Below are 144,179 nucleotides of genomic sequence, written 5' to 3' on the forward strand. Positions count from 1 at the left end.
AGAAAAAACAATTTAAAAACAGGAGTACAGCTTAAGGGAGCTGTGGGACAACTTGAAACATAACAATATTAGAATAGCAGGTGTGCCAGAAGAGGCAGAAAGGGGGAAAGAGATAGAGAACATGTTTGAAGAAATAATGGCAGAAAACTTCCCTAACTGGTAAAGGAAAAAGTCATACAAGTTCAGGAGGCACAGAGAATTCCAAGCAAGAAGAACCCAAACAGGACCACGGCCAGTCCCATCATAATTAAAATGCCAAAAAGTTAAAGACAAAGAGAGAATCTTAAAGGCAGTAAGAGAAGAAATGAAAGGTGGCTCCCTAAAATTATGTTCATGTCCTAATCCCCACAACCTGTGAATATGACATTTTTAAAAGCGTCTTTGCAGCTGTAATTAAATTAAGGAGATTGAGGTAAGGAAATCATCCTGGATTATCCAAGTGGGACCTAAATTCAATGAGAGGTGTTCTTATAAGAAACACACAGAAGACATAGGCGACGAGGAGGTAATGTGAAGGAAGAGGCAGAGATGTAGCCAAAAGTCATTTAATGCTGCAAGCCACCAGAAGCTGAAAGAGACAAGGAACAGAATCTCCTCTAGAGACTTTGGAGGGAACATGGCCCTGCCGACACCTTGATTTCAGACTTCTGGCCTCCAGAACTGTGAGATTATAAACTTCTGTTGTTTTAATAAACTGTTGTTTTAAGTCACCAAGTTTGTGATAATGTGTTTCATCAAACTAACAGAAACACACAATCTTATAGATCTCAATTAATCTGTGAAACCCAGGTTGAGAAACCCTGCATATATATATATGCACAGTTTGATTAGTCCAAATAGCCTCCCCCCTGAAAAGGTTCTTATTATTCTAGTGGGCATTCAAGTTCCTCAAATATCTGGTCCTACCATACTGTCATAAAAAGGATGCTGCCACCAATCCAATTTTTCAGAGAGGAAGGGAGAGGGAGAGATAGAAACATCAATGATGAGAGATAATCATTGATTGGTTTCCTCGTGCATGCCTTCTACTTGGGATCGAGCCCACAACTTGGGCATGTGCCCTTGACTGGAATTGAACCTGGGACCCTTCAGTCTGCAGGCTGATACTCTATCCACTGAGCCAAGCCATGTAGGGCGAGAAACCCTGTTCTTATCCTTTCTCATTTATGGATCAGGAACCATGAACTCAGGTAGGACCCAAAGCAAGGTATTGAACTAGGTCACAGTGATGGTGAATCTATGACACGCGTGTCAGAGGTGACATGTGAACTCATTTTTTTGGTTGATTTTTTCCTTGTTAAATGGCATTTAAATATATAAAATAAATATCAAAAATATAAATCTTTTTTTACTATGCAAATATCAAAAAATTTCTATATGTGACACGGCACCGGAGTTAAGTTAGGGTTTTTCAAAATGCTGACACGGCGAGCTCAAAAGGTTCGCCATCACTGATTACTAGCAGAAGGGAGGGCTGACTGTGGCAACTCAAAGTATCTGATGTGGGAAAGGATATGGAAGAATCTCAAGGAACAAGGCCATGATATCTGGGCTTAGCAAATCAAGGAGTAGGCCTGGAATTTTTTCTGTGTACTTCATCAACATCTCGGTTCTTCCTTCTTCTGAGAAGCTCTCCTTTCCCCACTCCCAATATTTGCAAGCTAGAGAAAATAAACATGTGGCCACATTGAAATAATTTGAACAAAGAACACTTAAAAAAAGAAAGTAAGCAAACCTAACACAATGTGGAAGGACATGCCATTTATCCAAGTAAATTAAGATATTAAAAACACAGCCATTCAAAAAAGGTTGTACATATATTTTCCCCTAAAAAAAGAACATTAGACAGAGAAAATGAAAACTTGGCCATGGTAGAGGTCAAGCCTGAAGCTAGGTTTAAAGAAAGATTATGTCCTCCAATCTTAATAATCAGGAAATGCTTTTAGGGACCTGGGCTCATTTGGACCCTGTTGTAGGTTGAATTGTGTCCCCAAAAAGATATGTTGAAGTCCTAACCCCCACTACTTGGAAATAAGACTTTGGAAATAGGGTCTTTGCAGGTGCAATGAAGTTAACATGAAGTCATTAGAGCCCTGGCCAGTTTGGCTCAGTGGATAGAGTGTCCGCAGGAGGATTGAAGGGTCCCGGGTTCAATTCCAGTCAAGGGCACATACCTTAGTTGCAGGCTCGATCCCCATCCCTGGTTAGGGTGCATGCAAGAGGCAACCAATTGATGTGGCTCTCTCAGATGGATGTTTCACTCTCTCTCTCTGTCTCTTCCTCTCCCTTCCATTCTCTCTCTTTTAAAAAAAAATCAATGGAAAAATATCTCCTGGTGAGGATTAACAACAACAAAAAAGAAAGGAGGTCATTAGAGTAAGCCCTAATCTAATATGATTGTCATTCTTATAAGTAGAGAAGAAAAGCAAGAGATACAAGATAAAAACACTATGTGGTGACACAGAAATGCACCGAAGAAAGATAGCTATGTGAAGATGAAGGCAGAGATTGGAGTTATACTGCCAGAAGTCAAAGAACACCCGTGGCTACCAGAAGCTGGTAATGGCAAAGAAAGGCTCTCCCCTAGAAGCTTCAGAGGCAGTGTGGTCCTGTCTGTTAGGTCGAAAGGAGGTCCAGGAGCTGATGCATGCCTCCGCCAGGCAGATGGTGACACAGATACTGGGCCCTTCCTTGAATCCGTAACAGGCCAGTGCACCAGGTAAATGGTGACGCAGATACCGGTCTTGCCCTAGAATTCCTAACATGTCAGCTACCTGGCAGATGACGACACCTGGAAACCGTGGTGACCCCCGCAGCGGGAACTCCCACAGCTCATGCTCCCCCGCCCTCACTGAACAGCTGTTTAAAAGAAAGCGCCCCCCTCCCTGTTGGTGCGGATCCACGTGCCCTGTCTTTGGGGTCCGTGGGTCGCCCACGGACACAGAATAAAGCCTTTCCTTTCTTTCTTTTCTGATTAACTGGACTCTCTTTATTTCCTACGCTGCCTCCTGAGCCACCTAGCCTAAGACACTGTCAATACCTTGATTTTGGACTTCTGGTCTTCAGAAATGTGAGAGAATACATTTCTGTTCTTTTAAGCCATCCAGTTTGTGGCACTTTGTTAAGGCAGATGCTTTCTTGTAACCAAAAGTCTGAAAGCCTTCCTTCTATAAACACTATTTCTCTCTGGGTACATAGTAGCCTCCTGTTAATCTCCAGTATCTTGCTAACTTCCTGCCTCCCAGGAGTCAGCTGACTCTCCTAAATAGGTTGCATTGTTTCCTCTGTTGAAACACAAATTCCTATATCATCAAGACTTGCTGTCTCCAAGGATGGGCAGTTTCTGTGGTCCCTTCAGTATAACTTTTTCTCTGCTCATAGTATCCCCTCATGCTCTACATACCAATATCCCCCCTGTCCCCATATTTTCAATCCTCTGTCGCCATCATGCTTTCCCTTATCTGTACCTAGAAAACCTGCTCTCCAGAAGGGATCAGGTCTCAACCTTTTACATATCATGTGAATATGTTCAAATTCGCCAAAGCCGGTTTGGCTCAGTGGATGGAGCATCAGCCTGCGGACTGAAGGGTCCCAGGTTCGATTCCGGTCAAGGGCATGTACCTGGGTTGCGGGCACATCCCCAGTAGGAGATGTGCAGGAGGCAGCTAATCGATGTTTCTCTCTCATCGATGTATCTAACTCTCTATCTCTCTCCCTTCCTCTCTGTAAAAAATCAATAAAATATATTTTAAAAAAATATGTTCAAATTCATTCATCATTCCAGTAACAAATACTCTGAATGATACTCTATGCAGACAAATAGAAAAAAATAAATAAACACTTTCCCTTAAAGAACTCATTTTCTAGTGGGAAAAATAGACAGATCAAGTCAATATAGTAGAATAACATTAGTTTTATATTCAAAGCATGACCACAGTACCATCTGAGACAGGGAAACATCTAACCCACACTAGGAGAATTGAAGAATAGTTTCTCAAGATGGTAATGACTAAGCTGAGTCTCCAAGAATAAAGTAGTAAATAATAAGCACACAGAAGGTAAGGATTTTCAGAGAGAGTGAGAGTGAGAATGAAAGAAATTTGTAGGTCTCCTGTGATTCTGGTTTGGGTAATTAGGCAATAAGGTAAATGGTGGTGTCATTCATGGAGATGGGTAATAGAAGTATGGGTAGGAGTGGAGGCAGATGATAGGTTTGATTTTGTATGTTAATTTAAAGATGTCTATGTAATATTCAGGAGATTTTAGCAGGCAGGTTGATACATGGATCTTATAAGGATTGTGGCAGGTGGTATTGATTTTGGAATCATCATGGAGTCAACATGTCCCCTTGGTTTTCTGTGAGATCATAAAAATGCCTTTGGCTTCTGAATCCTTAACAGCAGGTAGAAAAGATATTTTTATTGGGAAAAAACTTCCAGATATCATTGAAACACTTTTCTGGCTGTGGCCACTTGCTGGCCTTGCCCTTCTAGCTCAGTCTAGCTGCTCTGGACCCAGGATAGGTTTGTGGACTTTGGTTGTGAAATATGATGTATGCAATAATTTAGGTATTTTTCAGGGAGTGAAAGACACAATAAAGTCAAACTTGGCACCTGACAGTCATGTTCCCTCACAAAATAGCATTTATGCATCAAGGAGAACAGGATGGAATAAATAAGATATTGTATATTCCTGGCTTTAGTCTTCTTTGTTCTTAATGCTTTGTAATGTCTGTCTGACCTCTAGTTTATACACCCTCTAAACCATTCTGTACCACCACCCAGGTTACATTTCATAAAGCAACAATTTCATCAGTCTCCCAAGCCTCCCCCCTGAGAAGGTTCTGATTATTCTAGTTGGCATTCAAGTTCCTCAAATATCTGGTCCTACCATACTGTCATAAAAAGAATGCTGCCATCAATCCAATGTCAACAAGAGTTGCCAATTGGGGGTGCAGTAAAAGGAGAGACTTTATTCAGGAGAATAGCTTATAAACCAGGGAAACACAGCCTCCAGTGGAAACTGAAAGTGTGCTCCCAAAGACAAAGGGGAGGCCTACTTATATGTTTACTAGTGGCCTGGTGCATGAATTCATGCACATTGAAAAGAAATTAATTAGAAGATGGCTGGTGGGGCAGGACTGGGTCAGAGGGCCCAGACACACCCTGGAGCCACCCTCCCACAGTACCTCCCCAGGCAGCTGCACTTGGGGTGGTGTTGTGGCTTGAAAGGCCTCTGTGGAGTGAGTGGGGGTACCTCTGGCAGATGGGGTCCCTCTGCCTGGCCTGCAGGGATTGGCTGAAACTGGGTCTCCGACATCCCCTGAGGGGTTCCAGAGTGTGAGAGGGCACTCTGCAAATTTGCTGTTGTATAGGGTGTGGAACGCCCTATACATGCAAGTGTGCAGTGAATCAGAATCAGGGTGACAGTGCCCCAGCAACAACATAACCCACAGCCAAAGGTGGAATCGCACAGCCCCATGAGGAATCTGGTTCCCTCCTCTCTGGTTTTGGGGTGTGTCACCTGAGAACTGCTACTGCCAAGTCACTGCAGCTTGGCATCTCCTGCATTGAGCATCTGCCCCCTGGTGGTCAGTGCGCGTCATGGAGACCGGTCTGGCCCTAACCGGTTTGGCTCAGTGGATAGAGCATCAGCACGTGGACTCAAGGTTTCCGGGTTCGATTCTGGTCAAGGACATGTACCTTGGTTGCAGGCACATCCCCAGTAGGGAGTGTGCAGGAGGCAGCTGATCAATGTTTCTCTCTCATTGATGTTTCTAACTCTCTATCCCTCTCCCTTCCTCTCTGTAAAAAATCAATAAAATATATTTTTTTTTAAAAAAAAAAAAAGAGAGACCGGTCGGACTGAGGAAGGGACACTTACCATATTAGCCTTTTATATATAGATATAGAAGAAGTGCCTGCCCTAATCCATGATTGGTCTATTTTTATGCAAATGAAGAATCCAAATTTGCACAGTTTGATTAGTCCAAATAGCATTGCTCTGATTGGTCCCTATGGAATTGCTCTGATTGGTTGGTAAAGATGCAAATGAGGATATAGCTGCACAGCTCCAATTGTATGGGGCAGTTCTCAGCCCTTTGGTAGAAATACAGTTCCATGAACTTCTTTATAAAGGTAGGCTCAGTCAGCAGGAACATTTTGTAGGAGGCTTGGCATCCCAGTCTGTGGCTTTTCCCTGAAATGCAATATGAATGAGAGGCCCCCTGAAAACATCCACTGCTATACTCCGATTATAAATTGGGATCCAGTTAACCACAGGAGTCCTTTTTGACAAGTATATTCCTTCCCCAGGTCAACATTAATTACATAGCTGGACTGAACTTTTCCTAGCCTCTACACAAACTGTCTACTCACTTGTACTGAAAATAAACCAGAGTTTTTCAGATTGTAAACCTTGATAATGCTATTATTCCTTGTGCTTGGAATGTCCTCTATACTTGTCTACCTACAGTCATTCAAGGAATCTTCATTGAACACATACTATATACCTTTTTTGCCAATCAAAGTTCACATAGCTCTCTTCCCAGTTACAGCAAGCGTGGTTACAACAAGCATATATTCAGAATAAAATGACAGTTTGACAAGTATATGTGTGCTGTGGGACAATCAGGAGAGACTGTTTAAAACTGAGGTTATTCCCTCATCTGAAATGTATTAGAGAACCTTTGGTATAGTTATTTTAGCATTTGCCTCTCCAGCTACACTGGAGATTTTGGAAGCCGAGTCCAAGTTTAGACTTCTTTGTATTCCAAATGGCACCAGTCACATGCTAGGTATCTAATAGTTGTTCAGTAAGTATTTGCGTTTGGACTAACTTGCTGAAGTTCTTTGCTTGAGTCAGACAATAGTCTTTAGGTGTGGCCCACCCTCAGTAACTATGAAGGAAGTGCACAAGGAAAACCAATGAGTAAGATTAAATTCCAGCAAAAAATACATTTTAACAGAGGAGATTAGCTCTTCTGCTGAGTAAGCTGAGCCCCAGTAAACTGATCCTGCCTTCTCCAAAGAGCTATGGAAATAAATCACCTGGTGGGTGAAACAGAGTTAGTCTCCATTTGCAGGGGTATTTTAAGTGTCTCCATGGTTTAGTCCTCCACAAAAATTTCTCCTTATTTAACATCTGCTCCGTCTTCAAATTACCTTGCGCATTTTTCTAAGACTAGGTCAAAATAAACAAGAATCTTTCACTTTCCAAGTGTCCACCAAAGCCAAAGGGATATTAATTAGAGACAGAAGGGAAGGGAACGGGAAGCTGGTCTCACCAAAGGAAGTGAGTTTATTCTCTGGGAAAGAAATGAAATGTGAGTTCATAAGGTACAACAGAAACCTTTTAAACTCTTCGGAGCTAGACTAGAAATTGGATGGAAGAGATAGATGAGATGGTAAAATGTAGCAATAAATAAGTCAGGAATTTCCTGTAGAGAGAAGGTGATAAGGTCAAAAGTGCTTCAAACTCTGTTTTGGAAAATTGTAAACAGTAAATATTTTAGGTTTTGCAGGCTACAAACCTAGTCTTAGATACACATTCTTCTTTGTTTCTTTGAACAACTCTTTAAAAATGCAAAAAAAAAGTTCTTCGTAGCAGTTTATCCACCCCTGCTCTAGAAGATGATGTGTGTGTAAATTTCAATTTGATCTCCATTTGAACAATACTTGTTGTGGTAAAATCAACTCTGCAAAGTCAGAGGGTGAAAACCCCCTAGGATAAATGTGAAGAGAACCAGGGATCCTCAGCCTGCAAATAGGGCAACTACTCTGAGCATGAACTAACTGGAGGAGGAGGCCTGGTTTGAGTGAATATAAAGGTCTGTGCAAAAGCTATTTAAAGTGAAAAAAAATAATTGGGGAGTGTGATTTGATCAGGACATTGAGCATCTGGCCAAATTGAAGCTGGGGGACTCCCCCAGGAGCTTTCAGAGCAGACCCAAATGCAATCTGGAAGCTAGGGTCAAGGAGAGGCAAACCCTCAGGGTGTTTTTTGACCACAGAGGCAGGGGGGAAGTCCTGGGCTTTGTACCAAGCAGCCAAGACTGCACTTTGGGAATAAGTGAAATCTCTGCAAAATGTAACTTACCTGCCTGAGATAAGTCTAAAACACCTTATGGGGTAGACCCTTAAGGATGTAAAGAAATTATGCCTGAAAAATTGGAGTCTGGGGACCCTGGCAGTTCTGATGCAAGAGAGGAAGAATTTAGAAATGTCCCCCTCTCCCTTCCCCCACAGGAACCACTTTTCCCTAGGGAGGGGAAGGCAGGCCTGAAGGTAGAAACTACAGAGTATCTAAAGAGCACCTGACAAATACATATGCTTTTGAGAAACCAAAGGAGGGGCTCCCCCTGATGCTGACTGAAAAGACCTAAGGGCCATAAGGCTTAAGCTTAGATCAACTTGTCAAAAAGCTAGGAAGAACAATGCTTTCCCTCACCCACTGTACCCCGGGGCTAGAGCCTTTAAGACTGAATAAGTGCTTGCTGCCTAATTGAGAGGAGAAAGGTTTAGTGTGGGTGGCAAGCACACTAACCACAGGTCTCCTAAAAATAACCATATATTTCAGTTTCCAAGGTGTTTTCACAAACATTGTTTCATCTGAAGCTCACAAAAGGCAGTGTGGTCTTAAAACAGGACAGATTATTCTCTCCATTTTTACAAAGAAATTGAGGGTCAAAAGGATTGAGAGACTTGTCCAAGTTCTCACAGCTTGCAAATAGCAGCATTACACTCAAATCTCTCAAGATTCCAAACCCAATGCCACTTTTACACTACTGCCAGTGAGAAACACCAAGGCGACAAATGGCTAGCAAAGGTGTACATCGCTGGGAGAGTTGACTCAGTTGGGAGCTAGAGCGGTGGAGCAGAAAGAAATTAGAAGGTAAGGATAGTGGAGTTGTGAAAAATTTAAGGCTTTCAGAAGGCTGGGAATGAAAAAGGCTTTTAAATTGAAACAGTTCTGAATCTGGAATCTGTGTCCCAAGGAAATGGTTTTTTTGTTGCTGTTGGTTTTGTTAATCCTCAACCAAGGATATTTTTTCCCATTGATTTTTAGAGAGAGAGTGGAAGAGAAGGAGGGAGGGGGCAGGGAGGGAGAGAGAGAGAGAGAGACATCCATGGGAGAGAGACACAGTGATTGGTTGCCTCCCTGATCACATCCCAACCGGGCGGGGATTGAACCTGAAACCCAGGTAGTGGCCTTGACTGGGAATCCAACCTAAGACCCCTTTGGTTTGCAGGCTAAGGCTCTAACCACTCAACAACACTGGCCAGGGCAGTGTGATGACTTCCTTAAATGTTCAGGGTAACCTGGGAAAGCAAGTAAGATGGGATTGGGATGGCTTCAAAGGATTTCCACCTGGGGTAGAAAGATACACCAGAGCAATGAATGTACCTGCCCAGTTCATCATGGATGCTGAGAAAAATAACTTTGATTTTGGATTTAAACAACAAGTAGGGTGGGGAATTGAAAAGGACTATACATGACTCATTTATACAAAAACCTATGTCATGAAGTACATGTTTCTTTCACCGAACAAATATTTCCCGAGCACCAAATTTGTGCCAGATATAGCATGTGCTAGGTGTTGGGACATGACAGCAAATAAGACACTGTCTGTGACTTCTGGGAAACCTAAAGTCTGGTTGGGAATCCAGAAAATAAATAATGACAAAAATAATGTGATAAGTAATTTGATAGAGAGAGGAAACAGGATGAGAACTAAGGAAAGGGGGAAGAAGAATTGAGGGTGCTGCTAGTCCACAGTGCAACACGTTTCCCTAACACCTGATCAATGCCTGCTGCACTCCGCTAGAAATTTAATAGTACATGAAACATGACACCTTGTGAAATGAACAACATACATTGTGAAACAAGGCATGGTTCTATTGTTCTGTAACAAGGTAAAAACTGAACTTTTTATCAAGCTAGAAACTATGAACCATGAAAAACTATGAGCACATTCCCTTTCTTGCTCTCTTCAGATACTATGCTTCTAGAAAGGGGACTATGGGACTAGAGGGGTGGGACATTGAACTTATGTTAAAAGTTGGTTAATGCCACCTGGGTAGGAGCATGACAGGATTGGTTGTAGAATAATGTCATGATCACAGATTTATGCTCTTTGAGCTCCTGGAGATAATGAAGGAGGAAAGTTTATCCAAATGGAGGTTAAACCTTCTGCTTAGGGCCACCCTGGGCTAAATTTTGTTTCAGATGGAACTTATACTGAGGAAATCATAGTAGAAAAATTTACTATGTAGGATGGAAACACTCATACAAGCCACTTGCTATCAGTGTTTTGCAAGAACTTTATTCAAGTCACCTATTGTCTCTTGTATGGAAATTACTTGACTTCACCTGAGTTTTCCTCTTTGTTTCTATTTAGCAATGCTTTGGATAGAAATTTGAGTTTGTATAGAAATTATCGGGCTTCACAAATAGTGATTGCTTTGTAAAAATATAGTACTACTACTACTACAGTAACAATAATAATTATTATACATAGATACTATTTATTGAGTATCTACCATGTCCGAGGACTATGTGGCCAGCATCACGAATCCTCAAAGATCCTATATAATAAAAGCTTAATATGCTAAGTGTCTGACCGTTCGTTCCACCATTCAACCAGTTGCTATGATGTGCACTGGCCACCAGGGGGCATGCACTCCAACCGGTAGGTTAACTTGCTGCTGGGGTCCAGCAGATTGGGACTGGGCAAGATGGGCTGGACATGCCCTAGGGCCGTCCTATGGTCCCTCCCTGGCCCTGATCGTGCATTGGTGGGGTCCCTTGGCCTGGCCTGCGCCCTCTCACAATCTGGGACCCCTCCAGGGATGTTGGAGAGCCAGTTTCAGCCCTATCCCCGCAGGCCAGGCCAAGGGACCCCACCGATGCATGAATCCATGCACTGGGCCTCTAGTCTTTAAATACTTACCCACCATTCCTACATCTCTCCAAAATGTAAGCTCCATAAGGCAGGGATTTTGCCTATTTTGTTCATTAGTGTATCCCAAGTGCTTAGAACAGTGTTGAACACACAGTGAATACTCAATACATATTTGTTCAACCAATAAATTATAAAATTGAGACTTCAGAGGTTAAGTGATTAAGGTCACATAACCAGTTGAATGCAGGGATCTTATCCCAGTTCTACCTAAATAAGAAATCTCTGTGTTTTTGCAACTATATGAGGCTGCCTTTTAATAAATTGATTCCTTTTTTACATTTTGGATTGGGGTACAGGAAACAACATCATCCATAAAGTTATCTGGAACCATCTTCTTGCCATCAAAGGCACGGAGCCAGCCAGTCACACTCTAATTAATCTACTCCCTACTGCTCATGCCTGCACTGTCTTTCTTCTGATCTCACTTATTTGCTAGGCACCAAATAAACATACCACCTTCTGCTTAAACAGTTCACACCCACATTTCCTCACCACACTTTAAAACTCCCTGTTATACACTAAGATCAAGAAACTGGGAGGCAGGAGGATGTGGCTGACACTTCTGATACAACTCCCCACTCCAGGATTTCATCAGCATTCTGAAAACTGTCAGCAGCCAAGAGCTACAAGGAACCCTAAAGATCATCTAGTTCAATATTCCCACCAAGGGCAGGAATAACTATAAAAATTACTAGCTCAGGCCATCCCATGGATATCCCTAAGGAAGTAGGCAAGAAGGTGCCATGGGCACATAATGCTACAGGGTAAGCCTGAAGCTTCTTCCTCGATCAATAATTTTCTATATTGGGAGATAGACTTAAATAACTTAAGGATTGAATAATTTAAATATCATTTATATATTAAAACTACTTCTGATATTATAAAGAATATGCAATTCATGTGAATGTTTAAAGATAAACATGAGACTGGGATAGAAGTTACTGCTCAGGGGATATCTGCCTGAAGAAGTGACATTTAAGTTAAGGCCTGAGAAATAAGATTAAGTTAGCAAGTGAAGAGTGGGAAAAGAGTGGAGTGCAGTGTGGGGGTGGGTGGGTATGTGCAATGTCACTGTCAGAAAAAATAATATACACAAGGTTTCTAAGGCAGGGGAAAATGTGGGATTCGAAGAGCTAGGGCCTGAGTATCCCAGGCCCACACTCCACAGTGAGATGGTCTATTACCCCCAAATCTCTTTAGCACCTCCAAAGGAGTCCCTCTTTTTGACCACATCCTGCCAAACACTGTGAAAATCTTCGCAGGGGGAAGTTCAACAAGCTGGGGCTGAGATGTCTACAGATGCTTCAGTACCACCCCAGATTCCTTAGCCAAGACCAGGAAACCAGGATCACATAGCTATCATTGCTTAAGGATTTTCAACACTCTTGCTAAAACCATTTACTAGTTTAGAAACTGCTTGGTATAAAAAAAGTAAACTCTAGTCAGCCCATTGCACAACACATCACAAATTACAATATCAGATAATATTTATATATGACTGTTGTTTTATCTTCACCACCACCCTCTAAAAATAAGTTATTTTACAAATGAGGAAACAGGCTCCAAATGTGCCCAAATTCACATAGCTAGTGAGCAACAGAACAAAGATTGTGACACTAGGTCCCTTTGGTACTAAAGCCCCATAAGCTTGTGTTAGGGTTGCCAAAGGAGGTACTCACAAGGCCAAAAGTGGTAAGGGATTATAAATTCACTAGAGGCCCGGGGTACGAAATTCATGGCAGGTACAGTCCCTAGGCCTGGCCTGCAATCAGGGCCGTCTTCCCTTGCTGCCTGCAACCGGCCCTGCCCCATCCCCTTACCACCACCCACCCCTGGTTCCCCATTCGCCATCAGGCGATCAGAGCCTGCCAGCCAGGGGAAGAGACTGAGAGGTAGTCAGTGCGCCTCATAGTGACTGGTCCAGCGGTCGTTCTGGAGGTTCCGCCGTTAGGGTCAATTTGCATATTACCCTTTTATTATATAGGAATTAGGTCATCTGTAGAACCAGATGGGCTGAGCCCCAAAATGGCATCAGCACCCAGGGATGGGGTGTCAGAGGTTTTAAAGGACGCTAGGCAGGCTTTTGGGGCAAGGATCTCTCTGGGCAGGTCTGGATCCTGGGAAAGTCCTAAGGAGAAATGGTCTTAGCAAGTGGAATGTGGTCTAAGCGAAAGGGAATGTCAGTTGTGAAGTGGTCTAAAAGCCAGTTCCCAGGGGAGGGAATATTCATTCAATTATTTGATCAGGCCTAACACTTAGTATCACATTGCACCACTGAGCAGGGTTAGTAGGGAAGAGTAATTATGTGGGCCTTGATCCTTGTAGGCCACTAAGCAAACCCATTGTCCTACACCCTGAAATTCACTAAAAGAAAACTGAATGGAGGGTCGTGACCGCTGTGGCTCAGGGATTAGAGTGTCCGCCCTGGCACCAAAAGGTCAAGGGTTCAATTCCCCATCAAGGGCAGGTTTGAACCCCAGTCCCAATCGAGGTTCATGTGGGAGTTAACCAACTGATGTGTCTTTCTCACATTGATACTTCTCTCTTTTCTCCCCTCCCCTTTCTTCCTTTCCACTCTCTCTAAAAATCAAGGAAAAAATATCCTTGGGTGAGGACTAATAAGAATAAAAAAGACTGAATGGAGGGGCACACAAAGGAATAAACTGTGTTAAGTGGCTACTAAATGCCAAGCACCAGGATAGGGTCTCTAAATGTTATTTCATTGAAACCTCACAGCAGTCCCTCATGGAGGAGAAATTATTATTCTAATTTTACAGATGAGGGAACTGTAGTCCAGGGTGGTTAAGTAATTTACCTCATTTGGTAAGTACTGGAGCTGCGACTGGAATCCAGGCTTTAGTGACTCCAAAAGTCTATACTCTTTCCATCAGAGCACACCAAAGATGGTTTAATATTTAACACTTCCCAAGTTACATATTTGCACTTTAACAAGGGTTTTTCCTGTGTGAATATCACAGAACCGTGGCAGACCTGAAGAGAAGGCTGATTGGGGTCTGCAAGGTGGGCTTTAAATCACACAGGAATGACATTGACCTACCTTCTGCCTGCAGTTCCTGAGGTTGGGCAGCATGCCAGAGGAGATAAATCTCTACTCCAGTAACAGCCTTCTTCTCCTCCAGTTGGGATAACAACCGTCAGACACTTTGGCAACTATAGAAACAGAGAGAGCACCAAATCAATCAAGAGTTTATTTGCAAAGGGTAATGTCAGAGTATGACCTTCCTTTCAATCCTGCAAACGTTGTACATTTACAGTTTCTGGCTCAGGAATTTGATTTCTCTTCGACTCACTTTCAGTAATTTCTTTTTTATCATTGACTAAATCACATTCTCCCTCTCATCCCACCACCTTTTAGAGTGCAGACTTTGATGTGTGTCCTCCGTCTCCCTACCTCCCTCTTGCTCCAGCTAACCTAGGACTTTGCAAACTGAGACGTATGGCCAGTCTGGCCCTTTACAGAAACTCAAGCTGCTGAAGGAGATATGGTATTTAGTTAAGCTGAAGTGGAGCCCTGCATAAATCATAAAGAGGTGAACCCAGGTTACTCAAACAGGACCCTAGGAGGTGCTTGGGGAATAGGCTTGCAGGCAGCTTTATTTTCCTACAGCCGATTTATTTCCAAAATGCTGGGGCCCACAAGTTCCCCAGGAGTAACTTGGCTCCCAAATGCTGCAGCAGGTCTTGGCCTTGGAGCACAGTTCTGGTGCTGTTTCCTGAATTCCAACATTGCTGTTTTCCTCACATGGATCAGGCTTCAAACTTCCTGTGTCTGGACTGTGTGTGTGTGTGTGTGTGTACGTGTGTGTGTTTATATATGCATGGAAAGGGTGGGGAGAGGACAGGGGATCCAAAAGGAAGAGCATTTACCTCAATGTTTGTATTGCATATGTATCCCTTTGTTCCTTTCGCATTCAGATAGAACTGCTACTTTCTGATCAACTGGCTTCCCTGTGAGCAGGGCTAGTATCCTCCTGAATAAATAGGAGACTGACTTTAGGAGGTGTCCTAGAGAAGGCTGCTTGTCAGCATTTGTCTGATATTTGTAGGGTATTTGTGTGGCGGGGGGAGGGGAGAGCTAGGTAGAGCCATAAATCCTTAGGATGTATTTTCTCTGGTATATGTGCTTGCCTCTGCTTTTGTTTCTAAATGCATTTAAATGATTTAGTTGTTCACCAGGCAATTAGAGGAAGATGTGCTCATTTCACACTCACAGTTGACTTGGTGGGTGGGTGAGAGTGTCATTCAATACAAAACACTATGATTTTGTGGTCTTTAGAAGAACTGAGCCAGGGACTGAGGAATAGACTGTGAGCTGTGTTCTTCTTCCTATTTTTCCTGTACATTGGGCAAAAATATTGAATTCACAGGGCAAACTTTTAAAATCAAAACATTTATTAGTTGCTAAACTTAAGAACCAGGAGATTTTACATTAAAACATTTGATTCCTGGTTTCTCATGAAAAATCAGAAGTCCTAACCACATTAGGCCTACATTTTCATGGTGTTGACTATGGGAAAGCTGCCCCTTTTACATGGGTCCTGCCTTCTTCGGCAGCCTTCATCATTGGCTTTGCCTCCTGACACTTTTGAACCATTTTAAGTGTACAGTTCAGTGGCATTAGGTACATTCAAAACGTTGTACAAGTATCACCACTATTTCCAGAGTTTTTCATCATCCCAAACAGAAACTGTGCTCATTAAATAAGTTCCCATTCCTCCCTCCCCTCAGGTCCTCAGAATCACTCTGCTACTAGTACTTTCTGTCTCTATGAATTTGCCTATTCTAGGTACCTCATACAAGTGGAATCATACAATAGTTGTCCTTTTGTTTCTGGCTTCTTTACTTAGCATAAAGTTTTTAAGGGAGACTGATTTTTTTAGCACATAGACATTGACTTGTATTGCATGTTAAAGGAGGAGTTGTGTTTTACTGAAATAAACAACAACACAAAAAAAGTAGAAGGCCAAATGACAGGTTACTGGAGATGGAGACTCTTGACTTTTAAGCTTAAAATGGTCATTATATATATTACCAATATATGGAGGTTCTTAAAATGTTCTTAGGCAAATCAGTGTCTTTACACAGGTTTTTTACAGTTATTGGCTAATTCTCCTGGTGTCCCCCAGAGGTTTCTCAATATTTTACAGTCACGATATGAAGACATAGGGATGCTCTGGGGATTAGTTAAATGTGTGTGGCATCCTTTGCTGTGTAAACTCACTCTCTGGAACTAGTTTTCACTCCCTGCTTTCAACTTCCACAGATTTTACTGTCAATCCCATTCATTTAGCACTTAGCATAGGATTGTTAGTTGTCTTTTTTTGTATATAACCTTGAAGGCAGGAGCCAAGTCTCATCCCTCTTTGTTTTTTCAGTCTTGTCCATAATAGCAACTCAATGTTTGTTGATGTTGGCCTCCCCTCCCCCTTCCTTTTAAGTAGAACTGGCAAAGCTAGCTTTGAATTCAAACTCAGTTAAAACAAACTAAAGGGTTTTCAGGGTAAAAACAAAAGGAAGTCTTGAGTAGCAGGAGACAAGGAACATCTTAGAGACCTGGATAAGGCTGAGGTGCCAAAAAACCTGTTGTAGGCCACAAGCTGAGAAGTGACTCTCACACAACCCGATCCACCATTAATTTTAGAGCTGTGCTCAGTCTGCTCTATCAAAATTTAAAATTGGAAAAGAAGAGTAATGCTCAAGGCAGGATTTGAGGAGGGAGTATTAAGGAATTAAGTGCTTTAGGAGTTTCCATTGTATTAAGGCCCCTTAGCTGAGGGGAAGGCAGATTGGAAAAAGTCTTTTGAGGTCAACTTCAAGGCTGGGGGCAGGCATCCTACCAGGCCTTTGCTACAAGTGTTTGTTTCCCAGCATTTTCTGTAATGGCAAAAGATGGGAAATTGCCGAAATCACCTCTCAATAGGGGGATGAGAAAAAGAATTTTGGCACATCTATGCAATGGAACACTGAGCTATCATGACAAAGAATGAGGTAAAGGAAGTTATCCTGAGGGAAGGTTATTTAAAAGACATAATATATTTTGAAGATTACACACAGGCATGGAGAGAAAGAAAGAAAAGGACTATGAGAATGGAGTGGTAGAAAGGAACTCTTTACTCCTTTTAGTACAATTTTAATTATACCATGTCCATATTTTTTACTTTTACCATTTTAACAGCATTGTTAATTTTAACAAGTATCCTGTTGTCATTGTGACTAGTAGTAGTCTGTAGCATATAACTACTCTGCCTAGCTCTGCTGCTGTCCATCTCCCCCTTCCCAAATAACCTGGCAGGAATAATAGGTGTTTATGGCCTAATTTTTTTATTATTGTTGACACTATTACATATGTCCCCATTTCCCCTTCCCCCCGACTTTGCCCGCCTCCACCCAACCCCAATCCCCCTTCCTCTGGCCATCACTATACTGTTGTCTGTGTCTATGGATTATGTCTATACTAGAGGCCTAGTGCATGAAATTCATGCATGGGTGCAGTCCCTAGGCCTGGCTGGCGATCGAAGCATGAGCATCTGGCATGGAAGGGCAGGTCCCAGCTGACCTCTGGGCCCTGGGCAACACCTGGGCCCTCGGGCCCCTGCGCACCCATCTGCCTGAGTCACAGCACCCGAGTCCTCATGCGGAGATGTGGTGAGTGTGGCTGGGCACCGTGGGCTGGGGTGCAGCGTGGGCCTCTGGGCCACCCAGTGGTACCACATGGAAGCTGGGTGGGCTGCGCGCTCTCTCCTGGCCTGCCTCACAGACTGGCTCCTGCGTGAACCCACAGGGAACCTGACCAGTGGCCCTGCTCACAGAAAAGAGGCTGCAAGGGTGCAGGGCAGGGCTCCTCACAGGCAGCTGGTACCTGAGGGTGGGGCTTCCCCAGCACATGAGCCCTGGCGTCCTGGGGGAGGGTAGATGGGGGAGTGAGAGTGAGCTTGGTGGACACCCCGCATTCTCACTGCACCTCCATCCCCATCACCACCACCCCCAGACAGCCAGCAAGAGGTCGCAGCCCCCTGCCTGGGCATCGCATTGCTGATGCCCACCATGTCCCACGACACCCCCTGGTGGTCAGTGCACATCATAGTGAATGATCAAACTCCTGGTCTCCCAGTGGAACTCCTGGACAAATGACCGCCCAAGGGGACAATTTGCATATTAGGCTTTTATTATATAGGATGTTCTTTGGTTAGTCCCCCCCCCTTCCAAATCCCCTTTGACAGCTGTCAGTCTGTTTCCTGTGTCCATGCCTCTGCTTCTATTTTGTTCGTCAGTTTGGTTTGTTCATTAGATTCTGTGTATAAGTGAGATCATATGGTATTTGTCTTTCTCTGACTAGTTTATTTCAATTAGCATAATACTCTCTAGGTCCATGCATGCTGTTGCAAAGGGTAAGAGTTCCTTCTTTTCATGGCTGTGTAGTATTCCCATTATGTAAATGTACCACAGCTATTTTTATCCACTCATCTACTGATGGGCACTTGGGCTGTTTCTAGATCTTAGCTACAGTAAATAACGCTGCTATGAACATAAGGGTGCATATATTATTTCTGATTGGTGTTTGGGAATTCTTAGTATATATTCCCAGAAGTGGGATTGCTGGATCAAAATGCAGTTCCATTTTTAAATTTGAGAAAACTCCAAACTGTTCTCCACAGTGGCTGCACCAGTCTGCATTCCCACCAGCAGTGCACAAGGGCTCCCTTTTCTCCACATCCTCACCAGAACTGTTTGTTGATTTATTGGTGGTAACTTTTCTGACAGGTGTGAGGTGATATCTCATTGTGGCTTTAATTTTCAACTCTCTGATTATTAGTGACTTTGAGCATTTTTGCATGTCTATTGGCCATCTGTATGTCCTCTTTGGAGAAGTGTCTATTTAGGTCCTTTGCCCATTTTTATTGGATTGTTTGTCTTCCTGGTGTTGAGCTGTATCAGTTCTTTATATATTTTGGATATTAACCCCTTATCAGATGTATCATTGGGGAACATGTTCTGCCATACAATGGGTTCCTTTTTATTTTGTTGATGTTTTCTTTTGCTGTGCAGAAGCTTTTTAGTTTGATATAGTTCCATTTGCTTATGTTTTCCTTTATTTCCCTTGCTCTGTACATATTGGCAAAAATAATGCTACAAGAGGTGTTTGAGATTTTACTGCCTATGTTTTCTTCTAGTATTTTTGTGGTTTTGAGACTTACATTTAAGTCTTCTAGTTTAATTTTTTTTTCATGTACCTGTCCAATTTTCCCAACACCATTTATTGAAGAGAGTTTCTTTTCCTCATTGTATGTTCTTGCCTCCTTTGTCAAATATTACTTGACCATATAGGGGTGGGTTGATTTCTTGGCTCTTCTGTTCCATTGATCTATATGCCAGCTTTTTTTTTAATTAAATCTTTATTGTTCAGATTATTACAGTTGTTCCTCTTTCCCCCCCCATAACTCCCCTCCACCCGGTTCCCACCCACCCTCCGCCCTCACCCCCCCCCACTGTCCTCATCCATAGGTGCATGATTTTTGTTCAGTCTCTTCCCGCATCCCCCACACCCCTCCTCCCCCCAAGAATAGTCAGTCCACTCCCTTTCAATGCCCCTGATTCTATTATAATCACCCGTTTATTCTGTTCATCAGATTATTTATTCACTTGATTTTTAGATTCACTTGTTGATAGATGTGTATTTGTTGTTCATAATTTGTATCTTTACCTTTTTCTTCTTCTTCCTCTTCTTAAAGGATACCTTTCAGCATTTCATATAATACTGGTTTGGTGGTGATGAACTCCTTTAGCTTTTCCTTATCTGTGAAGCTCTTTATCTGACCTTCAATTCTGAATGGTAGCTTTGCTGGATAAAGTAATCTTGGTTGTAGGTTCTTGGCATTCATCACTTTGAACATTTCTTGCCACTCCCTTCTGGCCTGCAAAGTTTCTCTGCACTTCCACACCTCCTCTGAGTCTCAGTGTGCTTTTCTCTTTCCTTCTAGTTGTAGAATTTCCACTCAGCCAGCCTTCCTGTGGTTCTGGATGATGTCTGTTTTGTCTTTTAGTTGTATTTTTGAATTTGTTGTGGGAGGCAGCAATTTCCTGTGTTTACCTATGTCGCCATCTTGGTTTTTCTATATGCCAGTTTTTATGCCAGTACCAGGCTGTTTTGATTACAATGGCTTTGTAGTACAGTTTGCTATCAGGTATTGTGATATTACCAACTTTGTTCTTCTTTCTCAAGATTGCTGAGGCAATTTGGGTCCTTTTTTGGTTTCACATACATTTTTGGAATATTCCAGATCTGTAGAATATGCAATTGGTATTTTATTTTATTTATTTTTTATTTTTTTAAAAAATATATTTTATTGATTTTTCACAGAGAGGAAGGGAGAGGGATAGAGAGTTAGAAACATCGATGAGAGAGAAACATTGACCAGCTGCCTCCTGCACACTTCCTACCAGGGATGTGCCCGCAACCAGGGTACATGCCCCTGGCCGGAATCAACCCTGGGACCTTTCAGTCCGCAGGCCGACACTCTATCCACTGAGCCAAACTGGTTAGGTGCAATTGGTATTTTAATAGGAATTGCATTGAATATATAGATTGTTTTGTGTAGTATGGGCATTTTCATGATATTAATTCTTTCAATCCATGAGCACAGTATATGTTTCCACTTATGTGTATCTTCCTCAATGAGGCAAGAATAATCTTCCCTTGATTTACAAACCAGGTATCTCCATGTCTTTAACACTCAAAAAAAAATTCACCTTGCTCATGAAAAATCATCCAAATAACTTCCCCTAACGCATAAACTGAATCATACCAAGAATACATTCTGCCCATACTTCTACTTCTGAATCTTTCAGCAGTCCTAGCGGAGTGTTTTGCATACTGAGGCTACCCCACAGCATGGCAGGGGCCCACTACTTTTCCTGAACTCAGTTATATTCTGTGACCCTGTTCACGGTGAGACTGTGTTTCCTAAGTGCACACTTTCTCTTGCATGCCTTGATCCATGGCCCTTCAGAAAGCTCCCAGTTAGACAGGCTTGATTTGGAGGTCAATTTTTCATTGGCATGAATTCATTATAATAGCTTGGTGCTGTCAAGGCCTTTCTTTACATTTAGACTTGCTTCCTCCTCCCAACATTTTCTAGGAAATATGGACCTGTAGAGAATGGTGGTTTCCATGGTAAATGTTCCCTCATATTTGTTTTCTCAAGTTCACTTCTGATATACACAGCATGATTTCCTTTTTCAGTACCAGCACCACAATAGATTTAGGTTGTGGCGCCACTGCAAAGCTGTTTAAAAAAGAAATCTCACCCACCCTGGTTAGAAAAGGGGTGATTTATTATTCTAACTGCAGGGAGCCAACTTCATATCCACCCTCAAAACTGTAGGAAAAAGGTTGACTTTAAAAAATATAGTCACAAGACCTACCCACCTTGGATGTAAATGCTTAAAACAGATGAGCAAAATATTTGATTCTCAGACACAGGTGAGACTCTCCACCATGTGACACATACAAGTTGAAACAGATACTAATGTGAGGTGCTTTGTGGTTTACAGGGTTTTCACACACAGTTCATTTTATTTTCATATACCAGTGCCACTAAAGTAATAGGGTATGTCTTATAGCCTTTATTTACATAGGCAAATTAAGGCTCAGAGATGTTAAGCGACTTAAGTCACACAACTGGCAGCTAAGTACTAGAGCCAGATGAGTTCTTCCTTTAGTTCCAAATTGCATGTTATTCTGCTACCCCCTACATTGTTTCTTTGTGTTTTCATTTCCCAGGTGTAAAGTGGCAGATTTTCAGTGCCCCAGGATGCTGTACTGAATCCAGTGTTCTTAGACAATATCAGTTTTTCGCTACTGTGAACACCACATTGACACTTCAGGTACCTTCCCTCCTCGTGGCCTAATGAATTAAAGGGAAAGAAAAGTTACCTATTCCCAGAGGGCCGGACAGCGCCATAAAGGTGTACTGGAGCCGGCCAACACACTCTCTTAGGAGACTGAGAAGCCAAGCGTCTCATCTTTCTCTTCTCAGCAGTAGCTGGGGGAGAACGGAGAGCTAGACAATAGCCTCTTGTTTAGTTTTATTAATTTTGAGGGCGGGTGGGACAAAAGAATCCGATCGACCGCGGAAGTCACCAATCGAAAGCGAGTCCTAGGCCAGGATTCACCAACCGGTAGCTGCAAGAGAATGGTGGGTGGGACTTGCACTTCTTCAGCCTCCAGCCGGGTCGGTCCTCCCAGCCCGCCCTAGAGGCGGAGTCTCCACGGAGCCCCGCCCCCGCCCCCGCCGCCCCCGCCGGTGGAACTGCCGGCCACAGGGAGGGGGACGGGGACGGGACGTGGGGTGGTGGGAGGTAGGGGGGTGGCTAGGGGGAGCGTAGGAAGAAAAGAGGGTGCCTCGCAGAGATGCGACCTGGGTGGGGGCCTGCTGATAATAGGAAACCAGAGGGGCAGGCAAACGAAGGAGCAGAGCGCTCTCCTTCCTGCATTTTTTTAAGTAGCCTTTGCGAGAAGCTGCTTTTCAGCATTTTTAGTTATTTTTCTTCCTTTTGCTGTGGGGCGGGGAGCTGTACTGGCTCTCCCACGCGACTCCGCTCCGCTGTTGCTGTAAATAATTATTGTACTCTTTGCAGAACCCTTTCCTTCCTCCCACTCAGTCCTTGCGTAGACGCTTAGGGACACTGTAACCAAGTTGTGCCACGTTAATGAGTGAAGGACAGCGACGGCCCAGAGCTCCGGCCTGAGGGGCTGGACACCCCAGTTCAATTGTTTGAAACTTCCCCGCCCTCTGGCCCCGCCTCCCTCCCCCCCTCCCCCGCTCCCGGACCTCCGCTCCAGGGTCCAGGCAAACGCCCTCCCTTTTTTCCCGCCCTCTACTCCACCCCCTCCGTAGTCCACTCCGCCCCCCGCCCCCTCCCGCTCCTGGGCGGTCCCAGCCGCTCACCACAAGAAGAAAAGCCACCCATTCGTCCCCCTCCCCTACCTCCCATCCTTTGCCCAGGAGCTGCCTTCATCGCAGTCACGCCCCTTCCTTCCGAGGAGATCTCTGACTGCCCAAGCTGGTAGACCCCAGATTTATTCCTCCATCTCCTCTCTCTTTCGCTTCATCTTCTTTTAGTTCTCACCGCTCCCTCCACCCCCACCTCCAATCTGTCTCGCCTCCGACCATCCGCTGCTCCACCCTCCGGCCCGGTATCCTGCCTGTCCACTGCCACCAAGGAAAACCCAGAGGGAGCAGCGAAGAGGGGAGCAGCCGGGAGTCCGGGCTTCTCCCCTGCCCATCCCTGGCTTTTGGCCCGGGACCGAAGCCACTTGAACGAGCAGAGAGTCGTCACCTTGTCTTCGTTGCATTCAGGGGTAGGAGACGCCTGGTTAATTTTCGCGGGGAACTGGGGCAGAATCCATGGTGGCATGAACTTGATCGTGCCCTCGCGTGAGTCGATCTACATGCGTGTGGGGATACCCGTGTGTTCTACTTTCTTTGCAGCTGGCCATGAGTTTTTCGACATGTGCAGCAAGTTAAATCGGTTAAAAAGTGTGTGCTCCTTTCCCGTCCTGTGGAGATGCTAGTGGGTACCACAAGTTGATGGTACTTTTACTTCATTGCCTCCTGGGGTCCTTGTAGGTAGGTCTCTAGGTAATTAAGCACAAAAGAAATTAAAGACCTGAGGGAACTTGAGGTCTACATTTAGCTCAGCAGGAAAGTACGTGCTTATCTCAGATTGCTAGATGCATTCCTTCTAAATGCTTACGGTTGGGGTGGGGGCTTACACTCCCATCCCCTGGGGGCCTTGAATTCTTGAAGTCTTAAAGTCACGTAGTAACCTACAATGATACACTCTCACGTGTGTGTGTGTGTGTGTGTGTGTGTGTATGTGTGTGTGTGTTGGTGAGGAGGAGTTGCCCCTTATCTGCATTATATATATCAGTGACTAGTTTTGCAGGATCAGGCAGGTGTCTTGAGGGTCCCAAGCCTGGGACACTATGTTGCTGCTTCAACAGCAAGATGGACTTACCTACTTATGAAACTGAAGAGAAAGAAAAGTGAGATGGAAAGTGACAGTCTTTGTAGGCTGTGAGCAATCCCTGAGAAATTCACACTAATAATAATGTAATAATAATTTGCAGCAAGGGACTAAATACAATCAAATGAAAGAGGCAAGGCAAAGTTTGTGAGAAACAGCATTTCTGATCTCTAGCATGTATTTTAGAAAGAATTTTCTGCCCCCTTGGAGTGTCTAATTTAGTTCTTCGTCCTCCTCTCCCCCTCCCCCTGAGGAAGAGTGGAAATTGGGAGACATTTTAAAACTTTTTTGTATATAATCCTCTTCTCCCACTCAGAGAGAAAGATAGTTACCATGATCTTCAATAATGGAGGGCTAAGGTTATTTAAGTCTCCTTGAACTAGGCTTGTGAATACTTCTTTCTCAGGCCAGCCTTTGTGAAGCCTTCTCAGTTAGACCTTTCAGCACCCTCATTTAGTAGCTAAGAATAGTTTGAGATACCATTTTGGATGCGGGATAAATCTTCACCCATCTCCTACCTATCTCCAGTTGGCCAAGCACAGCAAACTTACAAGAATGGTGGTGTTCAAAGACCTATTACCAAGATGTCCCAGACTCATTGCTTATTCGGGAACAAACTATTGACATATTTTAAAATAATTTTGTTGGTTGATTTTAATGGGGGAAAGGAAAGCAGGAAAGGAGAGAAGGAACGCTACAGGGTGACAATTTTAAAGGCTATCATGTTTCAGATCAGCTGGGAGGGAAAAGTTGGCCTGACCAAACCACATTTTATAACTAGCCTGGGATATTTTAATAGCCAGGTGGTTCAGAGTAGTTGCATCTATTTACAGATGATAACTCAGGTCCCAGCTATTCTGTATGGGTTTATCCAGTGTCATTTACAGACACTTTATGGCACTACATCATACTTAATTTTAAGATACTTCTTTCTTTGGAAAAGTCTGGTTCTGTAAGTTGAAAGTGCTTATCCTAATTTCGTAGTCTAGATATGAAGCAAACCTCTGACCATACTTGTATGGAGAGTAACTTTTATGTAGAAGTTGTAGATCTGTTTACCTATTTAAAAGGTTTTAGATGAGAGTTAAAAAATCATATTCAATACTCTTTTGGATTTGGAAGTTGAAATGTCATTTCTGGTTTATGAAGTATGATTTATTAGACTAATGCACAGCCAAAGCTTTTTATGGAGTTGCGTTATCTGAGGTTTTGTAAAGAACGAATCAGACTTTCTAGAATGCCTTAAGAACAGTCAATTCAGAAAGCAGAGAGATGGATGCTATGACCTTGAGGTCCCATTGAGTGCCAGAATTCTAAGTGGGTACATCTGCTTCTGCGCCTCTCCTAAGAGCTCTCCCAGGGCCTGCGCCTTCTTTAAAAGGGTGTCTTTGTAATTAAGCAGCACTTCTCCCCCATCCCCCTTTCTTCCTTTGATCCAGCTCTTTAAGGCTTTTTTTTTCCCATTTGGAGACAAGAGGAATTTCCCACACTCGTCTACTCCCCTCTTAAGGTTCCTTTTCCTTTTCCCCCTAAAAAGTCCCCCCGAATTCTCAGGATGGTTAGAAGTTGTTTTGTTGGTGGTGGGGGTTACCAATGAGGATGAGTAGAGGATATATTCCCTCTTTGGAAATGCTTGTGACCAGGTAGCCTCCTCCATGGAGACTGAGCATTTGGAATGCATGAGAACAGTGTATTAGGTACTGTCTGGAAGAAATTGTCCTTTGCACCCATTAAGCCCAGCTTAAAACCACTGAAAGGAGTGGAGGAGGTGTGTGTAGTTGTGGCCAAGCCTTTTAGGATGGTAAATGGGTAGGTAAATGTTCTCAAATCTATTATATCACCTCTTACCCCCATTGGATTCATTGGGTTTGGAGATCTGCTTGACAAGTTAATTAGGTTGGGACTAAACCAATTTGTTTAGAATTGTGCTCCATTGATTTCCTGTCCCCAAGAATTTTTGTTGGTGGGTTACTATGACACATTGGCTTTAGTCTTGCTTACTTCTTCATTCCTTGCTGCCTTATGTAGACTTTGGTTCAAAATTTAGGGTCCCATCCCAAGTCAAAGGTTAGAATTTGGTCCCAGGAATGAAGACAACATTAAACAGGCAGTCCGTACTGCATTACTGTGTGCTCTGTGGTGGGTGTTGGACACCTTTTAACCCAGAGAAAGGAGGGATGTCGCCCCTTCCACTCACAACATACAAAATTTTAAAAACAAGAAAAAAGGTCATTTGCTTTATAAAATAATCTACTACAGTTTTTTGGGGGTTTTTTTGGAAAGAACTAGCTTTCCTAGTTAGTGCCTATGAACAATTACTTAATATATAAAAATTCACTATAGCTGAGCCTTCTCTAAAATATACTTATTGCAGAAAGGAAGACATTAGGCTTCTGTTGTAATAATTATTGTTTGACTTAAGTGAGAACATTAGTTGGCCTTTGAAATCTTTTTGTTGTATAGGATGGAGTTAATTGTCTAAATCATTTTGGCTTGTAATAATGCTGGCCACCTTTAGCCGTAGCCTACAACCACTTGTAGAAGGGAGCCAGTATGACTTGATGGAAATAAATCAGACTTTACAGATTTTGATAATTGTAAGGATGGACTCTCTACACCATATAGCTGAAATATTTTAATTCCAGTTACTGTATTGAAATACCTCAAAGGCACAGAAAATTACTTCAGGTAAATATCAGTGACTTTAAGAAGCTATGCATGATAAGCTTTCCTAGCAAGCTTATTGGTGAGAAGGACCTGGGCTCTTGACCCACCGCTAACTCAGTTTATCACCCTTGGCAAGTTTTCTCCTCTGTAAATTGTAAGGGTCAGACAGGGTGATTTTGAGAACCAGTCCTCAAAAGTTGATGGTTCTCAGCCCTAGCCAGTTTTGCTCAGTGGACAGAGCGTCAGCCTGAAGACTGAGGAACCCCAGGTTTGATTCCAGTCAAGGTTGCAGGTTCCATCCCTGGCCCTGGTTGGGCGCATGTAGGAGACAACCAATTGATGTCTTGCTCACATCAATTTTTCTCTCCCTCTCCTTCTCCCTTCCACTCTCCCTAAAAATCAATGGAAAAAAAATATCCCTGGGTGAGGATTTAAAAAATAAATAAAAATAAAAAGTTTATGGTTCTTTTCCTAGGCTTCAGTTTCTGGTGTGAATATGAATGAGTCCTATTAGAATGGGGTGCAACAGTTGTTAGAAATACAATCATGTAGTCATCTGGATAATTTTTAAAAGTCTGTAAGGATATATTAATATAAATGCATTCTGTTTTGTATTTAAATAACATATCTAATTTAAAAACTAAGACTCTGCCCAAAACTTGTTCGAGAATCCCATCATCCTGACAGTTCACCTGCATTCATTTTTTCTAGTTCCTTTCAGTCCTTATTTCTCAATTTACATGGATTTTACATAGAGTCATAGAAATATCCCCTGTTGCTTTTAAATAAATGACCCACCTAAGACTTATCTTTGTAAACCTGTGTGGAGGAATGAAGTCAGAACCTGACTGAATTTACATGAAGAATCCCAAATTCATTGTTTGAGAGATGAGGTGTGATTTAGGGGTGCTCATGTATCGAGCAAAACTGTTAATTCTACTCCCTTGACCTTCTGTTACTCCTCCATCATTCATTTAAAGCAAAAATAAAATGAGGGTTTACTGTTTTGTCTAAATCACTAATGATCCTCAAATCACTGTATCATGATATCCCACCAAGAGGGTACAAATTTGAGTAGACTATGAAATTTCCTGAGTGAGAAAGGGAAGTAAAAAAAAGCACAAACATTTTGTTTTATAGCTTTGAAAATAATACATTTAAATTAGACTAAAAATAGTAAGGAAACTAAGGACTTTAGACAATTAAATATAAGGTATGTAGGTGCAGCGAGGTAACCCACACATTATGGATTCTTCATCTGAGACCTTCACCATATAGTGAAAGTTCAGTTACAGGGTCCTTTAATTTTCCTTTGATAGCAAAGTTATAATATATGCATGATCTCCAGTTTTGGATAGACTCATTCCTGAAAACCAGTGGCTCATCATAGATTAGATTTCTTTAACCACAACAGGAAGGTAAAGTATGAGTTTTTAGTACTTAGTACTAAGTTCAGTGCAGGGACATTTTAAAATGATTCGTGTTCATGGGAAAATGCAGATGGATATATTTGCTAAATCTCCTAAGGTAATTTTTAAAAACATTTTTTAACTCTATTGACTGTCCTTCACATTTGTAAAGTCACTTTTACTATTGTCCCCACTCCATGAAATATCATTAGACTGTGTGACTTGAAGCTAGGCTCTGGGTTTCTCTGCCCAACCCTCTCTGACTTGCCATGTGGCCAAGGGTAAATGAATTAGCTGCTCTGAGCTCCAGTTTCCCTTCTGGGAAGCAAGGATAATAATACTTCACAAAGGTGTTTAGGCATGCTTCATATTGGGCACAAGCTTTGAGGTCATTAGAGGAAAGGTGTTTGCATGATGGCAGAGCAGGCTTATTGTAGGGTCCTGAGCAGGTGTTGACTTTTAATGAGCTTTGCTCTCTTACAGTGTCCTTTACTTCATTACCTTATTGACTACTAGAGGCCTGGTGCACAAAATTCATGCGTGGGTAGGGTCCCTAGGCCTGGCCAGGGATCAGGGCGGATCGGGGCCTTCTAGCTGCTGGCCAGCGCCTTCCTTTGTTCTGCACTGCCCCCTGGTGGTCAGCACACATCATAGTGAGCCATTGAACTCCTGAGGGGACACTTTGCCTATTAGCCTTTTATATATATATATAGATAATTGATTGTACCATCATTTGTATTATTGACCCTCTTGGCTCTTAAAATAATGAATTAAACATTTTCATTCTATGTGGTAAGTTGAAGCTCTAGTACGAGGACTGTAGCATCTCACAGGATGATGAAAATAGCTTCAAAAACACACATTAGTTGGAATGTGCCATACAGTTTAGTGAGTTCTTCAAAGCTCTTCCAGAAGATTAAAAAGAGTGAAGCAAATTTCTGTGTGTGTGTGTGTATGCGTGTGTGTGAGTGTGTGTGTGTGTTTTAAAGGAGAAAGTTTTGAGTAATATTTGCTTGTGACACATACTGATGATAGCCAGTAACTGAAACCCAGCCATTGTAGTGTTTTATACACAGCTGGTTTTTATTAATGATGGAATATTTATGCTTGCTGTACACTTCATGGCTCATTTCCATGTGTATGTCAGGACTTAAATACCCCCAAAAGCAACATTAAGATAACATTAAATATAAATGTGGCCAAGCTGGAAAGGGTGTGTTTTGGGGGGGCCTCTCTTATTCTTATTGGTGTTGCTTCAGATAACAATAACTGCCCCCCAACTTTAGGCACTGATGCCAATCTTTTTTTTCCCCCTTTACATAACCCATAGAAAACTTTATATTTTTTATCCTTTTGATATGGACAAATGATCTCCCCTCCCTTCATAATGCAGATGAAACTGATGTATGTGTTTTTTAAGAGCATATTTTCCTTGCACATGCTTCTCATTATCCGAGAGGCCTGGACTCAATCAGTAAAGGAGCAGAGAAACCACATAATTGAAAGGAGAATGACGGTGGTGCATACTTGGAATATTTGTGGGAAGGGGATTGCTGACATCAGAAAATTTAGTGGCCTGAGTGTTAACAGCATTGAAGAGAAATAAGCTTTCTGTGTTTCTGTGCATTGAGAATTATTTTTGAGGGGATAAAAATATGGGCCAGGTTTGCCATCCTTTTATGAAGTTGCCCTGGAAACTTTGATGAAGATTATAGAATAGTTCAATTAAAACCTTCCCCATTAGGAAGCTAATTAGTATATTACTTAATCATTTGGGTTGTTTTCAAGGGGCATAGATTTGCATTGAATTAATGACATTTTTTTTATGTGATAGGAAACTAAGATAAAAATCACAGATGGGGAAAATTATTTAGATTGCCTATATTGAAGAAATCTAATTTTCTCCTCATTACATTTAGGTTTTCAGTTCAGATTCTTGTTTCACTCTGTTTATATACAGTGATCACATTTTAGTTTAGTAGCCAGTTTTACTTTCTGGATCATGGGCTGTAAACCACCGCCTATTAATTTGAGTTTCCCGTATGAATTGGAAAAATATGACAAATGATAAAAAAACACTTTATTAAGGTAACATTTGTTTTTTTCTTCTATAATTAGTTTCTCTTCTCTCTCTCTCTCTGTCTCTCTGTGTGTGTGTGTGTGTGTGTGTGTGTGTGTGTGTTTGGGAGAGGCAAATTGTTTTTTTAAAAGAAAACAATTTTTGGTGCTAAGAAAATTTTGATGACCCCCTCTACCTCCAAGAACATTCTGTCTGCCTCAGGATCTCAGTTAGGCTTCCATTAGGGCAATGTGGTGATTTTTCTGACCTGGTACTTTTTGTGACTAGGCTAGCAGTTCTCCCTTGGCAGCCTGAAGGAGAGTGTTTATGATGGGAACTGGAGTGCTGGATTCCTAGCACGTTCTTTCTTCTGTACTCCACCTTTTTTAAGAGAATGAATACTTGCTCCTGAGGTTTCAGGGCCATTTGAAATAGAATAAGTGCTCAGTAGCTAAATATGTAATGTGTGTCTGTGTGGCACTCCTTTTCCCCCTAACTAGCAGGGGAAAGTCATTACAATGTTGGGCAAAAGTAGGTTTACAGTTCGTATGGAAAATAATACAATCAACTATATATATATATGGCTAATATGCAAAGTGTCCCCTCTGGAGTTTGACTGGGAGACCGGGAGTTCGATCGCTCGCTATGATGTGCGCTGACCACCAGGGGGTGGTGTGGAACAAAGGAAGGCCCTGGCCAGCAGCCAGCAGCCAGCAGCCAGGTAAGGGAGGCCCTGGCCAGCAGCTGGAAGACCTCTATGGGCCCTGATTGCTGGCCAGGCCTAGGGACCCTATCTGTGCACGAATTTGCACCGGGCCTCTAGTTACTAAATAATAATACAAGAATAAACTGATTCACATGCTCACAGCCTACTTTTTTTTACCACTCTGTATTCCCTGATGCTATACCTGCAGCATATGCCTGCCCTAGAGTTTTGGAGGGTGGACAAGTTGGTTGCATTATATGATTTGTAGTTGAACTGATTTCACCGGACTTCTTCCTGGGAAGGCAGGGACGAGATTTAGTTTCGCAATGGCAACTCAGTCAGGACAGGTTCTTGGGACTTGCAAGTCAGCATGAGGAGGAGGGGCTGACTGTGGGGAGTGACTCAGGCCCTTTGGTATGAAGATATCAAACGCTGGCTCCTGTTCATGCACCTGCTGGATGCCACACCTGTAGTCAGCACCTGAGCCCCACTCAGACACAAGGCAGATGGGGCTCCCTTCCAAAGGGGTACAGCAAAACAGGGAGTTCCTAATTATGTTAGTGGAGCACCACTGCACATTATATTTAGCCGTTCCAGCATTGGTAAGGGGAAACATCTTAGATATTTTCTTGTAGGTGCAGTTCACTAGCTTGCTCAAGATACTGTTGGAGCCCTGAGGGAATCTGCTTTCCTAATGAATTTCTCTTGTGAACTGTCCTCTTAAAAACTGAAGAGTCAGTTCTGTAGAGGTTTGTGTGTAGTAACTCAACACAGGGCAGGAAGTCATAATACCTGGATTCTTATCCTGGTCCCACCAGTGGGCCACAGTGAAACCTTGGTCAAATTAGTTGTCATTAGCTATCTGTCCTGGACCTAAGCTTCTGCAGTTGTAAAATAGAATTAATCACATCTGCCTTTATTTCCTCACAGAGCTGCTGAGAAGGACAAATAAGATAACAGAAGTGAAAGAGCTTTTGTCTCCTTAGAAGAAAGACTGAGAAACTAAAGGTAATAGTATTATTGTTATTGCTAGTATATCTTTCATCCCTTTTCTTTTTTTTGTTGTCTCTAGCAAAGTCTTTGGGAAGTTATTTACTCACTATGCAATTATTAAGCATAATTTATGTACCAATTAAAGGTTTAGGTGTTAAGAATGACACAGAAGAAAAGCTTGCACTCAGCCCGTGCCCTCTAAGATCTTGCAGTCTAACAACTTCCATTTCTGGCTCAACATATTAAGTGATTTCTGTGTCGGTACTTAGAAACTTAAAGGACATGAATGAACTTCTTTTTTCTTTGCATTGCAAATGGGGACTTCCATTCCTGGAGCAGTGTATTCCAAGGTTTAGAGTGAAGGTGTAAGGGGAAGGAGGGGGAGCCATAGGTAAATAAAGGAATTTCTTTCGCATGCGCACAATTGCCAAGTACCTGACCCTTGCTCACTTTTTTCAGGAGCCCAACTTAGTTTCATCTTTGATTCTAGTCTGCTCCTACTCTATGTGATCCAGCCCACTCTTTGACCTTAGCTGTTATCCATATGCTAATGACTCCCAAAGATATATCTCAACTTATCTTTGACTCCTCCCTTTCCAACTTCTCTATAAGCAAGTCGGTTATCAGATTACATGTCTCCTACTCAGCTCATAGGTCTGTTCCTCTGTGAAGCTTTGCTCAGGTGGCTCAGAGGTTTTTGCAGGGTTCTCTGTGTTACCAGAGTTACCTGCTTATACCTCTGGTTTCCTGTTGGATTGTGCCCCAATGCTTGAGTGGGAGCTCCTTGAGGACTGGACTATTTTATTTCTCTCTCTCTCTCTCTCTCTCTCTCTCTCTCTCTCTCTCTCTCTCTTCTCTCTCTCTCTTCACCCTAGGACTTTTGCAGTTTCTGGCTATAGTTAAGTGCTTAATAAATGTTTGTGGAAAATATGCTTTGATAAGTGTTCTAATAGAGATATATACGAAGTACAGTAGAAACTGTGAGGAGAGAGAATTAATTTTCCATATTGAGCAGAGTTGGGGGCAAGGGGAAAATGGACAAAGATTAGGGGAAAACCTTCAAGGAGGTGGAAAGCACTGTTCTCTTTTGAGAATTTTCACTAAGCAGCCCAGGAAAGATGCCTGTTGTGTCTGCTCTTGCTAAGGCATCTCTGGCCTGTTTCCTCCCCTGCCTTAGGACTGGATGACTTTTATGGTCGAGTCTGCAAATAAACCTCTGACTACATAACACCTTGGCCATTTAAGACAGATGCCACTTAGCCATATAATATTAAACAGGGCTGACCCTAAATGTGCCACCTTAACTGTGGCTGAAAATTAGGGGTACACAGTCACATTGGTTATCTATGCTTAGTTCTATATAGCACAATACCCTGTCAAATATATTGAATATTGATATTGGAAAACTAACCAATTTAATTCTGAGAATTTAGCACATGGGGTCACTAGAACTGAATGTCTTCAAGCTGACTGTCAGATCTTTCCAAGGGCAAAAAATGAAACATGATATAAGCCATTACAGGCCATGAACCTATTCTCATCCACCTGATACTTTTACTAATGAGCTTCTTGACTGGGTGGCAATTTGGGACAAGTGCATGCAAGCTGGATTCACAAGGGAGTCCACATTCCACTCTGCCATTTTGAAAGTCACTGGGATACTACACTGCTTCTCTTGGCTTCTTTCCCTCCCAGGAGTCCTGCTCTGCCCTGGTGGAGAAGTGGGAGCAGGATAACTTTTCATTAAATGAAGGAGAGATTTCATGGGACTTTGATGTTTTGCTAGTTTTATTTTTGTTTAGTGGGTTGTCTAAAAACATTCATGCTCCTTGACCATTAATTTTACTTTTGGGATTCTATCATTAGGAAACAATCCAAAATATTGAAAAAGGCCAAATCAAAAGATGTTTTTATAACATTATTTAGACTAGAACAAAATTGAAAGCAGTTTAAATGTCTGAATAATTGGAAAATGGGTAAGTGAATTTTGATACACTCATTTAATGGACTATTACACAGTCATTGCAGTGTTTGTTATGAAGTCTATGCTTCAACATGGAGAAAGTGTTTATGATAAAGTGAAATGTAGCATCCAAAATTACATGTACATTCATATTTCATTGCTTTGCAAAAACACAAGTATACAAAGAAAAGAACGAAAGGAAATATTCTATAATATTAACAATGTGTGGGTTGAGTTGCTAGGATTATGAGTGATTTTTTTTCTGTTATAAATATTTGTGTGTTGTGCTTATATTACTTGTAAAATAAGTAAAAATAAAAGTGAGTAGTATGCCATTGAAAATAGGATATTGGTAAAGTAGATAGCTTCTGGGTATATTTTTAAACTTTTCTCAGTTTATACTCAATATGATTTTATGGATTGCTTATATTCTTTCTGAGGCAAGAAGAAATGGGATGTGATGGTGTGATATATTTATTCCTCCCTTGAAATGGCTATGTGTGGAGCAAGGTGGAGGGGTGGTGGCAACAGTATTTTTCTTGTTACCCAGTATTTCACTGCTCATGTACATTTTAGGGTTAATCGCTTTTGTTGGCTGTTCACATGTTCAACTTAATTGATCTATAGTACAGAAACATAAAACTGGGACCAAATTGACCACACCTTTGAGTTGCCGTCTCAGAAACAGATAACTGATACTGATCCTCAGTAAGATTTGGAAATGCCAAGGTCTTACTGTGGTTCTTAAAATAAATTTCTAACCTAATCTAGATTGAGGAAGAGCTAGGAGCAAAGAAGTGGGGCTGACTCAAAGCCTTTTCTTAAGCTAGTACTAGACTTAAGTAACAGTAAGTACCAAGTCATTATGATGTTGACAAGACCTACAACAGGGGCCTGGAAATATTGATCAGTGGAGGTTCCTGCTACTCCCCGACCTATCTGCATATCTTGGCCTACAGAGGAGCTATTGTGTAAGGTCCTTCCACCATACTTCTAACTAAACACAACCCTCTCACCTGTTTGGATCGCCCCATTATCATTTTACTTGTAATGGAGTTGAAAAATTGGTGGTAGCATTAAGCCCCATTCATAGTCTTTTAAAACTAGAGTCAATTCAATTTCATAAATATTTATTAAGCATCTTCTATGTATAAACTAATATGCTAGATAATATATTTTAGTGGAAGGACTGTTCCCTTTGGAGTAATAAAACCTGTATTCTGGCCCTGGCTCTGACCCCTTTTAAGCTCTGGCATCTTCATCTATAAAAAGGGAGGGTTGGACCACTGGATGGTCTCCCAGGAGTCTTTCTTCCAACATTCACTGATTTAAGGACCTCTGCACACAAACTGAGTTGCAAATAAAGATTTTACAAAACCAACCTTACTTTATAAAATTGCAGAGCCTTCTAGAAAAAAAAGCCAGTTTGAAATAATAATATTAATAGCTAACTTTTACTGAGTCTTTACTGTGTACCAGGCTCTGTGTTTATACTTTACATGGATTATCTCCCTTCAGCTTTATAAAACTCTATGAGGCATGAGCACTGTTATTCCTATTTTGCAAATGATGAAATTTGAAACTTGGGGATGTCAAGAGACATGTATCAGGTAAGTTAGTAAACCATAGATCCAGAATTTGAACTTGGATAGAGTAACTCTAGGCCCTGGTTCTTAACCATGGTGTTTATACTGCTTGCCCATTATCCATCGAAAGTTTAGGGCTAACCTGCAAAGGGACCATTGTTTCTTACCTCCCAGAGGAAGTGAATTAGTATCCTGAGTTGCAAGATTATTGGGAAAGGTGTTCCCTAGGACACCTCAGGCCACAATATGGACCAACCAGAGAGGACATGAGAGAATTCAGTGGGCCATTTTTCCTTTCTTTGTGTGGGAGGGTGTGTGCATGTGTGCGTGTGCATGTGTGTTTTATGCACAAATATGTGCATGCAGGTACACGGAAAACTTTGAACTGGCTTATTTCCAGAGAACTGGAAGTAAAATTGTATGAACAAGTTGACCAAGATTTAGCAGAGAAACAGGTTTCCTAGACTTGATTCTTCATTGTGGTTGGTGGAGTGAGGGGTGGGGGCAGAATAGGAGGAGTTAGAAGGGACAAAGAGAAGATCTTACAGGCATATTTTAAAATTTATTTGAAGGGTGGGAATTTGGCCACCTTGTCATGTTGATTTTCTGGGACTTGGGTTGGGAAACATCTGGGCTCTCACTAATGTATTTTGGCTCAATCTCTCAGGTATACTGGGAGAGGCCAATGACTGCAAATGGAGTAAGAATTTAGCTTGGCCTTGCTGACCTGTTGTTATTACAGAAGAGTTGAATATATAGATTCAAATTGCATTTTTTAAAGAGAGAACCATGGATATCCTTTCTTCCCCTATCAAATATCCTCAGGGACAGTCTGCTTGTCCAGGAGAAACAAGGTTATTTTATTGATTGAGGATGATGTCAGACCCCTGACAGTTGGGGTGATTAAATCTGTGGGCAGATTAAAGATTTAAGAGTTCATACTATTTTAGTTCTTGCACATGAGACAATAATATTTTCCTTTCCTTTCTCTAATAAATAAATGGAGTAGTGTTTTCCTTTTTATGTGACTCTTAATATGTAGATGAACATAAGTTCTTTAAGAAGCAATCAGCAAACTGGAGAGAAATCAGCAAAGCTTTTTTTCTTAGGCTGAGTTCTTTTCCTCTTTTAAACAGAAACAAAAAAGTCCAGGGGGCGGGGTTATGGGGAGGGACAGTCTGTGTCCAGTTGACTTAAAATGATTTGAGTTTTGAAAAGGATATGTAAGAGAGAGGACAAAATTAAGGAACAAGAGTAAGACTTTGGACAAGTAAAGTTTTTGTGGTGAGGAGCTGGGCATTAGAAGCAAGCCAGTCAAGACTGGCATGAAGAATCTAAATAGTACTGGCAAAGAATTGTATGGTGGTTTCTCTCCAGGGGTCCAAGTTTAGAAGCCTTGGGCTGTTTTCTGTGTGTTTCAGTTAAAAAAAAAAAAAAAGACAACTTTTTTGTTCAGAATTGGACAACAGAAGCACAGGGGTTATTTACCATAGCTCTGTTAATAGTCCAGCTTTGATTCCAATTAGAAGTTGTTCCTCTCTTTGAAATTAGGGGAGACACCCCAAAATAATTACCTTGCAGATGGGAGATGCTTTTGCTTTCGATTGTGATTACACGTTGGGCCAAAACAAGATGGAAAGGCAAATTTCCATGTTTTCTCACTCTATATCTGTTCATTTTATTTTTGGCAACATGGCAAGGAAATAATGTTAAATTAATCACTGCGCGGTTTTGTGGATTTTTAAAAAACTCAGATGTTTTGGACATGCTCCCGAAATACAGAGATGCTTGTGTGCTTCTTTTGCATTGCCCTGCTCCACGAACAGGTGTCTCTGGCGCAGATGAAAGCCTTTCCTTTAAGTGATATGAGTGAGTCGTGCCGAAGACAGGACAGAAAATAAAAATGTGGATCATCTGCATGCCACCTAAACACAAACTCTTCAGTTTGATAACCATTTTGGTTGGACCTGAAGGGCCTTTTCTGAGGGTCAAAGCAGTAATTAGAAATGGGGACTATCTCAAACCCTTACCTGGTGGGTGTTTGCAGTTAGTCTTGCCTTTCCTTTTCGGAGACACCGGGGCTGTGGAAGTGCTGAAAAAGCAAGTGGAGGCATCTTCTTGAGGGAGAGGGGTTGCTGCTATGCATTGAGAAGGGCAGTTGCCTTTACTGCTCCAGGAAGCATGGATGGGCCATCGATCAGATTGTAAGCTCTGTGAGGGCAGGAACAATATGTTGTGTGTCTGTTGTATTCCTCTAGCAGGAGGCTGGAGAGTATCTGGAATAGCGAGTATGCAATAAATACTTAATGACTTGGGTAAAAAGGAGTTTGGGATTGCTTCTGCCCAGCTGAGTCTGTAGCAGTTGAATTGGGAGTTCCACTGCACATTTATATTTGACCAAAAACCTGCCCTCTGATGACCGCCTTTTTTCTGGGATGCGGGGCCTCATTCACCTGTCCTGCTACTGATAGCAATCGAAAGGAAACACCCTAAAGGTGACTGTGGTTATGGCTTCTGTCATCACCCATCATTTCAACTCAGAATTGAAGCAGTGGCTTTTGGGGCTGTGAGGCTAGAGCAGCCATGGGCAAACTACGGCCCGTTTGAAATGAATAAAACTAAAAAAAAAAAAAAAAAAAGACCGTACCCTTTTATGTAATGATGTTTACTTTGAATTTATATTAGTTCACACAAACTCTCCATCCATGCTTTTGTTCCGGCCCTCCAGTCCAGTTTAAGAACCCATTGTGGCCCTCGAGTCAAAAAGTTTGCCCACCCCTGGGCTAGAGCAGAGCAATCTCCCAGTCTCAGACCTGGACATTTCCATCTCCTGGAGACTGGCCGATCTCCTGAACATATTGCTGGATGGTGACATTTCTTTCTGTCTTGGTGGAAATGGATCCTGCCACTCATATAAAAGGCAAGCACATGGGAGGACAAGTCATTCCCTTGGAAGGACTGGTTTGGTTAACAGTTGGCCATTGGTGGCAAAATAGAAACGACGTTTTTATTTCTCCTCCCTCCCCCTCCTGAACATTTCAGAGTGACCACTGGTTGGACTCTTGGCGGCGCTTAACCTGAACCTGAGTGTTAGGGGAGAGGGAATCTGCCGTTGCGGTTTCTGGAGCTGCTCATAAGCAAGAATTCCCTATCCTGATCAAGGCTTTAAGCCTAAAAGAAAGCAGAAATAGGTATGGATCACCAATGTGTATGTGTGCCTGTGTGTGTGCAAGCCTGTGTGTGTGCAGGGTGGGGTGGGTGTGGAATGGGAGGGGGTGGTGTACTTACTCTTCAGGATCTGGGGTAGCTCAATGTCTGGATTTCATTGCCTTGCAAGAGGGGTTTATAAGTGATTTTTCTGTGATCATACATACTCCTGTTTCCATTTTTTGAGAAAGGAAAAGTGGTTTGGCAGTCATTTTTCCAGTTTCAGGCACTAACAGAGATTTATATGTTATATTTCTCAGCCTATCAGAAAATCCCAATCTGACAGTTTAAAGACAAGAGTCCCAGTGGGTCACTGGGAGGGAGGGAGGGAAAGGGAACTTGAGGGCAGTTTGCTCAGCCCCTTGGTGTGCTCTTCCCCCAAAATATGATTAATGAGATTTAATAAGGGCCTTTGGAAGGTTAGCTACTCTATACAATAATTAGAAACCAGGTAGCATAATGATGCAAGAAGTGCGAGAGGAGAGAAGATGACTGTTCTCTATCTATCATACACGTCTTTGGGTCACTCCCTGTAAGACTAAGGGAAAGGGGGTCATGTTTTCAGAGGCTATTTAATATAGAAATCAGGGCCTTTTAACCAGGATTTCAGAGTTCTCATCTAGGAACCCAAGGGTGGATTAGGTTGACCTTTATTGTAATTTTTTGTGTGACGTCATGTCCATTATCCAACACTACTTAAGATCCTTAGAGTGAAAGTTTCATTATTGAGCATTAGTATTAAATTATAGTATATAACATGAGAGACAGATTCTGTCCAAAGATTTTTTGAGCCTGTAATGAGTTTATATGCATTACTTACTATACTGTGCAGAGAGAGAGACAATGTAAGAGGTCACCTATATTAGTTTTGAGGTTGGGGACTAGAAGATAAGAAAAGAGGAGTCAGTTGTTTAGATTACCCTGTAAAACCATGGCATGCTTAGAATTTGAATCTTGAGTTGTCTTACTACTGATGTTTCACTCAATCCATATTACTTCCTTAAGACGAATTAGTTGGGGGGGGGGGGAGTATTATAATTATACCATTTCCAGAAGGATAACCTTTAAAATTTTCAATTTCTAAATGCTGTCAGAGGCCCTCTTAAATGAAAGAGGGTTTTCCCTTAAGCACCCAACAACAACAACAACAAAATCTCAAAGACAATTCCTGGATGGCTGAAAGAAAAACTTATCAATAACAATGATTCCAAGCCCTTCTCTTACTAAGCCAGGGAGCATCCAAAATGGACAATACAGAAAGGATTCCTTTTAAAAAAATATGTTTCAGAGTTTTATGAGATCACAGAAAATGATATCCATCGAGCAGGGATCATTTCTATCTGGTGCAAGCCAAGCTCTCATCACCCTTTATGTATTTACTTATTATTTGGCATTTTATAACTCCCTTCACATGCTGAACTGCTTTACAGATCCTGTCTACGGGACAACTTCTCTCCACTGTCTTGCCCCCACTGCCACATCTGTATTTTTCATTGAAATAGAAAACAGAGAGATGAACCTTGTAAGTAAGGTCCTAGGATAATTGCCCTCTCTGATCACCCTACTTGACTGCTCCAGATTTGTCCTGTCCTCTTCAGAGTTAAGTCAAGATTAAATATTTAACCCATGCTAAAAGTGAAAGAGGAAACAGAGAGCTCTTATGCCTCCAAGTTCCTCCTCATATCAATGCTAGAGTCAGGAGTCACCAACAATTAATCTATTAATTCTAGATTCAATTCTCTACTTTGTATCTGCAATGGAATCCTCACCCCCCCTCCCCCAATACTCATTTTTCCCCTTTAGAGGAATGATTTATCCATCAATTGGGTGTTAAGCTTCCTGTTTCCCCTTCCTAGGTCAAGGGCAGCCCAGGTGCCCAATTTCTCTCTCTCTTCACAAGGCACCACCAGCAATAGAGATGAGAAATTCTGAAGATCAGCCAAGTGGAGGAACCACGGTGTTGCAGCGTCTGCTACAAGAGCAGCTTCGCTATGGCAATCCTAATGAGAATCGCAACCTGCTTGCCATACACCAGCAAGCCACAGGGACTGTCCCTCCTTTCCCCAGTGGCAGTGGAAACCCAGGTCCTCAGAATGATATGTTGAGTCCCCAAGACCATCACCAACAGCTTGTGGCACATGCTGCTAGACAAGAACCCCAAGGGCAGGAAATTCAGTCAGAAAATATCATGATGGAGAAGCAACTTTCCCCTCGAATGCAGAATAATGAAGAACTCCCGACCTATGAAGAAGCTAAGGTCCAGTCCCAGTACTTTCGGGGCCAACAGCATGCCAGTGTTGGAGCTGCCTTCTATGTCACTGGAGTCACCAACCAGAAGATGAGGACGGAGGGACGCCCATCAGTTCAGCGTCTCAATCCTGGGAAGATGCACCAGGATGAAGGACTCAGAGACCTTAAGCAAGGACATGTCCGCTCTTTGAGTGAACGACTAATGCAGATGTCATTGGCCACCAGTGGAGTTAAGGCCCATCCACCTGTTACCAGCGCTCCACTCTCTCCACCACAACCCAATGACCTCTACAAGAATCCCACAAGTTCCAGTGAATTCTACAAGGCCCAAGGACCTCCCGGCCAGCATAGCCTGAAGGGCGTGGAACACCGAGGCCCCCCACCAGAGTATCCCTTCAAGGGCATGCCACCCCAGTCTGTAGTGTGCAAGCCCCAAGAGCCAGGGCACTTCTATAGTGAGCATCGTCTGAACCAGCCAGGGAGAACAGAGGGGCAACTGATGAGGTATCAGCATCCCCCTGAGTATGGAGCAGCCAGGTAAGAGAGCTCCCTTTCTATGATTTCTGACCTCCTCCCCCAGCCAGCTTCTGCTGTGTGTTAGAAATCTTAAGGGAAGGAGTGGGCCAGTGTTTGGTATAACAGACTCTGCAATGCATGGCTGGCCCCTGACTTAGTAAATTTCCTGTCAACCTGAATTTCTAGCCATAATTAGTACTGTATTAACATTCCCTGAACTTTATAGGTTGAATATGGCCTCAACTGCCTAGTGGATGAACAGGAGCACAAATCTTGATTTCAGCAGCTATTTGCTGTCCTGTCTTCTAGGATATTGAAAGAAGTGTCAGTGTTCATCTTGTGAGTTTTAAGCCCTTCCTTTAGGAGCAGAAGCAAGTTATCTTGGACTTAAAGTTAGTCTGGAATATCCTATCACTTCTACTTATCCTCCTCTGCAAAACTCTCATCACATATTTTTGTGAACACATCTTTCGGAGGAATTATTGTGATTCTTTTGGACACTAAACAAACACCAAAATGTTATTGTGGGGGAACATGCAGGTTCAAAATATAACTTGTCTTGTACTTCCTTTCAGTTTATGAAATCTGGATTGCTTCATCTTTCTTCTGTAGAGACTTTGTTAGTTACCTGTTGTGTTTTTAAGCATGTAATTTAAATTCACGTCATCCTAATATATAAAACCCTGGGTCCTAATGACTGGTAAGGATCAAGGCTAGACCAACTGGAAGTCAGTCCTGCAGTCAGCGATGGGTTGCACTGACTGCTGAGGGGACTGCGAATCAGGGCCAGAGAGAGGCCTGAAGAGAGAAGCAGGGACTGATCTGTTCCCTCTGTGGCAGCTTTTGATCAGCACTTGCCTCTCTCTTTCTCTCCCAGTCTGGCCAGCAGCCACGCTTCCATTTCTCTCCAGGCCTCCACCAGGGCTGTTGATTAGCCCCACCTTTCTGATCAGGCCACATTGATAGGTCCAGAGACACTGACTGGCATAGAAACCAACCAATCAGAACAAAATCTGGGTCAACTGTGAAGAGCCAATGGCTGCCTAGGAGGCGGAGCTTTTGACGTTGACTGGCATAGAAACCGACCAATCAGAACCAAATTGGCTGGCAGAGGAGGGCAGTTGGGGGTGACATCAGGCCTGCAGGGGAAGGCCGTTGTGGGGAGATCAGGCAGGCAGAAGCAGTTGGGGTCGAGATCAGGCCAGCAGGGGAGGGTAGTTACAGGTGATCAGGTAGGCAGGCAGAGACAGTTAGGGGCAATCAGGAAGGCAGGCAGAGGGATTAGGGGCAATCAGGCAGGCAGGCAGGTGAGCAGTTAGGAGCCAGCAGTCCCAGATTGTGAGAGGGATGCCCGACAGTCGGACATCCCTCAAGGGGTTCCCGATTGGAGAGGGTGCAAGCTGGGCTGAGGGAACCACCCCCTCCATGCACGAATTTTGTGCACTGGGCCACTAGTATTATATATAAGTTTTGGTCAGATGCTAAAATGTAGAAGACAAAATACACCCATGACTTCTCTACCATTTGACCTTAGTTCAGGAGTATTGTTTTATATATTCAGTTCTTCCTAAATACTCAGGTGGGCAAAGGTAGGTTTATAGTTGTGAGTACTTGAAACACATAATTTATTCTTTTATTATTATTTATTAATTATTGTATTATTTATTTGTATTATAACTATAAACCTACTTTTGCCCAATCATGTATAGTTTTGATTTATTCAAGGGCCCATTGTATCAACCATATATTATGATTTCATTATGCAATTCATTATTTCTGTTATTGCTATTGGAATAATGTCTCTGATTAGTAGTATTTCAGTATATGGGCAACAGTGATGGAAGTTACACGGTATTCCTGCCCTGTTACCATGGGTAATTATGGGTGGCCTTGTGGTTTGAAGTGCCTGGACCTAGGGTGGCCTTTTCCTTAGGGGGCCCCCACACTAGGCTTGTGAATCTCTTTGATGTCTAACTCTTTGCCTCCTGCCTCCTTCTTACTGCTTTGGGAAAAAGCCTCTTGGCTTAAAGTTCTTCATTGGATGACTGTGGAGACAAGGCAGTCAAGGTGTGGAGTTAGAGGTAAGGTGAGAGAATGCACCTGGCATTTCCTGGTATTTCATTATTTTCCCCTTCCAGGTTCATTTTTTAGCCAGAGACAATTCACTTTGGGCTCCACCCCTAACTTTGCCAGTTTAGGATTTTTTTCCCTTAACTCTTCCGTGCAGCTTTTAGAGGGCAGGAGCCTAAGTTCTGATAAGTGGCTTGGAACAGGAAATGGGGTAACGGACAGGGCCCTTCCGGTTTAAATGAGATCAAGAACCCAATTCCCATCTGTTCAATGAAGCGGAAGACCCAGGGAGGGGTTGGTCTGTTGGACTGCTTAGCTTAGTGGAAACCCGTCCAAGCCAGCAAAATGTCAATGAAGCCAGGGTTTTTGTTTTGTTCTTCCCATTAGTATGGAAAGAGTCTGTGGGACTCCCTACCGTATGTGGATGGGCTGACGTTGGTCGCCTTGTGGGAGGGTAGTGTGTTGGCTGGAGTGTGGAGCAGAATCCAAAGCCCCACTCAGCACATGGCCCGCCTCCCCAGGAAAGCTATTTTCAGAACTCATTCACCAGTATTGTTCGTGATCTGAAATGGCTCCCACAGTGTTTGAAGCTAGATGGAAAAGTCCTTTGATCTGCCTAAATAAATAATAAGGAACCCAAAGAGGGATTTTTGTTCTTCCCATACTGATTAAACCACCAGAAAAATGTAGCTGCATCTGTTTTACAGGAAGATACTTGTATTTTCTCCTCCCTCCTACATTATCTGTAGTTCTATCTTCCTGTCACCAAAAGCAATAGAGTTCATGCTACTTACCCTCTTTTGAGCAGTATTTTAAGAGACAGGTTTGTTCTAACATTTTTTTCTTTTTCTCTATGGGATAGGAACAGGGTGCTTGATATGCTCAATGAATAAATAACAAAACTTAAAAGATGCTCTGTGTGAAGTTTGGGTCTGCATCAGAAAAATTCAGGCAATAAAATGTTTGCAGGGCATGGGACTAAGGAGTGGCACCTATTGACAAATTGCTGGCAGGGGGGAGGTAGTTGAATTGCTTTCCTGAAGTGTACACTTTCAAGTGGTGACACATTTGTCCTCCTTATTTGCTTTAACAGTTTGTGAATACCTTTCCAAGTAACTGCTGTTAGCACCAAACAATTAGAAGACTAAATTCCTAGTTTTTAATCCACAAATTACAGATAGGGATGCAAAGCAAGCTCTTTGAACAAATTGCTGTTCAAAAAACCTTTGTTTCCCTTTCAAGGTGCAGTAAAATGCTAAAGATTTGCTGTTAAAATGAACAAAATATTATAAACAATCTTTTTATTACTTCATCTTCCCTATACCCTCCTCCCCACTTAAAAAATAAATATCCTGAATGCTCAGAACTCCAGATGGGAAACAAAGCCAGGGCATGTGAAGAATTAAAAATTCTCTGAATCTTTTGTCTTTGTAAGTGCTGAGCCTTTTCTGCATTTGGGGTTTTTACATTTATCAACTGCTTTTAAAAATTAAATCTTCTCTGTTTGTAAAGCAGCCACCTCCTTTTAATTGTTGAAATTGTGCCCAGATCTGAGGTTTCTTGAAATCCTTGTTTAGTGGAATCTAAGGGTGACCTAACTCTGTAGTTCAGAGCAGAGCTGGTTGTGCAAGAGAAACAATCAAGAATTTGCAGCCCAGTCCAGGATTCACAGCTTCACTACCACGGAGCCTGGGAAAGGCACCGTTTCTGTGGGGAGACTAAATTGGGTTCCAGGCTGTTGGTGGCACCTGCTCTGGTGAGAGTATAAGTGTGGGCTTGCACACGTGTGGGCCAGGAGTGTGCAGTATGTGTGTGTGTGTGTGTGTAGTATGTGGCAGGGGAGGGCAGGGGCTTCCAGTTAGTGAGGTATCAGGGTGGAAGGTGGTATGTCAACTCAACGGACCGGTTTTTGCTTTTCTTTTGTGTCTTTGCAAAGCTGTCTGTCTCTGGGAGGGAGTGCTGCCTGCTTGGGGGGATGCTGATTTTGGCCATTGGCCTCTGTCCTGCATATATACCCTTTCCCCTTTTCCACAGAACACTAGAACCAGGTTGTCTTAGGAAGGGGCAGAATGAAGGGAGGGAAGGGGCAGGGATGCAGGTCAGGGCTTCCATGAGATCATGTGATTCTATTGTCTGCTGGCAGCTTATTCCTGGTTAATATGTCAGTGGGGAGTGATTCATGCTGCGGTGCTGGGGTGAGTGCCGCTTACCCAACTAGCAGCTTTATTATTGCTATTACGCTTATTATTTAGTCTCAAGTGTGTTTTTGCTTCCTCTGACATCCTCCCAGCTCTCCCCTACCCCTGTCATTCCTCAGTCCCTTCCTCTCAATGGAAACTTCACAAGAGTGTTAATACTGCCCTGTTTTTTTTGTGGTGGGTGGATGCTGGAGCCCAGATGGAGTTCGTTGGCTGGAGGGCTTTCTCTCTCCTTGCAACTGCCCAAGCCTTGCTTCATGTTTGCAAACCTGCCAGGGATGGACTGCTTTGGTCTTCCCAACATCACAGTGCACTGAAATCTGCTTCTGTTTCCAGCCTGGGGAACCTGAGGGGCAACTGCCTTATCTCGTAGGCAGTGCCCAGAGTTATGGCCAGGGCCACTACAGTCCTGGGCTTATTTGACTCTGGTGACTGCTTTTCACAGATCTTGTGGTCTTCTCCTTTCTGAGGCCTCCAGAAGGCCATGAGCTGTTCAGGGCAAGGAGGGGCCTTTCAGCTTCCAGACAGGAGGGGGACCAGTGGACATTCTGTTTAAAGGAGAGGACTGGGTTGCTGATGGCACCCAGGGGAGCTGGGAGGAGGAAGCCCCGTTCAGAACTGGGCATTCAGTCTTTTATATTTTTTTAAAAAAATTTTTATTTTTAAAAATTTTTTTATTGTTTAAAGTATTACAAATAGTAGTACATATGTCTCCTTTTTTTCCAATTGACCTTCCCCCAGCCTTCCCTACCCTCCGGCACATGGGCATTCAGTCTTTAAAAGAGAACACATCCCAGGCCTTGGGTTTCCAAATCCTGACAATGAGGATGGAGGTTAATATGCTTGTTTTTCCCGTAAATTTTGAGAGTTGGATGGGAGAACATGAAATATAAGCCCCTCTTTTCTACCCAGGATATCCAATAGCCCCAACAAATTCCAGGACATTAAATTTATATATAAATTTAAGATTATCATCTTATCTAATAAAGAGGGTATATGTAATAATAAAGATGGCTGCGCCCACAGCGGAGGCAGGGATTCCATAACACAAGATGGCTGTGCCCACAGTAGAGGCTGAATTCCTGTAATGAGCCTTAACGAGCAATCAGCAGGGACCTGAGGCTGCGTGGTGCTGGGCCAGGGCAGGGGACCTGATGCCGCGCCCCCCACCTGGCGGGGCTTGACGGGGGACCTCAAGGCATGCCCCCACCCTGGTGCTGGGCCAGGGGACCTTAGGCTGCACCCCCCCACCAGGCGGGGCTTGACAGGTATGGATCTTGCCCAGTGGGGTTGGGGCCAGCCGGGTCTGGGTCTCGTGTGATTTTGAGGCACATGTGGTTGGGCAGGGATTTGACTCGGTCCCACAGCATGCCCCAGACTCTGACAGGAGGAAGATTTTCATATACATTTTACTAATTTTCTTTCATCTCTGACACTTCTATTATAGAGGGCAAATAGCAATATAAAATATTTCCTCTAATTAATTCCCTTTTAATGTGCACGAATTTTGTGCACCAGGCCACTATTCTATACTAATAAAAGGGTAATATGCTAATTAGACTGGACATCTTCTGAACAAAGCCACGGTGGCAGGGGCCAAGGCAGAGGCAGTTAGAGGGCGATCAGGCCGACAGCGGGGAGCAGTTAGGGGGCAATCAGGCTGGCAGGCAGAGGCAGTTAGGGGCAATCAGGTCAGCAGACAGAGGTGGTTAGGGGTGATCACGTGGGCAGGGGAGCAGTTAGGGGCATCAGGCCGGCAGCCAGAAGTGGTTAGTGGTAATCAGGCAGGCAGGCAGGTGAGCAGTTAGGAGCCAGCGGTCTCGGATTGTGAGAGGAATATCTGACTGCCAGTTTAGGCCTGATCCCTGCAGTCGGACATCCCCTGAGGGGTCCTGGATTGGAGAAGGTGCAGGCCAGCTGAGGGACACCCCCCCCCATCCCCATGCATGAATTTCATGCACCAGGCCTCTAGTATCTATCTATCTATCTATCTATCTATCTATCTATCTATCTATCTATCTATCATCTATCTATCTATTTATATGTATACTAGAGGCCTGGTGCACAAAAACTTGTGCACTTGGGCGGGAGGGGGGGTCCCTCAGCCCGGCCTGTGCCCTCTCGCAGTCTGGGACCCCTCGGGAGATAACGACCTGCTGTCTTAGGCCTGCTCCCGGGTGGCAGAGGGCAGGCCTAATCCCTAGGTGCAGCCCCTGGTCGGGCTCAGAGCAGGGCCGATTGGGGAGTTGGGGCACCGCCCCATCATGCACAGAACAGGGCAGATTGGGAGGTTGTGATGCCACCCTCAGTCACGCTCAGGGTAGGGCCATTGGGGGTTTGGGGCACCGTCTCCTGTCACACTCAAGGCAGGGTCGACGGGGAGGTTGCGGAGCCACCCCGTCACGCACAGAGCAGGGCCCATCAGGGGGTTGGGGCACCGCCCTCTATCACCCACAGAGCAGGGCCGATCAGGGGGTTGGGGTGCCGCGACTCTCACACTCAGGGCAGGGCCGATGGGGAGGTTATGGCTCTACCCCGTCACACACAGAGCAGAGCCCGTTGGGGGGGGGGTGTTGGGGAGCTCCCCCCTATCAGGCACAGAGCAGGGCTGCTCAGGGGGTTGGGGCCCCACCCCCTGTCACACACAGAGCTGCAGGGTGATCAGGGGGTTTGGGCACTGCCCCCTGTCACGCTGATCCCGGTGCCGGGAGGCATATTACCCTTTTACTATATAGGGTAGAGGCCTGGTGCATGGGTGGGGACAGCTGGTTTGCCCTGAAGGGTGTCCTGGATCAGGGTGGGGGTCCCCACTGGGGTGCCTGGCCAGTCTGGGTGAGGGGCTGAGGGCTGTTTTCAGGCTGGGAGTGACTGAAGTTCCCAACAGCTCCTTTTTTTCTTTCTTTTTTTTTTTTTTTTTATTCTGGGCCAGCTTTACCTTGAGGCTTGGCTCCAGCTCTTAGGCCTCCGTGGCTGAAAGTAGGTTTCTGGCCGTTGCTTACAATGTTGCGAATCTGCTGGCTGAAGCCCGGCGGTATTTGTTACAATGTTTCTTAAACTGCCTGCTCAGAGGCCTGCAGCCGCAGGCAGGGAACGTTGGTTTCCTCCAACAATCCTCTGTCACTGAGGCAAGCAAGCCTCATGTTAGTTTCAAGCTGCCTGGCTGCCGGCCGCCATCTTGGCTGACAGTTAATTTGCATATCTCGCTGATTAGCCAATGAAAAGGGTAGCGGTCGTACGCCAATTACCATGTTTCTCTTTTATTAGTGTAGATAGACATATATATATATACACACACACACACATATCTATATATATAAAACCCTAATATGCAAATAGACTAAATGGCAGAACAACCAAACAACTGAACAACCAGTCACTATGATGTGCGCTGACCACCAGGGGGCGCATGCAGAACATGGCGGGCGTCGGCTGTGGTGGGATGGTGGAGCAGGTGAGCACAGGCACCAGACCAAGGTGGGGCGCTGGTCGCTTTCATTGGAGAAAGCCTCTGGTGGTTACTGAAAATTCTTTGCTTCTGTGCACTGCAGTCCTGCCTGGTGCTTGCACCTGCTGCTGGCGCTGGCCCTGATCACTCTGCGCCATCAGCAGGTGCGAGCAGCAGCTGCCGGCCCCAATCGCCCCTCAGGGCCTCTCCACCTCCACCTGCTCCTGAAGGGCGATTGTGGCCGACAGCCACCTCTCGCACCTGCTGTTGGTGACGGCCCCACTTGCACCCGCTGCCGGTGCTGGAGCTGCTGCTCATACCCGCTGCTGGCGCCAGCTCCACTCGCTCCCACAGCTGGCAACAGAGCTGCCACTTGCACCCGCTGCTGGCGGCTGGCACCCGTCCCGATTGCTTGGCGTCGTCAGCGGGTGTGCATGATGACTGCTAGCCCTGTTCGCCCCTGAGGGCTTCTCCACCTCCCCCTGTTCCTGAGGGGCGATCGGGGCAGCAGCCACCGCTCGCACCCATTGATGGCTCCAGCCCCACTCACACCCACTGTTGGAGCTGGCCCCAATCGTTCTGTGCTGTCAGCAGGTGTGAGTGGGGCCAGTGCTATCAGTGTGGGAGGGGCAGTGGGGGGAGTGGGGCTGCTGGAAGACAGGGGACTGGGGGCTGTGGTGGGAGGGGCCAGGCAGGGGTGCAGAGGATGGGCCAGCACCCGCCCTTGGGCCAACCACAGCCTTGCGGCCCACAGTTCCTTTCAAGGTGCACGAATTTGTGCACTGGGCCCCTAGTATATTATATCATCTTATACATATGCATATACACATATACACATATGCACATATATACTTGTAAACAGCTCCCAGGCCTTTGATTGGAGGAGTGCTTTGAGCTCTTGGAAAGAAAGGTCATGTGAAGGTAGTAACTTTCTAGTTGTAATCAGGAGAACCATGTAAATTCTTCTATCCACAAATAGTTCTCATGCCCTCTTCAATATTTAGTAATTGTTTATAGTGACATATGTATGAAGTTGGAAGAATATGGGTACACCAGAGGCTTAGATGGGGCTGAGAGACAGAAACTAGGGAGCAGGTTTGAGGGCTCTGGCAAACATCCAGGTAATTGGGTGTCCATGAGCAAGTGGTAGGAATGATTTTGTAGCAGTAAAAATCCCTAATAGTGAGGATCTCTTGTCGAGTTATATAAATGAACAATAATGATAACTGGAGTGTGTGTGGGAGAGATGTGCTTTAGCATTTGGAATACCAGTTAAAAGTTAATTGCTCCTGGTGATTTGTCCCAGTTCCACCATGAATTGCATGCAATTCAGTGCAAAGATTAAATGAATATCCAATAAGTAAAATCACTAACAGGGTCAACCTATCTCTCTGGGAGGTAGATAAGAGACTCTTGTAATTCCCATTGAGCTCCAAAATGAGAAGAGTCCAGTATTTTTGTAATTAAATTGCAACCTCAGGAAGGAAACAGGCTCTTGTAGATAAAGTAACTTGAGCGATGTTATACAGCTAGTAAGCAGTAGAAAAGGTCTCTAAATTCTGTTGGGATCCAAATCCCATGCTCTTAGCCATCTGTTTTCCCTGGATTGAGAAATATCAATTGTAAGGCAAGCATCCACAGAATGTGGGAGCATATGAGATGCATTGGGCATGGGCTTGGGGTGGGGTGTATAAGCTTTTGTGTGTATATTGATAGATGTTCTTCCTTGTGGTGATGATGATGGAAATGATCCATTCACATATTCTGATTGTTTCTCTTAATGGCCAGTAGTCCAGTTTTAGATATAAAAATGAGAGAACCACATTGAACAATGTACCAAAGTTCTCTTCCTGGAACTTTCTGTAAGCAATAGACTACGAATCTGAACATCAGCATGAGGAAATCAATATATTATGGTATTGGATAGAGCCTGGAAATGGGAATTGGGAAACAAGGGTACTACCCTGATACCACCATAACTCACTCTGTAATATTTGGCATTTTGCTTCCTCTTTCTGGACCTCATTTTCCCCCTCTGTCCATTGACAGAGTTGGACTAAATTATTTCATTGAGGCCTTTCCAGTCCTTACATTTTGTGATTCAGTACATCAAAAATCAGTACAATAGTGTTGCCTATAATCCCCTTGAGGCCATAGTATTATTACTATCTACAAATAGAGTTAGATCCTACTAACTATAGGAACTAACTCTAAATGCTAACTAATAAGTATCAGTTCGTTTTTTTAATAAATCTTTATTCAGATTATTACAGTTGTTCTTCTTCCCCCCCCCATAGCTCCCCTTCACCCGGTTCCCACCCCACCCCATGCCCTTACACCCCCCTCATTGTCCTCGTCCATAGGTGTAAGATTTTTGTCCAACCTCTTCCTGTACAGCCCCTTTCCCCCCGAGAATTGTCAGTCCACTCACTTTCTGTGCCCCTGATTCTATTATATTCACCAGTTTATTCTGTTCTTTAGATTTTTTATTCACTTGATTTTTAGATTCACTTGTTGATAGATATGTATTTGTTGTCACTTTGTTGTTTATAATTTTTATCTTTTATCTTTTTCTTCCTCTTCTTAGAGAATACCCTTCAGCATGTCATATAATACTGGTTTGGTGTTGATGAACTCCTTTAGCCTTTTCTTGTCTGTGAAGCTCTCTATCTGACCTTCAATTCTGAATGATAGCTTTGTTGGGTAGAGTAATCATGGTGGTAGGTTCTTGCTATTCATCACTTTGTATATTTCTTGCCACTCCCTTCTGGCCTGCAAAGTTTCTGTTGAGAAATCAGCTGACAGTTGTATGGGTACTCCCTTGTAGGTAACTAACTGTTTTTCTCTTGCTGTTTTTAAGATTCTCTCTTTGTCTTTTGCTCTTGGCATTTTAATTATGATGTGTCTTGGTGTGGTCCTCTTTGGATTCCTTTTGTTTGGGGTTCTCTGCACTTCCTGGACTTGTAAGTCTATTTCTTTCACCAGGTGGGGGAAGTTTTCTGTCATTATTTCTTCAAATAGGTTTTCAGTATCTTGCTCTCTCTCTTCTTCCGGCACCCCCATAATTCGGATGTTGGTATGCTTGAAGTTGTCCCAGAGACTCCTTACACTATCTTCATATTTTTGGATTCTTTTTTCTTTTTGCTTTTCCTGTTGGGTGTTTTTTGCTTCTTCATATTTCAAATCTTTGACTTGATTCTTGGGATCCTCTCATCTGCTGTTAGATCTCTGTATATATATTTTTTATATATTTTTATTGATTTTTTTACAGAGAGGAAGGGAGAGGTATAGAGAGTTAGAAACATCAATGAGAGAGAAACATCGATCAGTTGCCTCTGCACACCCCCTACTGGGGATGTGCCCACAACCAAGGTACATGCCCTTGACTGAAATCAAACCTGGGACCCTTCAGTCTACAGACCCACGCTCTATCCACTGAGCCAAACCAGTTAGGGCTGGATCTCTGTATATTATTCTTTATTTCAGTCAGTGTATGCTTAATTTCTGATTGCTCCTTTTTCATATCCTTGAGGGTCTCACTAAATTTCTCAGAGGTTTCTAGAAGATTCTTGAGTAACCTTACAACCGTGATTTTGAACTCTATATCCAGTAGTTTGCTATCATCCATTTCTTTCATTTGTGACTTATTTCTTTGTCTCCGCATTTTGGCTACTTCCCTATGTTTTTTTCTATGTACTGGGTAGTTGCTAAGTCTCCTTGAGTTGATAGAGTGGCCTTGTGTGGTTGGTGTCCTATAGGGCCCATGGTTCAGTCTCTCCAGTCACCAGAGGTGGATGCTCTTGGTGCACTCCTTTGTGGGATGTTTGTACAGTCTTGTTGTAGTTAACCCTTAATTGCTGTTGGTATCACTGGGAGGAATTGACCTCCAGGCCAAATGGCTGTGGTGACCAGCTATGTCTACACTGGAAGATCTGTTGTGCGGGCGACACCCTTATGGGCAGGACTTGCTTCAGTAGGGCTTTGGTGCTCACTGAGTCTGCCCCTTGAGTGTGTCTCTTATGGATGTGAAGAGTTGTAATTCATTATCATCTCCAAGGAGGTGCAAGGTCAGCCACTGTCTGGGGCTGCTCAGCAGGAGCTACAGAGACACCTGCAGATTCCTCCTCTTTGTATGGGGTTTGGAAGTGCCCAGAGGAGGCCCAGCTGTGAAGCAAGGTCACTGCTGCCAGGTAGTGGGCCTTCTTTTGGAATCTCTGGGGCTTTCTGACCCAGCTGCAGTTTGTTTTAGGTGAAAGGACAGGCCATTCATATGCAAAAGCCCATAAGCACAGCATGGGTGGGGTTGTAAATTGGGTGGGGCGGGGTCCCTTGGAATCACCAGGGCAGAGCAGACAGCAATGGCTTCCCTGAACCGGAGAAGTCCCTGGTTCTCTGCATCCAGTGCACCCGTGCAGGAACAATGAATGCAGGAACAATGAATGCAGGCTGCGAACACCTCTAAGAGTAAGCCGCCCTCAGTTCCTGTCCCAATGCCAGACTGTCCAGTTTCTCCCCGTATATGTCTGGGTCCCCCAGAGTCTCGCCTGTAACTGGAATTCAGAGCAAGCGGGAGCTTGTATCTCCCTCCCAGTTTAAAAAACAGCACATCTAGGTGCCAGCACTTTCCGAGTCTCTGCACCTCTTACCAGTCTCAATGCACTTTCTTCACCTCTCTAGTTGTAGAATTTCCACTCAGCCAGCTTTCCTGTGGTTCTGGGTGGTAGTTGTTCTGCTGTTTAGTTGTAATTTTGATGTGGTTGTGAGAGGCCGCAAATATAGGTGATTACCTATGCCACCATCTTGGTTTCTCCCTCAGTCAGTTATTAATAACTGTAATCAATAACAATTATTTGGTATCTCTAAAAAGTATCTACTTATCCTCATTTTTGTGAATATATGTATTAGTATCAAGAGAGTTGCAGATAGCAAGATGAGGGATGTTTTTGACTGCTGTTCACTATTTCCTTTTGGGCAAGTGGAACATATTTTCTAAATTTGACTCTTTACGTGTGCTGGACCACATATAGAATGTCAGAAAAGGTTTAGTTTAAAATGAGGCGAAAAATTAACTTGAAGAAGACTCATTTAAAATGCTCCTACTTTGGCTAAGTGTATAGGCATACATCCCTTTAATTTTTCACAAAGCGACCTTTGAGATCATCTGGTTCAATCCTCAATCTATGGGATGCCGTCTCTGTCTGTCAGGCAGTCATAGAAGGTCAGACTAGAAAGGACTGTGGAGGTCTTTGCAGAGACTCCATAGTCTAATACTGCCTGCTTCTCAGGTTGCAGCTGTCCTGGGGGGGACTGAAAGCCTCCTCATGTCACTTTCTTGTGCCCTTCTCCCCCAGTGCCTTCAGAAAGAGCTTAACCTTAATATACCCTCCATGTTTTACAGGCCAACACAGGACATCTCATTGCCGTTGTCGACCAGGAACTCTCAACTTCACAGCCCTACTTCTTCCCTCACATCTGGGGGTTCCTTGTCCTTGCTGCAGTCTCCACCATCCACTAGATTATCTCCTGCTCAACATCCATTGGTCCCAAACCAAGGAGACCACTCGGCTCACCTACCTAGGCAGCAGCAACATTTCCTTCCTAATCAGTCTCACCAGAGTGATCTTTACCGTCTCACCCAGCCTGGCCTGAGTCAGCAGCAGCAGCAACACCACCACCACCATCACCAGCAGCAGCAGCCACAGCCAGGAGAAGCCTATTCAGCTATGCCTAGGGCTCAGCAGTCTTCTGCTTCTTATCATCCAATGCCGGCAGACCCTTTTGCCATTGTTTCCAGAGCCCAGCAGATGGTTGAGATCCTCTCAGATGAGAACCGGAACTTGCGGCAGGAGTTGGAAGGATGCTACGAGAAGGTGGCAAGACTGCAGAAGGTGAGGCCCCAGTATTGGGATATTAGAGTCTCCTTTAGATCTTATATGTTTAATATCGATGTAAAAGTCTCCATTTGTGGTAGCCTGCATCACTTATGTGCAGGTCTTAAGGATTCTTATATCTTTATTTTTGGTAATCCTCACCTGAGAATATTTTTCCATTGATCTTTTAGAGAGAGTGGAAGAGAGAGGGAAAGACAGAGAGAAACATCGGTGTGAGAGAAACACATTGATTGGTTGCCTCCTGCAGGAGCCCTGTTCAAGGCCTGGGCCGGGAGGAGCCTGCAACCAAAGTACGTGCCCTTGACTGAAATCGAACCTGGGACCCTTTGGTCCACAAACTGACTAGGGTAAGGATTCTTATATCTGAAGGTTAGATATAGATGAAACTTTGGGAAAAGCCTCTACCTTTCTTTCTAGGAGAAGTAACATTTTATATTTATGCGAGGAGGAAGTTTTCCTAGACACCATAGCCTTAAGAAAACTTGATTGATTGTTTTAGAATCCCAATAGGCAGAGAAACTTCTTCATAAAGTCAAGAACACTGGTGATGTCTGCGTATGAAGAACCTACCAGCATAAAGACTTTTTGTCTTGATTATAGTTAATACTGAAGTTGAATCCTAAGTATAAAATCATAGTTTCTAGAAAAATCTCACCACTGAAGTTAGATCCTGCCCTGCCTTGTTCTGGAAAGGGCTTAGAGCACTTTTCCAAGTGGAAGTTCCCATGGTAACTCTTTTTCAACACCCGCTTCCTTATCCTCTTTTTTCCTTTGGTCCTTCCCTGCAGCTCACATTCAACATCTGCTCTTTCTCTCTCTGGTGTGTGTGGAAGAGTGCTGGAGGGGCTTAGCACCACAGCTGGGTGACAGGTGACAGCCCTAGGCTGAAGAAGTAGAAAAAGGAATGTATGTCCCCAGTTCACATTCTTTCCTGGGCCCCTCCTGTCTCCTGCAGCTGGGACTTGAGCTCTTGAGTGCTCTAAGCTAGGAACATTAGCTCTTGGCTTCCAGTGGCTGTTGGTGAATAGGGTTATGCCTTTGGCAGCCGCTTTGCAGCTTTTGTCATTGTAGAGCTCCTGTGGTTTGATCTCCCGACAATGCAAACTGTTTAGGGAGGTGAGGGTGAAGGTGGGGGAGGGAAGGGACGTTGCCTGGTATTGTTCAACTCTGTCCTTAGGAGACACCCGCAAGTGGAAATTTCAGGGGCCTGAATCAAGCTGAGAATTTTTAAACACCAAATCTGGGTCTTAAAGGAGAGAGGAAGACTTACTGTCAGCTAAGTATTTTTATGTAGTAAAAACATTTCCCCCCAATGTTCCCAAATCAGGATGGGTGTTGTTGGGGTCAAGTGAGAACTTTTTCTCCCTGACTTTGCCCCCAATTTTAAAATTTCCCCGTTCATTCATTGAACAATACCCCCACTCCCACCCCATCACATTGGTTCACTAAATGGATCATATTCACACCCTAGAGGCAGACTGGCACAGTTTGGCTGATTAGGTTTAACAGTTGATGCCCTTCCCCAAACTCTCTATTCAGGGTGGCCCCAGCCACATCTTTGATGTAGTAACTGAAGGGTAGACCCAGATCTTCTGTAGTCCCTCTTCACCTATGGATTCATGTTGATTTTTTTTGAGGGGGAGGTGGGTGGAAGGAAGAGGGGCAGAATAGGATTTGTGGTGTTTGTTCCCAAGTAGGGTAAGGTTGCCTCAACTGAGTGTACTTGACACACCTTGAGTGTTGGGGGAAGCGAAGCCAACCCAGTGCTGCAGTGGATGAGAAGCACAGGTGAGGTAGAAGAGGAAAAGGAAAGTGAGGAGAAGGAGGTGTAGATACCAGCTGGTCTAGAACGAATAAGGAGGCCCAAGGTTTCTGAGGGGTATAAGTAGATAGAATAAGTCTGGAAACTCACCACCACCCGCCCTCTCCCCAGCCGCCACCGTTGCGTAGATCAGACTAGTGGATATGCCCTCCTGTGACTTCTTTTCCTGGAAGGTTCTGTTTACAGACGTACAACTTGCCCTTTTGGAGGGTACAGTATCTATACAGGGGGGCAGGGAAAGGATTGGTGCAAGATCTTGAAATAGTACTCTGAACAACTTGAGTAGAGGGACTGCCTTCCAGGTGTGGCATTCTGTGGAGAACTGGAAAGCTTTGTTAAGGCTGCCCAGAGCAGACCAACACCAAGCTGCTCTTTCAAATGGAAATGTTTATTTTCTCTACTCAGCACTTGAATTTCACGCAGAAGCTTTATCAGGCCCAAGCCTTGCAGATCATGTCTCTAAATGCCATTCACCAGTTTTTCCCTTCTGTGCTGTTATCTTGGTGCCATCTGCAAGGAGAAAAACATTCTCAAGTCTGCTCTTTTCTGTGGTGTAAGCCTCATTTGTTTGCAGGAAGTCCTGCATCAGGCATAATTTTGGAGCTGGGGCAGGTGGAATCCGATTTGTTTGGTAACCACACCTTTCCCCCAGGCTTTCAGCCTGAGATTTCTCCCCATAAAGCACCCTGAGCTTTGTTAAGGAGGATAGTGGAAAACTGAGAGGGAATGTAGAACGGTTGCAAGAATCACATTTATTTTGAAAATTGCTTAATACACCATGGGGCTTATTTGTCTTATTCAAATTATATGCAAATAGTCCTGTGGTTATTATATGTGCAATGAAGCTATACTGGTTACAGAAAGACTTTGGAGTCTAATTTCTTATTTTCTTGCTGTTCAGGCTGATTCAGGGCAAAACTCTTTCTCTTTGATGTTTTGTGTTGTTGTTTTTTCCATTTTACAAGATTTGCCAGAGTGTCATAAAACACAACTCTGATTATGAATTTCTGTTAAAAAATCTGTACTGGTTTCCCACTGACTATGGGATAAAGTCCAAATGCCTGACATTAAAGCCCTTTTATGATCTGACTCCAGTCTATCTTTGCAGCCAGATCTCATCAGCTTCCCTCTGTGTACCCCACAGTGTCCAGCCAAATAGAACTACTGGTCACTCTGGGAATGCATTCACAAACTCAGAATAGAATACCCTTCCACTCACCTATGCTCATTGAAATCTGATCCAGCTTTTAGGATCTAACTCTAAATGCCACCTCCTCCCTGAAATTGTCCTCCTCTCCCCTCATCCCCAACCAGGAATAACCTCTTCCTTCCTTACACTTAATAGGACTACTCTTACTGTCTCTTTTTTTCTCTATATTCTTTTACTTGGTTAGCTAAAAAGCTTCTTGAGGCCAATGATAATATCCTCACTCATTTTTAGATACCCCATAGTCCCTTATTTGGCCGTTGGTAAGTATTTGCTAAATTGAACGGAACTACTGCATGAGTCTGAGGCTTAGAGTTTTTACAGTTTGCTTCTGCCACTACTGTCACGTTCGGAAAGGCAATTTCGCTCTTCTCTCTGCTAAAATGGGCACAGGTGTCCTTGTGAAGGCAGATATCAAGCCGAATCGAAATACTAGTAAACACGTGAAAGCCCTTTGAGCACCCTCGAGCAGTGGTTCTCAACCTTGGCTGCACATTAGAATCACCTGGGAATCTTTTTAAAATTCTGATTTCTGGGCCTCATCCTCTGGAAATTCTGTTTCTTTGTTACTAATGTTGTGGCCCCACCCCATAACAAAGAAACAGAATTTCCGGAGGATGAGGCCCAGAAATCAGGATTTTAAAAAGATTCCCAGGTGATTCTAATGTGCAGCCAAGGTTGAGAACCACTGCTCTATAGTAACATTACCTACATACTATATACATTATTATTTTCAGATTTAAAAAATTCTTAATTAAGATATGGTAATCATTTTATATTGTTAAATTTATTCTCTCCTACTACCTTCTCTGAAGACAGACACTGTATTTTTTTTTTTTTAACCTGTGGAATTGTCCTGAGCCAGTGAGATAATTGTCCTTCTGGGAAACTTTCCTAATCTGTGTTATGCCTCCTGGACATCAATAAAGCTCTGGGGGAAGCTGTCATTAAGGATTTGCATGTATGTTTTCAGACCATCTTTCCATTGAGCTCCAATCTTCCCCACTATCTTTTCTTTGGTTTTGTTTTCAGGTGGAGACAGAAATCCAGCGTGTCTCAGAGGCATATGAGAACCTTGTGAAGTCATCCTCCAAAAGAGAAGCCTTGGAGAAAGCCATGAGAAACAAGCTTGAGGGGGAGATTCGAAGGATGCATGACTTTAACAGGGATCTGAGAGGTGAGGGAATCACTTCTGAAGCATCAGAGGAGATGTAGAAGGGAAGGGCTATGGAGCACATGTTGAGGCTCTTAGGTTAGTTCAGTCCACTGATAGGATTAATAAATTGCAGGGCATATTTTTTGTGACTACAATAGTACTTGGTCCCAAGATTGCATAATCAAAGTGGGATGAGCTGATATATTAATCAGTTGGTACCTATCCTGGGAGTCCTGGACTCACCCAGCTCGCCCCCACAATTGGTGCTGTTTCTCTTCCTTTATAGGTTTTGCAGAGGCCAAGTCTTTTGGCAGAGCAAGCTTGAAATAGTGATATCCTCCATTGTTTCTAGGACTGACTCCTTATATTTTTACCTTAACATGATAATATTAAAGATGGTGAGAAATAACCATCAACACTTTCAACACTTTCGCAATTGATGACCTTGGCGATGTTGTTTTCTGTCTTTGGATTTAGGTTATCTTATCAGTAAAATGAGGGACCTGAACTAGATGCTGCTTATGGTCCCTTCCAGTTTTGACAGGACAGGGTTTTAAAGACTTTATAATAACTCTGATGCTTTTTCTTTAGGTGAATGAAAGATATATATTCAGGGATAGATTCCTTTGTTGAAATGTAGAATTCTGCACTTAGGTTTTGTCAGCGTGGACCAAAAGTGTTAAGTACTCAACTCCTCTTTCCCTGCGATGTTCTAGTTTTGTTTGGGGATCTACACTTACAAACGTATGTCTGTGTCACCCATTTTTGTGTAACAAGAAGAAGCCGGCTTGTTTGCTCAAGTTCAGTATTGAGAGAGCCAACAGCATGTGCATGGAAGTTTGTGTATGGGGCTCTGTTGATTGTGTCCGAATTCCACAGAGCGTCTGGAGACTGCCAACAAACAGCTTGCGGAGAAAGAATACGAGGGGACAGAGGATACCAGAAAAACCATCTCTCAGCTCTTTGCAAAAAGTAAGTCTGAAAGCTTTAGCAGCAGATAATAATGTGCGGATGGGAATGAGGTGTGGGAAAGGGCACACAGTTCTATTTAGCCTTGAAAAGTCAGGGCAGAGTGGATGTCATCTAGGAAGTATTTTTTCCTGTTCAAGCATGAAGTTAGGAGAATTTGTGTGTGTGTGTGTGTGTGTGTGTGTGTGTGTGTGTGTGTGTGTTTTTCCTAGGCCAAGAAGGCTGCTTGCCATAACATTTAGTGATATGCACATGGCTCCTTCTGTATAAAACCAGAAAAGTCCCTTGAAGTCCCTGCATTTGTCGTGGCTATCTGAAAAGAACCTTAGTGACCATAGGGTCTTTTAATATTGATGGGATTTGTTGTTGAAGGCTCCATGTGCTGGTGGAGATGGGATTAGCTTGCAGGATTGATGATTAGTGTTTGCAAAACCACCTGCTCCTGGGGGTCCCTTAGTTAAAACACCTTATATTGTCACATCATCATCATACCTTGGTGGATTACAAGGGTAGCTAGAGGGGGACCATTGCTATGGCCTGAACTAGTGACTCTGACTACAGAGATGGAGGGTATGGGGGAGGGCAGAGCTATGTCTTCCTTAAAATAGTGTTTCCTTTGTCTGGAAATACTCCCAAGACCAGGACAATGAATTAATCCTCTTCTTTATCGGTCCCCAATGGACTCCACCCAGCAAGACAATGCCTTATTCTTTCCAATTGCCACAATAAAACCAGCAACAAAAACTACACAGTGGATTGAGTCCATAGGGAGAATGAGTTCGGGGGAAACATGAACTACCCCCACTTCTGCAGATGTCCTTAGTGGGTGTCCCTACCCCCAGCCTCCCTCAGTATGGCTCCCAGCTGGAGTAGTGCTTGGTGGGACTTGTCAGGCCTCATCTTTGCTGGGCCTGCACATGACCCTTTCAAGTCATTCCATGCAGCTTCCAGTCAGCTTTTACAAGTGTGTTTGATCTCCTCTTGCAATACCCCCCTCCCTTAATGGTTGCTCCATTGTGCTCTGGCTTCAGAACTGGGAATTTTTCTTCATCATTTCCCTGAATCTGCTGTTCCTTTGTCAGTATGTCTTGAAGTAAGGAATGTGGTTTTTCTGGTGTCATCAGTGCCTACTGTAAATCATTTTGAGGTTGCTTTCCCAGTGTCACGTTTACTCTAGAAGCTAGTTCACTGGTGGACAGGGTGGCAGCCTCCCAGGAAAAAACAAAACAGAAAAATGTATGGTTTCTTGCCCTGGTTCTGCTAGTTGGCACTCCTCTCTATGTGGAGTTGGTATTTCAGGTGTCCTAGTAGTTCCGTTACTGATTTAGAATATGTGATGATTTAGCAGATTAAACTGTACTAACAGCAGAGTGAAAGACTGTTAAATGGTTCTAGAAGGGAAAAGTGGACTCCATGTTATAGGCAGGGAAGAGGGCATGACTTGTGGCCCTTTAATTTCTTTTGCCTTTGGACTTTGCTTTTGGTTGGAACTGTGGCAGGAGCCAAGAAAGCCCTCTTGAAAAGCCTCCCTGGAGAATGTGCTCAAACTACTGTAGGGGCCAAACCAACTGGACCCTGGGCTAAGGCAGCCTGTTTCGCTAGAAAGAGTTTAGAACAACTTGACCTTAATTATGATCTCCATTACTTATGTTACCAATTGTGGGACTTTGTGCAAGTTACTAACTCCTCTGAGTCTCATATGCAAAATGGAGAAGAGGAGAATAATGCCTGCCTAATATGGTTGTTCTGAGGATAAAGTTTGTGTAATATAGGTATACAATAAGTACTCAACAAATATTCATTTCTTTTCAAGGTGCACATGAATAGATATGTAAAGTCAGAATAGGAAGGAAGGTGAGGCTGCCCTATTAAAGTTTCTCCTACCAACTTAAGTATTAAGGTCTCGAGAGGAAGAGTACTCTACCTCCAAATGAGAATCAGAACTGCTCATTTGAGCTGGTACGAAGTCTGTCCTAGTTAGAAGGGGAAAGACCTAGAAAGGCATGGAGAATAACCAGATGTGTCACTGTCATCTGTAGATACAATGCAATTATAGATTGATCTCAGTTAAAAAATAATGTTAATACAGGGTGGGATTTGAGTTTTTTGTGCATTTTGTGAAATATAATTTTTAGATTGATTAAATATACTTTCATGAGGCAACAATGGGGAAAATGAGGGGGGGAGCTGCTTCTTTTTTTTAACCAATGCAAGACCATTTGAAAATATAAAATTGAGGAGACAAGCCTACTTATTCTTCTGATGTGTGTGTGTGTGTGTGTTCTTCTTTGTGTAATACTTTTCATAACAACTTTTGTTTCTACTTTCTCATTGCTTCTGCTCAACAGCCACTGTTAAGTGACTGTTCTTTTTTTTCCCCATTTTCTTTTTTTTTTATTATTAGTTAAGGTATTACAAATGTGTCCACTTCCCCCCCCATTAACCCCCAACTTCCCCCCCACACACAAATGACTGTTCTTAATTTACACTGCAAGTTAGTGGTAGAGCCAGTGATAGAGTCTGGATCTATCTGGTTCATTTATCTGTGTGCTAGAACACTGCAATGTTTAGTAATGGGTATGATTGACAGTTATTCTCAGGTAAGGTTTTGAGCCAGCTTCAGAATGGTAGTGTTGACATTTCATGTACTTATAGATAAGGAGAGCATGCGGGAGAAGGAGAAGCTGGAAACCGAGCTGGCCACTGCCCGTTCTACCAACGAGGACCAAAGAAGACACATTGAAATCCGAGACCAGGCCCTGAGCAATGCCCAGGCCAAGGTGGTAAAGCTGGAGGAAGAGGTATGTGTAGTTTCCTCAGATAGCCAAGGTGGAGGAACTGGAAGATCAAGGGCACTGGGGGTCCCCATTTTGGTGAACTGGCAGTTGTACAGTCCTCCAACAGAAAGGTCCCACCTGCTACTTCTAGTTATAGCTGTGCTGATTTGTGTGGCTTTTGATTTCTCTTCTCTGCAAGTTCTTTCCTTTTGCTCCAGAATGGAAAACCACCAAAGTCAAGGAGCAGTTTCCATTTGCTCATTCATATAGTAAGCTAACACCTTCCAACCAAGTTCTTACTATGCACCTAGCCCTGCCTTAGGCTTGTGACTTGTAACAATAATTTTATTTTATTACTAGGGGCCCGGTGCACGAAATTCGTGCACTGGGTGTGTGTGTGTGGGGGTGTCCCTCAGCCCAGCCTGCCCCCTCTCACATACTGGGAGCCCTCAGGCGTTGACCCCCATCACCCTCCAATCGCAGGATCGGCCCCTTGCCCAGGCCTGACGCCTCTGCCAGAGGTGTCAGGCCTGGGCAGGGGACCCTCATTTCCCCCCATCACTAGTTCTGCCCCCAGCCCAGGCCTGATGCCTCTGGCCCAGGCGTCAGGCCTGGGCAGGGGACCCCCAGACCCCTCCGATTGCTGGCTCTGCCCCTGGCCCAGGCCTGATGCCTCTGGCCCAGGATTCAGGCCTGGGCAGGGGGCCCCCCTCTCCCCCCCATCACCGGCTCCACCCTTGCCCAGGCCTGATGCCTCGGCCAGAGGGGTCGACCCCCATCACCCTCCGATCGCCTGATCGGCCCCTTGCCCAGGCCTGACGCCTCCACCAGAGGTGTCAGGCTTGGACAGGGGACCCCCATCTCCCCCCATCACTGGCTCTGACCCCCGCCCAGGCCTGATGCCTCTGGCCCAGGAATCATGCCTGGGCAGGGGACCCCCATCTCCCTCTGATCGCTTGCTCCACCCCCCCACCCAAGCCTGATGCCTCTGACCCATGCTTCAGGCCTGGTCAAGGGGACCATCATATTCCCCCAGTCCCCGCCTCCGCCCCCCACCCAGGCCTGATGCCTCTGGCCCAGGCATGAGGCCTGGGCAGGGGACCCCCAGCCCCCTCCGATTGCTGGCTCCGCCCCCTGCCCAGGCCTGATGCCTCGGCCAGAGGAGTTGAACCTCGCCGGTTGAGGGCTTGAGTGTGGTCTGACACCGCAGCTGCCCCGCCGGCCCATGTCCGGGTCTGCCAGCGGGATCGGGTCCGGGCGACCGCTGGCACTCACGCCCCCAATTAGGGGCATGACTGCGGGCAGACGCTGCAGCCGCCCTGCCTGCCCGCTTCTGGGTCTGCCAGCGGGATCGGGTCCGGGCTACCGCCGGCACTCATGCCCCCAACCGGCTCTCGTGGGTTGGCGGCATGAGTGCGGGCGGACACCACAGCTGCCCCACTGGCCCGCGTCCGGGTCTGCCGGCGGGATCGGATCCGGGTTGGGGGCGTGAGTGCAGGCGGATGCCACAGCCGCCCCGCCGGCCCACGTCTGGGTCTGCTGGCGGGATCGGGTCTAGGGCGACTGCTGGCACTCACACCCCCAACCCGCTCTCGGATGGCGCTGTACCATCCTGCCTGCAATATGCAAATTAGCTGCCATCTTTGTTGGCGGTTAACTGCCATCTTAGTTGGCAGTTAATTTGCATATCTCGCTGATTAGCCAATGAAAAGGGTATCGGTCGTACACCAATTACCATTTTTCTCTTTTATTAGTGTAGATTATTTTACTACTGACCTGGTGCATGAAATTTGTGCACATTAAAAGGGAATTAATTAGAGGAAATTTTTTTTTTTAAATATATTTTATTGATTTTTTACAGAGAGGAAGGGAGAGAGATAGAGAGTTAGAAACATCGATGAGAGAGAAACATCGATCAGCTGCCTCTGCACATCTCCTACTGGGGATATGCCCGCAACCCAGGTACATGCCCTTAACCGAAATCGAACCTGGGACCTTTCAGTCCGCAGGCCGACGCTCTATCCACTGAGCCAAACCGGTTTCGGCGAGGAAATATTTTTAATATTGCTATTTGCCCTTTCTCTATAATAGAAGTGTCAGAGATGAAAGAAAATTAGTAAAATGTATATGAAAATCTTCCTCTTGTCAAAGTCTGGGGCATGCCCAGGAACCAGAATCAAGTCTTTGCCCACCCACGTGTGCCTCAAAATTGTGCGAGACCCAGACCCAGCCGGCCCCACCCCCGTCAAGCCTTGCCGGGTGGGGGGCGCTGCCTGAGGTCTCCTGGTCCGGGGCAGGGGGCGTGGCCTGAGCTCCCCTGTCAAGCCCCACCAGGCGGGGGGTGCAGCCTCAGGTCCCCTGCCCCTGCCCAGTGCCATGCAGCCTCAGGTCCCTGCTGATTGCTCATTAAGGCTCATTTCGGGAACTCAGCCTCTGCTGTGGGCGCAGCCATCTTGTGTTATGGAATTCCTGCCTCCACTGTGGGCACAGCCAGTTTTGTTATGGTATGACAGTCAATTTGCATATTCCCTCTTTACTAGATAGGATAATTTATATATCTATAAATCATATATATAAGTAATATATATGTATATATATATATATATATCATATATAATCTATAATAATAAAGGCATAATATGCTAATTAGTCCAGATGTCCTTCCGGATGTCCTTCCAGATGAAGCTGGGGCTGTGAGGGAAGCCTGGGTCCCGGGTGCTGGAGGGAAGCTGGTGCTGGCAGCTGGGGGAAGGAAGGCCTACTCTTGCACAAATTTCGTGCATTGGGCCTCTAGGAGATATATATGAATTCCTGCCCTTACAGTGCTTTATTTTGGAAGAGTTAGAAAACGATTTCAAATAATTTAAAGTACTCCTAGAATCTTGAAATCAGAATGGTTCTTGTCTCCCCAAGCTTAGTGGGATGTTTGTCCCCTCAGGTAAAAAATGAATCTTAATGGATCTGCTGCTTGTAATTGGACTTATTATGCAGATTTATTTTAGGATGAAAACAATCTGGGGTGTTTCCAACAGGATAAGACCCAGGGACAGTTTACATTTTATGGCGGGCCAAAAGTTGTGTCCTTGCTCTTACTGGCCAGGTTCTGGAATGTAGGTATGTAGTGGGGTGAAGTTGTCAGTTATTTGTGTGCAAGGATGGAGCCTTCCATTGACAAATGCAAGGGCCCCCCCCAAACTACTAAGCATATGATTAATATGTATCTGATTAGTCTTCATCTAGATGTTACTAGATCTCCACACTAAGCTGTGTTTCTGTGAAATAGAGGGAACTTTGCTGCTGGTTTGTCGTTAATTATCTTGGATGTCAGTTGTCATTGTATTGGAGTACAGTGGGGCCTTGACTTACGAGTTTAATTCGTTCTGTGATGGAGCTCGTAACTCAAATTACTCGTATGTCAAATCAAAAAGTGAACGAGTGAGACACGTGATGCTGGGCTGATGTTGTGGCGTTCACTGTGACGTTCGCTGCGCCAACTAGTGGTGGGGTATCTGAAGCTGGCTTGTAACCTGAATTTTAGCTCGCAACTCAAAGCAAAAAATCGGCAGAGAGATGGCTCGTATCTCAAAAAACTCGTTAGTCAGGACACTCGTAAGTCAAGGCCCCACTGTACTACTAACTCTTAGATGTTTTGCACTTGTGGGAGTTGGTATGTTCCAGCAAAAATTGGTGCTAAAGTACAACTTTGTAAAGAAAATTTCACTTCTCACTGACTTATCTATTCTAAAATTAAATTGTTTTTTAAAAATATATTTTTATTGATTTCAGAGAGAGGGAGGGAGAGAGAAACTTCAATGATGAGAGAGAATCATTGATTGGCTGCCTTCTGCATGCCCCGCCCCCCCCCCCCCCCCCCCCCCGGGATCAAGCCCACAACCCCGGGCATATGCTCTGACTGGGAATTGAACCGTAAACCCCTGATTCATAAGTCGATGCCCAACCACTGAGCAACACTGATCAGGCTAAAATTAAATTGTTTTAAGAGAAAAAGTAGCCTCCATTAAAATTAGCTGAAAGCTTTATAAACTTGAAACCAAAGTATTTAGTGAAGAAGCCCTCAGACACTGCAAACACAGCTTTCTAACTATTATAAGTGAGATATCTTTCCTACCTTCATTCATTACCTGTTCTTCTCCCTCTCAGTAAGAATGGTTCTAGTTCCTAGAGATCTGATTTACAGGTATACTTTGCTTCCTTTCTTGGGTATTAAAATGCTTGTTGGAGCTGGATTGTGGGTTTATACTTTTTCAGTAGGTAATACCACCTAACCTATGATGTCCTTGAGCCTGAATTGATTAACTATTAAACTTCAGGTTGTATAAAATTAGGCTAATGTTCTACTTCATGAGTTGTCTACATCAGAAATACCACTAAGATGCTTTATTGTAAATGAGGAATACTTATATATTTCTGGTGTCCAAGTCTAAGGAGCTTAGCACAGCCTTTAGCCTTTTGCTATACTTCATATATACCCTTCCTCCCACTTCTTACAAGGAAATCACAGAGTAAATTACAGGATGAGGATAAGACTGTATCCTTTTAAAGAAGGGAAAACTGAGAGACCTGCTGAGAAGAAGTAGCTTGCTGGTGGTCACATGGCAAGTCTTGGTTAGAGCCAGGAATAAAACTGGAATCTCATGACTCTTCATTCCCTAGACCCTGCTGCCTTTCTCCCTGTCTGAATCATCCTTTGGTTCCACTCCCAAAAAGAAAATGTGGGCGCTTGTTCAGATTTAGTAACTTCTGCATCTTTTAATTTAAAATAATTGCTGTACCCATTGGGCCCCTCTTTTTCAGCAGACTATGAGAAGCTCATCCACACTGCTCTGAAGTTGGGGTGCACAAAAAAATCTTGCTCTGCCCCTCCAGGAAGGGTGTCCATCTAGCTGGAGATAGATGGGGACAAAGATTCTGCAAGCATCTTGGTTTGCAGTGTCTGAAGGCTCGGTGGTAACTGGTTATTAATTATGAAAGTAATATACATGTATGGGGAGCATGTTAATATGTAGTTCCCATTGGGCAGCCCTCACTGAAACAGTTGCCTGAAATATATTTCTGCTTTCAAACTTCTGAGGCTTTCCTGGTCATTTGTTCCAGAGGTTTTTAGTTGTTTTCCAGGGCCCTGCCCCCCAAATACATGGATTTACAGTTTATAATTTAAAGGAGAAGTCCTAAATATTGGACTAGGATTAAATGATGGCATCTAGTGGCCAGATATCTCAAATAAGCTAATCAATTATTGTTAATTTTTTAGTCCTAAGCTACTTATACTTTTTCATAGGGCCTAGATGTTGGGAAAATGTAAGTTGCTGTTGCTAAAGGGGGTGGAACATTTGATGGGGAGAGCAGGCTGGGAACCTTTTCCCTGACAGAATCCAGAGGTGGAGGCCATGTAATGTCTCTTAGACTCTCAAATGAGACCACCTCTAGCACACAGAGAGGCTTGAAATCACATCTCAGGGAAGATACAATGATTCTTATTTTCCTTTTTGTTTTAGCAGCCTATCTCTGATCAAACTATCAGAGCAAGATTTGCACATAGGTGGTGTTAGTCCTAGCTCCTCTATAATATGCAAAGGAAAACATCTCTTCCCTTATCCTCAAATACAGAAATTGATCATTGAAGTTTTGCTTTTCTGCTGTGACTCAACCCCCATTAGGCCTTGTTCTTCTTGGGGTAAAAGTTTTAAGTATGGAACATTAGGGAGCTATTTAAGGTGAATAGGTAGCTCTGGAACTAATCTAGTAAGGAATCCTTATTGTGATTCTTTAACAAAATTAGTAAACATATCAAAATCAAGAAGGGTATCATGAATAGAAAATGTATTCCTATCTCTGAGATGGCTCAAGTAAGGTCATGTTTGAAGACAGAGTGATATGTCAGATGCTTACCTATGTCTCATATAAACAAATAATTTGGATTTTCCTTAGAAGTTCTTCCAAAAAAAACTTAGTCTACTTAGTAAATGAGAAATAGGGAAATTTACCCAAATTAAGCCTTTTGTCTAAGAAATATTTTGTTAGACTACTAAGTACAAGGTCACTCAGGTAATAATTTTGCACTGCATCAAGATGGTCAGATCAATATATATGTTGAATCATTATATCATACACCTAAAACTAATATAATGTTACATGTCTATTATATCTCAACTAGAGGCCAGGTGCGCAAAATTTGTGCATGGGTGGGGGGGTCCCCTCAGCCCAGCTTGCACCCTCTCCAATCCGGGACCCCTTGGGGGATGTCCGATCCCCAGTATTGGGCCTAAACCAGCAGTCAGACATCCCTCTCACAATCCTGGACCGCTGGCTCTTAATCACTCACCTGCATGCCTGGTTGCCCCTAAATGCCCCCCCCACTACCCTAATTGCCCCTAACTGCCCCCCCCCCGCCAGCCTGGTCACCTCTTACTGCCCCCTATGCTGGCCTGGTTGCCCCCAACTATCCCCCTCTGCTGGCCTGGTCATCTCTAACTGTCCTCCCTGCCAGCCTGGTCATCCCCAACTGCCCCCCCCACTGGCCTAGTCATCCCTCACTGCCCCCTGCCAGCCTAATCAGCCCCAACTGCCCCCCTTTCTGGCCTGGTTGCCCCCAACTGCCCCCCTTGCTGGCTTGGTCATCCCTCATGCCCCCCTCCTCAGCTGGCCTGGTCACTCCACACAGCCTGCTGTTCAGTTGTGTGGTCGTCCCTAACTAACCCTTTGCCAGCCAGGCCACTCCACCCAGCCTGCTGTTCAGTCATTTGGTCATCCCTCACTAACCCCCCTGCTGGCCTGGTCATAAGCAGCCATCTTGTGAGGGCATGGGGGTCAATTTGCATATCACCTCTTTATTATATAGGATTTTAAAAAGATGATCAGGGGAATATCATGACTACTTTTATGTTCTGAGGACCCTTGCATGCATTTATGTCTCTCTACAAAGTCATCATTTAGATGCTTTTCCTGAAATCCATTCCACCTTTCTAATCCCATTAAGTCTCTTCCCCATGATACTCTATTCACTGTGTTCTAAGCTCTACACAGAAATGGTGCCTCGGGCTTACAGGAAACTTTCTCTCGCAATCACAGCTTCCCCTGTGCATTTCAGCACAGATTCTCTCATGGACCCTGCTCTGCTGGCATGGAAGGAGTATCTTGCCAGGAAGGGGTTAGCACTCTAGCTAAAGAGCTGATCTTTTCTTTTTGTGAGTCACTATTATCCAGGTCTTGCCACAATCTTCAGCCTTTGCAGCAGGCAGCCAGCCGAGGCAAAAGGTGCCTTTCCATCCTTGCCCTTATCTTTCAGGACACGTAGGTGCTATTAAAGTGGCAGCTCATTAAACTCTAAGTCAAAAGAACTTTGTGTTCTACAGCAACCATGGTATTCTCCCATTCATAGAGACCTTCCCCTGCCCCCACTAATTTGACCTCACTGGAGGGTTTCGACAGATGCCTGGCATATTCACTCAGAAGGCTCAAGACAGCTCAGGCTTCTGGCTGGTTGCTGTCTTATGATCCAGAGCTGAGCCACCACTTGGGTAATTGTTTTAGGGATGGTGGGAAAGAGGCACTGGCAAGATCAAAGAGGGAAGATGCTGCGGGTGGGCTGCTTACTGAGCAAAGTGCACAGGAAGAAACAGAGTGGAATATGGGAGGGCTGGCAGAAAGATCCAGTGAGTCTTGTTCTTTAACTTTAGGCGAGAATGACAGCCACAGAGATTCAGGAAAAAGGGGTCCAAATGTTAACCTTTACTGAACTGCAATGGCTGGTTATGATTCAGACATCACAGTGATAGCTCTTAGTAGCAGTGCATTTTCCAGAGCCCTTTTGACACCCCACTCAATTCACCAAACTAAATCCATATTGTTTCACTACATTTCCACCATTAACTATTTATGGCTAATATTTTCTATTATTTCCAGATCTCTTGCCACTTATTTGATTTATCTTTTTTGGTTTTAGCGATGCATAATTTCCTGCTATCATACCATTCCACACAGTACCATAACGAGTCTCCTCGTTTCTCCATATTAAAAGAGGATGTAATAGGCATAGACATTTATATGTCTAACCCAAAATACTTTTCAAACAATAAGATTTTATTGGTGTAGGTAAAACTCATACAATGATTATTATGGATTCTAAATGCAGGTGGAATATCCAAGGGTGTGGATTATGTATGCATTGAGGGTGTTGATAGGGATTCAGATAAAGTATATAACGTTCTGATGAATTTTTGAATTACATGAAGGACATTTCATCTAAGGATGAAATTTCCCATATTTATGGCAGCATATTTTCTTTGAAATAGGTCTTGCTTCACCCAATATGTTAAGAAATTATGTCCCCACCCCAAATAGAGGTGGATTGACTTCTCAGAGCTTGATTTTCTCAGTTTTTCCTGATGATTTTGGCTTTTGAAATTCCCAAATTTGAAGCCCTTTGTATCTTTCTTTTGCCTCTTTAACAGAATGAACTTCATTCCCTTGGTAGCAAGTTTCTAGAGATGGTTTCTACTCTTTAATTCTTTTAATATCCACCAGTGGACCACAGTCTTTTGGCAATGGACAGAGGCAGCTTGCTAATACCAGGGTAGTATTTCCAAATTGCTTCAGAGGGAACTCTTACTTGGAACCAGGGAATCCTGGGTAAGGCTAAATTAAATAAAATAGAAATCACTGAAAGTTCATGGAGTAGCATATAACTAGTTGTATAAAGTTCATGAAGTAGCATATGACTAGTTGTATAAATATCAGTTGTCATATTTGTGATACAATGAGTGTTTGGAGGTGTAGGCAATAGATGGGAAGATGAAAATCAGACATAATGAATGATGTTCTCTGTGCCACTGGACTTAGTTCTGTGTTATTAGTCTCAATGTCCTTTAGCCAATGGAATGTTTGTATATGTTGGTGTTCATCCAGCTAGTAATAATAGTCCACCCCCTCTACCTATCCATCTGTATATTTCTTCATGATTTATTAAGGCTTTTTTTTTTTAGAGCAGTTGTAGGTTCACAGCAAAATTAAGGGGAAAGTACAGAGATTTTCCATATTCCCACTGCTTCCCACACATGGATAGCCTCCACCATTGTCAACATTCCCCATCAGAGCAGTACATTTGTTACAATTGAATCTATTTGACACATCACAATCACCCAAAGTTCATAGTTTACATTATGGTTCATCTTGGAGTTGTACATTCTATGGGCTTGAATAAATTCAGGGGTGGGCAACAGTAGGTCTACAGTTGTTTGTATGGAAAATAACACAATATTTAACAAATAATAATACAAGAATAAACTGTTTTGCATACTCACAACTTCAAACCTACTTTTGCCCACCCCTGTTTATAATGACATATATCCATCAATATGGCATCATACATGCTATTTTCAATGCCCTAAAAATCCTCTGTGTTCTACCTGTTTATTTCTACTCCCAATACACTTTTTAATATTTTGAAAATATTTCCAAATATATTATTGTATCCCACTTTACAAATATTTCAAGTTTTATCTTCTTTAGACAAATTATGAAATTAAAGTGGACACAGATCAAACAGTTAGTGATAAATCTAGTAGAAAACCCAGATCTCTTAATTCCAAAATATCCCATCTTAACCTTTGTCCACTGATGAATAAATGGAGAAGGTTAATGATTAATCACTTCCTTGCAAATGGCTGAGGCAAATGGGTAGCTTTAGGGGACCTAGAAGTAATTTTGTACATAGCCATCCTTTAAAAATTAAATTTGAAAGACACCCATAGTTGTTGGAAGGAGGGAAAGATGCCATCACATGGTGCTCATTTGCAGGGATCATATTTTCCTGAGTCAGAAGGGGGTTAAGAGATTTGCTAAATGCTTGGGAATGGGTTCAAATTGTTTCAAAAGTGCAATGGAAAAGTATGATTGATTGAGCTCAAGAGTATTTGTTCTATTCTTCAATAGGTTGCTTTCCTGCTGTTCTTTCTCCCAGTTTTCCCCCTTTAAAAACTTATCTCATAACAAGAATTATTTGAAACTCTTATCTTGACTTGCCAAGCAAAGTAAATATATTTAACAATATGTGTTTATTGTTTGTATATTTGCAGTTAACCAAGCTATGCTATGATCATAATTGTTTTTGTACTTGATAGTTATTTAATATTAACTGGTCACCAAGAGTATAGTGAACAATGAATTAGAAATAGAAGGGCCCTACCCTTAAGTAGCTTATGGAATACTGCCCTCAAATGGGGCAGGGACTTCGTCTTGTTTCCCATTGGATCACTACTGCTCTCAGATGTAAAATAGGGCCTGGCATGTGATAAGCATTCAGTAAATATCTGTTGAATGAATGAATGAATGAATGAATGAATGAATATATACATGAATGAAATCTAATCAAATGATTGCTAATAGAGTACACATAATGGATGAGAGACTCTAGGGAAGAGTAACAGTCAGGGTCAGGTAGGATTATTCACGGAAGAACTGGAGAGTTTATTGATATGTTAAAGAAAGATGAAGAAGTGATCAGACTGAATAAAAGTTGATCACTTGCATTGTAAGCCTGGTTGAATTTTAAGGCAGTAGCAGCCTAGAATATTGATAAAGACATTTTTAAGAGCCATACTTAGACTGGACAGGAGATAATTTGACAGTAGACTGTGGGTGAATTGAAAAGCATTAAGTGGTTTGAGATATAGATGAGAGAGAAGAGCTCTTATCTAAAGAAATAAGAGAGGAGGTGTAAAAGTGCATTGGATATAGTAGGTACCTAATCAATACTGCTTGAATGGCTATGCTAGTAGTAGATTGCTTTTGTTTTTAAATAAAGCAGTTTTATAATGTACTACTTGGGGATGTCTGTTATAACAACTATATGTAGGATGGACTGATTGTGTGTGTGTGTTTGTGTGTGTGGACATGTGTGCTTGTGTGCAGATGGGAGAAGGTAACTGCAAATAAGGAGATATGTTAGGTTATTATAATTTAGCTGTGAAATAAGGACTTAAACTATATAAGCTATAAAAATATAAAGAAATAAAAAAATCTGAGAGATAATAGTTAGAATTAAGACATAGTGATAGGACATGGTAGACAAAGGAAATTGAGAGTAGCAATTCCAAAATTTTGAGACTGGAAAAATAGGATAAGTAATGATAATGACTGAACTATCCAAAGGAAAGCATTTTGGGTGAAGATGAAAGCAGTCTGGGGCTTATTAAGTGTCAGAGTGAGAAATCTTGCAGAGGTCTGTGATGAAAGAGAGCATGATAACCTTAAAAATAGGCATATAAGTAGCTGTTGAAAGTGCGGCATGAAGGAGATTTCCAGTAGTGCCGAGGTGTAGAGCAAAGTTTCGCAAGTTCAGTGTTGTTGACTTTTGGTGCCAGATAATTCTTTGGTGGTAGTGGTGGAGGAGCTGTCCTGTGCGCTGTGGGATATTTAGCAACATTACTGGCTTCTACTCATGAGGTGTCAGTAGCAACCTACCCCCAGCTGTAACTACCCAAAATGTCTCTACACATAGCTAAATGTTCCTGGGAGGGAAAATCATGCCCAGATAAGAAGCACTGGTATAGAGGCAAAAGAATAAACTACCATAGATTGGACCTTGGGGTATAGCAGAAGGTGGGGGTTGGGTTTAGAAGGGAAGGTGAGTCTAAATGATTAAGACAGAAAGCAAGAGTGATTTAAGGAATCATATTAGGAGAACATAGAATTAGGAAAAGCAAGGGAAAGGGGACTTTGACAGCTTTTTGAAAATTGGCATTTGGTAAGAAAACGTGAATGGATGGGATGATTTCCCCCATTTGCTGACTATCTGAAGGGAATTTGGTTTAAATGATGGGTTTAAATAATGGGCATCTAAGGACCCATGGGTACTCATCTCTAGACTGGAGTCCCTACCTTGGCTTTGGAAACCTTCCAAATGGACTTTTACTTCCTTGAACACTGAAAATATAGAAAAATAAATCATCTAAGATCCTATGGAGACTACACACATCTATATTCTGTTTCTGGCGTGCATGTACATGCACACAAACTAAAACAGGACTTTTGCTTTTATCTCCAAGAATGTTCCTGTAAGGAATTCTAGGATCTTATTTTGCCTAACCCTCTTACTTATTTGTCAGTGCTGAAGGTGAAAAGGGGAAGCTTAGATTCATAAAATATTTGTGAATTAAAAGATTATTAGAGAACATCTGAGAGCATCTGTCTAGCCCAGTATTGTTGTTTTAACCTCATAAGACCTAGTGCACAGGGTGTTCCTAAGAGATAAAATGATATATCCAATGGTACTGAGGGGTGAAATATCATGGGATCCTTAGGAATCTTTTTTTGTTTGTTAATCCTCACCTGGGGATTTTTTTTCTAATTGCTTTTTAGAGAGAGTGGAAGGAGAGAGGGAGGGAAGGAGGGAGGGAGGGAGGGAGGGAGAGAGAAAGAGAGAGAGAGAGAGAGAGAGAGAGAGAGAGAGAGAGAGAGAGAGAAACATCGATGTGAGAGAGAGACACATCAATCGGCTGCATCTTGCACATGCCCCAATCAGGGTGGCGATCAAACCTGCAACCCAGGTATGTGCCCTTGACTGGGAATTTAACCCGTGGAGACCCTTCGGTGCACAGGCCAACACACTAACCATGGAGAAACACCGGCCAGGGCAGCAATCTTTTTTTGAAATGAAGTTTTATGTAAAACGCTAATATATAAAAAACATATAAAAACCATATGATACAACTCACACACTAGTGGCCTCTGAAACACTCAACAATACACTAGGCCTCTGAAACACGGTTTGAAAATCACTCCAGGTGCTGGCACTTTATCTGCAAAGGACCAGAGAGTAAATATTTTCAGTTCTATGGACCATAGTTTCTTTTGCAACTACACCTGGTCAACTCTGCCATTATTGCACGAAGGTTGCTATAGCCAATGCATAAATAAGTGGGCATTTGGCTTGATTTGGCCCACTGCTGACCATTTCAGTTTGCTGACTTCTAAAAGCCCCATAATTTTTAAAAAATAAATAGGGACTCTGAGGCTGAAAACAGGTAAGCAAATTACCAATAAGAGCAGAGCCAGAACTAGTATACAAGTCTCCTGATTACCACCTTGTTCCTTTCATTTTGCTGTCAAATAGAAATTTCTGATATATATATATATATATATATATATATATATATATATCAGATTTCTGATATATATATATATATATATATACACACACATGTACACACACTATATCTGTGTGTGTGTGTGTGTGTGATGTGGTATGTGCTCTGCATAAGGGTCTTTAGTTAAACAATACCTTCAATCATAGGTAAAGTATTTATTTCTCATAAAGTGGAGGTGCTCCTAAATCATATCATTTTGAGAGAATATGGTATCCTGGCTGCTACTCATTGCTTGGTTTTAATTGTATCACCAATGAAGGGCCCTGCTCTGTAAGGATGTCTGAAGCTGTATTTCATGAAGTGTTTGAGGCCTAATTTTATATGTGCTTCTGGGCAAAATTGCCGTGTTTTAATGTATTAATTAGACATTGATGTGAAAATTAGAGCTACTGAGATGATGAGAACCATATCAAGGCTATCTGGAGTGAATGTTCAACGTTGAAAGGACTAGAGCAGTGATGGCGAACCTATGACACGTGTGTCAGAGGTGACACGCGAACTCATATTTTTGGTTGATTTTTCTTTGTTAAATGGCATTTAAATATATAAAATAAATATCAAAAATATACATCTTTGTTTTACTGTGGTTGCAAATATCAAAAAAATTCTATATGTGACACGGCACCAGAATTAGGTTAGGGTTTTTCAAAATGCTGACATGCCGAGCTCAAAAGGTTCGCCATCACTGGACTAGAGCATGCGTGACTTGGCAATAACTTTTCCTTAAAAAAAAGAAAAATAACTGAGTATTTTTTTTTGCCAAACACTCCACTAAACACTTCATATGTTATCTCCTTTGACCTTTATAAAGGTGTATGGTATTATCACCTCTATATTATTGATGAATGAGTAAAAAGGAAGCTTGGGGAGATAAAAGTAGCTTGCCTAAGGTTGCATGCCTAGTGAGTGGGAGAGCCAAGATTTGGACTTTAACAGTCTGAGGCCGGAGCTCATGACCTTTTACCATTTTACTATATGGCCTCTCTCTTTACCTAAGGAACCACGGACACTTCTGATGGCATTGGGAGGTGTAGTTGAGGGCCCAGGATGTCCTAGATACTGATATAACATTTCAGAAGCCTAGCAATGGAGATGAGTTTGTAGAAGAGAGGCAGAAGAGGGGGTTTATCATGATGAAGGTAAAAGTGAAGCATGTAACATGTGGGATAGTGGAGGGTTTAATAAACCACATAGGTCTTTGTTTCTACTTATTGAAGAGATCTAGAAAACAGAGTGTGTGACTTAGAAGATAGTTGACTTTGTTGTTTGCATTTATAGCATCCAAAAGCTGTCTTTTCCTATCCTTACTTATTTAGAGATTAAGTATTTACTACGTGCTCATATGCTTATGGGTGAACTGCACTCTTTCTTTTTAAAAAAGAGGTAGAATTATTCCAGCAACAGAGGTCCTTGTACCTTTTGGGAAATCATCCCAGTGGCAAAGAAAGCATAATGGGATTTTTCTTGGCCTGCTTTGTGGAAGTTGTCTGATCTGCATGTCTATCTTCAGCCAACTCAGAAAACTCTCTGCTTCTTTATTGTCTTTCCATTTCAGAAGGGTGGCTCAGCAATAGAAATTGCTGGGAATGCCTTTGGTAAAATATTGAGGTTTTCTTTCTCAAGAAAGACAGAGCATGGAGAAATTCACCTGTCCATGGACTGCTTATTTTTCAGTTCTCTGCATTTACATTGCTGTACTTTACCATTAATACAAGAACTGCATGCTATCTAACTTTAATTGCCTTTAAGTATAACTGCTGTAAGCCTCAGTAATTATAGTTAACATTCTCTGCATTAACATTGCATTGCTTCCCTAAGGTTTTCAGAGCAGTTCACAAATAAATGCATTCAACTTTAAGTAGCTCATGAGGATTATAGAACCCAAAAGGTGAAGTATAGAGGATATTTTCTGCTTCCCAATTATGCAAAGCTTAGCAAATAGGAAGGCAGGGCACCCATGGCTTAAAGGTCTTCATTGCCCTAGTCTACTCAGTGTTGTTATAAGTAAATAGTCATGTATCCAAGGAAAGAAAGGTTTAAGCTTATTGAGGCAAAGAGGATGATGATTTTTATTTGTTTCTTTTCTTTCTTAGGCAAAGGTCTAATGAATACACACATCTAGATTTATAGCTCACGTCATCTGGTTTATAAGGTTAGATTGAACCAGGCCTTGGAATAAAAGGAAATGTCAAGAACATATAGAAAAAAGTTTAGTCTTATTTACTGAGGCAAAACATACTACGTGTGTGGTAGGAAAATATAACATGTTTGTTTTTTTTCTACCTAGAGAAAGTTCAATTCCAATTTGTAGAAAAGGCTGTTATAAGACAGGAGAATTTCCCCACTAGCACAAGCCATTGGCATCTGACTGGAAATTTCAGATAGCAATGATTTGGACTCATTACCATTAAGGAATTACCTGGTTTCTACAATGGGATAGTCAGGTTATGCTCGCTTGGCCCCAGCTAAGTGGGTACGAGCAATGCTGGTAGAATGGGTAACTTCTTACATTGAAACTGTCTGCCTAGGTAGCTCAAGGGCTTGGGAATTTGTTGAGAAGTTAGTTTAGTTGAATTCTTGAATTTTCTTTTGACCAAGTTATTAATTTTTTCAGATTTAAATAATAATAATGAAAGTATCCCTAACCTCAGCCTCCATGAAAATGATGGACAATTTGGAAAAAATTTCTGCTTTATAGAGAGTCTATAGGTTGATTTTATTAGCAAGAAAGGCATTCTACAAGTAGTATGAAAAGCATTATCTGCTCATTTACTAACAAACTTGGAAGGATGTACTTTTCCTACTTTTTTTAGTTGTTGAGGGTATGTATACCTTCTTTAAAGAGAGTATTTCCTCATTCCTTCATTCCCATGGAGCCAGGACTTGACTTGTAAGTTGCAAGGGTACAAGAATTTAAATTTGTTAGTCCCAGCCTACTCCTACCTTTGCTTTGGGATATGGCTCATAGCCTTTCAGAGAGGAAGAGGCGTTTGACTTATTTAGTTTTATATTTGACTCATTAGTTTGAGTTTTTAGGGATCTTTAAAGGTCTCCCCTCCAAAAGTTGAGACATTACAGTCCAATATTATCAATTCAAACTCTTGAGTGATGCAGAAATTGCACGCACTCTCTGTTCCTTTAATAAAAGGTAATTTCCAGGACTGTGGGCTTCAAACAGACAATTATGAACTCCTTGTACCTTCAGCAATTGACCTGCATAAAGAGAGACAGCTTCCTTTCCATGCCAAATTAAGCTTTTTTTCCCCCTGGAGAGCCCCCGTATTTTTTTTAGCATTTCTCTATTGTAATTACCAAAGTGAGATATACCTTCCCCCAGTATTTTCCAGTTTAGAGTGAAGAAGAGCAGTGGTGAAGACATCCAAAAACAGGAATTTTAAGAGTTTGCCATCTACTATTACTTCCATCGTAGTCTGTCTGATTTTACTCATGGAAATAGATTTGGGGAAGACCTAGAGATAAGAAGGGGGGAAGGAGATTACAAAAGGGCTTCTCATTCCTGTCATTTATTGCATTCTCAGTATGATAAATGCCAGGCAGCCTGCTATTCATCATGAAGAACCTTCTCACAATGTACTCATTTTTAAAGTTGGAAGAGAGCTAAACAGGGCTGGGTTGTGGGGGAGTGCATAATTGATCTTGTTATCTTTCCTTCAACCTGTCTCAACCTGATTTTTCAGCTGAAAAAGAAGCAGGTGTATGTAGATAAGGTGGAGAAGATGCAGCAGGCCCTTGTACAGCTCCAGGCAGCATGTGAAAAGCGTGAGCAGCTGGAACACCGTCTCCGGACACGACTGGAGAGAGAACTGGAATCCCTCAGAATTCAACAGGTTGGTGAACTTAAAAGAAAAGAAGTATTCCTGACTGCTTATTTTTCCCTTGGTGTTTGACATGAAGACAAAAACAGACTCATGCTCATCTTTAGGATTTTTGCCTCACCCGATCTTACTCCAGAGTACCTCTTAATTGTAAAGGCAAAGCTTGCTTACTTAGCTTCCTATCACAGCAAAATCCTTAATGCCTATTATCTTGCACCTTTTATATTTCACATGAACCCCAGAAACAGTAGATCCAACAAGAAGTGAAGATGCTATAAAAGTAGATTTCTAATCATTTTCGAATTGGAAATGGTCTTTAGAATTATCAGACCATACCCCTCATTTTTACATGAAAGTAAATCAAGACCTAGAAAAAGTTGCATGACTTATTGAAAGCCAAACAACAAGTTAGGGGCAAGGTAAAAACCAAAGCCTAGATTTGTGATTCCAATTTTAATCATCTACCATGCAGGCAGGCAAGCATGGTGGTTTGTAAAACATTTATCCACTTTCTGAGCAGCATGACAATTGGATATGGCACGCTCCTTTCTTAATCAAGGGAGTCTCAGATTCAAGCCCAAAATAGACAATCCTGTGGCCGTAGGAGGAAATCTGAATTCCTTTTTGCTTCAGAATCAGAATCCAAACTGAAGTGGCTTGGGCAATAATTCTTTCCAAATATAGAGACTCTTCAAATGGGACTTGGCTACCACACTTCTTTTCCTACTAATCTGAGGGGTGTCGGCATCTCCCCCAACAGCGCCAGGGCAGCTCTCAGCCCACCAACGTTTCGGAATACAATGCTGCTGCACTGATGGAGCTCCTTCGTGAAAAGGAGGAAAGGATTCTGGCCCTGGAAGCTGATATGACTAAGTGGGAACAAAAGTACTTAGAGGAGAACGTGATGAGACATTTTGCTCTGGATGCTGCTGCAACTGTAGCTGCTCAGAGGTAACTCCTTGGCTGGTACAGTCACTCCTTGAAGGGCATGGGGCTGGGGGTAGGAGAACAAAAAGGTGACTAATTAATAGATTTTCCAGTGTGTTCTTTTTTCTTCTCTAATGTTCTCCACCCCTCCTACTTTCTACTTAAGTGTGTTTTCTTTCATCTGGTTATGCAGGGACTGAATGACTGTGGGGGCAGAGGATCAGGTATTTGAAAATGAAAGTTACTTATAAACTTATTGGAATCATAGTTCAGCTTTCCTCAGAAGCCAGAACAATCACAGATGGAATCAACTGAACCATTTGCACACCTACATCGCCAGAGCCACAGTGTCTTTCAGCCAGATGTGTAGGTTTCTTTGTTCAGCCCCCAAGCTGGAGTGAAAGACTCTCCAGCAAAATGCACTCCGAAACTAAATGTCACTCAGGAGTGGCTGCTGCCATTTGATACCTCTGGCTTGTCCAAGGTATGCCAAAGGCTATGCTTAACATGAATCCACCCTGCCCTTTGCGAAGGTCTATATTTGAAGGATACATTCTCTATGTCCATGAGTCTATCACATGTAAGCAGTCACGTTCTACTTGATAAAGGAACGTGGCTGGAGGATTTTAAAAATGTTTCAGCTTATTTGTTCCCCTTTTCACATTATAAACAGTAATTTTTTGATCTTTGGAGGAAACTGTTCTTATCCAGTTTGTTGGCTCTCTGCTAGTCATCCTCATCATTTGGGAAAGAACGTAACAATGACAAAACTAAATTCGTGCTCAGCTGGTGTGATTCAATGGTTGAGTATTGACCCATGAACCAAGAGGTCACTGGTTCTATTCCTTGTTGGGGCACATGCTCAGGTTTCGGGCTCAATCCCCAGTAGGGGGCAGGCAGAAAGCAGCTGATCAATGATGTTTCTCTCATCAATGTTTCTATCTCTCTATCCATCTCCCTTCCTATCTCTCTAAAAATCAATAAAAACGTATTTCAAAAACACTAAATTCAAATAATGAGATGACATGTGTTGTGGAGATACAGGCAGAGCCTTGATCTGGAGCTGGGTATTCAAGGTGGCCTATAGCATATTGCACCCAGCACAATCTCTATCCAGAAAGTCATTAAGAACCACAGTGTTGTTTTTAAGATTCTCCTAAACATGGTGAACTGGAAGAGTCTGGAAGCGCTTGCCACACTTTGAGCTGGAGTGTTTGTGTGGAGGGGCCAGTTGATACCTTTAGTTTTGAGTCTTTCTCCTGCTAAATCAGAGGGAGTTCAACGCTTAAGAGCTGGACTGGTGGTTTGTAAACCTATTTCCAATTCTCTAGGAAGACATCTTATGTTTCTCTGCCTGCCTCCTGGTGTCCTCTATAAACTTTAGCAGTGGTTCTCAACCTTCTGGCCCTTTAAATACAGTTTCTCATGTTGTGACCCAACCATAAAATTATTGTCGTTGCTACTTCATAACTGTAATGTTGCTACTGTTATGAATCATAATGTAAATATCTGATATGCAGAGTGGTCTTAGGCGACCCCTGTGAAAGGGTCGTTCAACCGCCAAAGGGGTCGCGACCCAAAGGTTGAGAACCACTGCCTTAAAGCGATTAGAATCGCCTGTGTTTGGACTTTGAATTCCTCATGGGCTTAAGCTTACTTGTTTTTGTTTTCTGAGAAGTGTGCTCAGTACATGCCAGTGTAGTGATAGAGTGCACAGACACTCCAGCTGTGCTACTCGGATGGCCGAGAACTTTGTAGATTAGAAGCAGAATTAATTCTAAGTTTAGCTACACGCTCCCAAGAAAACACCTGTGCCCAGCACTTGTTCAGAATTTATTCAGGAAACCCTAGCACTGTAAGGGAGATGCAAGGTAATTTTGTTGTCTTTGCGCATAAACTTAGAAAGATACAGCTCATGAAGGTATGCAGTGTGGGAAAATGTTAGAACGCCAGGGTTCTTGGTACTGGGAAGTTCATTGCTGAAACTGACTTCAGAATAAGACTCTAGATCAAGATGCAGGATAGTAAGGAAGTTGTCACTGAGTAGCGTTCCATGGTATGGATTTACCACAGTTGTTTATCCATTCACTTGATAATGGATATTTGGATTATTTCCAGTGTTTAGCCTTTGTGAAAAATAAAATACAGAATTTTAACATAAGACTAGACAACTATCTCTCCTCAAGTTAGAAGACATATTTAATAAGTAATAATACCTATTTCATCATCTTTGAAATCATGATATCTGGGAGGCAGCAGAGTACAGAGATTAAGGTGTCAAAAATGTAGATTAAATCCTGATTTCTTCTGCCTCTTAGTAGCTGTGTGTGATCTTGGGAAAACTATTTATACTGTGCCTCTATTTATATTCCTTCCAGCATTTTGATTCTATGAAACACCTCTTGTCGAAGTGAAAGATGTCAATGCAAGAAATCACACTGAGTATTTAATGTATAACATACTCTTCTAAGCACTTTAAAATTATTGATTATCCTCACAATAATTCTTTCAGATAAGTACTATTATCCATTATACAGATAAGGAAACTGAGGCACAGTGTAAATAGTTTGCCCAAGATCACACACAGCTTCTATGAGGCAGGAGAATCAGGATTTAAATCTACATTTTTGACACCTAGCCACTATACTCTGCTACCTCTCAGATATCATGATTTCAAAGATGATGAAATAGGGATTATTACCTGTTCAAGAGTTACTACCAGTATTTGAGGCTTATTATTTACTCACTTAGAAATATTATAAATAACCCTGGCCAGTGTGGCTCAGTTGGTTGAGCGTCATCCAGTGCCCTGAAGGGTCACTGGTACAGTTTCCGGTCAGGGCACACACCTGGGTTGTGGGTTTGATCCCCGGTTAGGGTGCATACAGGACAATTGATCAATGTTTCTCTCTTCCTCTCCCTTCCTCTTTCTCTAAAAATCAATAAAAACACATTATCAGTTGAGGACTAAAAAGTATTATAAATAATCACACTAATAGGGCCTATATTATAATTTCATACTTTTGTGTCCCTAGAGATTGATTCCTCTCTAGATGTTTAATATAGATGAGGAAAATTACCACGTAGGAATTCAATCCCAGAAGAAGCCATTTAGCAGTGCAGTTGGTGAATTATTCCTGAAGAGCAGCAAAAGGATAAAAAGATAAAACACCTGATCAACCTCTCAGAATGTGCAAGTTTCATTCTTATTTTGGGCAAAGTAAATCTGGGAAAGAAGGAAGAAAGGGAAGCAGGAGATAGAAGCTGGTCACACACATTACATATGTCTACCTTTTCCTTCATTGTAGGCCTTTCTCAGTTTCCAGCCTCAGTTTTCTTCCCATTCTACATTGTCTTAGTTATTTTGTTCTGTATTACAGCTTCAGTAACTCCGACATCTCTAAAATTAAAGTTAGAAATTTCAACAACTTGTTGGATATTGTTATATGGCTATTTGTAAAATACTTTACCTCCAATGTAATTAAAATAAAAATCCATTATATTGTGTTTTTTGGGGAAAAAAATCTCTCTTCCATTTTCTGTCTTAGAAAATGAGTGGTATGCCATCTCTTCTAGTCATTTGAATCAGAAACAACAAAGTTCTCATTCATTCTTCCCTCACCTTAACACACAGATTTAAGCATTCTCCAAGTTCTAGCAATTCTGCCTTCTATAGTCTGTTTCCATTTCCCTTGCCATTTCACTGGTTCCTGTTTTCATTATATCTTGCTGGGATTATTTCAATATAACCTTTCTGACTGGTCTGCCTGTGTCTAGTATTAATGCTCCTCTAATCCCTCCATCACATTTCAGTAAGAGAACGCTATCGTCCTAACACACAGCTGGGATCATTGCAATCCTCTCGAAAAGCTCTAATTATTTTCAGTGCCTATTGGAGTAAAGTCCAAACTCATTTCTGTAATCATTAATTATTAACTTTTTTGTTTCCCCTTACAAGTTTCCTGCAGTCAGGAACTAGTCTTACTGATATCTAGCCACTCTACAGCCTCATAGTAACTTCAAACACAGTGCTGTACTCATGGCTGAGTTTACATAATTAACAAATAAAAGGATGCTACCTATATGAAAAGATAGACTTGAAGTTTAAAAGGCAACTTGATGTTTTAATTTGGAGGTCATGAGTGGTATTCTAGAAAGCAATGTAAGTAATGTGATGGGGATAGCTTTGTTGGAGAAAGGAAGGAGAGAGAAGATGGCTGAAAAGACAATTGCCAGAAACGGATAACTTAAAAATTGGAGATGGGGCATGACAAATTCATGGATTTAGGGTTTGTTATTTGCAGGTTGTGTTTTCAAGCTCAGCATCTCTCTATGAACGTGCTTAAGAATTGTTTCACAGTATTGGGAGTTAAGAGGTCAAGGTGCTCCTTCAAACACTGTGCTTGCTTGCTTTTGCCTAAACCATGGGCTTAGTAGCCCAGCTTCTAGAAAGAAGATTGATATTGAAGGCCATCCTGGCAGCTCTGTAGGAATTCACTAAGTGCCCCACATTTTCAGGCTCCATTCCTGTGAGGAGCTCACAGTGTCCATATCAATTAGCTGGCAGGGCTCTGAGTCCCCCGAAAGGTCTTTTATGCAGTGGATGTGGCAGTAAGCCAGCAGTGGCTCCCCTAGTGACAAACCAATATGCTCAAGTTCCCAGTGTCCATAGATACCATGCACTTTTTAGAGAGGTCTGGCTCTGAAGCCTCAGCCATCACACTGGAACTCTGTACTGCAGGAAATGCCTCCAGGATTATACCAAGAACTGGAATTCTTTATAGCCATAATCTCTTTAATGTTATTCTCCTTCTACCTATACTTTTCTCTCCTAATAATAGATAACTTTGTTGAGTATTTTTACTGTGTCTGGCACTATGTTACATGCATACTTCAATTTTATCCCCTAAAGATCCCATGAGGCGGGGGGAAAAAAAGGACACATATGTAATACCCTTTGTAATACTTTAAGCAATAAAAAAAAAGATCCCATGAGCTATAGGTACAATTATTTCCATTTTGCATATGAAGAGACGGAGACCTAGAGCAGTTAACTGACTTCTTGAGCTCAGAGAGGTTGTTAGTGGCAGTGAACTTAGAAAGGCTGGGGCTTGACCCTGGTGTGATCTATAGTCAGAGCTGGTGCTCTCACCACTGTACAGTGCCACTTCTTCTTAGGTACTTGGGAGCACTGGAGCCATTCCCAGTAGGACTTCAAGCAAGTGAACTGCTCTAGAGCAAGTGTAGAATTCTGAGATACTAAAATATTTTGAATTTAGCAAATGATGAGAGCCATTGTAATCTATTCCTTCCTTGCTCTCCAATTATTTCCCTATTCAAATAAGTTGTTTCAGCCTTGTATAGAAGGTGCAAGTGTTTTGGGGGACAGTATTTTTTTGCAAAAACACACCAAAATTTACCAACTTTAATACTAACTTTCTGCCTCTTCATTCCATTGCCCCTTTGCTCCCAGCTGCACTGGTCACAATCTCTAAGCTAAGAGAACACAGCTGGAGCGAGCTGCCAGCAGAAAATATGTCTGGAGTTCTCCCACAGATCTGTGTTCTCATAGGAAATATAATGAAGCAGTGCCAGTTCATTGTTTTCCCAGCCTATTGTCTGATTTCCTTAAAGTGCAATATAATTACATCAATATTCTTCCTAATCTCTTTTCTTTCCCTCCACGTTACTCAAATAAGATCCAGTTTTCTTCGTTCCATTTCCCTTTTTCTCTACTGCTAGTTGTGAGTGAACTAAAGAAAGATGCAATGACCTCACTTATCAACAGAATAAAGGATTCCCTTGTTTTTGACTTGTGCTAATTAGACATCAGCCATGCCCACTAGACCCTCTTCTTTCTTTCCTCTCCCTCCCTCTCTCTCTCTCTCTCTCTCTCTCTCTCTCTCTCTCTCTCTCTCTCTCTCACACACACACACACACACACGTTTCTTATTAATTAGTCTTTGAGTCAATGGCCTGAGACACTTTCAGATGGAACATGATGGTCCCTCATGCAGTTGGAATTCTGGCAAGAGAACAGTCATTTAGTTGGGGAAGACTCAATGGTTTGGAACCAGAACCTTTCAGATGCAGGTTAGATAGGACTCACGTGGCACTGACTCAAAGACCCTGCTTCTCACTCAGCTCACATGCCTACCTGTTGACATGTCTATAGTTTGTTTCTAGCACTCAGGTGTAGTTAATGCTGTTCATCTGTCACATTAAAAATCTAACTTTTTTCATTTTATGACTGTCATGAGAATAAAATGGAAATATAAAATATCTTATATGCAATATAAATAATATAAAGTGGAAATATAAATATCCACCTATTGCCTGGCCAAAATGTGAAAACCAGAATGTTTTGGAAGGATATCCACTTAGTTTTGAAGGCAAACCCGTGCACACTTCTCATAGAATCTCTCACTGACTTTTGCAGCTACTTCCAGGCCAGTCACCTCTTCTAGTTCTGAAAGTTGGAGTTTCTTATCTTGAAAGCTCTTATCAGTTAGCCACCCAGAAAATAATCTTGCCTAATAAGTTTAGTTTCAATTTAGGGCTTTCCCAGCAATATCTTTTACTTAGGAAGGGGATAGGATTTATTGATTTTGCTATCCTCTCATTATCATACTGTCATTTCCTTCCCAGGGACACAACAGTCATCAGCCACTCTCCTAACACCAGCTATGACACAGCTCTCGAAGCTCGCATCCAGAAAGAGGAGGAAGAAATCTTGATGGCCAACAAGCGTTGCCTTGATATGGAGGGCAGGTAAAATGTTGATCTGGACCCCAAGTTGGTGTGGAGACCAGATAGATCAGTAGGGAAGGGCGAGCATCTTCGTTCACAGCTGGGAAACCTGATAATGTAGCCTCTCCCACCCCTACACTCCTGCCAGCCTGTTACTTAGGATATGAGATGCAATGACCTTTACCTTGATCATTCCACTCACTGTGGAATTCCAAGTAGTGTTGCTTTCCCCGTTGGCCTTGGTAATTGCTTTCCATCTGCCTTCTGCCAGAACTGACCCTTTGGTATTTGCACTCTGGGGTATTCTTTCTAGCACTGTACCGCAACCCTGTTATACTGCACAGTGCTCAGTAAAAGAACATCTAGTCATGCTGTACCTGATGTCTCTTATAAACTCATAATCATTTACTTATTACTTGAAGGTTATGGCCCATGTATAGAAGTTCCCATCTTTTCACTGACTTCATTTCTGTTGACTCAGATTCTTCACTATAACACTCACTATATCGGTTTACTCTCATATACGGCCTTTCCCCCCCCACCAATATTGTACTTTGGCTTCCTAAAACTTAAGCAACAACTCCTACATGCTCTGTTCTATCCATTTGGAGGTATAAAAAGGCATTTTGAAAATGTAGCACTGTCCCTTGTCTCACAACTCAGAAATAACTAGACCACCACTTAGTAAAAAAGGTAATGGAAGTTCAAGTCCATGTAGGCAGTGAGAGTAGAACATGAAGATGGCAACAAGATCTTTATATGTTCTTTGTCTTTGACTCCTAGGATTAAGACCCTCCATGCCCAAATTATTGAGAAGGATGCCATGATCAAAGTACTCCAGCAACGTTCCCGGAAGGAGCCTAGTAAGACAGAGCAGCTGTCATCCATGCGGCCAGCAAAGTCTCTGATGTCCATTTCCAATGCTGGATCGGGCTTGCTCTCCCACTCTTCCACCCTGACTGGCACCCCCATCATGGAAGAGAAGCGGGATGATAAGAGCTGGAAAGGGAGCCTAGGTAATGACAATAAATAAGGAAGATTAAAGTGACATGTTTAAGGAGAGCCCTGACTTAGCTATGTGCCCACACAGCAAGGGAAAAGAGTGATGGTCCCGATTCTAGACAGGAAGATATCGCCGGTTGGGTCCTCCTGAGAGGCTAGCTGTGAGGTCTCACGGAGACAACATTGGTTGAAGCCACGGCCTTAGAAGATAAGAATCCTGAGTTCTATTTGGGTGGGAAGGAAAACAACTTGTTTCCTCTAAAAAATTCTCATATTTGGCCTTTACCACATGGGACCTTTTGTTCACAGCCCATGTAGCCTTTGTGCCGTTAAAAAATTTAAAATTTCAGCTTTTTCTGTGTTCTTTTCTCCCATAAAATTCAAGGACTCAGAGTTCTAATTAAGCTAAATGGAGCTGGGTGACAGGTTTTTGTTACCATAATGTTCTGAGATGAGAATAGAATGTACTTTTTCACTTCTTCCCTGTCCATTGCTTCCCTTCTAATCAAAACCTCAGAAGTATTTGTGATACCATGAGGCACTTGGTTAGAGCCTGAGGACACAAGCTGTATATATTTTAATTTTAGCTGTTTTTGTTGCTTCTAATAACTTTCTTGGTTCTGTGACACTTGCAGTGCCCTTTAGTTAGAGCAGGCACATTTGGGACCATGGTCATGATTAGAACCTTAGATCACACAATTACTATCACATTCATCTGTGACCACTGACTTCTTCCACCGATCCTTTCCAGCTGTCTAGTATGGATGGTGTTGGTTACAGGTGGAAACAAGTAGAAGCATTCTGATAGCTCGGTGGAAATCAATCACCATTGGAAAAATAAATCAAAACACATACCTAGGACACTTCAGGTTTAATATGATGTTCTGGGGCTTGGAGAATGAGAACCAGAAGGGGTCTACCAAGTCTGAAAGAAACTTTTAGACATGACGGGAAGTGCGTGACAAACTGATTTCTGGGTTCGAATGAGGACAAAGTAAAGAATTAGACCCATTCATATTTCTCCTGAACCTCCTACAATGAAGAAGAGGTAATGAGATGCCTACATTTGAAGAAAGTATAGTTTTCTAACCTCCTTCCCTCTTCCCTTTGTAGGCATTCTCCTGGGTGGAGACTACCGTGCAGAGTCTGTCTCTTCTACACCCTCACCTGTGCCGCCCTCGACTCCCCTGCTCTCAGCTCACTCTAAGACGGGCAGCCGAGACTGCAGCACCCAAACGGAACGGGGAACCGAAGCAAACAAAACTGCAGCTGTTACTCCAATCTCTATTCCTGCTACAGTTGCTGCTGCCATCACTGCCAATGCTGCCACCAACACCACCACCATGGTAGCTGCTGCTCCAGTGGCTGTTGCTGCTGCCGCTGCCCCATCTCCAGCAGCAGCAGCTGCTGCTCTTGCTGCTGCTGTTTCTCCAGCTGCTGCTATTCAGATTCCAGCCGCTGCCTCTGCTGTTGCTGCTACTATTGTTGCTCCTGCTTCTGCTGCTGTTCAGGTTGCTCCAGCTGCTCCAGCTCCGGTTCCAGCTCAGGCTCCAACTCCGGTTCCGGCTCCAGCAGCAGCTCAGGCTTCTGCTCCAGCTCTGACTCAGACACCGACTCCATCTCCAGTTGCAGCTGCTACTCCAGCTCCAGCGCCAACTCCATCTTTGGCTCAGGCTGAGGTTCCTGCAACTCCAGCCGCTGCTTCTGGACCGCGGCGCTTATCTATACCAAATTTGGCCTGTAATCCAGACAAGACAGGTAATAATGCTCTACCAGGTAGCTTTTGATTCTGCCCTCATTACAGATTTGTTTGTACCTGCTGTTCGGGCACAGTTGGTCATTTGGAGGGAGGCTTTTCATATTCTAAAAAGGATTAATCAGGCAAGATGAGGGCAGAGAGTCTGTAAATAACATCTGACACTAAGATGGGAACAGAAATGAGTCCAGGCCTTTCTCCCAGTAGAAGTAAATAAATGTTCAGAGGAACAAGGCAGGTGACAAGCAAGTCTCACCTGGCCATTGACTGCATAGGGGCTTTAAAAGCTGTCCATTTCTAGAAATTTGTGTTTTTATGTAATTCCTAAGTGTTTTCTAATCCCTTATTTCTGTGTAGATGGTCCCGTGTTCCACTCCAATACTCTGGAGCGAAAAGCTGCTGCTCAGATCCTGGGACAAGAGCCTGATGCAGAAATGGTGGAATATCTCATCTAAATGGCCTAATCAAGAGCTGCAGTTTATCAGCAAGAATGCTCTTAATCATTTTTCCCTTTTGTTGTTATTTTGAGGGTGAGGAAAAGGGATTGGGGGAATGTTTTTTTAAAGGGACTTTTTATTGAGACATTATAGTACTTACATAATGCCATATGAACTCCAGTCTATTTTGGTGCACTTAGAGAGTACCTCTAAAGACAAATCAATCAGAGTGTGCTCTAAAGGTTATTGTTTGGATTTCTACAAATACTGGGACTGTTAATAGCTGGATATTCACCAATGTTTTACAATGTGCTTAAAAATTTTTGGCATTTCCATATTCCAGATCATTTTTTATTGAAGAGCACAGTATGTTTGGAAGACAGTGTGTAAAAGGTAGTTCAGAAATGGGAAGCCGGAGAGAATTTGCACATGTGATGTTTTGCAGAGTTACCATCTAGGCAGCATCCAGAGAGAGAGAGCTCTTGCCTCGGGCTCGTGAAAGGGGATAGTTTTTGGAGCCATGTAAACTGGAGGGAAGGTAGGGAGTAGTAGGGTGTGGAAGGGTGCTGGAGCTAATTTTCCCTTCCAACTTCCCAGCTACCCTGTGCCAGGGGATTGTTTTTATTTTCATTTCAGTGGTGCTTTGGAAGTTGATTCTTTTGGTTCCCTCTTGGAGGTTCATACATTCATATATACACTCTGGAATAATTTATGCATTTGGGTAATTAATATATTGCTTTCAGCCACTAGGAAAGTTAAATTAGCTGAAACTTCCGCTCTCTAGAGAGTTAGACCACCGGAGGCCTTGATGGAGAGTTGCATGAGGTGCTTGCAGAATGTAGACCTTTGTGGTCTGTGTCTAGCCATGAACAGCTTGCTTGCCTTTCCTGAGACCAATCTGCTTAGTGTCTAATTCTTCCTCAGCACAAATTCACTGGCTGTGTCACCAGTTCTCAAATTGTCAATTACTTGCAAAACAAGGAAGCACTTGTGGTGACAGGTTAAATGCTTTGAATTTCTGGTGACTACTTTGAAATAACTCATTTTGTTTCCCAAGTTCTTAGACGTATTTGACTATCACCTCCAAGGGAAAAGCATCAGAAACCCAAAGTACTATGCTGCAGTCAGGGGAGAGGTGGGCTGCAGCAGAGTCCTCAGCTACCTCTTTTCATGGCCAGTGACTCCATCTTGGAATGCTTTTGGAGAGCAGCAGGAAATGTACATGTGGGCAGGGACCAAGGAGGCCATGGCTCCAAGTTTTGCCTAAGGGCAGCCTCCAGGAACACAGAAGGGCTGCTCATTGCCATAGGTCCCTGCTCTGTGTCACTTATCTACCCTTCATTAAGATGATAAATCTACAATCAAAGTCATTAATATCAGTTTTCAGGGGTTTGGGGGGAGGTGAGGGGATTGGGAGTGTTACGTAAGGGTGGGGGGGTAGAGGTTTGGGGATATGCTAGTTAGAAATCAGATTAATAGAAGAGTAGGCCTGATATATTACATTGTGAGGCATAGTGGCTGGAAGGAATTTTTTCAATACAATAGCCCAACCCCATCATTTTAGTGATGAGGAATCTGAGACCTGGAGACTTTAAGTGACTTTTTCAAGATCATACAACACAGCTTCCCACTCTGCCAAATACCATGATTATTTTGGGAAACACTTATATAAAAAAAGCCCCATTTTAAGAAAAGGCATCTTCACAGTCCAGGGCATATGTATTTTGTAAAATGGCCCTGGCTTCAGTAGTTTGTACAGGGTTCTAAGTTCCTATCTTGCCTTTCCTGCAGTGCCTTTTGCAAGGTTTTTCCTTTCCTGATTCTGATTTCAGTATGGAGTCACATGGGACATCTGCCCTAAAATATCAACCTCACTTCTTCTCTTGCTATGAGATTGGCTGTCTCGGGTCACCTTACAGAGTTCCTCTGTAAGTACAGGAATGGCCTACTTAACAGTATTCTTGTGTCATTCCCAGCGACCTTCCAAAGGAATTATTTTGTGTGAGGGGAAGGAGGAGATAAGAGGGAAAGTGATGTGGTTTTTCAGGCAGTCTTGACATTTTTAATAATGAAATGATTATCACACACATTAGTACTCAGTTATTTAGTGAATCCCAAATAGAAACTAAAAGTGCAGTTGTGTTAATGCTCATTCATATTACCCTTTAGTCATAGAAAAAAACAAGTAGCAAACTTCAGGACTGCTACTTCCTGTCTAAATAAATGCATAAATAAATAGAAAAGTAAACCTTTCATGTACTCCTTTCATGTTTATAACATATTGCCAGCATTTTTGCTAGCTCTGGGAGCCATGGTTTTAATTACATTTTGTAAGGTGACAAATGTCATACATTCCACATTGTGTGGCAGCCATCTCTTTAGGCTCATGTATTATTTTGGGAAAGGAGGAAGTTCTTAGCTAAATATTATTTTGAACTTTCCACAACATCTCTGCCCCCCCTCACACCAGAGGCGTTCCCTTTTGGCTCAGTTTTTAATCCCAGGTAATTTACTCAAATACATTGTACATTTGAGAGATGGAATAAGTCCATGTCAGTGTATTATGTTTACGAAGAAGATTGATTCAGCCTTTTCAGAAGATCCCTAATAGATGACATTTTAAAATTCAGGTTTATGGGAGAAATGTCAAGGTAGCCACCTTTTCACAATTGTGTCAATGTAACACTTGGGGGATGTGTCTGGACTCCCAGCTATCTATGCATTTTACTGGCACCTCAGAACAGGAAGGTGACCTTGTTGTCTTAACTTGTACTGCATGGTGGTCTCTGGGGACCTTCTAAGTCAGTTGTACTTCAATGTCCCTTGTACAGAAAAATTTCATTAGAACAAACTTTACTTGATATGAAATTCTTATTAACATTTTTTTATTAAATAAAAGTAGCTTGAGCTTTCTTATAAAATCATGTATCTTAATTGTTGTTTTAATGAAGGATTTGTTTTCAGTGCTGCTTTTGAGCTTTAGGTTGAGAGGATAGTAGGAACCTGAAATATTTGCCATCACCTGCCATGGGAAACATACTGGGAGACCCATCACGTTCTCTTTTTCTTGTTACACAGTTGGTTATGCACAACAATTGGAAAATGAACAAACGTACTGTGCAAACTACTTTTTATGAAGAGCCTAAAAACTAACAATGTAGCAACTTCAAGTGTATACATATGCACTAACTCTTATACATTATATTCTCATGTCTGTTATCTCCTGTTATCTCAATTGCTCATTCACTTATGGAATTTGTTACTTAAAATGTGTGCATTCTTACTGAACATGTTTTCAAAGGAAGGCATTAGCTATGGGCTAATTGCCACCAATTTCAGCCTGGCATGATCCTTGGAATATATCTTCCAAGTGCCATCCATCATCAGTCGGACCAGTGTCGGGAGTTTGTTTGTTTTTTTCTGGTAGCAACGATGGGTTATATGAAGCCTTCAACCCTCCTTCTGTGGCCTCCCTTGTGATTAATGGCATGTGTTTGTAAAATGAATAGCTGAGGTTGGCAGATGGCTAGAGAAGAATCACCTTTGGTTTGAAATGTATTTGGCCTTATAATGATTAAGACCCCATTCTGTAATCAACGGAGCTAGTTCCAGTAAAATTAAGCAGGTGTGAATCCACTCTGTGCCTATCTTTTCACTGACAATAAAGTTAGCTATTTTAAAATGCAGTACTGTGTGGAAAATGCTTTGGTGTTTACCCGACAGATGTTTTAGTTGAGCTTGTACCAGTGATTGCTTTCAATTTAGTATGCAGTGAAATTGACTTTCAAGGGCAGCATGCAGAATTTGCATTTGCTTAAAGTATGGAATGTAATTATAAAGTATTAAGACAACACCACTGGCTGCATTGGTTTCTTTATATATTCAGGCAGCATATATTAAGAGCTTTGCATTTTTTTATCTCCTGGTTCCAAGGGATAAAATGATGGCCACCCAAAACAGAGAATTCATCATTTGGTTAGCATGTTGGAAGGCCCCTTGATGTTCCCTTTGTACCCTTGTTCTTATGCCAATTAATCAGTTTTGGTTGCGGAAGCTTGTTATTAAAAGCAAATCAGTACCACATACAAGTTGGCTCTTTTCACTGAAAATGTTAAAGCTGTCTTTCCACTGCCCTCCTTGTGCCTCCTGTTTACCACTGAGGCCCAGCCTAACTGGGAGATAAGAGCCCCACAGGCTTGGAAATGACACTTTCACAGTGAAATAAGCTTGATGTGTGTTGCAAAATAAATGGGGAGAGGGTATAGAACTCATTCTAAATTTTACTTTTTGATTAAGGTGGGCTGCATTCCTCTGCATACTTACGAGTAGCATTTTGAAAACTATATGTGTGAAAGCCCACTCCTCTTCTTCAGGACAAAGAAGATGGTCTTAAGTTAATGCACACCTTCTTACAAAGCTTTGTGAAGCATTCCTTTCAGATACATATTGTGCCCTGTTCTTAATAAACAGGCGTTCCTTCAAAAGATCACTCTGTATCAGCCTTTCTAGATATTAACCAGCTTTATAACTGATGTGATTATCTGTGTGGGACTTCATCTTCCTTCCTGTGGGCCTACGCTACTGTGACAAGTGATTTGCACAGTCTATGAATTGCACAACTGCAAAAACAAACACCCCCTGCTTCCCACCTTCTCCACCTCCATCTTATCCTACAGGAGGGTTTTTATTACAGGAAAGATACTGTAAGTGATTTGATCTTAGAACACTTTCTACATTTATTGGCTTCACCTTGATATTTGAATGAAGACCTCTGAGTGACTTAGTTTCCAAAAAGGAAAACGTTTACAACCCCAGATTTTCATACCACATCATAAGTACTCACTCAGATGCAGTTATTTTGGTTCCTATTTTTTTTTTCACTTGCCTTTGCCTTGGACCGCTAGTTTCAGGCATGTGTGAGTTGTTGAATAGCTGCATATTACATGTTGTCATTATGTAAAAGGCCCTAAAGTTTAAAAAATACGTCCATGATTCTAGTTTATTAGAGAAAATTGCACACACACACGTGAACATACATTTAAAATTCATTATGATTGATGAATGGAAAAAGTTTGAACAAGATACAGAACAAATGCAAATAAGGGAATGATTGTTGGGATGGCACAGAGAGTATGTGTGGGGGGACTGAGTTTGAAGGATGTGTAGGAGTTAAAATGGTGAACTAGGAGATGGAACAAACATTCCTTGCAAAAGGAATAATATGTGCAAAGGCAATCTCATTATGTCAGAGTTGCAATTAAATGAAGACTATGTTTCCAAAATCAAAGACCCTAGAGAACTACTCTGAATTTTAACATCCTCATCATGGAAACTTACAAACTCACTCAGGTGGTTGACATACTGGTCCAGAAGTCAAAAGAACATAGAGTTCTGGTCCTACGTCAGCCTCTAAGCAGACATTTACTCCTGAACAAGTTCCTTAAGATCAAAGAGCTTTATCAATAAAATGAGGATAAATATATATCCCTATGGACCTCATGGAGAGGGGACAAGAGACCTTTACAAAGTGAGACTATAAAAAGATGCCAGTCCAAACAATGGGCCGAATCTATAAAGATGAACTTTTTTTTTTTATTAAAGAAAACTTCAAACATACACAAAAACAGAATAGTGTAAGGCATCCCCATGTGTCCATTGCTGGGGGCTTCAAGTTATTATCAATGGATCAATGCTTGGCCAATCTTGCTTCATTTATCACCTCTACCCATCCACCCTCTACTATTTTGAGGCACATCTCAGACATCATAGCATTTAATCCAGACATATTTCAGTATTCATGAATATAAATTTTTTATAATGACAAATTTGAAGTGCTCTTCCTGGAACCAAAAATATATAACTCACCAACCAAACAAATAGCATGTTTGTGCTCTGGCGCTTACAAGGCTTTTTTTTAAAAAAACCTAATCTTTTGCCTTAAACCAAAACATATTTTCTCAAATATGGAGGAGTTCATTCCCCCACAACCCACATATCAAAGGGGAAGATATTTTCTTTAAAGGAACTCCAGTACAGGCTCTAAGCTATTTTTCCTCTTCCATTTGGTCATCCAACTATTTCTTGTTTTCTCTCATCGACTGATTTGGTCACTATCCCAAACTTTTGGCCTTTGAATCACAGTTGTCCACTCCAGTCCCAAATGACTCAATCAGCATCCTGGCCTATCAAGTTCATCAACCTCTCCAACTCCACTGACTTCCATATCAGCCTGCTGTTCTCAGGGCTAACCCAGACCTGGCCATCACATAGAATTGCTCCACCATGGAAATCAGATATGCCAGTACCTCACTGTCTGGCCACAGTCTGCCATCCTCCCAGTTCTCCTACTCTGACCCTATTTGTCCTTTGACTTCTGAGAGACCTCTAGTCTTTTAATGCACCATTTCCTCCTACTCATTTAGCCCTGACCTACCTGATCTGACCTCATGTTCAAATACCTGAACCCTCAAATCATTAATATCCCTTAAAACCTCAACCATTCATCACAAGTCAGAAACTCATGAATCATCCTTGACACCTCCCTCTCCCTTATAGTTTATCCGTCACTGATCCCATCAAAATAAATCACAAAACCCATTCACTACTTTCTAGTTCTACTGTCAACAGCCTATTTTAAGTTAGCATTATCTTTTACCTAGACTGTTTCAATAGCATATTCACCTAACTTGATCTGCCCCTAACTTGGTCTATGCTTTTATTATATTTATTCAGCAACAGATATAATTAATACCATGTCATTCCCTTGCTTACAAGCTTACCCTTGGAATGAGGATAAAATGGGAACACAGTAGGTAAAACAATGAACCCAAAATTTGATAATTGTGGATTTGAAACTAAAACTCAGATATCTTGGATTCTTATTATAGTAGAATCATTATCATGCCTTGTTCTAAGTATTTTTCTTATGCTTAAGAGACATTATTGGCATGGAATCAGTATTTTCTCTGTTATTAACCAAGAACAGTACTTCTTGAAGTCCTATTCAAAACATCTGTATTGGAATCACCTCAGGTATTTATATAATACTAGTGGCCCGTTGCACAAAATTCATGCACATTAAAAGGGGATTAATTAGAGGAAATATTTTAATATTGCTATTTGCCCTTTCTCTATAATAGAAGTGTCAGAGATGAAAGAAAATTAGTAAAATGTATATGAAAATATTCATCCTTTCAGAGTCTGGAACGCACCATGGGACCCAGAGTCAAGTCCCCGCCCACCCTCATGTGCCTCAAAATCACATGAGACCCAGACCCGGCCAGCCCCCCGCCCCATTGGGCTAGATCCAGACCCGGCCGGTCCCACCCTTGTGAAGCCCCGCCAGGCGGAGGATGCAGCCTCCAGTTTCCTGATCCAGCGCCGGGGCGGGGGGCATGGCTTGAGGTCACCCATCAAGCCCCACCGGGTGGGGGGTGTGGCCTGAGATCCCCTGTCAAGCCCCACCGGGCGGGAGGGCATGGCCTGAGGTTCCCCATCAAGCTCTGCCTGTTGCGGGGAGCAGCCTCAGCTCCCCTGGCCCGATGCTGGGAGGGGAGCAAAGCCTCAGGTCCCCCGTCAAGCCCCGCTGGGCGGGGGGCATGGCCTGAGGTCCCCTGGTCCAGGGCAAGGGGAGCAGCCTGAGGTCCCCCAGCCCAGCACTGGGATGGGGGGCACACCTTGAGGTCCCCTGTCAAGCCCCACCAGGTAGGGGGCATGGCCTGAGGTCCCCTGTCAAGTCCCATGGGAGGGGCAGTGTCGCACAGCCTCAGGTACCTGCTGATTATTGTTAAGGCTTGTTACGGGAACTTGGCCTCCGATGTGGGTGCAGCCATCTTGTGTTACGGAAATCCCTGTCTCTGCTGTGGGCTCCACCATCTTTGTGGCAGAGTGGTGGTCAATTTGCATATTCCCTCTTTATTATATAAGATGCAGTCTCTTACCTTGCCCCTAGAGCCATGGTCGGCAAACTGCGGCTCGCGAGCCACATGCGGCTCTTTGACCTCTTGAGTGTGGCTCTTCCTAAGCCTTAGGAGTACCCTAATTAAGTTAATGACAATGTACCTACCTATATAGTTTAAGGTTTTTTTTTAAAATATATTTTATTGATTTTTTACAGAGAGGAAGGGAGAGAGATAGAGAGTTAGAAACATCAATGAGAGAGAAACATCGATGAGCTGCCTCCTACACATCTCCTACTGGGGATGTGCCCGCAACCCAGGTACATGCCCTTGACTGGAATCGAACCTGGGACCTTTCAGTCCGCAGGCCAATGCTCTATCCACTGAGCCAAACCGGTTCCAGCTATAGTTTAAGTTTAGTTATAGTTATAGTTAAATTTGTCTCTCAAAAGAAATTTCAATAGTTGTACTGTTGATATTTGGCTCTGTTGACTAATGAGTTTGCCGACAACTGCCCTAGAGAAGTTTATCCTATAATTCTAGGGTAAAACCCAGAAATTTGCGTTCTAACAAACTTCCCAGGAGTTTTAATGCACTTTATCCTGAGACTACATACTTTGAGAAACACTGACCAAGGATTTTCTGGCATTTATCTTACTTTTGTTCTTCACTTCTCATAAAACATAATAGACTCCCAACTGCACATAGTAAATTTCATAAGTCCAGTTTGGACATTAGCTTTCACACACACCCTTACTTCAGTAGGTAGCCATTTTTATTTTCTTCATTAACCCTTAGTACTTACGGTAAAATAGATGCCTTTTCTCCACAGATAGGACTTTTTCTCCCTTATCCAGATATGACTCTTAAGTGGTTGAATTTAATGCTCTGATCAAACAAGACATGTTGGTTACTTTTGGTTTATAGTCCTTGAAACGACCACAACCATATTTATGATCTTGGCCAATTCATTTAGCTCCAATGACTGTTCTGTAATATGAGGTCACTGGATTATGATCTCTAATATGCTTTCTGGCTCTTACATTCTTTGATTCCATGATACTAAATACAACCTCTGAGGTCAGAAATTCTTTCACATGGATCCAAAATTGGCTATGTGGAACAGATAAAAGATATTTTTAAAATCTCAATATACTGAAACATTCTACAACCCTAAGATCTACTCATCAAGTTTCAATTATTTTCAAACTGGTTCTGCCTGCACTTGACATTTTAGTCTCTTATCTTTGCAATACCTACTCCATTCTCCTACTGTGCATGTCACTCTCCCCCCCCCCCAAAAAAAATGAATTTCTCCCCAAAATATGATGAGATAAAAATAGAGAAAGGAAGGACAGTTAACATTTCTTTTAAAACATGAATCTATGATTATTTGCATTTATCCAGTTATACTAGTCTGAGTAGCACCAACAAGGGAGGATAAATGGGAAATAATCAAGATATGTATTATGTTGCAATAGGTGGCTAAAAAAGAATGGCAGTAGCTGAGCCACCATGATACCTATGGTACTAACTAGAGCTAGGAAAAGGGAAATAACATTTTTGCAACCTGCTATGTGTTAGAAACTAGTTATGTGATAAACACATTACATATGTATTCCTCCCAAAAAACAAATTTAAAAGATCAAAAAGAAAATGCATGTGCTTTTTAAAACTTTTGTTTTTCTCTTACATCCAGGGGCAGATCCACATCTTATGGGCCTTGAAGCCTTGACAATTTAGAAGGCTCAATTTCTGAAAAAGAATTTTTAAAAATTATGAATACAAAACCAGATATTAAACTGTTTATTTAGGATTTAGATATCACAACTAACTATGAATTTTGAAAAGTTTACAAATACACAAACATGACAATACTAGAGAAATAAACCATATTTTTTATTAATTAATTGCCCAAAACACCTCCATATTCCCCGTTTTCTACATTTTGGCTTCATATTTTTTGCTTGCTTCTTTTTTTTAAAAAAAATGTTTATTGTTGAAAGTATTATAAATGTCCTCTTCTTCCTCTATTGTCTCTCCCAGCCCTCCCCCACCCCCACCCCAGCCTAGGCCTTTACCTCACTATTGTCTGTATCCATTGGTTATTCTTATATGCATACAATGTCTTTGATCAATCTCTTATCCCCTCCCCTTGCCAATCCCCCACTGCCTTCCCTCTGAGGTTCGATGGTCTGTTTGATGCTTCTATGTCTCTATTTTTGTTCATTAGTTTATGATGTTCATTTTATTCACAAATGAGTGAGATCATGTGATATTTATCTTTTTCTGACTGGCTTATTTCGCTTAGCATAATGCTCTCCAGGTCCATCCATGCTGTTGCGAATGGTAAGAGTTCTTTCTTTTTTACAGCAGCATAGTATTCCATTGCATAGATGTACCACAAGTGTTGTTTTTTTACAGTGTAAAATTTTTATATTTAGAATTAGGCAGCTGGACTCAGTTTAGATGATCCCAATTTTGTTGGCAACATCCAAAGCATCATAGTCAGGAGCCAGTCGAACATATGCCTTCTTCTCTCCATCAGGCCTGATCAGGGGGTTGACCTTGGCCACATCAATGTCATAGATCTTCTTTACAGCCTGTTTGATCTGGTGCCTGTTGGCCTTGACATCCACAATGAACATAAGTGTATTGTTGCCTTCTATCTTCTTCATGGCTGACTTGGTAGTCAGGAAGAAGTTGATGATGGCATAGTGGTCAAGCTTGTTTCTCCTGGGTGCGCTCTTCTGAGAATACTTAGGCTCCCTTTGGAGCCTTAGTGTCTTTGGCCATCGGAATGTGGCTGAAGTGCGGATCTTCTTCTCTTTTTTTGTGGCTGTGGATGCCTTTTCAGCACTGCTTTCTTTGCCTTCAAAGCCTTTGCTTTGGTTCTGCTTGGGGAGAAGCAGGGGCTTCCTTCTTAGCTTTTGGCACCATTTTCATAAAAAGGTGTACCACATTTTTTTAATCCACTCATCTGCTGATGGGCACTTAGGCTGTATCCAAATCTTAGCTATTGTAAATTGTGCTGCTATGAACATAGAGGTGCATATATTCTTTTTGACGTGTTTCTGATTTCCTGTGATATATTCCTAGAAGAGGAATCACTGGGTCAAATGGGAGTTCCATTTTTAGTTTTTTGAGGAAACTCCATACTCTCTTCCATAGTGGCTGTACCAGTCTGCATTCCCACCAGCAGTGCACAAGGGTTCCCTTTTCTCCATACACTCGCCAGCACTTGTCATTTGTTGATTTGTTGACGATAGCCATTCTGACAGATGTGAGATGGTACCTCATTATTGTTTTAATTTGCATCTGTAAGATAATTAGTGACTTTGAACATTTTTTATATACCTATTGGCCTTCTGTATGTCCACTTTTGAGAAGTGTCTATTTAGGTCCTTTGCCCCTTTTTTGATTGGATTGTTTATCTTCCTTTTGTTAAGTAGTATGAGTTCCCTATAAATTTTGGAGATTAAACTCTTATCAGATGTAACATTGGCAAATATGTTTTCCCATGCAGTGGGCTCTCTTGTTATTTTGTTGGTGGTTTCTTTTGCTGTACAGAAGCTTTTTATTTTAATGTAGTCCCATTTGTTTATTATCTCCTTTGTTTCCATTGTACTAGGAAATGTATTGATAAACATATTGCTATGAGATATGTCTAAGATTTTGCTCCCTGTGGTTTTTTTTCTAGGATTTTTATGGTTTCATGACTTACATTTAAGTCCTTTATCCATTTTGAGTTTATTTTTGTGTATGGTGTAAGTTGGTGGTCTAGTTTTATTTTTTTGCATGTATCTTTCTAATTTTCCCAACACCATTTATTGAAGAGACTGTCTTGACTCCATTGTATGCTCTTGCCTCCTTTATCAAATATTAATTGAGCATAATGGCTGGGGTCAATTTCTGGATTCTTTGTTATGTTCCATTGGTCTATATGTCTATTCTTGTGCCAGTACCAAGCAGTTTTGAGAACAGTGGCTTTGTAATATTACTTGATATCTGGTATTATGATCCCTCCAATATTGTTCTTCTTTCTCAGAATTGCTCCAGCTATTTGGGGTCTTTTTTATTCCCTATAAATTTTTGGAGAGTTTGTTCTAGGTCTGTGAAATATGCCGTTAGTATTTTAATGGGGATTGCATTGAATCTATAGATTGATTTGAGTAGTATGGACACTTATATGATGTTGATTATACCAATTCATGAACACGGTATATTCTTCCATTTGTTTTTATCTTCCTCTATCTCACTTTTCAACGTCCTGTAGTTTTCTGAGTACAGGTCTTTTACCTCCTTAGTTAAGTTTATTCCTAGGTCTCTTAATTTTTTTTGTTGCAATAGTAAATGAAATTGTTTCCTTATTTTCTCTTTTTGTGAGTTCATTATTATATATTAAAAAGTCATAGATTTCTTAGTGTTAATTTTGTATCCTGCTACCTTGCCAAATTTATTTATTAAATCTAGTAGTTTTATGATGGAGTCCTTAGGGTTTTCTATGTACAATATCATGTCATCTATGAATAAGGACAATTTTACTTCTTCTTTTCCAATTTTATTTACTCGTCTTGTCTGATCATTATGGCTAGCACTTCCAGTAGTGTGTTGAACAGAAGTGGTGAAAGTGGGCATCTCTGTCTTATTCCTGTTCTTAGAGAAAATGGTTTTAGTTTTTGCCAATTGAGTATGATGTTGGCTGTATGTTTTTAATATAATGCTTTTATTATTCTGAGGTATGATCCCTCTATTCCCACTTTGCTGAGAGTTTTTATCAAAAAAGGGTGTTGTATTTTGTCAAATGTTTTTTTCTGCATCAATTGATATGATCATGTGATTTTTATCTTTCAATTTGTTTATGTGATATATCACGTTTATTGATTTGTGGATATTGTACCAGCCTTGTATCCCTGGAATAAATCCCACTTTGTCATGTTGTATGATCTTTTTAATGTATTGCTGGATGTGATTTGCTAATATTTTGTGGAGGATTTTAGCATCTATGTTCATCAGGGGTATTGGCCTGCAATTCTCTTTCTTTGTGGTGTCTTTATCTGGTTTTTGGATTAGGATAATGCTGGCTTCATAGCAAGGACTTGGAAGTATTCCTTCCTCTTGAATTTTTTGGAACAGTCTGAGGAGGGTAGGTTTTAGTTCTTCTTTGGATGCTTAGTAAAACTCCCCTGTGAAGCCTCCAGTCCAGGACTTTCGTTTGCTGGAAGTTTTTAAATTACTCCTTCAATTTCATTGGTAGTTATCAGTCTATCCAAGTTTTCTGATTCTTCCTGATTGAGTTTTGGGAGGTTTATTTTTCTAGGAATACGTCCATTTCATCTAGGTTGTACAGTTTATTGGAATAGAGTTGTTTGTAGTATTTTTTTTTTTTACAATCCTTTGTCATTTCTGATTTTGTCTATTTGGGTCCTCTCTCTTTGCTTCTTGGTGAGCCTGTCTAGAGGTTCATCAATCTTGTTTATCCTTTCAAAGAACCAGCTCTTGGTTTTATTGATCTTTTGTATTGTGTTTTTGTTCTCTATATCATTTATTTCCACCCTGATCTTTATGATATCCATCCTTATACTTACTCTGGGCTTTTTTTTGTTGCTCTCTTTCTAATTCTTTAAGTTGCAGGGTTAGATAGCTTATTACCAGCTTTTATTGTTTTATTTATTTATTTTTTTAGGCAGGCCTTTAGTGCTATGAACTTCCCTCTCAGGATTGCTTTCACTGTGCCCCATAGATTTTGGATTGTTGTGTTTTCATTGTCATTTGCTTTTTATTTCTTCTTTAATCTCTTTGGTAACCCAATCATTGTTTAATAGCATGCTATTTAGTCTCCAAGTGTTTGATTGTTTTTATTGTAGTTGATTTCTAATTTTATACCATTGTGATCTGAGAAGATGTTTGATATTTCAATCTTTTTGAATTTGTAGAGACTTAGCTTGTGTCCTAATATGTGGTTTGCTTGCTTCTTTAAATGACAAATGTTTTGTCTTTCCACTAGCATGACTGATTAAAATGTATTTTTTCTTACTGATATTTGGAAAGAGAAAGCATTCAACTTCACACACTTGAAGTAGAATTGATGCTTGTAGAACTTATTCAGGTTTGTGCTGTGTAAACATAAGAATTCTGATAAATTATATTTTATGCAATTCCCATCACCAAATAAATAGACATATATGCATAGTTGAGTATTTTTGAGTTATTATGTATTACTGAGTATATTACTAGCCGAGGAGAACTTTGTGTTTAGGCATTAGGGAGAACTGAATACTGTGAATAACATTTTGCACATCAGGTTATTGAAGGAATTTTCCACAAATTAGCTTCTGGGCCCATACATTTCAAACCTTATTTTAGTACCCACATACTTTCAGTACCAAGTACCATAAGACACATTCATATAGTGATAAGACCTCTGGCTTTGCACATTTGCATAGCCATGTTGAATAAGCCAGCAGAGTGAACGCTAGGTGTATTTCTGGAAGCCATTTCTTTACCAGAACAGTTTAGCAATGATTTATCTATACACAGAAGTGACTGCAAACCACATAGATATGTGTCACTAAACACAAACGAAATATATCTCCTATTGAACTCCCCCTGTGCTGGATCTCAGACATCAGAGAAAGTGTACTGGAGAGAAATAAGATTGGAAAGAGATAGCAATTACATTAATCAGAGTTCTACAGAGAAACAATTAATTAGGTAGGTAGATAGATAGATAGATAGACAGATTGGGGGGATAGAAGTTGGCATGTCTGACACTTTGAGACAGTATTTCTTTTACTCTGGGAAACTTCAGTGTTAGCTCTTATGACCTTCAACTGATGGGGTAGAGCCCACCCATACTCTGCTTTACACAGAGTCTACTGATTTAAATGTTCATCACATCTAAAACATATCTCTGTAGCAACAACTAGACTGGTGTTTGACCAAACAACTGGGTCCCAAAGCCTAGCCTATTTGGCACATAAAGCTAGCAATCACAGTAGTCTTAACCAATTTTATTTTTAATGTATTTTTATTGATTTCAGATAGGAAGGCAGAGGGAGAGAGAGATAGAAACATCAACAATGAGAGAGAATCATTGATCAGCTGCCTCCTGCATGCCCCACACTGGGGATTGAGCCCTCAACCCTGGCATGTGCGCTCACGGGGAATTGAACAATGACCTCCAGGTTTATAGGTTGATGCTCAACCACTGAGCAATGCTGGCTAGGCTAATCTTATCCAATCTTAACCAGTAAGTTAAGCTCTTCTAATTTTGTAAATATTATAGAAATACACTACTATGGAATGGACAATGGGCACATGCAATTCATATCTCACATCTAAATCATCAGCAAATCCCATTAGTTTCACCTTCAAAATATAGCCAGAATCTGATCTTTTCCACTGTGTTCTGTTAGTTTCACCATCCTCTGTTGTATCACCATCTCTTCCATATTTTATTCTCTGCTTTGTGTTTTTCATTCAGAGTTTATTATCTCATTATTTTTTTTAATTTTATGGAGGAGTGTTTGGATACAATTTTCATCTACTCAGTGGCAATATTTTGTATGGGGTTTGTTTTTGTTGCACTTTTCCACCCTTTAAAAGATAGTACATTAGCCCTGGCCAGTGTGGCTCAGTTGGTTGAAGCATCATCCTGTGTGCCGAAAGGTCACGGGTTTGATTGCCAGAGGCAGCTGATAAATGTTTCTTTCTTTCTCTATACCTCTCCCTCTCCCTTCCTCTCTCTCTAAAACAAAACAAAATGTATATCATTGGGTGAGGAAAGTAAAATGTAGTGTACTTTTATTAGTACCGTGTTGATTTCCTTTTTATTACCCATCTTTGAATGGTTTGGATTATTTTGTCTCAGCTATTTGAAGGAGATTCCAGTGATGGAAAATGGGCGAGAGTAGCCTTCTTCCATGCTCCACTGTCCAAAAACTCTATCCCCTGCAGGCAGAGAGATATACAGTTTACTGCAAATATGGCTCCTTTGTGTGGTACTTTGTGTAGTCCCACCTCATCAGTCTCTCTGAGCCAAACCTAGTCCTGGATGACATCTGGACTAAAATTACTGCTTTACTCATCCCAATTCCTGGTCCTGTTGTTCCAAACTAGGGAAATAGCTTTGACACCTCAGGATGTACCCATCACCTTCAGGAAGTATATTTTTGTTGAAGCTTCCTAAGATCTGTTGTGCCCTTTCTACACTCTCAGTGCTTCGTCTCTTCACTTCCCATCCCCTTTTCCCATTCTTCCCCTATCTCAGATTCTTTTGGCAGCTGCAAGTTTATTTTTGAGTCTGTAAATTTTTTTCTGTTTAGTAGATAGAATGAAGCTTGTAGGCTTTTTTCAATCCCTTTATTACTTTTACATGATTTCTAAGAAGTGAAAAGGAAAATGCTGACTTATGCAGCCATTTTTATGTAAATTTGTTCATTATTATAGCCTCACAGCCTAGAATAGTGTCTGATATAAAGTAGGTGTTCACTATTTGTTTTGATAAATGAATGAGTGATAAATCCAGCAAACTGCATTCTCCACTTCTGTATCTGAGCTATTGTGGTTCCTGGAGAAAGATGAGTAGATGGGTGATGCTACATATGCTAGAGGCTCCAGTTTCAGCTGGGAACTTCTGTATTTGTCCATGGCCAGTTTCTTACCCCTCCCCAGAAAGTATTCCACACAGAGCTCTCTTCTCATACAACCTGTAAATATTCACCTCCCTCACTCACAGATAACCTCAACTCCACTTCAATGTGAAAGCAGTTTTCAGTTGGCAACCCAAGGTTCATATTAATATATATATAAAACATCTATCTATCTATCTATCTATCTATCTATCTATCTATCTATCATCTATCTATATCTATATCTATATCTATATCTATATCTATATCTATATCTATATCTATATCTATATCTATATCTAATCTATCTATATCTATATCTATCTATCTATACCTATACCTATACCTATATCTATATCTATATCTATCTATTTCTATTTCTATTTCTATTTCTATTTCTATTTCTATTTCTATTTCTATATTTCTATTTCTATCATCTATCTATATCTATATCTATATCTATATCTATATCTATATCTATATCTATATCTATATCTATATCTATATCCCTCATCATCTACCTATATCTATATATTTATACATATATATATCTACACTAATAAAAGACAAAGATGCTAATTGACTATACCTTTGCTATGCCCAAGCCATGCCCACCAGCCAATCAGAGCGACTATATGCAAATTAACCCAACCAAGATGGCAGCTGGCAGCCACGCAGCTGGAGCAAGCAGGAGGCTTGGTTGCCCAGGCAATGGCGGAAGCCAAGCTTCCCGCCTGCTCTGGCCGGCTGTGGCCTCTGCAAAAGGCAACAAAGTTTCAATTATAAAAGCTAAATAAATCCCAGATACCTGCTTCCAGCCAGCCTCCACTGGGAGCTTGGGTGGCTGGGGTTGTGGCCAGCTTGCAAACAGCCATCAGCCACTCACCTAGGATGGCCACACCCTGATGGGGTGAGGATCCCTGTTGGGGGCTCGGCCAGCCTGCAAAAAGCCATCAGCACCTCACCCAGACTGGCCAGGGACCCCAGCAGGACCCTCCACCCTGAAGGGGCTGTGGCCAGCCTGCAAACAGCCATCAGCCCCTCACCTAGGATGGCTACACCTTCATGGGGTGAGGGTCCCAACTGCGGGCCTTGGCCAGCCTGCAGCAAACAGCCATCAGCCCCTCACCCAAACTGGCCAGGCACCCCAGCATCACCCCCCCCACCCTGAAGGGGGTATGACCAGCCTGAAAACAGCCCTCAGCCCCTCACCCAGGCTGGGCAGGCACCCCAGTGGGGACCCCCACCCTGAAGGGGCTGTGGCCAGCCTGAAAACAGCCATCAGCCCCTCACCCAGGCTGGCCACACCCTCATGGGGTAAGGGTTCCCTCTGGGGGGCTTGGACAGCCTGCAAACAGCCATCAGACCCTCACCCAGGCTGGGACCCCCAGCCTGAAGGGGCTGTGGCCAGCCTGAAAACAGCCTTCAGCCCCTCACCCAGGCTGGCCAGGCACCCCAGCGGGACCCCCACCCTGATCCAGGACACCCTTTAGGGCAAACCAGCCAGCCCCCACCCATGCACCAGGCCTCTATCCTATATAGTAAAAGGGTAATATGCAAATTGACCCTAACAGCAGAAGGACTGGGAATGACTGGTCACTATGACACACACTGACCACCAGGGGGCAGACGCTCAATGCAGGAGCTGCCCCCTGGTGGTCAGTGTGCTCCCACAGGGGGAGCTCTGCTCAGCCACAGGCCAGGTTGATGGCTGCCAGTACAGCGGTGGTGGTGGGAGCCTCTCCTGCCTCCTCAGCAGTGCTAAGGATGTCCGACTGCAGGTAGGCCTACTCCCCGCTGGCAAGTGGGCATCCCCCGAGGGCTCCCGGGCTGCTAGAGGGATGTCTGACTGCCAGCTTAGGGCTAATCCCCCGTGGAGTGGGCCTAAACCAGCAGGCAGTCATTCCCCGAGGAGTCCCAGACTGCGAGAGGGCACAGGCCAGGCTGAGGGACCCTCCCGAGTGTACAAATTGTGCACCAGGCCTCTAGTGGCCAGCCTGCAAACAGCCATCAGCCACTCACCCAGACTGGCCAGGCACCCCAGCAGTGACCCCCACCCTGAATATATGTAGCAATAGATAGAGCACTGCTTCTTACCACTCAGAAATCACTTTAGCTGTCTGTAAAATCAGCTCAAAATCACCCTTAAAAACAACCTTAACTTCCAGCCTTTTCAAATAGCAAACTTACCTACAGCTTTATTCAACTCATCTTTTTTCTTCCAGTCTCTGATGATAAGGCATCCTTTTTCCACGTCAAGATTGACACCACTGCTTACACCTTTCTCTGGACTTTACCCTCATCTCTCTGGACACTTTGATCCACACATGAACTCCCCTCTTTCCCTTATCTGCAACCTCTCCCCTCCTCCCTGGTTCCTCCTCCAGATTTAATTAATGTGCTCAAGCTGCAGGTTCATCTCTTGTTTTACAAACTAGGACAGAGCTGGGGGAAAGAAGTTGGAATTCAGAAACTAACAGATGAAATAGAGTTCCCTAATGAAAATCCCCAATGATTGGAATTTGAAATGCAAGAGGCTGAGGCCAGCCACTTGAACGCTTCCAAACCCAAGTCTTGGTTGCTCTGAAAACTGGGATAGGGCTGAATCCTTGGAGTAGATCAGTGGGTCCAGCTATGGGGGAGTTGATGTGGCAGAGGCAGAGACAAGGAAGTTAAGGAGGGGTGACTGATAATAATGGTTACTTTAAATATTTGAAGGGTTTTTAAGTGAAGAGGAAGGTTTACATTATGTCTCCCCTGGGCTAGTTCTAAGAGCAAGAGGCAGAAGCAAAGGGAAGATTTATGAAGGTGAGGAAGAGCTTTCTATTAGAACTATCTGATTAGAGGATCATTAGATCCTCATCTAATGTATAGTCTAGAGGCCAAATGATCACTAACAGACATTCACCACACTGCATTGTAATTATTTATTCACAAGGCTCCTTCAGGGCTCGGAAACATATGATTTATTTTTGTATTCTTAGCATTTGGCATAGTGCCTGGTTCAATGCCTATTACATAGTATGTGCCCAATCATTGTTAGTTATTAATAATAAAAATAATGGTAAGTTATCAGTAAATGTTCCATAAGATAAATACATTAAAATGTAATTAGCACTATGATTTTGAAAAAGACAAAATTACTTTTCCTAAAATTGCATTCTGGTAGTTGCCATAAAGATGAAATAAAATATACGTGAAAGCATTTTTCAAACTATAAAGTGCTATACCAACCTTTAAGTATTATCAGTGAGTTCATAATCTTGGCCCAGTGCTATGCTAGGCTTTATATGCAATTCAATAATATACAAACCTAAGTCCCTGATTTCGAGAAACCTACAATTCAAGGAGACCCAATAAATGTATATGAAATAATAGGAAAGAAATTCAGTGCTAAATTTTTTGGTGCTATCTACATAACAGCACTTTGCGTGTCTAGGAGGCCAGTATAGTCCTTTTATGTTATTAGTGACTGCTGATATTCTTTAAAACTTCACTATTGATTCCAACAGCAACTTGATTTATGACCTTGGGCACTGACATAGCTCATCTGTATTTGTTTTCTCATCTGTCAAATGGGAATAATAACCCCTGGTTTACTTTGAGGATCAAATGGTGTAAAGTTCTAAATGTATTTAGTCAGAGGAAATCATATTCTACAAATGCAGTTATGATCATCATTATACCAGCATTTCATATCTCTACTCTTGTGATACATAGCTAATATTTATTTTCCTTACTCGTCATGATGATAATCGGTACCCAATTTTCCAGCTTCCCCTTCTGCTTCTTCTTAGAGGGAGGATAACTGAGCCTTAGAGAACATAAATCTACTTGCTGGGATACCTGTTGAAATGCGGGTTAAAGTGGACACACCTTAACAAAGTGTACACATCTAGCTATTGAGGAAGGTAATGAGGTGAGGGTTGAGGTGGTGGGTGAGTAGTGAGGAGTGCAGACTAGCTCTTTGGCAGCTAAGTTTGGGCTCTTGCCCTTGTAGGACATGTGTTTCTCTTTCTTGGTTGGGCCTTTCCAAAAGGTGTTTGCAGGCTGGCCTAGGTGTCTGCTTTTAGTTTTTCTATACTGCCTTCTTGCTATGGACTGAATTGTGCCCCCCCTCCTTTGAATGCATATTTAAAAACCCAAACCTCCAATATGACTGAATTTGGAGGTAGATCTTTTAGAAAGTAGTTAAAGTTGAATGAGGTCGTAAGAATGGTGTCTTAATATGATAAGATTTGTGGCTTAATTTCTTAATATGATAAGAAAGGCCATGTGAACACAGTGAGAAGACAGCTGTCTAACAAACTAGAAAAAGGGCTTTCACCAGAAGCCGAAACCTGCTAAACCTTGATCTTGGAAGTCCAAACTTCCCTGCCTCCAGAACTATGAGAAAATAATTTTTTGTTGTTTAAGCAAGCATAACTATTTATTATGGCAGCCTGTGCTGCCCGACACTTGTCATCAAACTTCAGGCACACCACAGACTTTCACACAGGGGCCATGGAGGAAAGGACTACAAATCAGAGAACAGAGACTCCACCCTGATTTAAGGCCTCTAAACATGGGGGGTGGGGCTGGCTTCATTGGTGTATGGTGTGTGAATGAGTGATGCCTATATCCTCAGGGAAGGAGAACTGAAATTCAATGTTGGGTTGGTGGAACTAACAACTGTTTTTCCAGCAGGGGGTCATTTGTGTTTTAAAATAAGCCACATTTATGAGCAAATTGCTGAATCCTTCTGTGGTAATGCTGGCTTGATTGAACCGTGAGAAGCTGAGTTGTTGAAGCAAGGAACAGTGTTTCTTTTTTTAGTGGTCAAGTTCTGTAGAGGCCTTCTGTAACAGATGGGATTATTTCTGCACCTTCTTTCCTATGTTTTTTCCTTGTTTCTTTAGAACTAGAAGTAAATTAAAAATTGCAGTTGATTTAGAAATTAAACTATTTTTCTTTTTTTTTAAAGTATTGGTATTGCTGCTTCTGATTCTGTGCTCCATTTAACAGATCTGTTTATTTCCAGACATCCGAAGGAACAGTGGCTCCTTCAGACTATATCACTTTAGCAGTCAATGCATCAAGTTGGAATGAAAAACACCACAAGCTTGGGGACTGCTTCCTGCATAGGCTTCACCAAGCTGCCCAGGAAAACATTTGGTTGCCAGATGTTATGTATGACAGGACCCTTGTTCTCTTTCATGCTCCATGTGACCTGAGCTATGGATGCATCTGGGATATGGTCAGAGCTGCTTGCTATAGACAGTTTTTCAACAAGTGTGTAAAGGTTGGACAACAAGCAGGTAGGCTGGGAAGGATTCAGTGACATCTACTGGCCAATCTTCACTATCCTTAAGGCACTGCTTTAGATACATTTGGGCAGATGTCTAAAAATACAGTCTTGGAACTATGTTGCCAAAGGATATGATTGAGTAGGTCTTTTAAGGGACCTAGGTATCTGTATATCTAATAAACATAAGTTATTCTGATGCACCGTGAGCATTGAAAACCTTTGCCTTAGAAGGCCTCAAAAATTAAGAGGTGAACATAACTATACCAGAGCCAATCACAGCTTTCTTTACCTAGTTCAGTTCTAGACCCTCAGGCTGCCATGATTTGAAAAAAGGCAGCTATTTCATGCAGAAGCTTGATATTTAAGGTGAAATGAATAATTTCGTGTACTTGCTTTCAGGTTTAGAACAATGAGGCAGTATATTGAGCTAAATGAAATGGAATATGCCATTTGCATATTGCATTTAAGTGCCATATATTAAACATTTAATAAGTCCCCAGAGTGGGCAAGAAGGAATTTTTCTTTCCATTATTTGGTCAAAAAAATTGGTCCTACATGCTGATGTTATAACAGCTCCAGAATTTCAACCAAATTTTTCATTCTTTTTCTTTTCTTTTGTAATACATATTCTATTTTATTTTTTGCATTATTTATTTATTTATTTATTTTCTCATTTTTAAATTTTTTTATTGTTTAAAGTATTACACATAGTAGTACATATATCTCCTTTTTTCCTCATTGACCTTTCCCCAGCCTCCCCTATCCCCTGTCGCATGCCCTCATCCCACCCCCCCACCCCAGTGTCTTGTGTCCATTGGTTGTGCTTACGCATACAAGTCCTTCTGCTGATCTCTTTCCCCTTCTCCCCAACACTCCCCAACCTTCCCACTGTAATTTGGCAGTCTGTTCAATGCTTCTCTGCCTCTGTAGCTATCTTTCTTTAGAAACAGCCTAAATGCCCATCAGCAGATGAGTGGATTAGAAAACTATGGTACATCTACACAATGGAATACTACGCTGCTATAAAAAAAAAAGAAGGAATTCTTACCATTTGCAGCAGCATGGATGGAACTGGAGAAAATTATGCCAAGTGCAATTTTTCATTCTTTTGCTTATGTTTTGATTTAAATCCACTCATTTATTTATTTATTCATTCATTCATTCATTCATCAGACTATGTTTCAGAGATTATGCTAGCTTTGGTAATTATAGTGAAGATGTCAACACTCTGCTTATAAGGACACTCATTATTAAAAAAAGAAGAAACTCAGTTTGACACAGATGTTCCCCAAACAAAGTAGCATATAGGGTGGAACATACACATGGGTAGAACAGGCAAGGACATAAAAGAAACACATTTTTTATTATAACCCAAGAATCTTGTATGTACATACTAAGTACCAGGCAGCATTCTAAATGTTTTCCACTTATTAACTCATTTCATACTCAAAATAATCCTAAGAAATAGATGCTATTATTATCCCATTTTATAGATGAAGAAACCAAGACACGGAGAGCTTAAATCACTCAGTTTTCAAGACACAGAGCTAGGAATCAAAGTCTTTCTCTTAACTGCTCTTCTATACTTCCTTCCCTTTGATATCTGAAATCTCCACTATTAGAAAGTCATTTTATTTATTCACTATAACAATAAACATGGTAGCATTTATCAAATATTTAGTATGTATCTCATTTAATCTTTACAACAAGCATGTCAAACTCTTGGCCCACTGGCAACATGTGGCCCACAACGAATACTTTTGTGGCCCAGCCAATATAATGGTATGTAAGAAACATTTTAATAAAAATTTCACAACTTAATTTTTACAATAGCCTGTTGTACATAATTATTAATAACGAACTACAACGTTCGTTAATGACTGATTGCTATAATTGTGTTGCATTCATTTCCCTTACACACAGGTGCACCATTTCTCTCCACTAATACTAGCAGCAAACATTTTAGCAGCCGATTGACACGTCATTAGTCTTGGACTGACTTGTTTGGTGTGCGCAACAGGAAATATTTCACTTTCAGAAAACAAGAAAAATAAGTTCATTTGTGCTACGCTTATTAATTTGTGTAGTTATCCAGTGTCTGGTAAGTTAATGTTCAAGAAAAAAATATTAATTTTTATTAAAATATTCTATTATTTTTTGTTAATGATGACTAATTTATTTCAGCCCTTCGTATTCAGCATGTCTCTATTGAAATAAACCTATGTTTCTATGAAAATTGAAGCTTTTGTTTTTTTGCGGCCCACATAAACTTAAATCTTGTTTATTTGGCCTGTGTTAGCCTTTGAGTTTGACATGCTTGCTTTACAACAACTATCCTCATTTTAGAAACAGGAAATTGAGAATCAGAGACGTTAATTCATTTGCTAAAAGTCACACAACTAGGAAGTGGCAAAGCTTTGATTTGAAACAAGTTCTGTCTGAAGAGCCCTCACTCAACTGCTATAGCATATTGCCTTCCACAAAGTGGTGACATAATTAAGGCAATGTGACGCCAAGAGAGCTGTGGTTAAGAACATGCAGTCTGGACCCAGAATGCCTAGGTTTGAATCTGCTCTTCCACGGGATTAAATGGGTTATGCTATAGAATTTGTAGGAGGGGTTATGGAGAAGGCCAGTTCAGGCAAAGACATACAAGTCATAAATAGCATGGTGTGTTTGCAGTTGAGACATGCAAGGTACTCAAGAAAACTGGGGCAGGACATAGTTGAAGAAGTGTCTAAAGCATAAGTCAAATTCTACAGAGCTTTCCATGACACACACTTAAACTTAACCCTTTGCAGAGTAACAAAAGTTTTAAGCAGGAAAGGGACATACCCAGCTTTGCATTTTAGAAAAACTACTCTGTAACAGGCTGGTGGATGGATTGAAAGGGGTCAGACTTGAAGCAGTTAGTTCCCATAGTTGTTTTTGTTTGTTTATTCCGTAAGTAATAATAAATGCCTGAACTATGGCAAGTAATAGCAATGAGAATAAAGAGGAGGAACAGATTTCAGAGATAATTAGGAAATGGCATTCACAGGACATAGTGAGTGATGAATGTGGTAGGGGAGGATAGAAAGGAATCTAAGATGACGCCTAGGTTTCTGGCCTGGATGTCTTGAGGAATTATGGGGAAATGCACAAAGAGTATCCAGGAAGAGAAGAAGGTTTGGAGAGAGTAAGAATCATTGATTTTATTTGCGGACATGTTGAGTGTGAGAGGCCTTTAGAACATCCAAGCTGAGATGACCAGTAGGCAGATGAATATATGGGTCTGAAGCTCAGGAGAGAGATCTATACTGGATAAGAAGATTTTGGCTTTATCAACCCTGTCTGCTGTAGTTAAGGCCACAGGAATGGTTAAGATTGCACAGGAAGAGTATATAGAGTACAAAGAGAGAAAGAGCAAGGCAATAACCTTGAGTCACAGCATCAAGAAGAGGGGTTAGGCCTAGTCAGTGTGGCTCAATTGTTGGGTGTCGTCCCGTGCACCACAGGGTTGCCCAGGTTGTGTGTTCGATCCCCAGTAGGGTGTGTGCAGGAGGTAGCTGATAGATGTTTCCCTCTCACATCAATGTTTCTTTCTCTCTCTCCCTCTCCCTTCCTTTCTCTCTCTAAAAAAAGTAAGAAAAAACAAGAAGAGGGGTTAATAATAGAGTTTGGGGTGGAACAGCCTCAGAGGAAAGAAGAGGACCAAGAGAAAATGTTTCTAGTGAGAATTGGGGTGAGATTTTTCTGGTATTTCTTTGGCATTTGTTTATAGCACCTGATAATGTTGAAATCCTTTGCTGCCCATCATGCTTCTCCCCTCATGAGAATCCCTAGGGCAGCAGTTCTCAACCTGTGGGTCACGACCCCTTTGGCGGTAAAACGACCCTTTCACAGGGGTCGCCTAAGACCATCCTGCATGTCAGATATTTACATTATGATTCATAACAGTAGCAACATTACAGTTAGGAAGTAGCAATGAACATAACTTTATGGTTGGGTCACAACATGAGGAACTGTATTTAAAGAGCCAGAAGGTTGAGAACCACTGCCCTAGGGAAAGATTTGGAAAGAACAGTTTCCAAATGGGGAGAAAATATCACTTTAATAAAAGAGCTGAAAACTCAATGCATGGCTCTCTAGCAAAATTGGTTTGGAGTACATAGCTTACATCAGAGGCCTAAGTAGGGGTTTTCACCTCCTTCTAGAATCTGTCACTCTCTGGGTAGAATCTGGAGGAAGCTGCAAGAACAACAGAGCCAAGAGCAAATTTGGTGACACCTTTACCCACATAGAGGCCTGAAAGAATGGCAATAGGATAGAGAACCCCAGTTTAGTTAGTAGAAGATAGAAAATACATGTAACAGAAGAAGAGTCAGAGACAAAAACAGTAAAATAGGTCAGAGATGGAGGAGAAATTCCCAGAGAATGTGAAGCGTTTCAAGAAGACAGTGGTCACCAGTGTAAAAGGCCACCAATAAGTCACACAGGTAAGCCAGAGAAGGGGAGTGTTGGGCTTCTCCCCTCATTTTCATTTCTGATCCTCACACCCAAAAACAGTAGCATTTGAGTGGAGCAGGCTATCAATGAGCTCAATTGTTCTTTACTTGCACCTTGGTTTGCAAGGATGATGGAATGTGGGGCTCTGACTTACAACCAGATCTGGATCCTTGCATGTTAGAAGCCCTAGAGGAGGAGTTGTACACTGGTAGTTGGCAGACTTGATTTATTTGACCCGAGCACTGCTTGCCAACATAAAATAATCAGGACAGTTTCCATAGAAATATGCATTTCTATCTTTTCTTAAAAAATTAGATTTGGCAAAGCTAAGCCAGCACCATAAATGATCACAAATTGAAGTTGTCACCTTTACACAGACATGTGCTCTTTAGTTTGCTACCTCCTTCCCTATTTTTTATATCCAAGCTGCTTCACTAATTTAAGTCAATGGCCAGGCATTTGCCAAGGACAGAACTTTGGGAGAACCCTAGCAACTAACAGATGGGCATGCACTAGAGCAGAGGTTGACAAACTTTTTCTGTAAATATTTTAGGCTTTGCAGGCCATGAAGTCTCTGTATCAACTACTCAACTCTGCTACTGTAGTGTGAAAGCAGCCATAGACAGACTTGTAAACTAATGGCGTGGCTGTGTTCTGATAAAACTTTATATATTGACTCTGTAATTGGAATTTCAGATAATTTTCATGGTCGTGAAATATTATTTTGATTTTTTGAACATTAACCAATGTATAAAAACACATTTTTAGCTTATAGACCATACAAAAACAGGTTGCTTGAGCATGTTTGACCTTTAGGTTATAGTTTGATAACCCTTGGTCTAAATAATTGATATGTTTAACATAGTAGGTAGCAGTTAGGACTCTTTCCCCCAGTTAGGACATGTGATTGTGCATATGATCTGGGAAAGTAAGGTTATGGGTACCACAACGGCAAGACTGGCTTGAGTATTCAATTTTAGATGGATAGAGGTGGGATACTACACAGAGCTGGCTTTATAAACAGCCTCCACTCTCTATGAAAGTCCCAAAGACAAGGCAATAATAAAGAACACAGAAAAAAGCACCCATCTGAAACCAATAAGGCAGAAGAAAGCGCATACCAAACAGTGACCCAAATCAATCAGATTCTTTTGTTAACCACTTTGGCTTCCCTCCTTTTCATAAATGTCATGACTATTCCCCAGGTCTTAGGGGACTTCAAGTGGACAAGAAGGAGAGAAAAAGGGGTGGTCTTAGGGGACTTTAAGTGGGAGAGAAAGAGAAAGAGAGAGGGAGAGAGAATATGAATATAATGGCAATCCATTGTTCATTTTCTTTTAAAACAGAACATTCCCCATCCCACCCCCAAACTTGGCACAAACTTGATATTAACTGACATGTGACTATTTGTAGTCGACTATTTATAATCTGTTTATCCTAAATAGTGTGAATAGTTAAACACGTTGCTTCATGCATTTTAATGTGTTTAATACTGAACTTTTCTAATTATGTCTTTGCTGTCCCAAATCTCACTAAGCAAGTGACACTAAATGCCATAGGCACTATACCATCATGTTAAAGTCTTAAAAATGTTGAATTCAAAAATATTTATGGCCTCAAGTGTTGAGGATAAAGGATTACACCCTGTAATAAAGATACATCGTATCTAATAAAGAGGGAATATGCAAATTGACCATTACAACATATCAAAGATGATGGCACCCATAGCCACAAGATGGCGGCGCCCAGTGTCCTCAGCCCCGCAGGAGTCCTTTCAGCCCTGCGGGGGGTGGGGGGGGGTGGCAGGTGCACAGTGCGGCCAGGCCTGCCTTCAGCCCCCAAGCCACCCAGGACTGGCCCAAGGCGCAGGCAAGCCTTGGATGGCAGCTGCCTAGCCACCCAGGGCCACTTGAGGCTCAGGTAATGAGGGCCAGCTGAGGCTTATGGTGCTGGCAGTGGCAGCAGCAGAGGTGTGATGGGGGTGTCGCCTTCCCCTGATAGCTGAGTCACCTCCTGCCCCTGAGGGCTCCCAGACTGTAAGAGGGGGTGGGCTGTACTGAGAGACCCCCCCCCCCCAGTGCATGAATTTTCATGCACTGGGCCTCTAGTATATTTATGTTGGTATGTGTTGAATTCAAACATGTTTCTAGCCTCAGGTGTTTAGGATAAAAGATTATGCCTTGTAATATAGATACACATATTTATGCTTGTATATGTCACATTTCTTTTTCTAGATGATACTATATGAAATATTTTATAGTGATCTTTGGGAAAGGGACTAGGGATGGTGGAGAGAGGCTTTTGCTTTTCATACCTTTTGATAGCTTTCCATAGTTGAATTTTCTAATCTTTACATGTGTATTACTTTTTTTTCTATTTAAGGAGTTTTATCTTGTTGTGTGATAAACTGGGCTTGCATTTAGAAAGTATATGGTTGATTTAATTTAAATGTTATTAAAACATTTAAATTGCCCATCTGGTGTGGCTCAGTGGTTGAGCGCGGACCTACGAACCAAGAGGTCACAGTTTGATTCCTGGTCAGGACACATGCCTGGGTTGCAGGCTCGATCCCCAGAGTGGGAGGCAGCCGATCAGTGATTCTCTCTCATCATTGATGTTTCTATCTCTCTCTGAAGTCAATAAAAATATATTAAAAAACAAAAACAAAAATACATGTGTATTACTTTTATATAAAAATTCAACAGAGTTAGAAAGAAAATTATGGCTCATTTTTTTGTATCTCTATATTTAAAATAAACATGGAAGTAATTAAATTGTAAAATAAAATATATTTAAAACAATACAAATAAAGGTAAATATAATTGGAGTGCAGTCTGTGATAAGAATTGGAAGGTTCACATAATAAGGGCCATACACATTCAGAAGCATGATTGATCCCTGTAGACTGAGAGAGCAAAGGAGAGCCATCATGGGGGTGATGGGACTTAAGCTAGACTTTACACATATGTAAGATTTGGTTGGTAGAGGTGATAGAGAGTTCAGATGGGGAAAGACCTACATAAAGGCATAAAAGGGAGAATAATATTCTGTAATCTGGAAATTTTGGAGACAGAGTAAAGTGAGAGATACCACTTACTCAGAAGGTTCAAAGAACACTTATATTTGACCCTGGATGATCTTCCACCAAACTGAAGGGTACGTAGTTACAATTTGTCTACTACCCCAAGCCATCCTAAACCCCTGATTTATTTCCTTTCTTCCTTTCACAGGTTTTTCATTAAATAGTGTTTTGTTTTTTTAATTATCAAAACCCCATCTGATGTTTCAGAAAGTTACCACTGACATTTCTGTGCTTGATAAAGATATATATGGAATCATTTTGGGGCGAGAAAAGCCTTTGGATATCAGCTAGTTCACCCCTCTCATATACTATAAAGGGAATATGTTGTCATGATAAAGGTGAAGCATCTTGCTAAGTTACATAACCCACTAATGCAGGGCTCCAATAAAACCCAGTCTTCCACCTTACAAACTAGTTTTAGTCTACTCTTCTACCCTTTGTGTTTATTGGTGGTACATTTATTTCCCAGACTAGCCTGTGATCGGCTAAGACTCCAGCAAGTTATTGATGTCCAGAAAAGGTGAACCAAACATAAAAGCTAGAGGAGCACCAGGCTGTGTAGATTAGAGCCTGAGTACTAGTGAGTTACCATGGCAACATATGGGCATGCATTTCAGGCTCCAGGGGTAAGATAGAATTCTCACATAATGCTTAGCTTACCATTCTTGTCATGATGGGATTCGTCATTCAAAGAGAATGGGCCTCCAATTGTGAAGTGTATGTTGTGGGGGGGCAGGGGAGAATGATGGGAAGGTGGACATTCTTTTCTTCCTGTTTGCAATGTCCTCATTTTTGAAGGTGAAGAAAGAGAAGAAAGAGAAAAAGAAAGAAAGAAAGAAAGAAAGAAAGAAAGAAAGAAAGAAAGAAAGAAAGAAAGAAAAGAAAAGAAAAGGGGAAGGGGAAGGGAAGGGGAAGGGGAAGGGAAAGGGGAAGGGCAGTGAAGGGGGAGGGAAGGGGAAGTTCCTTTCCTTGGATCCTGAACCTGAATGGAGGGAAGGGCCTGGGGGAAGGTACCGGAATGGAAGTCCCTTCCCGTTCCAGACACCTCCAGCGCCTTCCGCTTCCGAGCCTTACCCCCCTCCCTCACCCGGGATGGAAGAGCTTTTATTTTCATTGGTATTTTGCTTCTAATATAAAACACTGGGTTGCCATTAACCCTTACTGACCTGGAAAAAAATTTTTTCTGGCTATATCTCCTTCCTAAGAAATCTAACTCTGCTTACTTCTCTCTTTTGATCCCATAGGTTACAATAGGATTCAACCAATGGTCTGATATGGCTGAGAGATTCACAGGCTTTTATAACAAAAATAAATGTTATATTTCTTAAAGGGCTCTCACAACCTTGGCTAAAACCCAAAAGTCAGGGTCAGCAATGAAGCAAGATGTTTAAATGAGGACACATAGAGGGTGTGGTAAGGCTCTGGTGTGGATCCGAGTTGCTTTGGGATCCTAAGGAAGGGAATGGATGAACTTTAGCTTAGCCCTCATGAGGCTTACTCTTCTGACCTAGCCTATGAACCTTGCCAAATCTCAGTAGGGTGTGGGGAAGGAGAGATTGTGGCTTTGGAAACTGAAGATATATATGTGAGTATGGAGCCTATTGGGGGGGCGGGATCCAGAGGGGTTTATACAACATGATTATCTAAAGTGAATAGGGTACGGCAATAAAGTAAAAGATTGCTGCTTCTGGATTGGCTTGACTGAGTGGTGCTGGCTCCATTGTTCAATCTGTGAGGTAGGAAAGATGATGCCATCAGCCTGAGTTCCTACCTTTTTCCATCATTGGCCTCTGCAACAGTCAGGACAGTCCATTCTCTTTAATCCACACCAGGCTAATTTCCATGGTTTTCTCTACTTGGAATCCACCCCCGTATTCCTCTCTGCTTAACCAAATTCTAGTTTGTGATTCAAAATTAAAGTTCTGTCTCCTCCATAGAGCATTCTTTTTTTGCCCCAGCCCATAATTACCTATTGCACTAGCTTACTTAGATTTTACATTACATAGTTATTTAATCTCTCTGCCTTCTTCGGGGTAGATGAGGATAAAAATAGCATCAAACTCTTAGGTTTCTATTGAGTATTTAATAAAACAATGTGGGTAAAGTGTTTAGGGAAGGACCTGAAATAAATGATATTTGTGCTCAATAAGTCATACTTGTTACTGTTTTCATGACAGGGCATAACCCTGAGTTAAGACCATCACACTTTTTAATATATGGAACATAGTTATAGATGTGAAAGCAGCAGTTAAGGTATATACTTGTGCTATGGATACGCAAGAGTATTCCTTCAGGGGGGTGAGGGCATGAGTGAGGGGGCGGGGGGCATGGGGGATAAGGACACATATGCAATACCTTAATCAATAAAGAGAGAGAGAGAGAAAAGAGTATTCCTTGCTTCCTGGAATAGATAAAGATCAATAGTTAACATTTTTTGAGTGATAACTACAAGTCACTCAATGTTCTAAGTGTTTTATTTGTATGAACTTGTTGAATCCTGATAACACCAAGACTTCAGGGTTATTGTTACTATCTCCCTCTACTGATGAGGAAAGAGGTCCACAGAGGTTGGGTAACTGGCTGCAGGCCACACAATTCAGCTAACAAGCAGTAGCAGATCTGGATATGAACCCAGACAGTGTGGCTCCAGAACCGGGACTCATAACCACTATGCTATCCCCTTGCAAATTGGAAGCTGAAACCCCAGGGAAGGCTATGCAGAGCAAGAAGACCATTTACAAAAGTGAAGGGGATTCAGCTGGAAACTTTCCAGACTCTCAAGACAACAGAGGCTTTGGGGTGGTCCATACCTGTGGAGGATGAGCAAGCCTTGCTCATGAACTGGGTGTACTCATGCTCATCCTGCTCTGTCCCAGAGTAGTTTCAATTGCATCCAGGAAGTCCAGCCTGAGAGTCTGTGGCTGTCATAATGACTCACTATGAGGATGGGGACAGGAGATAAGGGAAAGGGACAGTGGCATTCCCAGGCTGTGGGCATCAGAAGAGACCTGGCAAGCTCTGGAGCGGTGGCAGTGAAGCTGGAAGATACAAGTCTGCCAGCTACTGGCCTGCCATTGAGGGATATGAGCAGTTTTCAGAAACTTGACTTCATAAATCAAGCTTTGAGGTCTTATCTCACTTCTTTCTTGACTCCTTCTTGGCCACAATCTTGTAGTTTATTTGGAAGGAATTTCAAGTGTTACCCAAAGCTGAGAATGAACATACATACTTGGTTTCAATGTAGTAGCCCTCAGGGTGGGGGGATTGGAAAGCTCCTCAGAGCCAGGACTGGGTGAGGGTTTGGGAGAAGAGAATTTGTCACAGCTACCAGACCTTGAACCATAGGAGGTGGGGGGTTTATAAACCCTGGCCTAGCTCAAAGTTCACAACAATGTCCTGAGCTTCTGTTTACTTGCTTTGCTTCAGGCTATTCTCAAATCTTGGAATATTGGAATATTGGTTCAACAAATATTGGAATATTAGGTTCAACCAGAGAAACTGCTGCAGACCTACAGACCTTATGGGTCGAATATGTATATGGTTTCCAATCATATTAAACAGAGCCTTGTCCCTAAAATACTGGTCGCCTCCATACCTGTAATCTTACTATTGGTATTTAATTTCTTTGAGTCTTGACATTTTTCCTCATCTTCAGGAATGCCCATATAAGAATTCAAAGGGCATCTGAAGCTCATCTGATCCAACCCAACAAATCTCTATTAAAGTGTGAATACCTTTTTTAAAAATATGATTTTTATTGATTGTTTTTAGAGAGAGAGGAAGTGAGAGGAATAGAGAGAAACATCATTGATTAGTTGTCTCCTGCATGCTCCCTTCTAGGGAGATTGAGCCTGCAACCTGGGCATGTGCCCTGACTGAGAATCAAACCAAGATCTTGGTCCCTGGGTCCACGCTCAACCACTGAACCACACTGGCCAGGCAATGTGTGAATACCTTTTGATGAAGGTAGCATAGTTGAAGTTAACCTGAAGTTTATGGGTTCTATGAATTTCCTGAAATTGTATGTAATGTTTCATGTGCATGTGCATATATAGGTTTTTCTTTTCTTTTCTTTTCTTTTCTTTCTTTCTTTCTTTCTTTTCTTTTCTTTTCTTTTCTCTTCTCTTCTCTTCTTTTCTTTTCTTTCTTTTCTTTTCTTTCTTTCTTTTCTTTCTTTCTTCTTTCTTTCTTTCTTTCTACCAGTTGAGAAGATTTTTCAGGCTGAAATGTGGTTCTGTATGACCTGGCTTTGAATTCTGGTTCTACCACTTACAAGCTGTGTGACCTTGAACAATAACTTAATCACTCTGAAAATCATCTATCTATGAAGCAGAGAAAATAATAGTGCCTAACGAGTTAGTATTGTGAGGATCTAATGAAGTAAGGCAGGTCAAGTGCATAACATAGTTAGTTCCTGGCATAAAAAGGTTCTCAATATTCATTCATTCATTCATTCATTCAACAACTATGTATTATTGAATGCCTATTCCGTGCTATTCACTCTATGTTTGAGAGTTATAACAGTGAACAAAAATCTCTGTCCTCATGGGACTTATGTTAAAAGTCAAACAAAATAAAATAGCTTACAGTATGATAAGGGCCATGATGGAAGCAAACAATGGGGGCTGAGAGAAGGAGAGCATATTCAAGGTGTAGGCCAGAAGCATTCCTTACTGGAGAATCTGGGGAAGAGTCGACTTCTGAGCTCATTTCCTTTTTGTGTTTTCCACATGCTCCCTCTGTTTTCAAGCCAGCAAGAGTGGCTCAAGTCCTTCTCATGCTTCAAATTTTTCATTACTTTTTTATCTTTAATTTCTTTATTGGTTAAGGTATTACAAATGTGTCTCCATCCCCCCTTTAACCCCCAACCTCCCCCCCTCATCATTCATTTTTTAAAAAATATATATTTTATTGATTTTTTTACAGAGAGGAAGGGAGAGGGGTAGGGAGTCAGAAACATCAATGAGAGAGAAACATCAATCAGCTGCCTCCTGCACGCCCCTACTAGGGATGTGCCCGCAACCAAGGTACATGCCCTTGACCAGAATCAAACCTGGAACCCTTCATTCCGCAGGCCGACACTCTATCCACTGAGCCAAACCCATCAGGGCAAATCTTTCATTCTTAAGGTCAGCTTATGAGTAAACACAATACTCTTGAATCATTTATTTTGCCATGTAATGTAAACATAACAACAGGTATGGCACCAGAGGGTGAAGTTTATGGGGACCAAAATTCTGCCTACCACAGATAGAAAAGATATTCTAGGCAGAGGGAACAGCATGGACAAGTTCACTGAGGTGGACCCCTACCAGGCATACTTGTGGAACTGAAAACGCCAATGTAGCTAGAACTTTGTAAGAGGACAGTGGGGCAAGATGAAGTTGGAGAGGTGGGCAGGGGCCAGTTCACACAGGCCCTGTGAGCAATGGTCGGGAGTCTGCATTTTAGTCAAGGGGCACTAAGAAGCCATTAAAGAGGTTAAAGCTAGGATATGACATAATCTGGTTGACATGTTAGAAAACTAATTCTTGCTACTGTGAGGAGAATGAATTGGAAGGAAGCAAAATTGAAAGGGGGCAAATTATCATGCAGAATAAAGATAATGATCCCCATCTTTAATTCTAGAGTTTCTAAACCTGTTTCAGTGAGAGTACTAGAAACCAAGAGATCTTTATGGAATATCATGAAATTGTCATATTTAAACCATAAAATGTCTACAAATATACGTCCATGCTAACTCAAATGTTAACTTTTATATTCTAGTATAGGCACATGGGAGCAATATTTATGGGAACACATTCTAACCATTAACTTATTGCTAGTCCTTGAAATTTTTTTGGAAAAAGACCATCGTTTCCTTTCATTACATTGTATTTTTAGTGTCAGAATACTCTGGTTTTGTTCACAGAACATAATATTCTCTGAGAGAATAGTTTGAAAAACACCTTTAAGAGAAGAGCAATGTATTGGTGCATAGAGACTTATGTAGGCTAGACACAAGACTCGGGCCCTTCCTGTGTCCTCTCAGTCTCCTCAAATACTCTTTGCCAGGAGTTTTAGATAGCGCTTGCATAATAATAATGCATTATTACAGTGGGAAGAGGTGCAAGGTCCAAAGGTTACAAAGTTATGAAAAGTCCAGGTTCTGTCTACCTTAACTCATCAGTGGGAAGCAAAATCCTTTGGTCTGATTCCGAGGAGGGTCCTTTGGTCCCAGGTAAAAAACTGCTCTGAATCTACCTGTGTACAAAAGCTCTAGCTTCTGACAGTTTCCCACCAAGGCTCCCCACTGCCACCTCCTGCTCCCTGTCTTTCAAAGATTCTTGGATCCATGCTCCTTGCAGGCACTCAGACTTCTTTCCTTTACTTTCTCATGCAGTCTGTCAATTTACCCACCTCTCATTGAGTCCTTTAAATGTCCTATTTTCCTAAATAACCCTTATGTTTCCTTTCATTATTTTTCAGTCCCCTCTTCCCAGCATCACTCCTCTGGGACTCCATTGGCACTTGTCAATTCTGCCCCTCACACTGACTTTGTTCAGCTCATCCTTGCTCAGAACATACATTTGCATGTCTAAAGTCCTATTGACATTATGATTACCCATTCATCCTGCAGTTTTCTCAACATCACATACATTGAGAAAAGAGAAAGAGTTTCTGTAGGAGCCAGGATGCAGGTGTCAGAATTGTGAGAGAGGCCTTAAAGGTGGCACTGTTGGATTTCTGAGAGCCCAAGCTGAAGTAGCTAGGAGTGGACTGAAGAGGCACTGGAATGTCCACTTAAGTATTTGGAGGAGATTCTCGGATCTGAAAAACAAAAGCAATATTGTCATCCCTTTTGCCCAAGTCTACTCGGTTTCAAATGAAGCAGGGCCTATCTATTGCCTATTTTTATATCTCTATTTAGAGCATTGGGGACTTCTGTGGTGATGGCAGGGGGAGCAAAGTTGTGCGGAGAGAGAGACAGAATGCACAAGAGAGCGTGAGACAGCTGGAGAGGGCACTAAGGCGGGAGAGAGATTAATAAAAGAAAAATCTTTTTCAGTATTTTGAGAAAGCATTTGCAAAAGCGTGGAGGGTACAGGCTAGTCTGGTTCTGGCAAATGCTATGAACACGACATTTCTGCAAAATATGGCTCTGGTGGAAGCTCTTTCTGGTACCAAATTATATAGTGACATTGAACATTTATTGAGTACTTACTACTATGTTCTAGGCTGTGTGCCAGGCTTTTTAATTGTCTTAACTCTTTTAATCCTCACAATAACATTAGGAGGTAGAAGTTACTATTTTATTTACATTATATGTGAGAAAACTGAGGCACTGAGAGAAGAAGCAACTAGTTCAAGGACATATATCTAGTAAGTGGCAGAATTAGGATTCAAGCTAACCACGATACCCATACTCATAATAACTATGCTATATTGACATGGTTGGCTAGTCAGGGAACCATTGTAGAGGCCAGGACTCCCTTCTCATCCAGCTCACCTCTGTCCTGAATACCTCTCCCCTTCTCTGCTTCCATCTCCAGTACTTCCAATATTTTTTGAAAGGCCCAAAGCTTAGGGAATGGGAAAGACTTGGAGTAGGACTTTAGTTAGTTCACAGCAGAGAAGCACCCTGTGGTGTCTGCACTCAGGCAAGCACTGATGACCAAAGAAATCACAAGCTGTCTTCATGTGAGCCAACTGCTTATTTTGTGTTTTTCACAGAGGAAATTAAAAATCTGTACACCCTTCCATGTCTGCTCCAGGGTCAAGCATCTGCTGGATGTGTTAAAGCCTAAGGCTCCCCATCTGTATTTCTTCAACTCTTTGTCCTTCACCTTTTCTTCCTCCCGTTGCCTCAGCTCTGACTCCTTCCTCTCTGTTCCTTTACCTGTCTTTGTCTCCCGCTTCCCTCACTCCCCTTCTCATATTTACTTGCTAAGCCATAGACAGAAAAGATAGTTTTATGTTTACTCTCCAGGGTGATTTCTGAACTGGTCACATTTTCTTCTACTGACTGCCTCTGATCATTATATTATTTCAGCAGCCTCCAATACATAGGTTTAAGATTTAGGAACTGAAGGGGGTGCATTCGTGTTCAGTATGGACAAAGCTGAAATCTAGTCCCTCCATTGAAAAAATGGTGTAAAATGCCAAATAAAAATGTCACTTAGTTAAAATACCACTTTCTATTTCTCAGAAAGCTTTTTTTTTTTAATCTTTGATATTATAAGACATCTTATATTCAAGATGTGTCCCGTGGAACCAACTATTAAACTGTATTTGTACTACAGTTCTGTGAAGTAGACTAGGCATGTATGATTCACTTCATATACTGACACTCAAATGACTTGTCCATGGTCATTCTGCTAGACAGAGGCAGATCTAGAGATAGAATCCAGGTATCTCATCCTTAGCTCTAGAGATGTTTCCATTGTTCCCTACCAATGCTCTGGATTTTAGGAGGCTACACTTGGAAGTAGTGCGTGGATGGTGCTCTTGAGTAACAGGAGACATATAACAATAACAGTATCTTTTTCTGAAAGCATTCCTGTGCTTTACATGCATTTTTTTAATTTAATTCCCACAAAAATCTGATGTTATAAGTACTATTATTGCCCTATGTTATAGATGAGAAACTGAATTACAAAGAAGTTAAAGATAGGGGTACTTAGCCAAAGTACCTCTTGATCAGCTCAGGCTGACATTACTCAGTTCAGAATGCCTGATGGAAGGTATCACTTGCTTCATTATAACTTTGGATTTGGGTCATAGCATCAAGTATCTCCCTCTCTCAATTCCTGCTTTCCAGACGGAAGTACTCTAGTCTTCATCTCTCAAACTCAGACAAGAATATTCTATTGATATTTGAACATTTCCTTCAAAGTGTAAAAACCATGGCGTGTACAATTTAGTAACAATACCAACAATCTTACCTTATATAATCTAGGATTTAAAAGTTCTGGATTGGCTACCATCAATAAACCAACAATCAAAAAGTGCTGGCGAGGATGTGGAGAAAAGGAATCCTAGTGCACTGCTGGTGCGAATGCAGACTGGTGTAGCCACTATGGAAAACAATATGGAATTTCCTCAACAAATTAAAAATCAAATTGACATTTGATCCAATGATCTCATTTCTAGGAATATATCCTAAAAATCCTGAAACACCAATCAGAAAGAATATATCCATGCCTGTGTTCATAACAGCACTATTTACAATAGCTAAGATCTGGAAATAGACCAAGTGCCTATCAGTAGATGACTGGATGAAAAAAGCTGTGGTACATTTATGCAATGAAATACTATGCAGCTGTATAAAAGGAGAAACTCTTACTCTTTGAGACAGCATGGAGGGACCTGGAGAGCATTATCCCAAGTGAAATAAGCCAGTCAGAGAAAGACAAGAATCACATGATCTCACTTATATGTGGAATCTAATGGACAAAATAAACCAACAAACAAAATAGGTCCAGAGGCATAGATGCATAGCACAAGCGGACGAATTGCAGAGGGAAGGTGGGAGAGGGGATGGGCAGAGAATAACCAAAAAACTTATATGAATATATGCATAATCTATGGACACAGACAATAGTGAAGGCCTGGGGTGGCATGGGAACTGGGTGGAGGGGGAAATGGAGGAAAAATGGGGGACATCTCTGTAATAATCTCAACAATAAAAATTTTTTAAAGTTCTGAATTCAGCCAAAGCTGGGCACTGTTTGACTTTAACATGTCAAGTTCTCTATTACCCAGTGTTTTTTTCATTTATAAAACGAAATAATATTAATCACAACAAGTTTTGTGGGAATTAAGTAGAAAATGCTTATAAAGTACAGAAAAGCTTCTAGGAAATGTTATTGCTATTGTTATACCTTCCACTGTATTTTCTCCTATTACTTCTTTTGAAAGTGTCAGTACCCATTCTGTGAGCCAGACACTCAGACAGAGAGTGATATGACTTATTCAGGACTCAGAGTCCTGTATAGACAGGATGGTGTTGGCTCTGGCAATGGCATGAGCTCCATCTCTGGGCTCCAGCTTCCAGCTGCCTGTGTATGGTTTAAGGACTCCATTGAAAACATATGTGCTGTTTCCCAACCCCCACCCTTTTTTTCCTTTTTTTTTTTTTTCTTTAGGGAGGAGAAATGAAACCAGATGCTATAAGACCAGGGGGAAAATCCCAGGAAAGTCAAAGTCTTGTTTTCAGTTAATTTTGTATATTTTATTGGCACAGTTTATGTCTTTATCTCCATGCCCTTTGCACTTCCATTGCCTTCATTTGCACTTAAAATGGCTCAGGTGAACAGTGCAGTCTAAAGGCCATAGGAGCAGGACAGTTTCCCCTGGGTTTCCAGGCCTGGACTGGGATAGATTCTGTGTCCTTAGAGATTGGCTTCCTTTTCTGTGGAGCTTGGAAAAAATATCTCATTCTCTTGGGCTTCACACAGTCTCAGGTTCCTTCCTTCAGATTTTCTGGGCCTCTGTTGGGGGCAAGGAGCAGGCTGCACCCCCCAGCCCTTGTCCCCTCCTCCTCCCCCAAACACCCACTTCCTTTGTAGCAGCTGCAGCTGCTGGGTCAGCCTGGGAGCCCAAACCCCCTCCCCATACCATTTTTCCCCAGGTAAAAATAAATAAAATGTCAGGGAGTTGATTGCTTTTTGGATTGCACCTCACCTATTTCTTCCTGTTTTAAGCTTTCTGGTTTCTTAGTGGGAACTACAAACCTTGCCTTGATTTGGTGTGGGTGTGATTTCCTTCTTTCTGGCTCCTGTCCCATTCTGCTCCCCCAACTCCCTCCTTTCCTGGCTGGACTTTCTTATCTTTTTAATTGGGATTTCTCACTAGCAAAGGGTTTCCACCTTCTCCCAAATTAGTAAGTGTCTGGAAAGGACAGTGGAACAAAGTTTTCTGTAACCCAGCAATTGGAGCAGGGAAGTGGAAACTTCTCATCTATCTTTTACCCACGATTCACTATGTGACTATGAGCCAATCTCAGTGACAGTGCCATTTGGCTTTGAGTAGGGTGTATTAGTCACCCTCAAGTTACCCAAAATAAGTTTACAAAAAGTGTGCTTGCTGCTCTACAAATACACTTTCAAGACAAATCTCTTAAATTTTACCTGTACCACCAAGCCCCTTCACATAAATAGAGAATGTGAATACAAACAGTAAACAATATATGGAGGGAGGAGAGGGCAGCTTCCCCATATAGTCTGGAGCTATAACTGGCCATGCACATTATATGCTATTCGCTTTCTCAAGACTACAAAAACAGCACCAACATTTAACATTTTTGGAATGGACTGTGATGGTTGTAGAATTTAGCTGGTGTATATAGGTCCCAGATTGTGGCCTAGACATATCAATCAGAAAAACGGCCTATGTGGTGCTTTTGTAGTTCTGTTTGCAATCATTATAAAACTGTACTCAATAAAACAGTTAACAAACATTGGTCAAAATCTTATTTGGGCTCTCCTCAGGTGGATCTGGAATGCATGGAAAACAGTATAGAGTTTCCTCAAAACATTACAAAATGGAACTGCTGTTCGATACAGCGATCCCACTTCTGGGAATATAGCCTAAGAAACCCAAAACACCAATCAAAAAATATATATGCGCCCTTATGTTCATAGTAGCATTATTTACAACTAGGGGCCTGATGCACGAAATTCATACAAGAGTAGGCCTCCTTCCCTCAGCTGCTGGCATCGGTTGCCCTCTGGCACCCGGGATCCAGGCTTCCCTCGCAGCCCTGGCTTCGTCCAGAAGGTCATCCAGAAGGACATCTGGCCTAATTAGCATATTATGCTTTTATTATTATAGATAGCCAAGATCTGGAAACAGCCTAAGTGTGCATCAGTAGATGAATGGATAAAAAGCTGTGGTACATTTGCACTATGGAATACCATTCAGCTGCAAAAAGAAGGATCTCTTACCCCTTGAGACAACATGGAGGGAACTGGAAAGTATTATGCTAAGTGAAATAAGCGAGTCAGAGAAAGACAAGTATCACATGATCTCACTCATATGCTAAATCTAATGACTGAAATAAATGGTCAAACAAAATAGATCCAGAGGCATGGGTGCATGGAACAGTCTGACCAATCTCAGAGAGAAGGGGGAAGAGATTAACCAAAGAACATATATGCAGACAATAGAGTAGTGATGGCCTGGGGTGGGGCAGGTCCTGGGCAAAGGGTAGGGGGGATATCTGTAATACTGTCAACAATAAAAAAAGTAATCAAGGCAATGTGAAGGGACAAAACAGCAGCAGAAGACGGGCTTAGAAATGTAAATAAAACACATTGTTTTAGGACAACTGTATAGCAGGGGCAATTGAAGAAGAAGCATTAAAGTGCTGATTGTCTAAGCAGAGTTAAGGGCTGGAAACTTGGTTCCTATTTCCCCTTTGGAGCAGACCTGAGAGAGTTAGAAATTATGAGTCTAACTTTTGAATGAAGGCAGAGGTAAATCCTGTCATAGAGGAGTTCACATGTAGTAGGGATGAGAAAAGTGCACATAAATGTATATTTGTTAAGAGGATGGCCTTTGTGCCAGTGCCAGGCTAGATAGATTCAACCAGATCTTTCACTAACCAGTCATGTGACTTTGAGCTAGTCTTCCCCTTCCCCAGTCATTGTATGCTCATTTAGAACATGGAGGCAATAGTTCTACCTACCTCATGAAGACAATGAAATGAGTTCATACATGTAAAGTACCTCACACATATTGAGAGCTCAATCGAGAAGTACCATTTATTCATGCTTACTATATGCTAAACTTTGCGCTATGTGCTTTGCATGCATTGTCTCCTTTACTTCTTACAGTTACCCTATAAAGTAGAAGCTATTATTATTATTATTACCTATTTTCCTGATGGGGAAACTGAGGATAGGAGAGGTTAAGACAATGATGGTAACTGAGTGTAGAAAGTGCTATAATACATAGGTACAATTGGAGTACAAAGATGGACTTGTGTAACTCTGCCTGGAGAAGTCTGGGGGAGGCATAAAAGCGGAGGGCACATTTAAGGTGAACTCTGAAAGATAAATAAGGGTTTATCAGGAGGGGTAGAGAATATGCAAAGGCAAATGCATGGTAGTTGAGCATAGCTGGATTGCAGATGTGGGAAGGGTAGGTATTGGCAGGAAATAGACCTGAAGGTTGGCTGAAACCACTTTGTGTATGACATACTAAGGAGTTTTGACTTTGCCCTCTAGAGAATCATCAAAAACATGGGAAGGCTGCAGATAGGCAATTTAGATGACTGATAATGATGGTCTGTACTAATATAGTAGGGAGGAATAAGTTCACTTGTAATGCAGCATCTATTCTCACCTCAAAAAGCTCACAATTCAGTGCAGGAGATAGATTCCCAAATCAAAGACAAACCAACATTTATAATACAATGTGATATGCTCAGTGGGAGAGAGATACACAAGGGTGCTGGAGAATCATAGAGAAAGAACATGGCTCTGGGGGTGGTGGTCAGGAAAGGCTACTCATAACAGGGACCACTGGAATGAAGTCTCAAGGGGCAAAAAGAGTTATGCAAGCAAAGAAAGGATAGGAATAGGGTTGTCCTTCTAATAGTAGACATAACACCAGCAAAGGTGCAGAGGGATGTAACAACATGGAATGTGGGAGGAACCACAAGCATTTCAGTATTGATGGAACAGAAAGTGCATCAAGGCTAAGGGCAAGAGAATGGTAGGAGATGGGGCTAGGGAGAAAGGCCGAGGCTGAGTTGAGGGCGATTTTATATGTCATGCCCAGGAATTTGGACTTAATCTAGTAGGTGAAGGGGAGCCACTGAAATAATTTAATTAGGGGTCTTCCAGATATACTGATGCACCTATATTACTACTTGTAGTATGGAGGGTAAAATTGAAGGGAGTGAGATTAGAAGAGGTAAGACCAGATGCAGAAAAACTTGGTAGAAAATTATTGTAATAGTTTACACTAAAGATGATGCGTGACTCAACCAAAGCAAGGCAGGGGTGATAGAGAGGAGGGGAAGGACTGGGAGAATTAAAAATGGCAGAACTTGGTGACTGGTTCAATATGGTGGTTGAAGGAGAAGAGTTGAGGAGGATCCCCAGATTTTTGGTCCTAATGATAAGTGAATTTTGGTTTCATCAACCCAGATAAAAAAATGGAAAACAGATTCTGGAAGAAATATGATGAGTTTAGTTTTGGACATCTTGAGTTCCAGATGGTTGTGGGGCATCCAAGTGTAGATGTTCACTGGACATTTTTTGATATATGAGTCTGGAACTCCAGGGAGATGTCAAGGTGAGAGTTTGAGATTTGGAAAGTATCAGCACAAGGATGATGGTAAAAATCATCAGAGAGAATGAGATCACCTAGAGAAGAGATGTATAGTGAGGATACAGAAAGGTCAAAGATAAAAACTTGGAGGACTATCAGTCAGTATTCAAGGGGCAGACATAGGAGAAGGTTCAGGAAAGGTTAGTACTTGCCCTGGAGTGAATATTTTAGGAACTGTGGGATTGAATGAGAAAGCCAAACATAGTAGCCCCAGTCTTTCCTTCTTGGTATTTTATAAAATTATTTTGTGGTCTACAATATTGAGGTTATTAAAATGTTAGGATAGCATACTTTCGAACTTCTAATATAGTACCTTTTTCTCAATATTATTGAAAATTGCAGCAATTGCGTTGCAAAACTACTCATATAAGAAAGTTTTCTGAGTTCCTTAATGGAAAGCGTGTTTAAGCAGAAAATTGTATGTATTTTCTTTGTCCCATTTACTTAAAATGCTTTTGCACATCCCTTTTGACCCAGAAAGAGTTTCTTCCTTTTAGTTTGGACATATGTAAAGCACCGAGCATCAAACACGGTGCTAAGGACCATATTAAGTGAGCAACACAATTCAAGTGGCATTGCCTAAATCCATTGTTTTTACCTAAATATGCACTCCCTAAACTGTAGCTCCAGATACACAAAAGTAAGTTAGTTCTTTCTGAAATAGTGATGGCTCAATTTAAGTCTTGCCTTTCAGGTTTTTGTTTTAATTTTTTTTGGCACTGAAAGGCAAATTAGAAAAAGAAAAAAATTGGTATGTAGATTCCAGGGACTGTTTCCTTTTAGATTATTACAGCATGTTAAAAACTGATCACAGTTGATATACAGCAGCTTGCCTCTCTGCAACATGCCTCAAATGCAAAAATCCTTGGTGATGGACGACTGTGGGTAAAAACATACATGCATCAGATTTCTTCCCTGATAGCTTCCAGACCATATTTTAGTGGGTTTGGCTCTCAAGGCAAACTCTATTCGACAGCACAGGAGTAGCACTCAGTCATTTCCCCCACACTTGGCCTCCATTCAGCAGGCGGGCCTGACTAGCTGCTTACATCCTCTCCCTCCTAAGGGAGAAGGGAAGTTAGAGCATTCCCTGGTGAGTGCTGAGTTGCCATCTGTGTATAGGGTTTTATAGGAGCGAACCAAACTACTCTGCTTTCTCTCAACTTAATTATAATAAATCTCTGAAGAGACTCTCTGGTTGGATTACCTCAGAGAGAAGGAGAGTGTGGAAGAGAGGAGGAAGAGGAGAGAAACAGAGAAGAAGAAAAAGGAAAAGGAAAGAGGAGGAGGAGGAGGAGGAGGGAGAAAGGGGTAGAGAGTATGATAGAGAAGAGTGTATGCATTGCCACTGATATGTACTACTTTCCTGTGTGTGCTTTGTACTTGTAATGGTTAATACCCAGATGTGTCCTAAATCCCCTGAAGCTGTTTCCTTCCCAATGATGACTTGTAACAATCCAATCCAAATGTGACCCTTGATTTTTTTCATGAGGAGAGGATAGAGTCCTTTGTTTCCTATACACCTTTTTTGTTCTTGTTAGTAAGATGTTGAGTTAAAAAACACACACAAACCACCTCTAGTCAATGTTCCAAAAATCTATTCCCCCTTGCCTCCCCCTATAAAACTGCTGCTCTTTGCTGCTCCAGAGGTAAGCTGTGCTCTCTTCCAAGGCAAGACCTCATTGATCAGGTGAGGTAAACTTGTTATTCCCTTGCCAGGCTACAGCTAATACAGAAAACACATCAACTCTTATCACAGCCAGGTCCCTGTTGTTGTTGCTACTCTATTGACCTCTGTCTTCAGAAGATGAGGGTAAGGGAAATTTTTTTTGTCCTTTGGCACAAAAAGAAAAGGTAAGATAAATAAATAACAGAAAAATAGAAAAGGAGAGGAAAGGAAAAATAAAAGAAAACCTCATAACAACTATTGCCAGTGGTTCTCAACCTTCCTAATGCCATGATCCTTTAATACAGTTCCTCATGTTGTGGTGACCCCCAACCATAAAATTATTTTCGTTGCTACTTCATAACTGTAATTTTGTTACTGTTATGAATCGTAATGTAAATATCTGATATGCTATATGTGTTTTCTGATGGTCTCGACCCACAGGTCGAGAACTGGAATAGTTACTATTCCGTCTGCAAGCCTAGCTCACATGGTTTTCCTTCTCTGCTCAGGAATTCATTGAACAAATGATATTTCCTTGAGCCACAGCCTTTCCAGTTCCCACTGTGGGGTCAAGGAAAGTATATGATCTGATGGAGAGAGGCCAGACTTTGGAATCAGATCACCCTGGCTTCTAATTCCAGGACATAGCAGTGTCTGACTGAAACTCTCTTTTGTAAGCAGTTTTTGTTTGAGTTTCCTGTAACAGTGCCAATGCTTCTGAGCTGTATATATTTTTCCATTATTATGTGATGCCTGTACTATCTCACTGGGAATCCACTTTTCTCAAACGTGTTTGGTTATGTGGGAAATGGATTCCGTTTGACAAAGTATGCTGTTGCTTAACACACACATATGGACACACACTTGTACACACACAATGTGCACGTGGTAAAAATCCAAACCTAGCAAAACATATACAGTAAAATTCTCTATTCCCTCTTACACAAAAACCCTCTGTGCTTCTTAAAAAGTAATTGCTGAGCCACTGTTAATTATCCTTGTCTGACAGGTAAACTTTACTATGAAGAAGAAGTTGGTCCAAATTGTTCCTGGTTTGTACAGGGTGCTGAATTAGAGTTCTCAGTAGTTTAGGGTGGGAGGCATGAGGCCTTGGGCTCTCATGGGGATAATAGTCCTGAAAACAGGTAATATGAGAGGGTGGGAAATGTTATCTTCTTTATAGTTATGCTTCCTTTGGGTTGTGACTCTTAGATCATGGAATGGAAGAATCCCATCAAAGGAAAATCTGAGGTCCCCAAAAGGAAGGGCCTTGTCCAAGGTCTCTCTCTCTCTCTCTCTCTCTCTCTCTCTCTCTCTCTCTCTCTCTCTCTCTCTCTCTCTCTCTCTCTCTCTCTCTCACACACACACACACACACACACACACACACACACACACACACACTAGAGGCAGAGGTAGATGCTAGGCCCTACATTTCCAGCTTGCTAGGACAGTGTTCTATTCTTAATTTCTCAGCACCTCCACCAGTTAAACAAACCAGGTTAAGACATCTGCTTCTGGCACCTTCCACTGCTACTCTATTCCTTGTATCTACACAATGAGCCTTACAGATCTCTTGGATCCCTCAAAGGGAGGTTTCTTATTTCCTTCTCTTTTTTAGTGGAGACATGATAGTTTTGGTATCTAGAGAGATAGTTTCCAAACTCTAAAGTGATCTGAATCACCTGACCTTACTGTTAAACATGTCACTCTCGCCCAGCTGTTACTGAATCTCAATGAATTCTCTCTGTCCCTTTGAGAAACCTATAACACTCAATGGAATTTTTTTGTATTTACATAATGACTTTCCTCCCAATGCAGCCCTATATCTATAGAGGAAAAATAATCTTGGTTTCTTTTAATAAAATGTTTCTGTTTGATCATAATATTAATATAAATTTATTAGCAAAATGAATATTATGGAAGAATATTAGGCAAAAATTAATCAACATGCTGTTCTTAAAACCTTTTGCCAACTGTCAATGAAATCCTTAGTCTGGACACAAGAGGGAGCTTTTAGCTAAAATGAAAAAAAAATAAAAGGCAGTTTAATGTAGGCTCTACCATCTTTATTTTCTTTTCATTAAAAGTTTTAACTTTGTTATCTTTGTAAACACATTGGTTAACTGATCATGGAATCTTACAATGATAGATCTTACAGGCTCCTTAATTATCATGACTTCTCCCCAGTGGTTGATATGGTCGCCTCTTCTTTTCTTTAAAGCTTTGCAATCTTTGGCTTCTGAGACAATACCCTGTCCCTGTCTCTGTTCATAAGTTTTTGTCCATTTCTCTTCCTTTGTTCTCCCCTTCTGTGTGGATGCTTTTCTAAACCCCTCAGCCTATTTTGTCTTGCCATTCTGCAATATATACACACTTTTCTTGGTTGACCTCATCTATTCCCATGGTTTTAACTCCCATTATGTACTGATTAATAAGTCACCATTCATATATCCTACTATTAAGTCTATGCTGAGGTCCAGATTTACATATTTCCTTACCTACTGAGCAAGTCAAAGAATATAAAAGCTGCCCAAAGGAAGATCAGTTGGCCTGACCAAAGGGGTAGTAAATTTGAAGACTACAGAACTGGTTGGTTAGGGAGTCTCTGAGTTTTCAAGGTCCACAGTGGATCACCTTGGATGACTATATGAACTGTGATATTATTGAAGCAGAAGAAAAAAGAAAAAACAAGGAAAACAACAATAACAAACACCCTCTCAACACTAGAGCCCGACAGAAAGTGGTATCACTTAGAACTGGGTTGTCCAGTATATCGGTCACTAATCACAAGCAGCTATTGAGCATCTGAAATGTGACGGGCTTGAATTGAGATGTAGAGTAGGTAAAATACATGTCATAACTTTTATATTTATTCCAGAACAGTTCCTGGCTCCTATGAAGTGCTCAACAAATTGTAGCTGTTACTATTATTAGACCTGCAATTCTGATCATTTCAAATTTTTCGTTGTAACCAAAATGATCCAGGCATTTTGATGCTTCTCTACTTTTGTGAATGCTGTTTCTCCTACCTGTAATGCTCTACCTTAAGTTCTTCATCTATTCAACTACTCATCCTTCAAGACCTGGCATAAATATCACCTGCTGCTTGAAGATCCTTCATTTTCAGGGGTCATTTTTTTTTCCTTTATGGCATCATGTATATATGCACAAATTGTAGTATAGTTATAATTATTTGTGTTTGAGTCTCTTATATCAATGCCAATGCTCCAATGCCAATGACAATACATATATACACAGTCCTCGGGTTGCGTCGGACTCTATGTACATCATTTTGTAGTTACGTAGCCATGCCCCATTTATTTATTTAAAAAAAAATTCTTTCTAATTGGTGTTTCTGGTTTCTTGGGATATATTCCTAGAAGTGGGATCACTGGGTCAAATGGGAGTTCCATTTTTAGTTTTTTGAGGAAACTCCATACTGTTCTCTACTGTAGCTGCACCAGTCTGCATTCCCGCCAGCAGTGCACAAGGGTTCCTTTTTCTCCGCATCCTTGCCAGCACTTGTCGTTTGTTGATTTGTTGATAGCCATTCTGACAGATGTGAGATGGTACCTCATTGTTGTTTTGATTTGCATCTCTCAGATGATTAGTGACTTTGAACATGTTTTCATATGTCTTTTGGCCTTTCTTCTATCTTCTTTCGAAAAGTATCTATTTAGATCCGTTGCCCTTTTTTTGATTGGGTTGTTTATCTTCCTTTTGATAAGTTGTATGAGTTACCTGTAAATGTTGGAGATTAAACCCTTATCGGTGATAACATTTGCAAGTATGTTCTCCCATGCAGTGGGCTTTCTTGTTGTTTTGTTGATGGTTTCCTTTGCTGTGCAAAAGCATTTTATTTTGAAGTAGTCCCATTTTTTTATTTTCTCTTTAGTTTCCATTGCCCTAGGAGCAGTATCAGTGAAGAAATTGCTTCAGCATATGTCTGAGATTTTGCTGCCTGTGGATTTATCTAGTATTTTTATGGTTTCCTGTCTTATGTTAAGTCCTTTATCCATTTTGAGTTTACTTGAGTTTATTGTTGTGTATGGTGTAAGTTGGTGCTCTAGTTTCATTTTTTTGCATGTATCTGTCCAATTTTCCCAACACCATAGCTTAGATTTGGAAACAACCTAAGTGCCCATCAGTAGATGAGTGGATTAAAAAACTGTGGTACACCTACACAATGGAATACTATGCTGCAGTAAAAAAGAAGGAGTTCTTACCATTTCCAACAGCATGGATGGAAGTAGAGAGCATTATGCTAAGTGAAATAAGCCAGTCAAATATCACATGATCTCACTCATTTATGGAATATAATGAACAACATAAACTGATGAACAAAAACAGATCCAGAGATAGAGAAGCATCAATCAGACCTTCAAACCTCAGAGGGAAGGTAGGGGAGGGTGGGGTAAGGGGGAGAGATCAACCAAAGGACTTGTATGCAAGCATATAGGCCTAACCAATGGACACAGACAACAGGGGGGTGAGGGCATGAGTGGGTGGGTTGGGGGGATGATAGGGGGATAAAGACACATATATAATACCTTAATCAATAAAAAAAATAAAAAAATTCCATCATTTCGATGTATGTACATATGTGCTTTATGTTTTTTATTATTTATTTACCACAAGTAAAGGTCAGGAATTGTTATCTTTTAATTTTTTTTTTTTTACTGTTTCACTTCATTACTGCTGTGTATGTGCTCCATGTGAGTGACGTGGGTGCTTATGTAGTGGGTTCCGACTTACAGCGAAAATCGCGTTACCTCACACCTTAGGAACAGATCTCTGATGTAACCTGAGGACCTACTGTATGTTACTAGAGGCCCAGTGCAAGAATTAGTGCACCAGTGGTGTCCCTCAGCCTGGCCTGCGGGATCAGGCCGAAACCGGCTCTCCAACATCCCCCAAGGGGTCCCAGATTGTGAGAGGGCACAGGCCAGGCCAAGGGACCCCACCAGTGCACAATCAGGGCCTGCGAGGGATGCAAGAGGTTGGCCAACTGGGGAGGGACCGCGGGAGGGCTCCAGGGCATGTCCAGCTTGTCTTGCTCAGTCCTGATTGGCCAGACCCCAGCAGCAAGCTAACCTATGGGTCAGAGCCTCTGCCCCCTGGTGGTCAGTGCATGTCATAGTGAGAAGTTGAGCAGCCTTAGCATATCATTAGCATATTATGCTTTGATTGGTTGAACAGATGATTGGACACTTAGCATATTAGGCTTTAATTATATAGGATTATGTGGTGGCAGTACTATCTCATTGGGAATCCACTTTTCTCAAATGTGTTTAGCTATGAGGGAAATTGATTCCAATTGAAGCTTAATTTATATGCCTCTTTCCTTCATTAAACTTTTTAAAATATGTTTTTATTGATTTTCAGAGAGAGAGGAAGGGAGAGGGATAGAGAGATAGAAACATTGATGAGAGAGAAACATCATCGATCAGCTGCCTCCTGCACACTCCCTACTGGGGATTGTGCCCACAATCCGGGCATGTGTCCTGACTGGGAATTAAACCAGTGACCTCTTGATTCATAGATCAATGCTCAATCACTGAGTCACATCAACTGGGCTCCTCCATTAAACTCTTACATTCAATAGGGATAGGGGTTTGTCTGCTTCCTCCTGGTATTTCCAGAGTCTACCACAACATTTGCCCCATAATAGGCACTCAATAAATATTTTCTAAATTGAAAATAGAATTATCTAATCAAACTACCTATCTTTACATGTGAAGAAATTAAAGTTCAGAGAAGAAATCGGACTTTTGGGACAAGATCACACTTTGAGTCCCACAAAAAAAGTGACCCCAGAATACAAGTGTAATTAGAAGTAGAACTTAGATTAATCCAGATCCTACAGTTTCTCTACCTTGTGAGACAATATAATGAGAGTGAACCCCAAACCCTGATACCAAATTAAGCATATGACCTATTTCAAAACTCCCACTAGTTTCTGATCTTAGGATGTTTAAGAAAAAACTTATATTCATTTATTATTCCTCTTTGGCTAGTTAGCAGGACATGCAAGTGATTGTAGAGTCCAAAATTGATGTGCCCTTGACGGTAAGAATACTCTGAGTTAAATGACCTGGATGGTAGTTATTACTCCATTGCTAATTCCTTAGTTAAGTTACTTAAATTTTCAGCAACCATTTTCACATCTATACTAATAAAAGTATAATATGCTAATTAGGGCAAATGTCTTCCGGACGACCTTCCAGATGTTCTTCCGGACAAAGGCCGAGGCACGGCTATGAAGGACCCAGGCTTAGACAGCTGCAGGCGGCTGTGAAGGGCCCAGGCTCAGGCCGGCAGTGGCAGCAGCAGCTGCCAGGTCACCTCCCTCAGAGGGAGGTCAGACTGCTGTTTAGGCCAGGGGCCCAGGCAGAGGTGGTTAGGGGTGATCAGGCCAGCAAGGGAGCAAGCTAGGGGTGATCAGGCCAGCAGGGGGGGAAGTTAGGGGTGATCAGGCTGTCAGGGGGGCAAGGTAGGGGTGATCAGGCTGGCAGGGGGGCAAGGTAGGGGCGATCAGGCCAGCAGGGGGGCAAGTTAAGGGAGATCAGACTGGCAGGGAGGCAAGGTAGGGGCAATCAGGCTGGCAAGCAGAGGCAGTTAGGGGCGATCAGGCCAGCAGGCAGGTGAGCGGTTAAGAGCCAGCAGTTCCAGATTGTGAGAAGGATCAGGCCTAAACCAGCAGTCGGACATCCCTTGACGGGTCCCAGATTGGAGAGGGTTCAGGCCAGGCTGAGGGACCCCCCACCATGCACGAATTTCATGCACTGGGCCTCTAGTATGTACAATAAGGGAGTTGGATCAGATGAAATCTAAAGCTTAAAAAGTTCCCTGTGACTGACTGTGATAGAATCCTTTATAGACAATGAAACTTATTTTCAGAGCTTCCTAGAGTAAGCATACATTCCCTTCAAAATGCCTTTTGTTTACTTACATCTTTGAGGTCAGCTGTTGAGTGTTTCCTTCCACGACTCGCGTGGAGTAGGGTTCGGTATCTGAAAGAGGAGCCGCACAACAAATGAGAGAAAAAGACACGAGATAATTTTGCAATATTGGGGGACCAGGCGGCAAGTCCCGAAGGACTTCTTCTCTATGCTCAGGCCTCACCAAGCTTTTATTGATCTGGGATGCCCCTATAGCATAGCCCTAGGCAGGTGACCCCCTGCAACAGGCAGACTAGCCCATCAGCAAGGATTTACATAATAATAAATGGGGGAGCAGTTTCAGCTACCACTGTCTGGACAAACAGAGGTGGCGCCTAGCTCCGACCTTTGGGAGGGCTTCAAAGGCACCCAGCCTTCGGGGGATTTCGGGGAGTGCTCTGTCTATGCTTATCAGATAGTGAAGGCAATAAACAGTTTCCCACATCTCCCCCTTATTTTTTCTTTAAAAAATAATCAAGTCCCAATTTCAATGTCCAAAAGTTCTGAGTCCAAGTTTCAATGTCCAAAAGTTCATGCGTACATGCCAGCAATGAAATGTTGGTTCTGGATGGTGGAAAATGCAGGTCCGGTCCTTTCTGGTCTGGTCCTGGGCACCCTGCAGCGACGCACAGCTGCTGACTGCTAGCATGGCAAGGCGTCTTCACCATCTCCATCTCTGAACTGTCTCTCCTGTCTTTGTGGCTGGAGCAATCTGGGCAGTTTCTCTCTGGGATCCCTTGTTGCAGGAATCCACATGGTCTTGGAGCTGTTCTCTGAAAGTATACAAACATATTCTCGACCAAAGGTTAATAATTGAAATTTTACTTGGGGAATCCTTTTTATATTTGCCCAAATGATTTTCCTTTGACTTATTTTGACACCACATATGTTTTCCATGGGTGTCTTGCTGTTAGCATTACAAAATGAAAAAAGAAATTTTTCTAGATGTAATTTAGTTACAGGATATTTTTCCTTACATGGTATTCTTCCACTATCCCCCTTTTTTGATTTAATTAGGAGGCTTATGAAAAAATTTTATAATGCAGTCTAGATAGCTTTAAATATTAATTTTTTGCACAA

At 42.0% G+C, this 144,179-nt stretch overlaps 1 protein-coding gene and 1 pseudogene across 6 annotated transcripts; one reads left to right on the forward strand and one right to left on the reverse strand.

The window, feature by feature from the left end:
* Nucleotides 1-22,377: 22,377 nt before the first annotated feature.
* Nucleotides 22,378-94,464, forward strand: AMOT (angiomotin). 6 transcript variants are annotated; one of them, XM_036305344.1, is made up of 15 exons: nt 22,378-22,595; nt 23,107-23,345; nt 31,785-31,862; nt 38,439-38,587; nt 40,460-41,390; nt 54,481-54,970; nt 59,035-59,179; nt 60,038-60,130; nt 62,783-62,928; nt 79,769-79,918; nt 80,667-80,857; nt 87,482-87,604; nt 88,367-88,599; nt 89,699-90,343; nt 90,699-94,464. In XM_036305344.1, the coding sequence occupies exons 5-15, from the start codon at nt 40,522-40,524 to the stop codon at nt 90,794-90,796; spliced, it is 3,183 nt and encodes a 1,060-aa protein (XP_036161237.1). In that variant the 5' UTR covers nt 22,378-22,595; nt 23,107-23,345; nt 31,785-31,862; nt 38,439-38,587; nt 40,460-40,521; the 3' UTR covers nt 90,797-94,464. The 6 variants fall into 6 exon arrangements, with proteins under 6 accessions (XP_036161237.1, XP_036161234.1, XP_036161236.1 ...); XM_036305341.1 differs by lacking the exon at nt 22,378-22,595 and having other exon boundaries at nt 22,928-23,345; XM_036305345.1 differs by lacking the exons at nt 22,378-22,595; nt 23,107-23,345 and adding an exon at nt 31,315-31,456.
* Nucleotides 94,465-101,089: 6,625 nt separating this feature from the next.
* LOC118654506 lies at nt 101,090-101,622 on the reverse strand (annotated as a pseudogene).
* Between the last annotated feature and the right edge of the window lie 42,557 nt (nt 101,623-144,179).

This window comes from Myotis myotis, unplaced genomic scaffold (genome assembly GCF_014108235.1).
Source record: "Myotis myotis isolate mMyoMyo1 unplaced genomic scaffold, mMyoMyo1.p scaffold_m19_p_4, whole genome shotgun sequence".
NCBI classification, from domain to species: Eukaryota; Metazoa; Chordata; class Mammalia; order Chiroptera; family Vespertilionidae; genus Myotis; species Myotis myotis.

What these genes read in the sequence shown, in the direction of transcription:
- AMOT (XM_036305344.1), top strand. Translation starts at nt 40,522, where the DNA reads ATGAGAAATTCTGAAGATCAGCCAAGTGGAGGAACCACGGTGTTGCAG. An exon ending in AGGTGGCAAGACTGCAGAAG is followed by an intron (nt 54,971 to 59,034) that starts GTGAGGCCCCAG and finishes TTTTGTTTTCAG; the next exon opens with GTGGAGACAGAAATCCAGCG. An exon ending in CTTTAACAGGGATCTGAGAG is followed by an intron (nt 59,180 to 60,037) that starts GTGAGGGAATCA and finishes CGAATTCCACAG; the next exon opens with AGCGTCTGGAGACTGCCAAC.